The 102,504-nt window shown below is 43.7% G+C and overlaps 3 protein-coding genes and 1 pseudogene across 4 annotated transcripts; 2 read left to right on the top strand and 2 right to left on the bottom strand.

The window, feature by feature from the left end:
* Positions 1–485: 485 nt before the first annotated feature.
* Positions 486–8,643, bottom strand: LOC142842497 (sodium-dependent glucose transporter 1C). The gene is made up of 3 exons (XM_075959220.1): positions 8,478–8,643; positions 4,676–4,792; positions 486–2,845 (listed from the first exon to the last, which is right to left on the bottom strand). The coding sequence occupies exons 1-3, from the start codon at positions 8,641–8,643 to the stop codon at positions 1,917–1,919; spliced, it is 1,212 nt and encodes a 403-aa protein (XP_075815335.1). The 3' UTR covers positions 486–1,916.
* A 23,573-nt stretch (positions 8,644–32,216) lies between these two features.
* On the bottom strand, positions 32,217–56,339 carry LOC142860385 (sodium-dependent glucose transporter 1-like). Its single transcript, XM_075991617.1, has 4 exons — positions 56,181–56,339; positions 45,424–45,592; positions 43,360–43,476; positions 32,217–33,238 (listed from the first exon to the last, which is right to left on the bottom strand). The coding sequence occupies exons 1-4, from the start codon at positions 56,337–56,339 to the stop codon at positions 32,217–32,219; spliced, it is 1,467 nt and encodes a 488-aa protein (XP_075847732.1).
* A 22,410-nt stretch (positions 56,340–78,749) lies between these two features.
* On the top strand, positions 78,750–91,395 carry LOC142833598 (sodium-dependent glucose transporter 1A-like). 2 transcript variants are annotated; one of them, XM_075945163.1, is made up of 4 exons: positions 78,900–79,137; positions 85,536–85,704; positions 86,787–86,903; positions 89,470–91,395. In XM_075945163.1, the coding sequence occupies exons 2-4, from the start codon at positions 85,539–85,541 to the stop codon at positions 90,462–90,464; spliced, it is 1,278 nt and encodes a 425-aa protein (XP_075801278.1). In that variant the 5' UTR covers positions 78,900–79,137; positions 85,536–85,538; the 3' UTR covers positions 90,465–91,395. The 2 variants fall into 2 exon arrangements, with proteins under 2 accessions (XP_075801268.1, XP_075801278.1); XM_075945153.1 differs by lacking the exon at positions 85,536–85,704 and having other exon boundaries at positions 78,750–79,137.
* On the top strand, positions 83,501–84,259 carry LOC142837743 (uncharacterized protein C9orf85 homolog pseudogene; annotated as a pseudogene).
* Positions 91,396–102,504: the final 11,109 nt, after the last annotated feature.

Genomic DNA, 102,504 nt, shown 5'->3' with positions numbered 1-102,504 from the left:
AACAAACAAATAGCTTTTTCCTTAAATTTTTTTTTAAAATTAATATAACATCCACAACTGAAGTCGCTACTGTTTTTTTCACTAATATAAAACACTGATTGTAAATCGTATTATCTTTAATCTGTATACAGAAACCTGCTGTCAGTTATAATTTGTCATGGTGTTAAATGATCATTGACAATAAAATATACGCTGTTTCAGATAAGCATAAAGTGTGAGGGAAAGAGGCATCTTCAGACCAGTGAAACGCAGCAGTAAATACACTTGTCAGAAAGTCAACAGGCAGAGCAAGCACGTCAAATTGGAATGCATTCATAACCAGTAGCGCCTCTCAGAGCCTTCCTGTCATTCTGTCTCACTTCTCTTTTGAAATGGACCATTGGCTGCTGCAGCAGACATCCTGGACAAACTCGGCTGGAAAAGCATCTCGTTTTCATTTCTAGATTCACAACTCAGGGAATGAGACAAATGAGGCCTCAGTAAGTGCCTCAGAGTTGACCCAGAAGGCAGTCAAGTCTCGCAGACAGCTCTCTTCAAACTCACTCCATAATGTCTTCTAGGCACAGACAAATGGGTCACTAGCATTCCTTAATCCAGCTGACTGGTAAAGTCAAACAGTGAAAACATCTGTTTACATCAAAATACACTCTTTCATGAAGCTCTTCTCCACAACGTCCCAGGTTAGTGTGGATGGCCTGGCGATTTATTTGCTCAGCACATCCACTCTCTTTCTTAGTGGTGTTGATCTACTTGAACACTACCCAACTTTTCAAACATGTGTGAATTCTTTGTACACTCTGAAAATAAGAGACCATGAAATATCTCCTGATGGCTCCTGCCAAAATAAGAGCCTCATAGCAAGAGATTGACAGTACAAGACGGTGAGGATTCTGGGAATTACAGAACATTTCAAAATATCTTGGCATTCCTTACACATTGACTCGAAAACTGAATCTCCAGAGCCCACTGAAACACTGCTGCTGATCTTCTCTGATTGGCCTATTTAGACTGCCAATTCAAGGAAACTGCGGGCTGAGGATCTGCTCAGAGTTAGAATGCTTGCCTGGCCCATGAAGAGTTCTGAATTTGACCCTGCACTGTCCCCTTCCCCAAGAAATACTGACAGATGCTTTCTGTAACTTGAATGTGAAATGCCCCTCCCAGGCTTGTTTCAATACTTGGTGCCCTGCTGGGGCTGTTGTTTTAGAGGGTTGTGGAACCTTTAGAACCTGGGTATCCCTGGAGGAAGAGGGACTCCTCTGGAGGAAGCGGGTCTCCTCTGGAGGAAGAGGGACTCCTCTGGAGGAAGCGGGTCTCCTCTGGAGGAAGCGGGACTCCTCTGGAGGAAGTGGGGCTCCCTTAGAGAAAGTGGGTCTCCTCTGAAAAAAGTGGGGTTCCTCTGGAGGAAGTGGGGCTCCTCTGGAGGAAGTCCATCACTAGGGGTAGGGCTTGAGATTTTATACCTGGACACATTTTTGGTCCCTCTTTGCTTCCTGTTTCGCCAAAATGTGAAAGAATATGGTTCCCAGCTCCACACTCCTGATACATGAAGGGAACCTCTTGCAATCATGCCTGCCCCACCATGGTAGAGTGCACCCTCAAACTGTGAGCCCCAAAAGCCCTTCCTTGGTTTCTTGACAAATATTGGTCACAGTCACAAGAAATGAACACAGAATTCCACAGAGGATTATCAAACTGTTTATCCAAATCAATGTATGTGAGAGGTATTGGTGAGGACAGCAGCTGTGTGGACCATCAGATGTTCCCAGACAACTACAGAGTGCCTCATTGCATGGTTCAACAGCTTCAAACTTCATTCATTCATTTTCTCCCCTCCATCTTCGCATTTGTCCTTTTCTTTACGGTCAGACTTACAAAGTATTCTGACCCCCTGAAATGTTTTCTTTTTATTCACATTACAGCGGTAAGGTGGCTAATTTATACATCACAGGAAATAAAACTCCAGTGAATACGGCTGATGCAAAACAGACGTACAGAACCACTGGCAGGTCTGGGTAGTGTCCCTGAAGAATTCCGATGACTGCAGGAATCGCCATTTCTCCCAGGGTACCACCAATTACAAAGAATGCTGCCGACTTCCCAGTTAAGGTGGTGTACTGCTCAATCCAGGAAACTCCACTGGGAAATGTGGTTGCCATCGAGGCTCCATACACAGCAGTCGCGATCCAGAGGCAGAGAGGGCTCTTGTCAAAAAGCACAAGAACCAAAGATGAAGCAAGGCTGCCAATGTTGCTCAACACAATCATGGTTCCAGGCTGTAGGAATGTGGCAAAGAAGATGGCCAGGCCCCTGCAGGCTGCGAAGGCCCCCCAGAAGACGGAGTTCAAGCCGGCTGCTTCAGTTTCTTTCATGCCAACATGGGTGGTGGCGAAGGAGAATACGTAAGAGCCGTAGGTCACCTCGGCTCCAACATAAAAGAAGAAGAAGATGAAGAGGAGGCAGAGCAGGGCCCTGTGATACTTCGCTCTTTGAACTCTTTGACCAGATGCTGCAGATTTTTTCTGCTTTGAGCGTTTCTTACAAAACAGACCAAACAGAAAGACAGAAACTACTAGCGCATAGGTGCCGATGGAAGCGTATGTCCACAGCAGATTCATGTCCTCGGGTACCGCAAACAGAGCATCTGGGCTGGCTTCAGAGGATCGGTTCAGCATTAGAGGGTCAAAGTTGGACTCTGTGTGGTTCTGAGTGGACGCTGTTGTACCCCAGGCCAACTTAGCCAGCAGGGGAGCCAGGAAGGCACCCAAGGCGAAGCTGAAGTGCAAGGCCTGCATGTGTGGGGCTCCTTTGTCTCCCCAAAGAGCCAAGATGAGGACATTTGCACCTGCCAATGAAACATGGACAAAATCATCTGCTACACATAGTAACTTAGTAAAATTATGAAAGACCAGGGATGGACAGACCTTTCAGCAGTCAAGAGTACTTACTGCTTTTGCAGAGAACCAGAACTGGGTTTCTAGCACCCAAGTCTGGTGGCTCACAAGCCCCTAAAACTCCAGTTCCCAGGGAGCAGCAATCTCTCACCTTTGTGGACACCTGCAGGCATGTGTACTTACCCATACACAGGCACAAATACGTATGCATAGTTAGAAATAATAAAAATAAAAATCTCAAGAACCTTATAAAAACAAAAAAATGTTTCATTTTTTGTGGGATAATCTTTTTGTTCACTGTGAAGATGTGATTCTGCCAAAGGCGCCTTCTGATTGGTTTAATAAAGAGCTGACTGGCCAATAGTTAGGCAGGAGAGAATAGGTGGGACTTCTGGGGAGAGAGAGAGGAGCTCTGGGAAGAAGAGAGGATGGTTTAGCCAGTACGCTGTGAAGCAACTTGGACATACACTATGGAGGAGAGGCAATGAGCCATGTTTCAGAATATAGATTAATATGAAATGATTCATTTAAGTTATAGTTGGGAACAAGTCTAAGCCAATGTCAAGCATTCATAATTAATAAAAAGTCTCTGTGTCATTATTTGGGATCTGGAAGCCCAAAGAAAGACCAATTACATTCAGCGCCATTAGAAAGTGGATGAATATGCATTGCACAGTGTGAACATCATAGATGTTCTAAGTTACAAATGCCAACTGTGAGTTGATTATGTGGTTAAAGATCTCTAATGCACCAACAGGAACTATGTATTGTAATGTCTCATAGACATGACCTAAAGGCTGGTGGTTACCACCTTCTAGAGCCAGACACAACTGCAAAGGTTTTTTTGTTTGTTTGTTTGTTTTTGTTTTGCAAAATAGAGTCAATACCACACTGGGGGGTGTAATGTTTACACACTTACTTATTACTATGTATGTGATAAATATACACAGTAAATACATTGCAGAGTTTATAATACATTATATAATATATTATAATATATTTAATCAATGTATTTCAAAGTTTAATAAACACATTACACATTTTTAGTTTTATGTACTTAAAGCTGGCAGCCCCCAAAGATTATTTATGTTTGAGCAAAGCAGCCAGTTAGGACCCGGATGCTCCTGTTCCAATAGACAAGAATGTCTTCCAGAAACTGAGCTCACCCTGTCAGAGCAGCTTCAAGGAGAAAAATCATCTCAAAATCAGGCAAACTCGTAATTCCACCCAGTAATTTTTCAACTAGCTGAAAAGAGGGGATGGATAGAAAGCTGGAATTTGGGGCAAACAAACATCATACACATTGTTTAAGAGGTTTTCAAAAACACAGCAACCTCTGACATAGACTGAGAAAGGTTTCTCAACATAGGCTTCTCTGAACTCAAAAGTGGGTGTTTTTTAGTCGGCTGTCTGTTTCTATGCTTTTACAGCCCAATGTCAGTTCCAACTTTAGTTTGTTCTAATAAGCCATTAATTCTTTTTATTTTAATATGACCAAATTCTATCTCAAAATGAAAGCCCTCTAACTTACACTGTAATTACCCATTAGGAAGGGATCCTTTCTCATTTGGATACTGAAAACCAATACTCCCTCACAGGGAAATGTCTTCTAGTTCACTTATCCACTAACTGTTCAAAACTGGCTCCCTGGTTGGCAAGACGCACAGTTGCTAGAAGGGCGTGCTTAAATGATTGACCCTACAACCTCCTCAGAAGGCCACGCCATTTCACAAGCCTTGCAGGTGACAGTGTAATTTTATCCACTTCCCCCAGTCACTAACCTGTATCCAGAGCTCCAAATGAAACACCAAACACAGACATCATGGCAATCAGTAATGTTGCTCTCTTGCAGAAAGGAACAAGGTAAAGACCAATTGCGGTAGCCAACATCGCCATCCCTAAAAGAAGGGTGAGAATGTCAGCTATATAGACAGTATTCATGCAGGGTCAAGCCAGTGTCCTAAAAACAAAAATGAAAGTAAGGTCGTATGAAAACTGGATAATTTGAGAATTTCTTTATGCAGGTTATATCTTATAAATATTATATTATTTTATGGATTAAATGATTAAACATAATTAAAGTAATTAAAATAATTACTGGGTGTGGTGGTATATGATATATGTATATATATATATACATATATATATATAAAACTATGACATGAGTGCCATTGAATACTACTAATAATTTATAAACATAACACAATATCTTTCTAACAAAATAAGATAAGGCTGAAAAAAATTAGAGGTTTGACATTTATAAACTGAAAGGAATTTGAGGTAGCAAAAAGGCAAAAGAAAGTGCAGTTGTAGAAGTTTGTAGCAAAACTTTGAAATAAATGAAGTAAAGTGCCTGCTGACAGGAAATGTCCTGACTGGGATCTTTACAGACACAGAGAGAAAGTTGTGCACACGTGATCCCAGGGCTGAGAAGGAGGCAGCAGGAGCATCCCTGGGACTTGCTAAGCATCCAGTGTAGCCCTGTGAGTAGAATGCGGGTGTAATGAGGGAACCTTCCTCAAAATATGTGCTGAAGGCGCTGGGAGATGGCTCAGTTGGTAAAGGTACTTTGTCTGGAATGTTTGGGTGGAAGTTCCACCCCAAGCCCCCTCCCCTGGGAGTTGCCTCAGTCCAGACTCCACCTCTGAGAAAACCTGCCAAAGATGAGCCCTCCCTAGAGATGCTCAAGACCACGCCCACAGGGTATTTAAACTATCCCCCTCCCCCAGAGACCAAACACGTGGTTTTCAGATCTTCCTTTTCCATCTTCTCTCTCGGGGGCTGGAAAGCCATCTGGGAGCATGTGTGTCCATTAAACCTGGGCCTTTTCTAATTTGGTTTGATTTGGTTTGATTCGGGTCGGCAGAGAGGCTTATCAGGGTGGAGAAACTTTCCACCTAGGACCTACATGGCAGAAGAAGAGAATCAGCGCCTGCGGGTTGTCCTTACCTTGCTGAAAGCTGAGGTAAACCAGATGCTTCCAACAAGATTTCTTACTGCCTTGAGCCCTAGCTTCAGACCAGCATTCTAGACTGTTCCAATACAATGGGTGCTTCCCCGGCCTCAGGTGGGCCACCAAAACATGGACAGCAAACAAGATGAACCCTGCCCCCTCCGGGTCTATGACCAGCATTCCAGCCTTCCTGAGCCTGACAACAGCATCCTATGTCATCTGGGAAGCAGTTACAGAAGAGATTACATTACCCCAATCATTAACAAAGGACCCGAATGTTAGGGCCAAATGAAACCAGTTCTCCTCTACCCAGGCAGCCATTTCCCTATCTCTGTCAAAAGGGACACAGCACTATCTCTGGTGCCCATTAGCGCACCAAAGCTCCTTCAGCATTACAAATACCTGTTAAAATCAGAGAGTGACAGAAAGGGTTACTCACGTTGGGGGCTGGGATTTGATTGAATGGCTTAATTAAACTATCAACCGTTACCCCTACATAAATGTGAATCAGTGATTTGATTCATTTGCTCTAGAATCACTGCAGGATGTCATGGCTACAGAAGCTCCATTTTATGCTAGGCATTCTTCTTGGTACCACCAGGCACTTGTCTCTGACTCCAGGCCCTGGAAGACAAGTTCCCAGTTACCCTGACTCAACTGCGCTCACCTGAAAATATACAGCGGTGACCCTCTACTTGTTATTATACGGCTAACTGCCTTTTTTTCTTTTGTAACTTGCTTATGCAGACACCCAAACATTGTTTTCAGTTGCCTCAACTGATTCACTTGGCAGAACAGAATGGTTTTTGCTGGCTTGCATAGATATGGAAGGTCTTCACGTGGTTCTCTCCTTTAAAAGTCCTTCTCCATACCCCTCCTTCAAGATAATCTCAAATAAATATTTAATTATAATTAGATTGAGTTTGTGGTCTTTTCCCAGATCACAAACCCCATAACAAGTGATTGACCTGACACTGACTTCCGACTTCTACATGCCTATACCTCCCCCCAGTTAGAATAAAATGGTAAAGATATTTGAAATAAATGAGTGTAGCAGATAGCAAGGGAAGTAGAAGATACGTGATTGGGGTGGGTGCATAGCTCAATGGTACAGCACGTGATTAGAAGGCACAGGCCTTGAGCTTGATTCTCTCACCCCAAAGTGCATGCACACATAGAATCTTTAAGCTTACGTAGGAAATAGGAGGTATTGTTCACTTATTCGGCAACAGCTGTAGAGAGCATGAGGTCTTTGTGCTCACAGATACACACTAGGGGAACCAGGAATGTTAAACACACAGGCTTGTCTCTTCAACATGAGGGACGTGTATCTGTTTTCCACCCAGAAGGCTGGGAGTCGATACTGTTAGCAGCTGGTGAGCTGCGCTACCTATAAGACTGGGCCACACCCAAATTCCCCAGACAATTACGTTTCTCCCAGGCACGACCTCCCTAGACCATTATCTTGAGCACTGTTTCTCAGCCAAAAGAACCCATCTTTAGGGAGATGTCACGTGTTCTATGGCCATGACCACACCAGACCTTCTCCTAGGCCCTTAAGCTACGGAACCCTTACCTTTATGGAAAAGGTCACGTGTGCTTTGTAAAGGAGCTGTGATGTAGTCACACCTTACGTCTTATTGTGCACATGGACTGAAGTCATTGTTACCAGGAAACCTTTTTTTTTTTTTTGACAATTTTACTGTACTTAAACGTCTAAGAAATAAACTACCCAGGGTCAGACTCTGGGAGTTTGAACCAACACCAGCTAAGTCATGTTAAACTGGATTTTCTGCAGCTGGATAGTGATGGCGTATGCCTTTAATCCCAGCACTCCGGAGGCAGAGGCAGGTGGATCTCTATGAGTTTGAGGCCAGCCTGGTCTACAGAGTGAGTACCAGGACAGGCCCCAAAGCTACAGAGAAACCCTGTTTCAAAAAACAACAACAAAATAGAAATAAAAATAAAATAAATAAATAAAAATTAAAAAAAATTGGATTTCCTGCTAACTAAACTAAACTGTGTTGGACTAGATTTCCTTCTTGTCTTCCTTGGATCATTACTCTCCCTGCTGTGGCATTTGCAGCAATTAATTAACTATTTTTCTTTCTTCAACAAGTATTAATGAGACTCTGAATATTCTATTAACAAAATCAGTTTATTCAGGAGGGAGTACATGAAGAGGTTCGCCATCATTTCCAGAATGTGGGAAAGCAGTTGGCTTGTCCCCGTTGACATGGAGAAACCCAAACAAAATGCAGCCTATAGTCAGCTCACCACCATCTCCTGCCTCCTCATGTTCAATCCACCACAGAGCCCGGCCACGTGTGGAGAGCTCATTCTGACCTCTGTGGTCCTGGGAACCTCCAAATATGCAGAACTGTGTGGTCAACCAATGTGTGACCTGAGGGTGGAGTCTCAGGATTGCTGACACACAGACCTGAGGACTAATGAGTTCCCAGAGGACTCAGTACCGAGTCCCTGCACCGGCTAAGGTAGGCACAGGAACCATGGATGCCCAGTTTCCAGGGAGGATACCCACACTACCCACTTCTGTTGTCAAATCTGAAGTAAGGTTGCAGTTTTCATATATATGGTCAAGTTGCAAATAAAAGGTGATGTTCACTTACCCAAAAGTAAGAAATGATTCATGCAGTCGAAAAGCACCCCTCCAGCCACAGAGCCACACAAGTAGCCGAGGGCCCGGCCCACGAATATTTCCGAAAGGCTGCTGATGTTCCGGTTCACATTTTGTGCCAGGTCTGGAAATGTGGGCCCCAATATGGCAACAGTCATTCCCTGAAATTAAAAAGATGAAAGATTTACTTGCAAGAAAGATAATATGTATTTCATTTTTGTCTAAGAAAAAAAGTGAAGAGTGGGTTACAAAGCAAGAACTTATTTTAAGGCCCATTCACAGTAAGAAAGAATTTTATAGTTATGATACTAATATTACCAGAGGTGTAGACTCTGGTTGATTGTCTTCATTTCAGAAGTAATTTCCCTTTAAAATTATTTAATTATTTTTTAAAGTGTTAAAGATGTATATACTTTTATTTTATGTTTGTGTATGTTTTATGTGCATATGCACTGTGGTGTGCAGTACCTCAGGAGGCCAGAGGAGGGCATCAGATCCCTTGGAACCAGTTATTGGTGGTCATGAGCACCCATGTGGGTGATGAGAACCAAACATAGGTCCTCTGGAAGAATAGTCAGTGTTTATAACTGATGAGCCATCTCTCCAGACAAAAATGATTTAATCCCTGTGCCTTTTTCCTCTCTTAAATAAGTTAATAAGCAGCTGGAGATAAGCCAGTTAGTTAGTGGTGGTGCACACCTTTAATCCCAACACTTAGGAGGCAGAGGTAGATGGACCTGTGATTCAAGGCCAGCGTGATCTACAGAGCGAGGTTCTGGGACAGCCAGGGCAACACAGAGAAACCATGTCTTCAAAAACAAAACAAGCAAAAACAGAAGCTCAAGATATAACTCAGTGGTAGAATTGCTGCTGACATGTTCAAGCTTACGTTGGATGCCTAGCATGGCAATATAAGCATGATAATCATAATAACAATATGGATGGAGATGCAGCTTGGTTGGAGAGCGCCTGCCTAGCATGTGCAAAACCTGGGCTCCTTTTCCAGCACTGAACAAAACAGAGAGAAGCTTCAGGAGTTCAAGGTCATCCTCAAGTAACAGTAAGTTCAAATCCAGCCTCAGCTACATGGGGCCTTGTTTCAAAGTAATGAAATATTAAACAAAAACATAAAATATGCATTTGTCACCATTAAATACATTTTTTTCCTGTAGGTCTATACAACTTAATCTTATCTGTTGTATATTTTTTAACCAAGAAAACCAGCTTATGACACCTGACTTCATCCTCATGTTTCTAAGCCTCTTTCACCCAATTGTTGGAGATCAGTTAAACAGGCAGAAGATAAAATCTCTGTAAAAGATTTGCCTTCTGTGTCAGAATATTTTACCATTCTGTCATCAAGAAGGTACAGTTTGGGGACTGGGGACATCAGTTAGTGATTAAAACTGCTGGCTGTTCTCCAGAGGACCTGAAATCGAGTTCCAGCACCCACTTGGCAATTCACAACTGTCTCTAACTCCATTTCTGAAGGATCTGATGTCATAGTCTGGCCTCCATGGGCACTGTGCATGCATGTGGTATACAGATATACATGCAGGCAAAACACTGATGCATTTAAAAAATTTTTTTAAAAAAAGAAATGTACCATTATGGACAAGGGAAATTTGCACAAATACTTGAAATGTAGTCTAGGGAAAAAAGGTGGGGATGAGGGAACCAAAGGACTAGTGATAAAATTTTTCCTCCTCCATAGTTTTTTCTTGCAGAGACTGAAGATAGTTGGGACTATTAGTGAACATATCTGTACCACATTGACTCTTAGGTTATCCTAAGGGTACATGTTTCTTTTTAGGAGCTATGATTAATAGATTTAGCAGTCTCTACCTGACTAGCATAAAATTGGCAATGGCACATTTACCATCATTGATGGAAACTAAGGCCAATACAGGTTAAAATTCTAATACATGAATGTAAGATTACTACACACAGGAAGCCTTATGCAATTGTACAAGGAGATGGGACTTCTGTAAGTGCATTGGTTTGAATGAGAATGGCTCCCAAAGGCTCATATGTTTGGCTGCTTGGTTCCCTGTTGGTGGAACTCTTTGGGAAGGATTGGAGGAGGTGTGTCACTGGGGGTGGGTTTTGAGGGTCCCAAGGCCCAGCGAACCCCCAGTTAGCTATCCCTAACGACTGCCTGTGGTTGCTGTCTCAGCGTCAGTTCTCAGCTACTGCCATGGTGCCGTGGTGGCCGACCAGCTACCATGCTTCACCATGATGGCCTAACCCTCTGCAACTGCAAGCCCCAGATTATTATTTTTTCTTCTATAAGTTGCTCTGGTCATGGTGTTTTATCAATAGAAAAGTAATTAAGGTAAAAGTGGTACCCTGAAGTGGACTATAGCAGTGAAAGGCCTGACCATGCTCGGGTTTTTTGTTGTTGTTGTTGTTTTGTTTTTTGGTTTTCTTTTTAGAATGTGGAAGACGTTTGGACTTTGGACTAGGAAAGCATTTGATGTTGTGAGCGAGCCTTGGAAGACAGTAATGCAGAGAGCAATCTGGACTATAGAGGCAGTACTCAAGAGGATGCAGAGGGAACAATACTAGCAATGGCTAATGGCCATTTTCATATTGTGCTAAGGATTTTGTCCTTGTTCTAAGAACCTACCTGAGGCTAAATTTAAATGTTATGGGTTAAATTTGTTGGCGGAGGAGATTGTAAGACAGCTCTACTATTGACTCAGTTGCTTGATTATTAGCAATGGTTTTTTTTTTTTTACAAAGAACTATGATTAAAAAGAATAAGAAGGAGAAAAGAAATACTAAACACAATTTGGAGAGAAAAAGAGCACCAGGAAACTTAATGTTGGGCCAGGGCTTTTGCTGTAAGAGATAAAAAAGAGGCCCGATGTGAAATGGAATAGAGGAAGTGGTGCTCTCGGGACAAGACCCCGCCCAGTTTAACTCCCAATTTATAAAAGAGAAAGCTTATCCAAAATGCAATCAAAGAGGGGGCCAGGTTCCACCAAGGAAGCAGAACTTGGCAGCTTTGGCCGCATGATTCTGGCTTTAGAGTCATGAAGGATACAGGAGTAAAGGGGCTGTGGACTCCTCCTTCATCATAAAGTAAAGCTTTAAGTAAAGCTGCTGAAGCCGGGCATGTGGTGGGGGATTCCCTTCACGGAGGTCAGAAAGGCTATCGTGAAAGTGTGTGAAAGGAAGGCTGTGAAAGTGAAGCCTGCATTATATTGGAGAACACAGAGTTTTGGAGATGCCAGAGCTATGGGACATCTTTCAAGGAGAGCTGCAGAGAGGGAGTGGTACCAGCCTGAGAAAGAGAGAGAGAGAGAGAGAGAGAGAGAGAGAGAGAGAGAGAGAGAGACATTGTTGGGTTTTGGTCTTGCTTTGGTCCAGTATTTCCTCACTGTGCCTTCATTTTGGAATGGTAATGTACATTCTGTATCATTGTATGTTGGAAGTATGTGATGTGCTTTTTGGTTTTACAGTTAAGTGTTTGTCTTGAGTCTCAGAAGAGACTTTGGACTTTCAAACTGTGTTGAGAGTGTACAAGACCATAGAGACCTTTGAAGTTGCATTAAATGCATTTTATATTATTCTATGGCCACGAGTCTATGGGGGTCAGGGAGTGGAATGTTGTAGGTTGAATGAGAATGGCACCCATAGACTCATGTTTTACAGTACCTGGTCTCCAGTTAGTAGAACTGTTTGGGAAGGATCAGGAGGTGTGGCCTTTTTGGAGGAGGTCTGCCACTAGGAGTGGGCTTAGAGGTTTTCAAAGCCAAAGCTGTCAATTCTGCTCTCTCTCTCTCTCTCTCTCTCTCTCTCTCTCTCTCTCTCTCTCTCTGCTTTGTGGTTGTTGTCTCAACATGTAAATTCCTAACTACTGCTCCAGCACCATGCTTGCCTGCCTGTTGCCATGCCACGATGGTCAGAGACCAGCCCTCCAAAACTGTGAGCTCTTTATAAACTCTTTCATAAGTTGCCTTGGTCATGGCAATAGAAAAGTCACCAAGGCAAGAACAGTGTAAAGTATGCAGATACATTATCAAAGGAAAAATGGATGTTCTTCTGTCTTAAAGCAGGGTAGCTGCGCTGAACTAAGAACAATAAGGCCAAAGTAGAAGGGTAAGAATATTGCAGGAAGTACGTAGAAGAAGAACTCAGAAAACAACTTTCTGGGACAAGCTGGCTGAGAGTAGATGAGAATTGTTCGGAAGTTTTTCTAGAAACTGAGCATCACTGCTAAGGCTCACTGTAAAACTAGGATTTGGTCTTCTCGTTTCCTGGTGTGTTGGTTGATGCGCAATGGGAAGTGTGAAGGATTTGCCTTGGTATTGTTGCATTTGAGGTGATTGGCCCAACAGGCAGAGTCACAGGAAGTGGACAACATGATTTCCTGTTTCATGCTGTATTTGTGATGTTTTGAAAATCATTTAAGGAAACTAAGCCTTCAATACTAAAAGAACTAAGGTTATTCCACATTTATGAGATTTTTGAAATTCAGTTTGAAGCACTAATATCACTTCGGCTAAATAAAAAACTATTTTTCATTCACTACAATATTCAATTCTGTCTGAACAATGTGTTAAATTTTTGATATTTTCCTGACCTTTTAGAAATTATATTGCTTTTCCTAGCCAGGCAGTGATGGCACATGCCTTTAATCCCAGCACTTAGGAGGCAGAGGCAGGCAGATATCTGTGAGTTCAAGGCCAGCCTGGTCTACAAGAGCTAGTTCCAGGCAAGCACCAGAAATTACAGAAAAATCTGTCTTGAAAATCAAAAAACAACCTCAAGTAATACTGTATCAGCTCCTGGATGATTTGAACACTTTTGGGTGGATCCACTCACTGGCCGCTTTCAGTGTTTATCTCCTAGGTGATGGAAGCTTTCCTGTATAGAGTGGCTAGTGCTATACATAGCTACAGTCATCAAAAAGGTGCTTCCCTCGTGGGGCAGGCTGAAGAGATCTCCAGCTACAGCCATACCGGCTTCACTACACAAGTGTCCCAAACACAGCAATATCAAGCCGGGGTTGACCAGATGGCCTGTCAATGGCATCACCAATTGGTGGCAACTGGATCCACTCCTACAGACTTATTAGCCCTTGTGACATAGCCCCTGCAAGACTGCACCCCTTGTGATAGCACCCAGGTATCTCCCACTCCACTCACACGAAGTATGACAGGACTCAGTAGTTAAGGCCAAAGTATATCCACCAGGGAACAGAGGTCAGTGAACCTCTATGACCTGGATCCTGAACAACAGTCTTTAGAAACAACACCATAAGTGGCTCCCTCTGACTGTTGGAAGAGCCCACACCAGTGTTTACACATCAAAGCATCAGCGCCCTCCGACCTAGACTGACAGCTCTCAGGACTTATAGCAACCCTGGCTAAGAATGTTTCTCCTGAGAAGCAGAGGATATCTTGGTAGCAACAGCCTAGCTCATGGATCAAGACTGATCTGTGTCTGCAAAACCTGGTTCTCTTTCCCCATCACCGACTGTCTTGAGCCCATCCCTTTCCCTACAGGAAGACTCAGCACCATGGAGGCTATACCAAGGCTAACGCCATGCAACAAATCAGAAAGCTCCAGCTGCTGGGTTCAAGGCTAATCAGTGCCTTCACATCAGGAAACACTGCCACTAATGGCCAACATTGTTCCCGTGTTTCTGCGCCATCACGGTGAATCCCAGAGAGAGAGGAAAGCTCTCTTTGACACAGGACATCACTGCTCTGTTCCTCTTACACTCGCTGGGAATATGGCCCCAACTTCCCAGCAAATACAGGGCACTATTCTGAGTGACATCTGCGAGAGGTTGACCTTGAGAACACAGGGCCACGCACGGATCATCTATGGGACGACTAAGTCCATAAGTTGTCTTTCCACTTTTTTATTCACCACGACTTCAGGCTAATGGATCACAAAATGTGCTTTCCACTGGGCCATGTTAAAGAGCTACAAAAACTTAGGTGCAAACAGATTTAACTGAGTTCTGCTCAAATGTCCTTAGATGGCCATGTTTTTCAGAACCTAGAGACTAAGATTGGTCTATGGGAAATTTCTCCATTCAATCCAGCTTTCCTGTTTATTCAGAACTTGCTATTTGATCTGGCTCTCTCTTGCTTTCTGAGCACCTTTTCATAAGGTTTTTAGACCTCCCACAATCATACCAAAAGCAGCCAATAGCTAAAATTAGTTCCAATCATGTGCTAAACAACTGAGCTCCCACTGAAGAAAAGTTCTACTAGGATTCCTGGACTGGATTCTCCTGGGCAGCAGGTGGTGCTGTTGCATTATTTGAAGCTAAGATTTCAGTTTGGGGAAAAGTGTGCTGCAGTAGATCAGATCTGCTCTTGGAAAGGGTGGGAAGCACCCAGAGAGGTGGTGAGAACATTCATGTCCATCAGCTAGTAGAACAAAATTTGCTTGTAGATCTTCTTGCCTGTGTTGTGGGCTAGTGTGTGTTGCTGAGTAACAGAATGCTGTAGCTGACTCTGCCTGGATTTCACTGCTCTACCGGAGCAGTGAAGCTGACCAGTGGCACACACCTGCAGCCCCAGCACTCAGAAGGCAGAGGTGGGTGGATCGTTATGAGTTTGAAACAAGCCTGGTTTATATAGCAAGTTCCATATCAGCCAGGGCTGTATAGTGAGACCCCATAAGGGGAAAAAAAAGCAATAAAAAGGATGGCTGAGGAGCTGGGTGTGGTTCGGGTGCAAGAGCACGCGTGTTGAATGGACAAGGTCCTGGGTTCAGTTTACAGCACTAATGATGATGATGGTGATGGTGATGATAGCACTAAACAGATCTATAAAAGAGCTGATAGTGCTGTTGCTGAATGAATGCTTGGGGAAACTTCTCAGAGGAAGGAAAGGCATAATGTTTGTGGGAGCAGCTAAGGTGGTTTGCTGACGTCCGGAATGGTGGGGGCAAGCCTGGCTGTTCCAGACTTTTTGGTCACGATAGTTAAGTGTGTCTCTAGGTTCCCATGATGTGTTAACAGGTGGCTCACTACAAGAAGCAAGTCAGTGACTTTCACAGCCTGCTGTGGTCCTTAGTCACCATGACAACCCAAACAAGAATTCTGACCAATAGCAGGGAATAAAAGGTTTTGAACTCTATTTGACAATGTTCAGTTTGGTTCACAGAGACAGCCATAAGAAGTTTCGTGGTATTAGTTTCTTGACAGCATCGTGTAATCTCCCCACGTGTCAAACCCACTCAAGAGATACAAACAGGGACACGCATGGAGGTGTACACCTATAATTCTAGTGCCCAGGAAGCTGAGGCGGAGAATGCAGAATTTGAAACCAGCCTGGGCTATATAGCAAGACTCTGCCCCGTCCCCATCCCGGGGGGGGGGGGGGGGGGGGTGGGGACATAAATGTTCTTCTCAGCCAGCCTTTGTGGTTTCAGCAGTAAACAAGAACAAAGAAAGCAGAACCGTGCAATGAATGGAGATTCCGTTTAGATCAATCAATTACGGTGGAGACAGAAAAGCTTTTCGGGGTTTAAGGATTCAGTCAGTTTTGAGAGACTGTCAAAGACAGAAAAAATAGCTCTCTCATGGGTGTCCCAACCCCACAGCTCCCCCAGATCACAATGACCAAGTAACAGGGAATTTCCCACAGTTCGCCCAGTGATTGGCTAAATCACTTCCAATGTGGCATTTTGCTCTAAGAAAACATTTAAAGTACTGCAGAGCTGATTTCCAAAGAATCGTGGGCAGAGTGAGACTCGTTCCGGTTTCACTACATCTGTGTGGCCAAGAAAAGCCGCTCTCCTGTTGGACCGGTTTCCTATTTGCAAAACCAAGTGGAAGGCCACCCAGAATGGAAGCGCTAGAAACGCCAGTTTATTGTGTAGTAAGTTACAGTTAGAGCGCAGTGACTGCAGACCCACGCAACGCCAGGAAAGTTCGCTGCAGTTAGAAAACAGCACAATCAGTTTCGAACTGGACAGAAACCCTCAGTGATTCAATTAGCGCCCAGGAGATAGCTGATGGGCGGGAAGTGCCCAAAGTCACAGAACGTGCAGGGAGCGAAGGTGAGAGTCCAGCTGGGAAGGGCAGGTCGCCTGCAGGAGGTTCGTGCCCCAGCCTGGGAGGGGTGCAGCGTCAGCTCTCACCAGCCCCAGGAAGGCGGCATACAGGACCGCGGTGGAGACCCAGCGCAGCACGTTCCTGGTCCGGCCACTCCTCCGGGAGGTCGGCGCCTTCTGTCCATTCTGCGCAGGGGCCTCGGCCTGGAGGAGCCGCTGAGCGGCAGCCGCGGTCTCGAACCCACGGAATTCCACTTCCAACTCCAGCTTGGCCACTCCAGGCTACTGGTCTTGCCTCTGCCGCCAAGCTTTTCGGCAGATCCCTAAGGGGCTCTGAGCTCCAGTCCTTCTGGGCCCGGAGATTCCGCCCAGAGTCACCTTCCTCTGGAGACCTTTCAGAATGAGGTCAATGAGGAAAGCTGGACTTGGTACAATACTGTGTTGCAAGAGGAAGACAGTCAAGATCTTTCTTGCACAAGCCTGTGCGATCACGTGATGAAAAAGAAGTTCCAACTTGGCAGAGCTCCCAAAGTCCAGTTGAAGAGTGGGAGGAGTGCGAATATGAGCAAAGAGGTCAAGACCATGATGGGGACACCCACTGAAACCGTTTGCCTGAGCTAATGGGAGCTCACCAACTCCAGCTGGACAGGGAAGGAACCAGAATAGTCCAAACTAGAACATCTGAATTATGGGTGACAGTTGTATGGCTGAGGCAGACTCCTGGGCCACTGGCAGCGGTACCCGGATTTATCCCTGCTGCTTGTTTTGTTTTTTTGGGAACACATTCTCTTTGGATGGATAGCTTGCTCGGTCTAGATATAGTTGGGAGGGCCTTGGACCTTCCCCATGGCAATGTGCCTTACCCTCTCTAAGGAGTGGATGGGGGTGGGATGGAAGTGGAGGGAATGGGAAGGGGGAGGGAGTGGGAACTGAAATTGGTTTGTAAAAAGGAGAAACATAGTTTATTTTCTTTCTTAAAAAGAAAAGAAATTATAAAAAGAAAGAAGAGCCGGGCGGTGGTGATGCACACCTTTAAACCCATCACTCAGGAGACAGGCAGGTGAATCTCTGAGTTTGAGGCCAGCCTGGTCTCCAAAGTTAGTTACAGGAAAGTCTCCAAAAACTACAGAGAAACCCTGTCTTGAAAAACCAAAAAAAGGGCAGAGGTGGAGGCCCCAGCAAGCGGGGGTGGAGTCTCCAGTCAGAAGCAAAGGTGGTTACCCTGGAGACCTCAGGTAGCTCTCCTAGGGGCATCTCACCTGTCAGAACTGCAGACACCACTGGCTGACTGACTGGTGCCGCTCCGCGGCGATATTTGGAAGTGCAGCTTCGGAACGGAAGAGGGGTAAAATGAGGCAGAAAGGCCTTTCATTCCACCAACTGGGACTCTAAGGCAAGAGGACAACTAGTTGGAAGCCAACACGGATAGCAAGACCCTGTCTCAAAGAAATCTAGCCAAAAGTTGTGAATATTGGAGGTGTCTGTGCTTCTCCAAGCCCAATGGCGCGTTCTGCTGAGGGACTGGAGTCATAGAGCAACCCAAATGCCTGCCCTGCCCTAGGATTCTCCAGCAGGTCCAGGGGGGAAAAATGACTCAAAGCCCAGCATATGCACAGTGAAGCAAGTTAATGGTTAGTGTAGATAGTAACCAGTGGTCATTACAGGAGAGCAACGTGCGCTTCCTTCTCTCACTGCGGCTAAGAGAGCAGAGGCCAAAACAGTCTAGTATGAACTGGAATGCACCTGATATACCGGCAATTGAGGGTCCCAGAAAAAATAAGAGTACTACCAGCAAATTCTGCTTGGGAACAGAGACTCCAGCGTCCCAGATACTAGTGACAGTGCCAGATCCGAGAGAATTGTATGGCCTGAAACAGTTACAATGTTAGGTCAAGATTGCCGAGTCTCCCAAAAACCAAGGAGACTGAGTCCCGTATGTAAAATCAAAGAACCTTTATTCCAAGTTTGAACTCCGATTCTCTGAGTGTCCAACACATTGGCATGATCAGAGAACCTCAAGCTCAGTTTGGGGTGGGGTTTTATCTTAGCAGAGTTTGGGGTGAGGGAGTGCTCAGGTTCAGGACCCCAGATTGGCTGACATTTGTCTAGGGGTGTCTTCGTGAAAGGGGATGGGAGTGTGCTGGGCTAAGGAACTTCAGGGGATCCTATCTACAATGGTTGGAACCTTAGGAATTTCCTTTGGAATGTTAGGTACTTTCTGCTTTCAAGGTCCGTTCCTGGGTGGTTTCAATTCGTGGTCTTTCCTGGAACTAGGTATTTTACCTAAGAGTAATCTGAAACTCAGGCCTCTACTGAGCTTGTCATGGCTGGGCCCTATAGAAACATTTTGAGCTGCTCCATCACCAAGCTCCCCAGTCCAAGACATTTTAGACCACCAAGTCTTAACCTCCATCAACCCCTTTTAAAATCTCTAGTTCTACTATCAGCTCCTTAACCAGTGGGCCAAAGGAAAGAGCGCTTGAATATCTGGATTTAGAAAGACCTCAAGAAGGCAGTCTGAATAGAGTGAGTGAAAACTCTGTTCTCTAGAATGGACAGTTGTTCAGAAATGAACTCACCGCGAGAAGACAAAATAAATTACATCTCCAAGACCTGTGTTGTGTGTTGATCAGCTGCCACTGTTCTAATCCACATGGCAGCAACTATGGCTTTTCAAATACAGATCAAACCATTGCAGGGACATCAGAGGACACGACTCTTGTAGATGCAGCTCCATCAGCAGATTAATAGGGACGCAACTCTAGAAACAGAGAGCCATGGCTATGAGGCAAATGAGATGATCACGCGGTCAACTACTTGGCTTTTGTTTTGTTTTGTTTTGTTTTTGTTTTTGTTTTTAGAGACAGAGTTTCTCTATGTAACAGCCTTGGCTGTCCTGGAACTTTTTGTAGACCAGGGTGACTTGGAACTCTCAGAGATCCGCCTGCCTTTGCCTCCCAAGTGTCAGGATTAAAGGCGTGCACCACCACACCTTATAATTATTCTTTTTTGTTTCTTTGTTTGTTTGTTCGGAGACAGGATTTCTCTGTGTAACAGCTCTAACTGTCGTGGAGCTCTCTCTTGTAGCCCAGGCTGGCCTGGAACTCACAGAGGTCTGCCTGCCTCTGCCTCCCTACTCAGCATTCTTGCTGCTCAAGAGTTGAATTCCTGCGCCCTGATAGAGGAACCTCAGCCCTCAGTATGTCTCAACAATTTCAAATACTGCAAACTACAGAAAGAGATGAGAGATGGAGAAATTCTGGTGAAGAAATAGGGGCCAAGAACGGTGTCCTGGTGTGTTTTTCTGTCGCTGTGGTAAAGACCACTTGGTAAAGCAACTTGGTGGGGGGATTTTTTTCTACACTTTATAATTCATCACTGAGGCAGAAGTCTGGAGCAGAAACCAAAGGAGGGACCATGGAATGCAGCTAATTGTCTTGATCTGTATTGCTTGCTTTCTTATATACCCATACCACCTGACAGGGATGGCATTGCCCACAGTTGGTTGGGCCCTCCCACCTCAATCATTTTACACACACACACACACACACAATCATTTGACTTTTAGGTTTTTCAACTATGCATTCTTCCTGGAGAAAACTCAGATGTTGTAAAGAATTCCACTTGCAGTCAGGTGGTGTACACTTTTAATCTCCGCACTCAGGAGGCAGAGGCAGTTAGATCTCTCTGAGTTTGAGGCCAACCTAGTCTACAAGAGCTAGTTCCAGGACAGGCTCCAAACTGCAGATAATCCCGTCTTTAAAGAAAAAAAAATGTCCATCTGAATCATTGCTTAGTTGTTAGCTTTGTTCATTTGCTTGTTATTTTAGACAGGGTCTTACTATATAACCCTAACTCTACTGGAACTCACCATGTAGATCAGGCTGACCTCAAACTCACAGAGATCCATTGCCTCCACCCCTGAATGCCGGGATTAAAGATGGTGCACCGCACCCGCCGCATTGCTTAGTTTTTATACTAGCCAAGAAAAAATTAAGGTCTTGTATTTTTTAAAAGTACATTTATTTGCATATGGTGTGATGGTGGTGTGTGTGTGTGTGTGCGTGTGCATGCACACACACCTGAGTGCATCTTGCCACAGTGTGCACATGGCAAGCAGAGGACAACTTGAGAATGTCAATTCTCTCCTTCCACCCTGTGGGTAATGGGAATTAAACTCAGGTCGGGCTTAAAAATAGTGTGTGTTGAGTCACACACACATACAGGCCAGAAGGGCTCATCTTTACCTGATTTTGATTTTGCTCTTTACTCAAGACAACCCCATTCTCAAATTGTGATAAATTTTCCTTTAACTTTCTATTAAATGTCTTTTCCATCTTCTTGCTCTTATTCATTTAGATTGCCAGATTACAAACCCTTGAGTCTCCCTTTCTTTTCTTTTTTTGTTTTTTGTTTTTTGTTTTTCAAGACAGGGTTTCTCTGTAGCTTTGGTACCTGTCCCGGAACTAGCTCTTGTAGACCAGGCTGGCCTTGAACTCCCAGAGAACCGCCTGCCTCTGCCTCCCGAGTGCTGGGATTAAAGGCGTGCACCACTACCGCCCGGCTGAGTCTCCCTCTCTTACAAATGGTTTCCAGTTTTGTCCATTTGCTCATTAAGTTTTCTAGGTGGCCTCAGAAATATCTCAATCTCCTCTCCCTCTCCCTCCATACCTCCCTTCTTCACTCCCTCCCTCCCTATGTCCTTCCCTCCCTCCGTCCTTCTCTCTCTCTCTCTCTCTCTCTCTCTCTCTCTCTCTCTCTCTCTCTCCCCTGTCTTCCACTCAATCACTATCTCTCTATTGGCTCTCTTGGTTTTTTGAGACGAGGTCTCCCTGCATAGTCCTGGCTGTTCTGGAACTCGTATGTAGACCAGGATGGTCTTGAACTCACAAATGTCTTCCTGCTTCTGCCTCCTGAGTGCTGGGATTAAAGGCACTCTGCTTTTAGTGTCTCTTAAATTGGCTTCCAAGTTTCCATGTCCTCTACCTTAGCTGTTGTCCTCGTTTCTTGCCCATACTATAACAAATGTTTTTAGTGTATTTTCAAAGCATGTGTCCTGGAGTTTTCATTAGGTCTCTGATGTGTCACGATGATGACAAATAACGGGAACTTAGAAATTAAAGTCAGCATGAAGATGCTGTTCACTGTTGTTAGGATGTAGACTGCTGCAGCTGCTGTGGGAGCCAATGTGGCAGTTTCTTAAGAAACCAAAACCAGGAGCTGGAGAGACAGCTTATTGTTGAAGAGAACTTGCTGTTCTTGCGGAGGATCCATGTGTAGGTCCCTCCCACATAGAGGCTCACCACCATCTATACTGGATCTAAGAGATGCAATGCCCTCTTCTGCCCTCCGCAGGCACCTGGCAAGCATGTGGAACAATACATGCATGCAGGCCAAACACCAATACACATAAAAACAAATCTTTCTATAAGAAGTTAAACATAGACTAACCCTGCTGGAATAGTGGTGCATGCCTTTAATCCCAGCTCTCAGGAGGCAAAGGCAGGTGATCTCTCTGAGTCTGAGGTCAGCCTGTTCTAAAAAGAGAGTTCCAGTACAGCCAGGAATACACAGAGAAACTCTGTCTCAAAAAAACAAACAAACAAACAAAAAACCCAATACTGTAGTTGGGTTTTTATTTGGACCGCCAACCACTTCCCAAATAAAAACACAGAGATGTATTATTAATTATGGATGCTCAGCCTTAGCTTAGGCTTTCCCCACTAGCTCTTTTAACTTAATTTAACCTGTTTCTATTCATCTATATTTTGCCTCAGGACTTTACCTTTCTTTCATTCTGTTCGCCCTAATTTCCTGCTGTCTTCTTGTCTGTCTGTCAGGCGCTTTGTGTCTCCCCGTCATCTCTTTTTCTTTCTTCCCTGAGCCTAAAAATTCCTGTTCCTAACTCTCCCTGCCCAGAAGTTCTGCCTAGACCTTCTCCCTTACTATTGGCTGTTCAGCTTTTTATTAGAGCAATCAGATTCCTTAGTCAGGCAATTTAAAACAGCAACACATTTTTACATTATTAAACAAACACAATGCATCTTTACATAGTTAAACAAATGTTTTGCAACATAAACAAATGCAACACATCTTTGCATGCTTAAATACTCCACAACACAAAACAACAAAAACAAATAAAATAACACTATTCCTCTCCTTGGCATACACCCAAAGGAGTCTTTATCCTACCAGAGAGACACTTGCACATCCGTGTTTATAGCTGCTCTATTCTTAATAACAAGGAGATGGAATCCGTCTAGATCTAGCCCATCACCCAATGAATGACAATGAAAATGTGGAACGTAGTAGCATAGTTGAACTTCTCTCAGTCATAAATAAAAAGAAATTTTTTAGTAAAATGGGTGGAAACTTTTAAAATATCCTATTAAATGGGATAACAGACTCCGAATGACAAACACTACATGTTCTTGTATGGGGAGCTTAGCCTCCAATTTTACACATGATTATAGCCACACCAACTCCAGTGTCATCTGTGTGACATGACATATGTCATTATGCCGGACGGGAGCTACGTGTCCTATGGGACTAGGCTTCCTGGAGGTCAATGGCAGACAGCCCAGTATTAGCCACCCCTGAGGCATAGACAGGTTTCTTGAGTAGCTGGCTATGCGGGATATGGGCTTTGCACAATCTCTTTTAATAATGATATTCTATATATCTACAAGACAAGGATTATCTCTTCAGGAGCAGTTCTGGGATAGGGAAGCACAGTATGGGAATGTATAAGACTACAGCAGAACCCTTGTCATACACGGGGTGTATGATGAGCAAGGGAATAGATGGGTTAACGTTGATGGACAAAGACTGTTAAATTATACTCTGAACTTTATGGATAGGCTTGCTAGATCCCAACCCCCAGGATGTTTGCTGCATAAAAAGGCACAAAAAAGTATATTTCAGCAGGTGCAGCAAGCTGGTCAAGAAAAGGTTAGAAAGAGGAAAGGCCATGATAGCGATAATGAGACAGAAACTTTCTATTCTTAAATAAAATGAAACCACTTGTCTGAGATTCACGTTTCCAAGGACAAGAGTTCCTCTTCAAAGGATGTTTTATGTCTAACACCTGTTCCTGATAATATGCTTTTCTTAAAAATCGCCGATGTGACTAAAAGAAGCTTTCATACTGTGCCAATTGATGATTTGTTCTTTGTTTGAATACTATATAATAAAAGCATGAATTCAGTAAAATCGCAGCAGATTCCAACCACTCTCTTGTGTGTTGTGTCTGTCTGTCATTCGCCAAACTTGTGCCTTCCTGTTACAAAGACCCTCCCACACTCTGAGTGGCTCCACTGAGCGGGTCCGCAGCAATTATGTATGTGGAGTAGGTGTGAGTAGAGGCCAGGAAACTGGAAAGAGGCCCATGAGCAGAAAAAACAAAGAGGTTTTCAATGAGGGTCTGGGGGGAGTAGTGTAAGAAATCTGAAATGCAGGTAGAAGAGGGAATACTGGGAGTGAAAGGAGACATACAAAGATGGAGGCAGGGGGATGGAAAGGGGAACAGAAGCAGGACAAGCAAGCGGCCCTCTCCCCTGCCACAAGAAATATTCAAATTCAGACAGAGGAATTGAATGGAGAACCAATTTCAGCATTGCATTATAAGAATAAGAGGAGCAAACTAAGATTTTCAAGCAACCAATCTGAATATATCCAGTAACTTTACAGAAACTGCCAAATGGCAGAGGCTCTGTTACAGCTAACTAGACTCCTGTGCCAATGTTAAATTTAAGGAGATTCAAGGAAGCAATAGTCTCACATGACGTGCATTCTCCTTTTGTGAAGCAAAGGTAAACTCGTTTGTAACTGTTAAACTCAGTTTGTAATAGAATTATCCCTAACCACTGGAGAATTGGTTAAAGGTATTTTAGAGCCTGGTCCATAATTGCAATGGAGTACCTAGCTCAGAGAAGAGGCTAAGATTATTGGGCAATGGAGTGAAGTTATAGGTAGGAAATCTCCCAAGATCAAATTCTTGGAGAAGGAGATTATGCTACTACAGAAAGACAAGCTGTATATGATGACCAGGCCCTGGATTTATGCCACACAGCAGCTTGGAATGCTTGGGACAGAACTGGAGAAATAGAAAAGAAAACTGAGTCATTTACTAAAGTTATACAGGAATCAAAGAAAGGATTTACAGATTTCATACAGAGATTGACCTCAACATTAAGTACAATGATACCAAATTCAGAAGCTAGACAAATAATAATTGAACTTCTGGCTTTTGAAAATGCCATTTCTCTGTGCAAAATGATAATTAAGCCATTAAAGGCAAATAAGCACCTTTGGATTCAAGATACAATTAATATCGAATCTCATGACCATGACGATACTTCAATAGGAGAGGGGATTTCCAGAGGTTTGAAGAAAAATCAAAATGTCAGTCATTATAATTGTAGCAAAGGTCACCTTAAAAGGGAGTGTAGTTAGAGCATTCCTAGAAACAATATTTTTTCTAAGAATAATCCACTCAGAACACCCCTCCCTTCTGGGTTATGGGGAAGGTGTACCAAAGGCAGGCTTTGAACTAATGAATGTAGGTCAGTGAGGAATATTCATGGTAATCCTTTGCCATCAGGAAACTCCATGAGGGATCTCTCACAGGCCCCTATGCCAAATCCGTCTCAGTTGTTTCTTGCCATCATAGAGGAAACTCCTTCCCAGAGCAATTAAAGAACCTAATGCCTATTGTAAAAAATCATAATGCTCGGATATAGCTACAGAAGAGAGAACAAAAATTTAAGAAGAAACCATAATGTGAGTATTTTTGCAAACTTCTATAAATGAGCAAAGATCAAAATTAATAATATGAATAAATTGTCATTCAATATCTGGTAGAAACAGATGTGGATGTAGCAATACTTTTATCAGAATATTGGCATCCAAATTGGCTTCTTCAAGATGCAAATGTTCAGTTTTTAGGGTTTGTAACTTTATCTCAGATAAAACAGAGTGTGAGATGGGTCCAATGTATAGGACCAGAAAGACAGAGAGGAATATTAAAACCACATGTGGCTAACATGACAAAGAATCTGTGGGTATGTGATATATTACAGCAATGGAATACTCAGATTAATATTCTCCCAATCTTAGAAATAAACCATAAATTAACATATGTTTCTGGGAACAATACCACAAGATATTATAAAGAATAGTCACTGACCATTCAGGTTGTACAAGAACAGGGCACAACAGCTACTGATATTCCAAAGGCACCAACAGTCGTACCTTTAAAATGGTTGACAGACAAATCTTTATGGGCTGTGTAATTGCCTTTAACAACAAAGAAACTGCAGGCTTTAGAATAGCTGGTACAGGAGCAACTAAATTCTCAGCATATTAAAGAATCGACCAGCCCTTGGAATTCTCCTGTATTTATTGTTAAAAAGAAATAGAGAAAATGAAGAATGGTAACAGATCTAAGAGCTCTTGATTAGGCAATTCAGCCAATGGGCCCACAGACTGGAATTCCTTTGTATTCCCTATTACTTAAAGGATGGCCTCTTATAGTATTGATTTAAAAGATTGTTTCTTCACTATACTTTTACAAGAAATGGAGAGAGAAAAATTTGCCTTCACAATGTCTACTTATAATAACTCTCAGTCTGCTAAGAGATATCAACAAAAGATTCTTCTGCATGGAATGTTAAATAGCTCCCTCTACATCAATATTTTGTAAGTCAGTCATTGGAAACAATATGTAAGCAATTTCCTGAATCTATAGTTTACCATTATATGGATGACATTTTACTATCTGTTTCAAAGAAAAAAAAGTTTGAAGAAGAAAAATTTTCCTTGTTGGGGAATTAAAAATTCCTCCTGAAAATATACAAAGAAGAGATTCTATTATTCATTTAGGCTATAAAATAGATTTACAAAAAATTAAACCTTAAATGGTGCAAATTAGGAGAGATGGATTTCAGACTCTTAATGACTTCCAAAGATTACTAAGAGACATTTCTCATCTATGGTGTACTATTGTGATAAAACCTAATGAACTGATTAATTTAAACAAAACCTTAGATGTGACAAGGTCTTAAATAGTCCCAGAGAATTATCAGCTGAAGCTGAGAGGGAATTGGCTTTGATTGAAGAGAATTTACAGAAGGTACACGTGGATCATGTGGATCCAAATACTAGCTGCATTCTGGTCATATTACCCTCCAAACACTCCTCTACAGAAATTTTAATGTAGAGGGAGGAGATTATCTTAGAATGGAACTTTCTACCACATAAGCCAAGAAGAAAAAATTAAACTTATGTAGAAAAGGTCTCTGAATTAATTCTAAAAGGAACATTGAGATTTCATCAATTAACATAAATAGACCCAACAGAAATTTTAGCACCTTTAATAATGATGACATTGACAAATTATTGGGGAAAAGTAAATCCTGACAAAGAGCTTGTACTAATTTTTTTGGAAGAGATAAGCAACAACTATCCCGAAAGCAAGAGAATTGAACTTAGAAAGAAAACTAACCAGATCCACCTCACATAATATGGGACACACCAAAAATCGGAGCCCCTACATTCTATATTGATGTAAATAAATCAGGAAAGGCAGGCTACAAATCAGAAAATTTAAGTGAAGTGGATCAAACCCCTTATGATTCTGTCCAAAAGTCAGAATTATATGCTATTCTCATGGTACTAAGGGATTTAAAAAACTTCTCAACATAGTTACCAACTTGCAATATGCAGAAAGAGTTGTTTTGCATATTGAAACCACTGAATTTATACCGGATGATACAGAATTGACTTGATTATTTATTTAGTTACAAGATATGATCAATAGGAATCATCCCATATACATAACATACATCTGATCCCATACAGGTATGCCAGGTCCTCTAGCACAAGGTAATACAGAAATCTATCAATTATTGATTAGAAGTGTGCTGAAGGCCTCAGAATTTCATAAAAAAAACATGACATCAATAGCAAAGGTTTAAAGAGTTTTTTATCAAGTAGCAACTAGCCAAGGAAATTATAAGGAAGTGTTCTGCTTGTTCTTTATAAGACCAAACACCACTCTCCACAGGAAGTAACTCTAAGAGTACTCAAAGCAATGAAATCTGTCAGATGGATGTGTTCCATTTTGTAGAATTTGGAAAACTAAAATCTGCACATCACAAATTGATACCTATTTAAGTTTTCAATAGGCAACTGCTTTGAGTTTGGAAAAGACTGATTCAGTAATCACACATTTGCTAGAAGTTATGGCCATCATGGGTATACCTGCACAAATAAAGGCAGACAATGTTCCAGCTTATGTGTCTAAGAAAATGAAACAGTTTTTAGCTTTTTACAATATAAAGCACATTACAAGCATACCACACAATCCTACAGTGTAGGCAATTATAGAAAAATCAAATCAAACTCTAAATTAAATGTTAAATAAACAGAAAGGGATGATAACTACCCCCAGAAATAGATTGCATAATGCTTTATTAAGTTTGAAATTTTTAAATGCTAATGAGAAAGGAACAACAGCTGTGGAGAGACATTAGATAGTAGGAAAAACACTGCAGAATTAAACCAACCAGTGTACTTTAAAGATGTACTGACCTCAGAATGGAAAACGGGACATGTGCTACATTGGGGAAGGGGTTTTTCTTTTGTTTCCACAGGAGAAGAAAATCTACAGATACCATCATAATTAATAAAGATTCGATTTGAATAAGAGACACCTCTTAATTAGAAGAGATGATGGTTCATTAAGCATCATGGCTGTTTAATCTAAACTAACCTGTAAAACTAACAAGTGCTTTTCATTTGATAAATTTAACTTTGCAAAAGAGAATCTCCCCAAAATTAGGGTTGGGAAAGGGTTTTGTTTTTGTCTCTTTAGAAGAATAAAGGTATCCAGGTAAGGAATGTGAAGACTGCTGGACAAATGAGACATCTAAAGAAAAAGGACAAATCATCCAGAAAAAAATATCCCAAGGAAAAGAGTAAATTTCATAAATCTTCCCAAATATTTGTTTCTACTATTCTCTACAGACAAATAATACAAATGGTCTTTATGTAGTCCCAGTCCAATTAAAGATTAAGACTTCTTATTAAAGTAAAATCTAAAATCTCTGTCTCATGTCAGAAGAACCATCTTATATAGGACAGAATTTGGAAAACTAAAATATGTACACCATAGGATTGATACCTATTTAAGTTTTCAATAGGCAACTGCTGAAGGCAGAACCCACATTTGACAAGCTTCAAAGTGGCCAAAACCTGCTACTATCTAGGACAGAGGTATTTTGAATGAGAATGGCCCCCATAGGCTCACATATTTGAATGTTTGTTCCCCACATGGTGGAACGTTTCGGAAATAATTAGAATGTATCGTGGTTGGAATGAAAAGAGCCCCCATAGGCCCACAGAGAGTGACATCTTTAGGACGTGTGGCCATTGTGGGGGAATGTACCACTTGTGGGTGGGCTTTGCAGTTCCAAAAGCTCAAGCCCAACCCAGTGTCACTCTGTCTTCTTGTTGCCTGATGGTCCAGATGCAGAACTCTCAGCCGCTTCTCCAACACCATGTATGGCTTTGTGCTGCCACGCTTCCTGGAGGATGATGGGCTAAACCTCTAAACTATAAGCTATCTCTGATTAAACACTTTCCCTTGTATGAGTTGTTGTGCTTATGGTATCTCTTCACGGGAGGAGGTATGTAGCTGGGGGTAGTTTTGACATTTCAAAGCCCATTCCACTCCCAGTTAGCTCGCTTGCTCTCTCTCTCTCTCTCTCTCTCTCTCTCTCTCTCTCTCTCTCTCTCCCTCCCTCCCTCCCTCCCTCCCTCCCTCCCTCCCTCCCTCTCTCTCTCTCTCCCTCTCTCTCTCCCTCCCTCCCTCTCTCTCTCTCCCTCTCTCTCTCCCTCCCTCCCTCCCTCCCTCCCTCCCTCCCTCCCTCCCTCCCTCTTTCCCTCCCTCCCTCCCTCCCCTCCGCCCTTTCTCTCTCTCCCCCCGTTGTGAGTTTTTTCTCAACCTGTAAACTCCTATAGTGGTTGCACACCAAGCTACCTGCCTGGTGCCATACTTCTTATCATGCTGGTTTTAAATGCTAATCTTCTGGAACCATAAACCCCAGTTAAATGCTTTCTTATATTCGTTACCTTGGTCATGGCGCTCACTGGAGGAGAAGAGTAACCGAGACAACTTTTCTCAGCTGGACAGCTTGAGCAAAAGCAACAAGTGATGCCAAAGCACTTTCCCTACTCTGACCGAGGGTACAATGGAAGACTGACCGGCTCATACTGGCAGTTTGTCTACCTGTCTACTCTGGATGTCCAAAGTGAATAACATGAGCCAATGTTTAGTGGATTTCTGAGATTAAGAACAGTTGTTGAGGAAGGAGCTGTCCTGAGCCTGGAATGTAAAGAGCACAACATTTGCTTTGTGTGCACAAGGCTCTGGGTTTGATCCTGAGCCCCCCCAAAGAGCTTCACTTTACTTAAAAAAACAAAACCATTTTCATCAAAACTTCAGGTATAGATATGAGATAAATGCAAGCAAGCATTCTGCAGTGTAGAAAGACAATATTGGGCAACATAAATCTTGGGAACATCTGTCAATACTTACTGTGCTTATGATATAATTACCACTCCAAACTACAAAAAGTCAAACCTAGAAATAATAATGCCCAGTCCCAATCCTTCATCGATTCCAGTCATTTTTCCAAGGATGGCCCACACCAGTTTTGCCACATGCATACAAAATGGACTTTCTTGTCCTTGACTTCAAGATATAAAGCCATCTTCTCATTTTTTCTTTGGTTTCTTAGGTTCTTTATCAGGGAAGAGGAGCCTCAGATGACAATGGCTGCAGATCGATACTGGGGGCTAGGGAGATGGCACAGTGGTTCTTATTGCCCAGGTGTGAAGACCAGAGTTTGCATTCAGTGCACACATGTCAGAGAGGTGTAGCGTTCCACCTGTAATGCCAGCACTCTGAGAAGAGACAAGGATCCCTAGGACACAGTGACTGGCCAGGTAGGAATCTCAGAGAGCTTTGGGTCAACTCAAGCACCTTGCCTTAGTGGAAAAGGTGACAAGCAATCAACTCTGGATGTCAACCTCCAGCCTCCTCAAACACCTGCACACATGAGAACATGCGGACGCATGTGCATGTACCATGCACACAAATACATGAGAAAAAGATGAAGGTAAATTTGTGAGATGCTTATAGTGCTTATGGAGTAACTGCTACTCAGAACTAGTGTAAATCGAATCCAGAAGTAGTAAACTAGAGACCCAACCCCTGAAATAGGCCAAGGGCTTGAGAAGACTTTGCCTAGCCTCCATGTCTCCAACTCCTATGGAACCCAGTGCTCTGTACAATGAATATATGCCAGAGAAAAAGAAAACATTATGCTAAACTAGGTGTCTTCGCAATCCTTAAAACAATAAACTACCATGTCTTATTGAATCTAATCATGAGATTCAATGTCATTTCATATATGTAAATGAAGAGAATTGATTAATCTTGCCACAATGTTGAACAATCATTTATTATAAGGAGTGCCATAATTTTAAAATAGTTAGAATTGATGAAATGCAGCTTTAAAAATTCACACTTTACTGAAAATTAGAGCTAACGTATAAAGTATTAAATGTGTAGCACATTCTTAAATCTATTTGTGATTTATGTTTCACTTCTTTATTGAAATGAAAAATGGGCCGACGACTACCTGAAGTTCTCAGAGACGTCTAAAAGGAACTGCAGAAGTCATGGATTTTAGTTTGGAAATCCTTGTATTTTGTCTTCTAGAATCATGGGTTGTGGAGATGACTTCTATGTCAGCAATGTTAGGGATCTCAGAAGACCTGGGAGGCAGGTCTCCTGAACTATGTGTTCTCTTCAAGGAAAAAAACACCAATCAAGTGAATCATTAAGATCCTTGCTCCAACCTCCAGACAAAGTAAGCAATGAATAAAAACTCCTCCCATTGCCTAGGACACTGTGGCATGAAATTACTCCCTAGCTTCTCAGGTGGAATGAGAAAACCGGTTATCTGTTCAGCAAATACAATCCACTCTGTGGCTTCTCCACATTGGGGAGCTTCCTAAATTCTCAAATGTCTTGGAACTAAGACAGGAAGAATTCGAGACCAAACTGGGATACACAGAAATACCCTGTCTCAAAAGAATGAAAAACAAACAGACGTCTTCTATGAACTCTTTGAAAGGTGGGGTTCATAATATATTAATCAGTTTTCTGCTAAACCTGAGGCCCGGAACAAGATCACCTGGGAGTTTATGGGAGACCCCGAGAATCAATCCTTTCACACTGTCACCACTGGCTATAAACGGACCTGGATTGGGTTCCCTGAAATATGCTGAACATTTAGAGCTCGGCTCTGACAGGCTCCTTAGGAGTCACTCGGTTAGGCCACTCAGTCACTAGCCCATTTTCTCCCTTCGTCCCTTGTCCTGGTGATTCTCAAGTGAATCATCCCTGTTACCTGGGGAGGATGCAGGCTGTAGAACATTCCAGGAGAGTGCTCAGCTATGGGTTATATAAAAACATTTCTATTCTATTTCTTTCAAAGGGTGCCCCATTCTTCATGTCAACCACTTCAAAATCCGTTGGACACACCTGCCCCCTTTTTATCTTCATTTAGCTTTCTGTTTATCTCAGAGCTACAAAGCAGAGTCTTCTGGTCCCTGCTCTTGCTTTTCCCATTTAATTGCATTTTTCTTCATCTTTGCATTTTCTTCCTTGTTCCCCAGAGCTAGAAGGTAAAAATGTCTGGTCCTCACTGTTGACGGTTTCCTTCTGCTTTTGAGGTAAGGTGGCTAATTTATACATCCCAGGAATTAAAACAGTCATGAATACTGCTGACCCCAGACAAGTGTACAGAATTATTGGTAGATCTGGGTAGAGTCCTTGCAGAATTCCGGACAGTGCAGGAGTCGCCATCAGTCCCAGGGCTGCACCCACCAGAATAAATGCCGTAGATCTCCCGCTTAGGCTGGTGTACTGCTCAATCCAGGAAATGCCACTGGGAAATGTGGCTGCCATTGAGGCTCCATACACAGAAGTCGCGATCCAGAGACAAAGGGGGCTCTTGTCAAAAAGCACCAGAAACAAAGATGAGACAAGGCTGCCAACGCTGCACAACACAAGCATGGTTCCAGGCTGTAACAATGTTGCAAAGAAGATGGCCAGGCCCCTGCAGGCTGCAAACGTCCCCCAGAAGATGGAGTTCAAACCGGCTGCTTCGCTTTCTTCCATACCAACATGGGCGGTGGCGAAGGAGAATAGGAAAGAGCTGTAGGTCACCTCGGCTCCAACGTAAAAAAAGAAGAAGATGAAGAGGAGACAGAGCAGTGCCCAGTGGTACTTAGCTCTTCGAGCTCCCTGGTCAGATGCCGTGGATTTTTTCTGTTTTGAGCTTTTCTTAAAGAATGGAGCAAGCAGAAAGACAGAAACGACTAGGATATAGGTGCCGATGGAAGCGTACGTCCACAGCAGATTCTTGTCCTCAGGTACCGCAAGTAGAGAGTATGAGGTACCTGCAGAGGATCTCAAGGCTGAACGCTCAAAGTCGGGCTCTGTGTGGTTCTGAGCGGACGCTGTTGTACCCCAGGCCAATTTAGCCAGCAGGGGCGACAGGAAGGCACCCAAGGCGAAACTGAAGTGCAAGGCCTGCATGTGTGGGGCTGCTTTGTCCCCCCAAAGGTTCAAGATGAGAACATTGCCACCTGCCAACAAAAGAAGTGGTTTAAGTTAAACATGGCAATTTTGCTAATATGTGTGTTAGTGAAGAAACGCCACTAAAGGTTTGTGTCTGTATTACGCCGCACCAGCATGGCAAATATTCTAAGACAATGAAGATTGCACCTGATTCAACTCTGTGACGCAGGCTCTCTGCACACATGGTTTCATACCTACACATGGACTACGCATGGAAATCTACTGTCGGATCAGCTACTACTTCTTAGAGCCATGAACATTAACAGAGGTTTTTCTAAAATATGCTGGCACTTTACTGGGAAATTTCGTTCAATACACACACATATGTATAAATGTATGCATACAGTTCAGACACAGCATCTACCCTTTTTGTACTTGCAATAGTAAATATTTTATTTATTTATTTATGCTTAAAAACAGGTGCCAAATACTGATTTAGAATCCTGAATTCACCATATGTCCTGGTGTGCCTACTACAGGAAATAATACGTATTTTGGATTTTGCCCTTAGCGTTGTCAGAGGACCTACCGGATGAGAAGCTTAAAGCATCAAGCCCATGAATCTCTTTTTAAAAATCAAAGTATTTATAATTAAACAAAGCCTAAAGAATAAAATATTTTCCACATCTATAAGATAACACTAGACAGAGAAGGAAAGACTAGAAGGATGGAATATGGAAGAAAAAAATATCACATATGTGCTGTGGGAGCTCCTTCTGCTCCTTCAGCTAATAGCCTTTAAGATACTAGCCCACTTGGGCACGGTCTCTTTTGCTTTAAAAAGCAGCAGTCGCTGCTCTCTCTCTCTCTCTCTCTCTCTCTCTCTCTCTCTCTCTCTCTCTCTCTCTCTCACACACACACACACACACACACACACACGCACACACATGCTTCCAGCTACTAGACTCTGTGCCTGGTCTCGTAAAGGGCTGTTGTCTAGGACAATGATCTGTAAGTTTTCCCCCTTAAATAAATAACCCTTTTATTAATCATAATTCCAAACTGGTGTGCAATTGTTTTGTGACTTACGTCTAAACGTGGCACCCATGTGGATTTAAACTCCACGCCTCCGGGGCTTCACAGGCCCAGACAGTCTCTGCCCCCCTCGTTTGCTCTTTCCTGAGCGGGTTTTTAAATCCCTGTTGCAGCACGGAGCCTTCGCAGCGTGAGTCAGAGCACAAGCAGTTGCCTAACGCTGCAACTCCTCAGGGTGACTCTTTGTCATGTGGTGGCGTATGTGGCTTCTGGGTTGCTGTTCTGTGCCACTGGCTTCTGGGTTTATGGTTCTATGTATGGAATTGATTTAATTTCATTTACTTTGTTGAGAAACTCATATTTCCCAGTCTTTAACAAATACCAAGGTGGACACTGAAACAGGACCCCATTTCTGTCACCTTTGCATAGATTCTAGTCGCAACTTGGCAACAGTGCCACCTGCTGGATAACATGTAATATGGCAGTTTTTATTTCCAATGCAACTTTTACTGCTTTCTTTACTAATACACTGGATTATATCATGTGAGGCTTACATGACTATGGGGATCCTCAATTTACTGGTTACTAGGTTTCAGTTTTCTTCCCCATATTCTACCATTAAGGAAGAGTATGGCACTCCTAGGAATGATACAATCTTTACAGACTAATAATGAACAGCTAGTTGACAGGATGAAAAATAATCAAAAATCAGAGGTTATCTGAACAAGTGGATACTATGATAGACAGAATTAATTCCTTATCTAAGGGTACTAGGAAGTTATCTGAAAGAATTCATACTGTTGAATTTGACATTCAAAAGTTATCAAAAAAAAGTTTTGATAAAGTAACAGACAGAATGTACCTCCAGGATAGTAATCTACACGATGTTCAAGAAAAACCCACGGAGGAGATGTTATCTTGAAAGGAGAACATTAAAACCTTGGAATCACAGGTGCAGAATGAGGACCAGAGACTTGATGCCTCCATGAAATCACTAGAAATATCTACAGGCCAGGAGATTCAGGCTTTACAAAAAAAAACAATGATAAAAAGATTTGAAATGATTGAGGAAATTATTGGAGCTGATGAACAGGGTAAGAAGGCACAAGGACAGGATGCAACATGGCCAGTGGCAGTCAGAACTGGATCACCCAGGGTTTTAGCGTCCTACCCTGTAATTTACTAAGACAAAGCATCAACTTCTAAAGGCTTGAAGGGAGCCAAAGAAGATATATGGATGCCAATAGGAATGAACAATCTAAAGGAAATTAAGAAAGTTGTTGTAACTTATGGCTTGCATTCTACATTTGCTAAGGAGATGATAAAGACCTGGGCTTCTAACGTCAGGGCAACCCCCCCCCCCCATGACATTTTTCAGTTAGGTTCAGCAGTCCTGGATGATGAATTTATTTCAGAGAGGAATCCAAACATATGGAACAACAGGGAAAAGCTAAAGGGCTTGAGGTTCCCCAAGATCAACTTCTTGGCGAAGGGCCATATGCTGACCCACAGATCCAAGCTCTTTACAATGAAAAAATCTTGTCCCTGTGCCACAAAGCATCCTTGAATGCTTGGGACAGGATCCAGGAACTAAGGAAAAGGATCAAATCATATACCAGGGTTAGGCAGGGACAGAGAGAACCCTTTCTGACTTTTTACAAAGATTAATTAAGGCTGTACAAATAGGAGTAACAGATCCAGAAGCTAGACACATAATTCTTGAATTCCTGGCTTTTGAAAATGCAAACTTAGAATGCAAAAAGATAATTGGGCCTTAAAGGTCTAGATCAGCACCTATGGATGAATGGATTCAGCATATGATGAATGTTGAGACGTTTGGCTATAATGATGAATCTTGGATAGAAGAAGTGATTTCCAAAGCAATAAGGAGACATCAAACTGCCAAATGTTTCAATTGTGTAAAATAGGGATTTGAAAAGGGATTGTAGGCAAGGAATTTCTAGGAATAATGTCTCCTCTGGGAATGGCAAAAATACTCCTCAGCATTCAGGTATATGTAGAAGGTGTGGTAAAAGCCAACATTGGACCAATGAATGCAGGTCAACAACAGACAAACAAGGCAAACCGATACCATCAGGAAACTCCTTGAGAGGTCTCTAGCAGATACCCCAAGCCAAAAGTGGCCTAGTCATTCCCAGTTACAGTGGAGAATGTGTCTCACAAAGAAAATTAAAAAATCTAATGCCTTCTGTGATACTGGTCAATCCTGGTCTGAATGATGGGTTAAATGTGGAGGATGAGTCAAAAAATCCAGTAGGACAGAGGACATGTATATTTTGGCAGACTTCTATAAATGATCAAAGACCAAAGCTAAGAGTTTGTATAAATGGCATTTTTATTGAAGGCTTACTAGACATTGGTGCAGATGTAAGTATCATTACTCCAGAATCTTGGCATCTGAATTGGCCTCTTTGGGAGGTAGATGATCAGTTCCTGGGAACTGGAACCCTATCTCAGATAAAACAAATCACAAGATGGGTTGAACGCATAGGGCCTGAAGGGCAAATAGGAAGACAAAGGCCATGTATAGACAATATCACAGTGAATTTGTGGGGTTGTGACCTATTGCAGCATTGGAATACCCATATTAACATTCCTGAAGCCTGTAACATGTTGGGTCCAGCTTGTTGGGGTTTATGTCCTGCCCTGTTCCCCACAGCCAGCAAGCCCCAAAGAAAATCACACAGAGGTCTCCATAAGATTATAAACTGATTGGCCCATTAGCTCAGGCTTCTTATTAGCTCTTGTAGCTTATATTAACCCATTATTCTTATCTATGTTAGCCACATGGCTCTGTACCTTTTTCAGTGGGGCTGGTCATATCTTGCTTCTTCCATGACCTGGGAAGGAATGGGAGGGCTTCCTTCTTCCCAGAATTCTCCTGTTCTCATTGCCACACCTCTACTTCTTGTCGGGTTGTTCCAACTATACTTCCTGCCTGGCTATGGCCAATCAACATTTATTTAAAATGTAATTGACAATACAAAATTGTCCTACACCAGAAGCCCCCAAAACTTACGTTTCTGAGGAAAATATTAGAAGATATTGTAGATGATGGACACCAGCCATTCAGGCTGTACAAGAACACAAAGCAATTGGTAAGCCTTCAGAGGTACCAACAGCCCTACCTTTAAAATGGTTAACTGAGAAACCAATATGGTTAAGCAGTGGCCTCTAGATGAGGAAAAGTTACAGGCTTTAGAACAGCTGGTACAAGAACAACTAGATGTTTGACATATAAAAGAATCTACTAGCTCTTGGAATTCTCCTGTATTTGTTGTTAAAAAGAAATCTGGAAAACGGAGAATGGTGACAGATCTAAGGGCTATCAACAAGGTTAATCAACCTGTGGGCCCTCTACAATCTGGAATTCCTCTGCCTTCTCTGTTACCAAAGGGATTGCCTCTCATAGTTATTGATTTAAAGGATTGTTTTTTTCACTATACCCTTACAAGAAAAGGATAGAGAAAAATTTGCCTTCACAGTGCCTACTTATAATAATTCTCAGCCTAGTAGGAGATATCAATGGACTATTCTCCCACAAGGGATGCCCAATAGTCCCACATTGTGCCAATATTTTGTAAGTCAACCATTGGAAATAATTCATAAGCAGTTTCCTAAATCTATAATCTACTATTACATGGATGATATTTTGCTTTATGTTTTTGGGTTTTTTTTTTTCGAGACAGGGTTTCTCTGTGGTTTTTTGGAGCCTGTCCTGGAACTAGCTCTTGTAGACCAGGCTGGCCTCGAACTCACAGAGATACGCCTGCCTCTGCCTCCCAAGTGCCGGGATTAAAGGCGTGTGCCGCCACCGCCCAGCTTGACATTTTGCTTTCTGTTTCAAACATGGATACTTTTAAAAGAATGTTTGAATATGTAAAGATAGTTTTACCTAAATGAGGATTGCAGATTGCTCCTGAGAAAATACAGAGAGGAGATTCTGTTAATTACCTAGGTTACAGAATAGGTTTACAGAAAATTAGAACACAAAAGGCACAAATTAGGAGAGTCCAATTACAGACTCTAAATGACTTTGAAAGATTGTTAGGAGACATTTCCAGTCTATGACCAGCTGTTGGGATAACACCTGACCTAATAATTCATTTAAACAAAACCTTAGGTGGTGATAAAGATTTGAATAGTCCCAGAGAATTAACATCTGAAGCAGAAAAGGAACTGACAATGGTTGAGGAAAAAATACAGGAGGCACATATGGATAGGGTGAATCCAATTCTTAGTTGTATTCTAGTCATATTGCCTTGCAGAATTTCTCCTATGGGAATTTTAATGCAGAAGGAAGATATTATTTTAGAATGGATCTTTATACCACATAAACCAAGGAAAAGATTAAAAACTCACGTGAAAAAAAATCTCTGAATTAATTATAAAAGGTAAATTGAGACTTTATCAACTAGCAGGTATAGACTCAGCAGAAATTATAGTGCCTTTCACTACTGATGAAATAAAAATGTTATGGGAAGACAATGAACCATGGCAAAGAGCTTGTGCTAATTTTTTGGGAGTAATTAATAGCAACTATCCCAAAAGCAACAAACTTAACCTTATAAATAGGACTTCTTGGGTTCTTCCCTAAATTTATGTGATGCTCCAATAACTCAGCCCATACATTTTATACTGATGCAAATAAATCAGGAAAGGCAGGTTACAAATCAGAAGAATTAAGTAAGGGGGAACAAAGCCTTTATATTCTCAAGGTGCTAAGAGACTTTAAATAACCTCTTAATATAGTTACTGATTCACAATATGCAGAAAGAGTTATCTTGTATATTGAAACTGCTGAATTTATACCAGATGGTACAGAATTGACTTCATTGTTTATCCAGGTGCAAGACATAATCAGGAATAGGCTTTGTCATATGTACGTAACACACATCTGATCCCATATGGGTGTGCCAGGTCCTCTAGCACAAGGTAATGCAGAAATTGATCAATTATTGATTGGAAGTGTGTTGCAGGCCTCAGAATTCCATAAAAAACATCACCTCAATAGCAAAGGTTTAAAGAAAGGGTTTTCTATTACATGGCAACAAGCTAAGGAGATTATAAAGAGATGCCTTACTTGCTCTTTCTATAATCAAACACCATTGCCTGTAGGAAGTAACCCAAAGGGTACTCAAAGGAATGAAATCTGGCAGATGAATGTGTTCCACTTTATGTAATTTGGTAAATTAAAATATATATATACCACACCATAGACACATATTCAGGTTTTCAATGGGCAACTGCCTTGAGCTCAGAAAAGGCTGATTCATTAATCACACATTATTGGAAGTTATGGCCATCATGGGTATACCTGCACAAATAAAAACAGAATGGTCCGGAATACATATCTTTAAAAAATGAAATGGTTTTTTGCTTATTATAATATAAAGCACATTATAGTTATACCAAGTAACAGGTCAGGCAGTTATAGAAAGGTCAAATTGTACTATAAAGAATATGCCGAACAAACAGAAAGGAATGGAAAATACCCCCAGAAATAGATTGCATAATGCTTTATGAACCTTGAATATTTTTTAACACTAATGAGAAAGAAACAACAGCAGCAGAGAGGCATTGGGTAATGGAAAAAACTTCTGAATTGAAGCAACCAGTATATTTCAAGGATGTGTTGACTTCACAATGGAAACCAGGAGATGTACTACATTGGGGAAGGGGTTTTGCTCTTATTTCCACAGGAGAAGAAAAATTATAGATACCATCAAAATTAATAAAGATTTGCTTTGAAAAGGAGAAATCCATTGAAAAAGAGAAATGACAGCTCATCCACAATGGTGACAACCATATAGGTGGTAGGGAAAGCCATATAGGGTTGGGGCAGGGTTCTGCTCTTATCTTTGCAGGAAAATACACATCATCAAAAATTCAAGAGACCCTGAATATTTGAATGCTGACAGAAGAAAAAATAACTATCCACTAAGGAACATCTAGAAAACAGAATATGGTTTATGAATCCAGGTATGGGTTACACTTACATTTACACACGCATACACACACATGCATATATATATATATATATATATATATATATATATATATATATATATATATATATATATATATATATTCAGCTGGTTTTGGAGTTGGACAATGGCTCTGTACTTCTCTAAATCCAATCCTTTGTTAAAAGGAACATTCAGAGTTTCTGTCTCATATCGGGAGCCATCTGGTATGGGACAGAAGAAAGACTTTAGGAAAAATTTTTACTTTCTCTATGCCTTTTTTGTCTCTATCATATTCTTCATAGAATGTATGTATATATGAATGATGTTTAAGTTTTTCATGATGAACAATAGATTTTCCTATAGATCCTTTCCCTGCAGTAATCTTTGAAGTTTCCAGGAAGAAGATGGGACCCCCACAGCAACAACTCCACCTAGCTGAGATGACATCATGATGCAGACAGTGCTACTATAAGACCGCTTCTCTTTTGGGGGAGGTACCAGCTGCTGAAATGGGGCACCTTCTCATGACATTCTGGCCAGAACTCCAATTAAGAACTTTGAAAAAAACCTATCTATTGACTGCTCAGAAATTCTTTTATAACTATACTAGACAGTAATTTTGAAACTTAACCATCACTTTAATTTTGCAGGATCCCATTAAGAGAACATCATCCTCATGACAGTGGGAAACAATTCTAGAAGACGATGCCCCATCCCAAAAATGTTTGTCCATAGGGTTAAGAACACTGTTTAGGGGTTGTTGATTATTACTTGTATTAGATAGAGGGTTGGGGTGAAAACTATGTTTGTTAAAAAAGGGGGGGATAGTAATAGTGGGTAATAGAGTGAATACTTGTGAGCTATTATTCATGGATAATTTACATTGGTATAGTTTTTGTATATTGATACAAGTTCAAACTATATTTGTTACTTTTGTTTGCATTATTTGTACACCTATACAAAGTTATTTTGCCAGATTGTATATATGTATGTTATTATCTCTGTTTAGGACATTTTGTATATTGATACAACTTTTAGGATATATTTCATATTACATTATATATTACTCCTACCTCTGATCAAATACTTATATATTGTTTACATTTTGAGGTCATTGTCCTCATTTGTTGCACATTTGTTTACAGGTTATTTAATATTCTGACATGAAGTTTTAGTCTTTAAGTTATATAGGTATTAATTATTATAACTCAATAGTTGCTCATGCTTGCTGTGTACATACAGTTAGATCAATTAGATTCTTTAGATACATAGAGATAGTATTCTGTCTAGATAGTCATCTTCAACCACATCAACGATCTGTGGAACATGGCATTTAAATAACTTAGGGTTCTGTTGACATGAGATATGACTGCTTCTGACAGCACCAATCTATTTCTGAGAGAATGTTGAGCACCAAAGACACTCCCCTTGGAGCTTGTTTTCTTCTTGGCAAAACTGGCCTTTGGGTAAGGAACTGACAATGCCTCAACCACTGACAGGAAATGGATAAGCAGGACTGTCAAATCTTGCCAAGACAGGATAAGATGGTATTGAAAAATTTCCTGCCTCTAAAAATGGTTTATCAATTATGCTAGGCCATAGCCAAAGTTGGTTGCTTCAGTGTTGCAAAATGAGATTTTGGGTGATTGCTCAGGTAGCTAATTGTCTCTATCATATATTGCTTGCTTTGGGAGCTACTTGATTGTACTTCCTGCCTGCTCAAGTAATATTTTATCCCTTCTCAGGCCGTCGATGGGGTTGAAGATTAGATAGTCATAGTTACCGTCCTCTTATGATCTAGTCAAGCCATTTCCAATACAAGACTTAGACTCCTTAGGATTGAATGTTTATTAAAACATTTAGCATATGTTTCTTGCTTAATATTGTTTAATATTGTAATTCTAATCTTATACTTGATATCTGTTCCTAGTTTATATTGTTTTGTATTGGGTTTGGAACTCTCTTACTTAAACAAAAGGGGAAGGTGCTATGAGAGTTCCTTTCACTCCTTTGGCCAATAGCCTTTAAGATACCAGCCCACTTGGGTGTGGTCTCTTTCGCTTTAAAAAGCAGCAGTAACCTTGCTCTCTCTCTCTCTTGCTTCCAGCTCTGCTTCCGGCTATTAGACTCTGTTCCTGGTCACACAGAGGGCTGTTGTCTAGGACAGTGATCTGTAAGTTTTCCCCTCAAATAAATAACCCTTTTATTAATCATAATTCTAAACTGGTGTGGAATTGTTTTGTGACTTACATCTACACATATGTCATTTAGTAGATTTGTGTGTTGATGTGGGAGTGTCATATATCAATCTGTTGATTTCATTGGCTAAGTAATAAACAAACTGCCTTGGCCCATTTTATTGGCTAGAACATAGGTGGGTGGAGTAAACAGAACAGAATGCTGGGAGGAAGAGGAAGTGAGGTAAGAGGCCTCAGACAGAGACGCCATCCTCTCCTCTCCCGAGAATTAGCCTAGAAGAGAATGGGCCAAGCAGTGTTTAAATGAATACAGTTTGTGTGTTGTTATTTCGGGCATAAGCTAGCCAAGCAGGCAGCCGGGGTACTGGGGACGCAGCCCCGCCGCTCTTATTACTACAGTGTGTGTTGCATATGAGTGTGTAGGCATGCACACAATTGTGCGCATATCCAGAGGCCAAAGGAAGACGTCCAGGGTCTTCTGTCATGCCCTGTCTTATTGTCATCAGACAATGTCTCTCACTGATTCCCAAGCTTGCCATTGCAACGAGGCTGGACAGCAAGTGATGTCTTGGTTCTGCCTACTAAGCTATCCTGCCTGCCCTTGCAGCTACAGGTTTTTAAAGACACCGTGCATATGCAGAAGCTTTACTATAAAGGGAAGTTTAGAAAGCAAAGAGCAAAAAACAAATGCAAAGAAAGTGGTACAAAGCACAGGCTCTTGGCTGCCCTCTTGGGATGCTGATAGAAGCAGGACATAGGACAAAAACCTCTACAGCCATTCACGGGCAGATAGTCAGAGAACTGCTGCCGTACTGTGCGAGAAGAGCAGTTGTAGCAGGCTGGTTCTGAGCTGAGGACTCCAGAGCAATAGCTCGTCTTCATTTCAAGCCTATCACAAGGAAGAATTTAACCTTTCCCTAGCAGTGGTGTCCCAGTCCTGGATAGGACAGCGAGTGATTCACTTACCTGTATCCAGAACGCCAAATGAGATGCTAGTGACAGACATTATGGCAGTCAGTAAGACAGCTGTCTTACAAAATGGGATCAGGAAAAAGCCAGCTGAGGTGAACAGGTTTGATAGCCCTGAGAAAACAAGGTTGAAAGAAAGGCAGCTGTAAAAAGCAGTGTTTGTGAGGCAGGAGTCACTCCAACATAATAACTCCACCAAATGCAAACGGGATCACATTTTTAAAAACCTCGTGTGGGTGAACATTGTACCTTCTACAAGGAACCATGCCTTTTAAATCTTGGGTAATCTTTATGGATTACAAAATATTAAAAGGTTTAAAAATTAACGTAATTCTATCATTGCTAGAATCAAGCTACAAAACACACAATTAGGCCAACTTTCATAGCAAAAGAAGCAAAAGCTCTTTATTTAAATCTTTTACACTCGAGAACCAAAGGAGGGCTGCAATAGGGCTTTGTGCTGCCATGCCTGAAGACCCGAGTTATAGCTCAGCAACCCACACGTGGAAGGAGAAACTGAGTCCCGAGAGTTGTCCTCTGACTCCATAGGAGAGCTCTGGAACACGCACTGTAGTTAATTAAATGCACTTTTTAAAATATTTATTTATTTATTATGTATACAATATTTTGTCTGTGTGTATGTCTGCAGGCCAGAAGAGGGCACCAGACCTCATTACAGATGGTTGTGAGCCACTATGTGGTTATCGGGAATTGAACTCAGGACCTTTGGAAGAGCAGACAGTGCTCTTAACCACTGAGCCATCTCTCCAGCCCCTTAAATGCACTTTTATGATTAAAAAAAATAGCTGAAATAGAGGGGAGTAGTTAGAGAGCTAGCTCAGAGGACAAGCATGCACCATGCCCGTGTGAGGACCAGAGTTCTGATCCCCAGCCTGGTGGAAGCTGGGTGGTGGCAGCGCACACCTTTAGCACTTGGGAGGCAGAGGCAGGTGGATCACTGAGTTTGAGGCCAGTTTGGTCTGCAGAGTGAGTCCTACCAAAGAAACTGTGCTGGAGGAGGCAAGAGGCTGGTGGACTGAGACATGTTGGGATCTTGTAATCCTAGAGTTGAGGAGGCTCCCCAGAGCAAGCAAATCAGTGAGTTGTGAGTTCAGGGAGAGAATGGGCTTCCATAAAGAAACTGGAGAGTCATCAAGAAAGACTCATTCACACATACCTGAACATACATGAGCCCACACATATGTGAAACACACACACACACACACACACACGGGCAAAACAAACAAAACAAAAATCCAAGAACCAAAAGAAATGTTTGCATACAGAATAACAAAAAAGAGGAGGATGAGTTACTAGTAAACTTTACATAAGTTAGTTTGTGGACTTGGGAGGAAAACACAAGGCATGTAGTTCTGGACTGGGACTTAGCTCAGTGGTGGAGACCTGTGTAACAGGATTCTCCATAAACAAAAACTTACATCTGTATAGTGAGTTATATATATTCTTCAGTGCACTTTGGAATAAAAGGGATCTCTTATTTATTCACCAGGAATAATAGATTGTTGCTTCAGATGCAGAGGTGTTTTGCCTTACTTTCTTTAGAGGTCGATTTATTCAAAGCAGGCATGGTAAAGACTTTCCCATCTGCTTCCAGACGTGGGCGAGCATCCTGAGCTCGTTTCTGACATTGGATAGCAGCGACAAAAAATCCAGCTTGCGTTAATTCATCAACCTTTTGTGTCCAATCCAGGTTCCAAGAGCGGTTTCTTACCTCTGCGGCCCTAGGAACCCAGCTGAGCCTCCAACGAGCCCAACGTGGGGACACTGTGTGTGTCTGGAATGGAACCTGATTTGGGGCCTAGGCTGGCAAGACTTGGGAGTGCCAACATTCCCACTCACAGGGTTAGTCAAGCTTCCAAAGCGCTCTTTAATGATTCCCTGTCTCTGCCTTTGGGACCATAGCCTCTGGCAACCCAGTTGGCAACAGCAAAGCACAGTGTACTTCAGCTGTCAAGGTCCCCAGGCTGATGCCTTCGTATTTAGAGGCTCACTGCACACTCACTGCCGGAAACAATGGAATGAAAATCACTGTTAGCTTACCCAAAAGTAAGAAATGATTCATGTAGTCGAAAAGCACCCCGCCGACCACAGAGCCGCCCAAGTAGCCGAGGGCCCGGCCCACGAATATTTCCGAAAGGCTGCTGATGTTCCGGTTCACATTTCGTGCCAGGTCTGGAAAAGTGGGTCCTAGCACAGCAGCGCCCACCCCCTACAATTCACAAAGACAAACGGTTTTACTTATAAACAAAGTAACATCCATCTAATTATATCCACTGCAGATGAGCTAGTGGCGAGCGGTATCAAGGCAGAGATTGACTGTAAGGCTCCGAGAAAGGGAGGAATGCTCAATAACACTAAAGTTACCACAAGCCATGGGCTCCTGTTGCTTTTCTTTGTTTCTTTTTCTTTTTTTTTCTTTCTTGCTTTTTTTTTTTTGCTTTTCTTTGTTTCAAACCTCTCAATTTTTCAAAAGTCCTTTAAATCTGTGGCTTTTAAGAAATTATTTCCTATTTGACAATACATTAAAAGGCTGTTGTGTATTAAACGCTAATTTAGAGCTAGGGAGGCAACTCCGTGGTAGGCCACTTGCCTAGCAAGCACAAGTCCATGTTTAAAGTCTAGCACTACAAATTAATGCTGATTTATCCTTAATTTTTCATTTCTTGAGTGTGTGTGCATCCACACCTGTGTGTGCCACGGTGTACATGTCTGGATAACGAGACCACTTGTATAAGTCAGTTCTTTCTTCCATGTGGCTTTTGAGAATCAAGCCCAGGCTCGGTGGCATACATCTGAACTGCTGAGCTGTCTCGCCAGTTACAGTATTTCGTAAGATGTACCGTTCATTTTATTTTCAAACTAAATTTTTAGTATGGTATTTGCAAATGCATTGGAAGTTCGAATGTGAGGATTTACATACCAGAATTTTAGTGATCGGATTGTTCTATTTTTTATATTATTAAGACAACTACTTCTGGTACAGATGGGGTTCTACACAAACACACAACATATGAGATAAGTCATCTGAGCTGCCCAACTTATGAATGCTCCTCTGCTCAAATGAGATCTTTTAAAATATTTGTTTATTTTATGTGTATGTGCACTACACGTATGCAGGAGCCAGAAGACGGTGTGGGACATTCCGGAATTGGAGCTACAGGTCGTTGAGAGTCAGCTGATATGGAAGCAGGGAAGCAAACCCAGGCCTTTGCAAGAACAGTAGGTACTCATAGCTGCTGAATCATATATCTCCAGTCCCTCAAATGAAAATTGACCAAATTAAAAGGTTTGGCATCAGATGTGTGGTGGAAGAGACCTCCAGCGATGGTATCGGCATCAAATGATTACACCAATGTATCAACCAGAGTGTTTTGTGTTCAGTGACCTCAGCACAGCAGTCGAGGTCACCGTGGGCTGTCTCTTCGATTTGTCTACAGATTTGTGTATGGTCCTCTGGGTTGCTACATGGGACCACTGACGGGAGAGCACTTTTGCAATGGGTTCCTCCAGGCTAAGGTGTCTGGGAGACTAGCTGTAGGAAATCCTACAGCCAGTAGTTAGTTCAAGTAGCCTTGAAGTTACCCACCCACTTGGCCGTGGCCTCATATACTATAAATGCTGATTTCCTCTCTCTTCCAGCAGCTCGATTCAGTTTCTGCTCCCCGTTTGTGCAGAGGACTCTTATCTGTGAGTCTACCCCTAAATAAATAATCCTTTATTATAATCAGTTCTGAGCTAGTATGGGATTTCTTTTAGCATCCTTCCTCATCTGGCACCCACATGGATCCGGACTCCACACCTACTGGGTGGACCAGTCTAAAAGGCCCAAACAGTCCACAGCCCAGAAGGTCTCCCACTCCTGCCCGCTTGGTTTGATTTTACCTACTAAGTAGTTTTTTGTTAAAGCCCCACCACAGCAGAGCTAAGTGGCCGTGGCAACTTGGCAATTTCCCAAGTTCGTGCACACACACATACACACACACACACACACACACACACACACACACACTGCTGCGTTCCCAGCTGAGGGACAACTTCAGGTTTGTGCTCCCTGCTCCTGAGTTCTGGGCTCCTTGCTCCATGTGCTCAAGCCCTTTACAATGAACAAATCTTGTCCCTATGCCACAAAGCAGCCTTAAATGCTTGGGACAAGATTCAAGAACCAAGAAAATAAATTGAATTATATATTAGGGTTAGACAGGGCCAGAGAGAACCCTTTAGTGACTTTTTACAAAGATTAACTAAGGCTGTACAATTGGGAGCGATAGACCCAGATGCTAGACGAGTACTTATTGAATCTCTGACTTTTGAAAATTCCAACTTAGAATGCAAAAAGATACTTGGGCCTCTATACTGATGCAAATAAATCAGGAAAGGCAGGTTACAAATCAGAAGATTTAAGTAAGGTAGAACAAAGTCCTTATAATTCTGTCCAAAAGGCAGAATTATATGCTATTCTCATGGTACTAAGGAATTTTAAAGAACTTCTTAATATTGTTACTGATTTACAATATGCAGGAAAAGTTGTCTTGCATATTGAAACTGCTGAATTTATACCAGATGATACACAATTGACTTCATTATTCATACAGGTTCAAGATATAATCAGGAATGGACTTTGTCCCATATTCATAACACACATCTGATCTCATACGGGTCTGCCAGGTCCTCTAGCACAAAGTAATGCAGAAATTGAGCCATTATTGATTGGGAGTGTGTTGAAGGCCTCAGAATTTCATAAGAAACATCATGTCAACAGCAAAGGTTTAAAGAAAGAGTTTTCCAGCCTGGTATTGGCATAAAAACAGACAGGAGGACCAATGGAACCTAATAGAAGACCTGGATATTAATCAACATTCCTTTGAACACCTGATTTTTGACAAAGGAACAAAATATATCAAGTGGAAAAAAAAGCATATTTAATAAATGATGCTTGCATAACTATATATCAACATGTAGAAGAATGAAAATAGAGCCATATCTACCACCATGCACAAAACTCAAGTCCAAATGGATCAAAGACCTCAACATAAAGCCAGCCACACTGAACCTTATAGAAGAGAAAGTGGGAAGTACACTTGAATGCATTGGCACAGGAGACCACTTCCTAAATATAACCCCAGCAGCACAGACACTGAGAGAAACAATTAATAAATGGGACCTCCTGAAACTGAAAAACTTCTGTAAAGCAAAGGACATGGTCAACAAGTCAAAATGACACCCAACAGAATGGGAAAATATCTTCACTAACCCCACATTAGACAGATGTCTGATCTCCAAAATATACAAAGAACTCAAGAAATTGGTCATCAAAATACCAAATAATCCAATAAAAAAAATGGAGTATAGACCTAAACATAGAACTCTCAACAGAGGAATCTAAAATGGCTGAAAGACACTTGAAAAGTTCAACATCCTAGGCATCAGGGAAATGCAAATCAAAACAACTCTGAGACTCCATCTTATACCTGTAAGAATGGCCAAGATCAAAAACACTGATGACAACTTATGCTGGAGAGGTTGTGGAGTAAAGGGAACACTTCTGCATTGCTGGTGGGAATGCAAGCTGGTACAACCCCTTTGGATGTCAGTGTGGCGATTTCTCAGAAAATTAGGAAACAACCTTCCTCAAGCCTCATAAAGGTTGGAGTAGGATTCTGTTCTTGTCTTTGCAGGAAAATACTCATCTTCAGAAAATAAAGAGACCCTAGACATCTGGGTACCTAAATAGGAAAAGATAATTATTCAGATAGGACCACCAAGCAAAAAGAATTATCACTTATGAGGAAAGATCTTCTGAAGGTAAGAATCTCTGAATATTAACTAGTCATTAAATATTAAATATTAACTAGTCATTAAATAGTCATGACTCACTTAAAAATCAAATCTGGCTTTGGAGTTGGATAACGACTCTGTCCTTCTCTAAATCCAAGCATGTTGTTAAAAGAAAAATTCAGAGTTTCTGTTGCATGTCAGGAGCCATCCAGTATGGGACAGAAAGAAGAAAGAATTTAGAAAAAAAATTTACTTTTCTTCATACCTATTTTTGACTCTATGATACCTTTATTGAATATATGTCTGTATAAATAATGTTTGAGTTTTCCACAATAAACAATGAGTTTTCCTACAGTAATCTTTGAAGTTTCCAGGAAGAAGATGGGGCCCCACAACAACAACCCCACCTGGTTGATATGGATATGACATCATGATACTGATAGTACTACTATAAGACCTGTTTTGAGTACCAGCTGAACAAGATGGTTCCAACTTGATTAGGTGAAATTCTGTACTTTTTACAACATTATGGCTAGAACTCAAATAGAAACCTCATAAAAACCCTACCAAATACTCAAAGACTATTTGCAATTATACCAGACAGTAATCTCGAAACTTAACCATCGTTTTACTTTCACAGGAGCCCATAGGAAGAACATCGCCAGCTGAAAATAATTCTGGAAGAAGATGTCTCCTCTCCCAACAAAGTTTGTCCTCAGGGCTAGGACATCATTTAGAGGTTGAGTATAATTGGTATAGTGTTGGGAGTTGGAGGGAAATTATGTAGGCTCAAGGATCTCTTTGAGGAGAAATAAAGGGAAATTGGATGAGATAATAAATTAGTGTGAGCTTACTCACACTAATAATAGTGAGCAATAGAGTGAATACTTGTGAGCTATTATTTATAGGCAATTTACATTGGTATAGATTCTTGTATATTGATACAAACTTAAATTATACTAAATATATTCCTATTTTCATCTATAATATTTGTATACCGAGGCAAATTAATTTTGTCGTATTGTATGTATGCATGCTTCTACCTCTGCTTAAGACATTTTGTATATTGATACACTTTTAGGATATATTTATCACATTGCAATATACATTTCTATCTCTTATCAAGATACTTATACATTGTTTACATTTTGAGGTCATTGTCCTCATTTATTGTACAGTTGTTTAAATATTGTTTAGCATTCCAATATGAAATCTTAGTCTTTAAGTTATATAGGTATTAAGAATTGTAAGTCAATAGTCATCTATGTTTATCATACTTATATTTAGACTAATCAGGTTCTTTAGATACAAAGGGATTATATTCTACATAGATAGGCAATCTTCAACCACTTCAGAGTGCTGTAGAATATGACATTTAAATAACTTAGGGCTGTGTTGAAGTGAGACACGATTGCTCTTGGCAGCACTGATCTATTCCCACGAGAATGTTGAGGACTGAAGACACTCTACTTGGAGCTTGTTTTCATCTTGGCAAAAACTGGCCTTTGGGCAAGAAACTGCCCGTGTATTGGCCACTGACAAAATGCACAATGTCCGGACAGGACAAGCAGGATACAAGAGAAAAGACTGTCAAATCTTGCCAAGACAGGGTAAGATGGTTTTGAAAAATTTCTTGCCTCTGAAAATGGTCTGCCCATTACTCTAGGTCTTAGCCAAAGTTGGTTGCTCCAATGTTGCAAATGAGACTTTGGGTGATTGCCCAGGTAGCCTGTTGTCTCTGTCATCTACTGTACATTTTGGAAGTTGATTGATTGCACTTTCTGCCTACTCAAGTAATACTATTTCCCTTCTCGGGTCTTTGATGGGGTTGAAGACTAGATTGTTGTAGTTACTTTCCTCTCATGACTTGGCCAAGTTATTTATAATACAAGACTTAGACTCCTTAGGATAGGATAATTATTGAAACATTTATCACATGTTTCTTGCTCGATATTGTTTATGCTATTGTAATTCTAATTTTTATACCTGATGTTTGTTCTTATTGTATACAATTTTGTATTAGACTTAGAACTCTCTTATTTAAACAAAAGTGGAGGTGCTGTAAGAAATCCTATAGCCAGTAACCTTTAAGTTACCTCCCTGCTTGGGCTTGCTCTTAGACTATAAATGCCAATGTAAAGTACGTGTTCTCTCTCTCTCTCTTCCTGCTGCTGGATTTGGTTTCTGTTCCCCATTCATGCAGAGGAGTGGATCTGTGAGTCTACCCCTAAATAAATAACTCTTTATTATACTCAATTCTGAGCTAGTGTGGGATTTCTTTTTAGCATCCATCTCCAGAGACTGATTTCTTAGACACTTGCTTATCATCGTCACTCAGTTAAGGGCACTGACCCTGTGTACATTTGGGGGCTGGGCAGGAGTAAGTTAACGTTATTAGGAGACCTTTGAACTGGAGTGCCTAGAATGGAGATGTCTTCACTTAGATGAGATTGCTCACTTGAGAAAAGAGTCCAGTGCCTTAAAATCAGTGCAATGCGTTCTTTAACGTGTTCACTGAGGTGCATAGGAGGGGTGGCCACCTGTGGAGCGATCACCAGTGTTTGCTGCTCCCTCAGAAGGTGTGGCATGGAGTGGTGGCCTGGGAGCACCCTGGAGACACTGTGGGTGATACGGAGAGAGTGTGTTGCCTCTGTCTGGCCTGCTGCTGTTACAGAGGCTTGCCAGCCAGAGAAGCCAAATCAAAAGAGATTGGGGATACAATACCTCGTGCCTGGGAACCCACACATCCACAGTTTGCTCAGGCTCACAGGGAGGAGAATGTTGGGACCAAAACAGGGCATCCTCCTCTTGGGTCAGCACTAAAGGATCCTCTGAGATCCTCAGACTGTCAGGGTCACAAGTTCCCATCTTTCTAAGTATAATAGTAAGACTTAAAAAAAATAGTAGTAAAATAAAATTTTGTGCTGGTGAGATGGCTCAGTGGGTAACGGTGCTTGCCACCAAGTCTGTCACTGAATCCAAGCCCCAGAACTCAGGGTAGAAGGAGAGAATTGATGCCTACAAGCTATCCCTCCACACAGGTGCTGTGCACACAACAGTCCCCTACACACAAACGCATGTGTGTGTGTACACACATACACCTATTGTATTTGTACAGTATTGTACAGGATACTGTAGGAATTTTCTTTGCCATTTGGGGTAATTATTATAGGATGTGAAAATCCTGAATTTTACCGAGATAATTTCCTGTGTTCTGTGATGTCCTTATTAGGTTTTTTTTGCTGACTTAAGATCACACCTTTAACCCCAGTTCTGTCGAGGCTGGGTCAGAGGACCAGGATGTTTAGGACAACCTAGGACTACACAGAGACACCTCATCTCAAAATAAAAACAGTGCCAGCCTATGTATTTGCTTTTGAAGTATTGATATCACATAGGTAAATTAGAGATTGTGCTTTGCTTGAATTAATCTTATTTTGATCAGAAGTTAAAAATCTTCACTATTTCTTTTCTTTTTTCTACTAATTTCTCCAAATCAAATGAAATAAATTTTTTTCTAGATATTGAATTAATTTAGCAACTTTCTAGATGGGTCCTTAGAATATCTCCAAAGGGTATATCTTTTTATAAAAAATAGGTACTACACTCATATCTATTAGCTTATTTGATGCATTAAAGTGTATGGGAAGTACAATAAAATAATAAATGCAAGATGTATACAAGTGATACATTCAAGTACGTGAGAACTGTGATGACAATAAGAAATTCAAAATTAATCAGTTGTGTACAGATGGGCACGTTACTAACATGTGTTTCAGAAATTGTGCGAAATTCTTAGAAATCTAGTGGGCATAAGGATAACACGAGCAGTCACAATTCAAAGTGTTACTTTGTTATTCTGAAGCAGGGCTCACGTGTCCCAGGGCTGCATTGATCTCCATACACAGCTGAGGATAATCTTGAGGCTCTGATTCCACTGCCCTCTACCTCCGGAGTACAGATGTGCTTATAGGCATTTGTGCGAGGGATGAACCTCAGGCCTTCCTGTGTGCCCGCAAGTACCCCACCACCTGTTTCCTTTATGTGTTATATGCAAGAGCCAGGCCTAGCCACCCTCCCCATAGTCCTCACTAATTAGGAGGCTGGAGCAATAGAATCAGCTAAGCCCAGGAGTTCTGGTCAGCAAGGACAGCCTAGCAACACCCATCTCATGAAGTCTGTATGCAACAGACATAACAAACTTTTCCTGCCAAATGCATTACTATTACACGGAACCCTCAAAGGAGCTCTCACCATGGCCATCCTGGTCTTGACACTTGGAGTTAATGGTTCAGTATGAGAGGACAATGGCGGAAAGAACACCAAGGTCCATTGGCCCGGGTAGGAATTCTCGGCTTCTAATGAAGAAACCAGTGGCTCATAAACACCAAGCTGATGGTTAACTTAGGGCCAACCCCAAGAAGAATTAAGTACCGAGGAAATGACTTGGCATATTTTCGTGCTAAGTTAGTCCGTGGTGAAACTGCAAGCTTTGCAATTTGAAGGAACGCGGTAGATTTGACCCAAGTTCATTTACCTATGAGAATCTATTTAGTAGGCAGTACTAAAACCTGAACTTGAGACCTCACAGATCCATTGCTAAGCATGGACCCAGGGAGAGCGTGGATGGCTGCCTGGTGCTGGCTGAGTTCTCAAAGCAGCTAGTATTAAATGCTCTGTACTCTAAGATACACCATGGCAGGAAAAGAATGATCCATACTATAACAAAACATTGGTGGATGCGCATTTTCCCTGGAAGGGGCTTCTAACCAGCGTTTGCCTTTGCACCCCGCCTCCAGTTAACCCAATAAAGCCCCAAGTCCTGTACCGTCATCAGCGGGATGAGCCCGGCACTCACAGCCACCAGAAGTGCTCATTTTCTCATGTCCAGAGGCTGCCCCGTACAGAAAGGTAGCTACGGTTAAATTAGAAGCTCTATTTTCCTAGCAGGGGTCCTAGAGAAATCCCTGGCCACAGTGGTACCTCTTTCATCACACAAGCTGTGTAAGAGCTAAGTGAGCCACAGACACAAAGGCAGTGAGCCCAATTTCTGGATCACCTGAAGGCCCTCAGTCCCAACCTGTTCCAAGTGATGGTAACCAGATCCACTCCCACTGGAGAGCATAGACGGAGCCCTTGTGAGTAGTCACTGCCAGGCCTCCTCCCTAATGAAGACCCGGGTACCACCTATTCACATAAATGTGACATGATCCAGAAGGCAAAGCTTCTGTGCATCAATCCAAAGTGTATTTTCACTAAGACCGTCTTACAAGCAGACAAAGGCCTTAGCTTTCTACACACACACACACACACACACGTTGATGCTCTCCCTTTTGTCTCCTTGCAGGAAAGCACAGGGAAATGCTGTCGTCTTTGGGTAAGCTCTGACTTAAGGAGTGTGCCCTAGTTTCTTAGTCCTGCCCACCTGTTAACTATCCTAACACCCTCCCTTACCTGCCAGGATCCTGTGGGTCATAGACGTTTCTATGCGCTCAGCCTTCGAACTGCAGTTAAAAGCATGAAGAAGGCATAGAGAGTTACCTGATTAATCGGTTATTATCCATCATGAATTAGATAACTGGACCAAACTGACCATGACTATGGTCACAGAAAGTGCTGCTGGTACCCAAGACCGCATTCCATTTCAAACTGAGCTGCTAACCCACAAGGAAAGTGGGATTGTTAAATCAGCCTACAGTTGTCCTTGTGTGTAGGAGTCTGTAACCACAGTACTCCAAGACCTGAAGCCTAACTGAAAGACCATTCTTAGACAAGCAGGTGACTAGCCAAGTGCTGAGTCCTTTATAGCTGCACATGGCCCAAAATGTCCGAAGAAGTCGGGTGAGTTGTGCACAATCGTGTTATTTCCATACACTCTCTGGGTCTCTAGACAGTGTCTGCCCATATTCCAGAGTGGAGTTTCTCAGCCTTCACTGGCTCTGTCCAGTTCCTGAATTACTTCTTTGTGCAAAGAAACTTAAAATCAACACGGGTGACCTTTGCTTTTCAATAGGAGCAGTAACAGAAAGGTTAGCAGCTGGCTGTCAGAGGGAATCCTTGGCCCTTTAAGAAAATGTTTCTATAAGGCTGGATTTAGAGAATCGCCGATTCTCACTGCACCAAGTCTGCTCCAAGGCAAGGTGTGCCCCTTCCCCAGGCAGAAGCCGCCCAAGACTCAGGGTCAGGCGAGAACAGGTGCTCAGCAAGCAGTGAGTTCAAGGGTCAGAGCAGTGGCTCTCACCAGAGCGCTCCCTGATTCTAGAAAGATTTACAGAAGACCTGGCCCAGGGAGGGGATGCCCCTGCATCCACAGTGACTACTTCTCTGATCTTCCACCCCCGCCATCAAAGCCCAGTTCTGATTCCATCTCTGAGGCGCGCAGTTAGCAGACATTACTCCGCGGAACACTCACTTTCAACTCTCTGAGGCCACAATTCCCCGGGACAAAGAGAGGTCATCAGCGGAGAAGGCGCTTCTCCCTGTGCACTCTGCTCTGAGAAAAACTCAAGAATCCGAAGGCTCAATTTACATAGGATTATGGTAGAGAGTGAGGCAGTTCTGGCTTCAGCACCTATCTAACTCCGCGACCTGACAAAAGTCTCCTCCCCTGTGGGGCCTAGTTTTCAGCTGCGAAATTAAATTGTTAGCGCGATGCGGTCAGGGCACAGGGAAGAACTCTCAGGAAGAAAGGCTCCTTGCTGTGTAATGATCTGGGGTGGGAGGGCCATTGGCACACACCAGCAGAACCCCCCCCCCACACACACACATACACACACATACACGCCTTGTACAGAAACCAAGTAAGATTTGTTGCAGTTGCAAAACCCTAGGACAATCAGTTTCACGTTTGGTTAGAATTGTACCCATTTTCCTGACGATGAAACCACCGCCCAGGCTGTTTAAATAATGCTGCACACAGGGCACACAAATGTGCAGGTGGTCAAAAACCTGTATCCCTGGAAGGGCAAGTCCCTTGCAGGAGGCTTGCACCCAGCCTGGCAGGGCACAGCCTCAGCTCTCACCATCCCTAGGAAGGCGGCGTTCAGGACCACAGTGGTGAACCAGCGAAGCGCTCTTCCCCCTTGGCCGCTGGACACAGCCCGGAGCCCATTCTTCCCTGGGGTCTCAGCCTGGAGGAGGCGCTGCCCAACAGCCTTGGCCTGGGACCGTTGGGACTCCATTTCCAATCCCAGACTAGCAGTTCCAAACAAGGGGTTTTGCTGTGACCCAGCTCTTTAGCAGGGTCCCCAGAGCTCTGAGCCCCTGTTCCTTGGGACCAGAAGATTCCTCCCAGAGCCTCCTCCCACCAAGGACAATCCTGAGTCAGGGCCTTGGGAAGTTACACTTTGAACTGTGCACGTGGTGAGAGCAGGAGAAACTCAGGTTCATCTGACAAAACTAAAAAGAGCCTTTGGCGGACAGGCCTCTCTCAGCACTCAGGAGCCCAGCTTCTTGGGGGAGAGGAAATGTGGTTTCCTGGAAGACCACATGTTCTCACGGCTTCATTCCGTATCCCTCTCACATAAGTGCACACGGGCATCCCGAGGACGTATGCATCAGTCTCCTGAGGACCTATGTACCGGCCTCCGGAGGCTGGGAGGCTGACAAAGCTGGAAGCACAGTCTCAGGGGAGCCCAGTCAAGTGGTCTTGGCGACTAGAGAGATGGCTCAGGCATTGAAAGTGCTTGCTGATTTTTTGCAGAGGACTTGAGTTCAATTCCTAGCGTTCCTACTGGGCAGTTCACAACCTACCTGTAACTCTAGCTATAAGGGACCCAACACACACACACACACACACACACACACACACACACACATCCATTCTTATCTCTTGTGAATACTCAGTGGTACCAACTTCTCTCCAGGCAGCAGAGGGCAGTCCCTAAAAGTATTTGGTCTAGGCATCTCAGTGTATTTTTTTTTCCTTTTAAAAAATGGAAAGAAAAAGAACCAATAGCTATAAGTGACATGTGGCTATATTCCCCCAAGATGTGAAAAATAGCGTGTGTGTGTGTGTGTGTGTGTGTGTGTGTGTGTGTTCAGTTGAGAGAAGAAAACAATTAGTACCCAACTGTGAAAACACTGTGCTCCAAAAGATAGATCCAAATGCGTGACCACATAGAGTCCTGGACAAAGACGGTGGATTACAATACTGGACTAAAGACACATGTTGTAGGAATTTAGCAGAGTCGTGGTATATGGAGTAAACTTTAGAGTGAACAGTGTTCCCTGTATCTGGGGTAGACGTTAGAGTGAACAGTGTTCCCTGTATCTGGGGTAGACATTATAGTGAAAAGTTCTCACTGTTTCTAGGGTAGACGTTAGAGTGGACAGTGTTCACTGTATTTGGAAAAACTTTAGAGTGAACAATTCTTATTGTATCTGGACTAGCCTTTAGAGTGAGCAGTTCTCCCTCTGTCTGGACTAGTCTCTAGAATGAACAGCTCTCACTCTGTCTGGAGTAGGTGACAGAGTGAACAGTATTCAGTGTTTCAGAGCAGACGTTAGAATGGATAGTACTCACTGTTACTCGATTAGGCATTCGAGTGAACAGTTCTGGCTGTATCTGGCATAGATCTCACTATATCTGGGGTGCATGTTAGAGTGAACAGTTCTCATTACTTCTGGGTAGATGCAAGAGTGAACAGTTCTTACTGGATCTGGAGTAGATGTTTGAGTGAACAGTGCTCACTGTATCTGTGCTAGCCTTTAGAGTGAGCAGTGTTCACTGTATCTGGAGTAGACATTAAAATGAACAGTTCTCTCTGTATCTTGGGTAGATGTTAGAGTGAACAGTTCGCATTGTATCTGGCGTAGACTTTAAGAGTGAACAGTCCTTACTCTCTCTGGAGGAGATGGTAGAGTGAAGAGTTCTCACTTTGTCTGGAGCGACATTAGAGTCAACGGTTCTTACTATATATGAAGTAGAAGTTACAATGAACATTTCTCAGTGTGCCTGGAGTGGATGTTAGAGTAAACATTCTCACTGTATCTGGAGTAGATATCAGAGGGAACAATTTTTACTGTATCTGGAGTAGACGATAGAGTATACAAATCTCACTCTAGCTGGAGTACATGTTAGAGTGAAGAGTTCTCACTGTATCTGTAGCAGATCATAGAATGAACATTTCTCAATGTAATTGGAGTAGACAATACAGTGAACATTTCTCACAGTATCTGCAGGAGACATTAGTGTAAACAGTGTATACTATACCTGTGGGAGACATTAGAGTAAACACTGTACACTATCTGTGGTAGACATTAGAGAGGACGGTGTACACTGTGTCTGTGGTAGACATTAGAGACGACGGTGTACACTATCTGTGGTAGACATTAGAGTAGACGGTGTACACTGTGTCTGTGGTAAACATTAGAGAGGACAGTGTACACTGTGTCTGCGGTAGACATTAGAGTGGATGGTGTACACTGTGTCTGTGGTAGACATTAGAGTGGATGGTGTACACTGTGTCTGTGGTAGACATTAGAGAGAACAGTGTACACTGTGTCTGTGGTAGACATTAGAGAGGACGGTGTACACTGTGTCTGTGGTAGACATTAGAGAGGACGGTGTACACTGTGTCTGTGGTAGACATTAGAGAGGACGGTGTACACTGTGTCTGTTGTAGACATTAGAGAGGACGGTGTACACTGTGTCTGTGGTAGACATTAGAGAGGACGGTGTACACTGTGTCTGTTGTAGACATTAGAGAGGACGATGTACACTGTGTCTGTGGTAGACATTAGAGAGGACGGTGTACACTGTGTCTGTTGTAGACATTAGAGAGGACGGTGTACACTGTGTCTGTTGTAGACATTAGAGAGGACGGTGTACACTGTGTCTGTGGTAGACATTAGAGAGGACGGTGTACACTGTGTCTGTGATAGACATTAGAGAGGACAGTGTACACTATCTGTGGTAGACATTAGAGAGGACGATGTACACTGTGTCTGTGGTAGACATTAGAGAGGACGGTGTACACTGTGTCTGTTGTAGACATTAGAGAGGACGATGTACACTGTGTCTGTGGTAGACATTAGAGAGGACGGTGTACACTGTGTCTGTTGTAGACATTAGAGAGGACGGTGTACACTGTGTCTGTTGTAGACATTAGAGAGGACGATGTACACTGTGTCTGTGGTAGACATTAGAGAGGACGGTGTACACTGTGTCTGTGGTAGACATTAGAGAGAACAGTGTACACTGTGTCTGTGGTAGACATTAGAGAGGACAGTGTACACTGTCTGTGGTAGACATTAGAGAGGACGATGTACACTGTGTCTGTGGTAGACATTAGAGAGGACGGTGTACACTGTGTCTGTGGTAGACATTAGAGAGGACAGTGTACACTGTGTCTCTGGTAGACATTAGAGAGGACAGTGTACACTGTGTCTGTGGTAGACATTAGAGAGGACGGTGTACACTTTGTCTGTGGTAGACATTAGAGAGGACGGTGTACACTTTGTCTGTGGTAGACATTAGAGAGGACCGTGTGCACTGTGTCTGTGGTAGACATTAGAGAGGACGATGTACACTGTGTCTGAGGTAGACATTAGAGAGGACGGTGTACACTGTGTCTGTGGTAGACATTAGAAGGACCGTGTGCACTGTGTCTGTGGTAGACATTAGAGAGGACGGTGTACACTGTGTCTGTGGTAGACATTAGAGAGGACGGTGTACACTGTGTCTGTGGTAGACATTAGAGAGGACGGTGTACACTGTGTCTGTGGTAGACATTAGAGAGGAAGGTGTGCACTGTGTCTGTGGTAAACATTAGAGTGGATGGTGTACACTGTGTCTGTGGTAGACATTAGAGAGGACGGTGTACACTGTCTGTGGTAGACATTAGAGAGGACGGTGTACACTGTCTGTGGTAGACATTAGAGAGGACGGTGCACACTGTGACTGTGGTAGACATTAGAGAGGACGGTGTACACTGTGTCTGTGGTAGACATTAGAGAGAACAGTGTACACTGTGTCTGTGGTAGACATTAGAGAGGACAGTGTACACTGTGTCTGTGGTAGACATTAGAGAGGACGGTGTACACTGTGTCTGTGGTAGACATTAGAGAGAACAGTGTACACTGTGTCTGTGGTAGACATTAGAGAGAACAGTGTACACTGTGTCTGTGGTAGGCATTAGAGAGGATGGTGTACACTGTCTCTGGTAGACATTAGAGAGGATGGTGTACACTGTCTGTGGTAGACATTAGAGAGGACGGTGTACACTGTGTCTGTGGTAGACATTAGAGAGGACGGTGTACACTGTGTCTGTGGTAGACATTAGAGAGGACGGTGTACACTGTGTCTGTTGTAGACATTAGAGAGAACAGTGTACACTGTGTCTGTGGTAGACATTAGAGAGGACGGTGTACACTGTGTCTGTGGTAGACATTAGAGAGGACGGTGTACACTGTGTCTTTGGTAGACATTAGAGAGGACGGTGTACACTGTCTGTGGTAGACATTAGAGAGGACGGTGTACACTCTGTCTGTGGTAGACATTAGAGAGGACGGTGTGCACTGTGTCTGTGGTAGACATTAGAGAGGACGGTGTACACTCTGTCTGTGGTAGGCATTAGAGAGGATGGTGTACACTGTCTCTGGTAGACATTAGAGAGGATGGTGTACACTGTCTGTGGTAGACATTAGAGAGGAAGGTGTACACTGTGTTGTGGTAGACATAAGAGAGGACGGTGTACACTATCTGTGGTAGACATTAGAGAGGACCATGTACACTGTGTCTGTGGTAGACATTAGAGAGGACGGTGTACACTGTGTCTGTGGTAGACATTAGAGAGGACGGTGTACACTGTGTCTGTGGTAGACATTAGAGAGGACGGTGTACACTGTGTCTGTGGTAGACATTAGAGAGGACGGTGTACACTGTGTCTGTGGTAGACATTAGAAAGGACGGTGTACACTGTGTCTGTGGTAGACATTAGAGAGGACGGTGTACACTGTGTCTGTGGTAGACATTAGAGAGGACAGTGTACACTGTCTGTGGTAGACATTAGACAGGACGGTGTGCACTGTGTCTGTGGTAGACATTAGAGAGGACAGTGTACACTGTGTCTGTGGTAGACATAAGAGAGGACGGTGTACACTGTGTCTGTTGTAGACATTAGAGAGAACAGTGTACACTGTGTCTGTGGTAGACATTAGAGAGAACAGTGTACACTGTGTCTGTGGTAGACATTAGAGAGGACGGTGTACACTGTGTCTGCGGTAGACATTAGAGAGGACGGTGTACACTGTGTCTGTGGTAGACATTAGAGAGGACAGTGTACACTGTGTCTGTGGTAGACATTAGACAGGATGGTGTGAACTGTGTCTGGGGTAGACATTAGAGAGAACAGTGTACACTGTGTCTGTGGTAGACATTAGAGAGGACAGTGTACACTGTGTCTGTGGTAGACATAAGAGAGGACGGTGTACACTGTGTCTGTTGTAGACATTAGACAGGATGGTGTGAACTGTGTCTGGGGTAGACATTAGAGAGAACAGTGTACACTGTGTCTGTGGTAGACATTAGAGAGGACAGTGTACACTGTGTCTGTGGTAGACATAAGAGAGGACGGTGTACACTGTGTCTGTTGTAGACATTAGAGAGAACAGTGTACACTGTGTCTGTGGTAGACATTAGAGAGAACAGTGTACACTGTGTCTGTGGTAGACATTAGAGAGGACGGTGTACACTGTGTCTGCGGTAGACATTAGAGAGGACGGTGTACACTGTGTCTGTGGTAGACATTAGAGAGGACAGTGTACACTGTGTCTGTGGTAGACATTAGAGAGGACAGTGTACACTATCTGTGGTAGACATTAGAGAGGATGGTGTACACTGTGTCTGTGGTAGACATTAGAGAGGACGGTGTACACTGTCTGTCGTAGACATTAGAGAGGACAGAGAACACTGTGTCTGTGGTAGACATTAGAGAGGACGGTGTACACTGTGTCTGTGGTAGACATTAGAGAGGACGGTGTACACTGTGTCTGTGGTAGACATTAGAGAGGACAGTGTACACTGTGTCTGTTGTACACATTAGAGAGAACAGTGTACACTGTGTCTGTGGTAGACATTAGAGAGGACGGTGTACACTGTGTCTGTTGTAGACATTAGAGAGAACAGTGTACACTGTGTCTGTTGTAGACATTAGAGAGGACAGTGTACAATGTGTCTGTGGTAGACATTAGAGAGGACAGTGTACACTGTGTCTGTGGTAGACATTAGAGAGGACGGTGTACACTGTGTCTGTGGTAGACATTAGAGAGGACGGTGTACACTGTGTCTGTGGTAGACATTAGAGAGGACGGTGTACACTGTGTCTGTGGTAGACATTAGAGAGGACGGTGTACACTGTGTCTGTGGTAGACATTAGAAAGGACGGTGTACACTGTGTCTGTGGTAGACATTAGAGAGGACGGTGTACACTGTGTCTGTGGTAGACATTAGAGAGGACAGTGTACACTGTCTGTGGTAGACATTAGACAGGACGGTGTGCACTGTGTCTGTGGTAGACATTAGAGAGGACAGTGTACACTGTGTCTGTGGTAGACATAAGAGAGGACGGTGTACACTGTGTCTGTTGTAGACATTAGAGAGAACAGTGTACACTGTGTCTGTGGTAGACATTAGAGAGAACAGTGTACACTGTGTCTGTGGTAGACATTAGAGAGGACGGTGTACACTGTGTCTGCGGTAGACATTAGAGAGGACGGTGTACACTGTGTCTGTGGTAGACATTAGAGAGGACAGTGTACACTGTGTCTGTGGTAGACATTAGACAGGATGGTGTGAACTGTGTCTGGGGTAGACATTAGAGAGAACAGTGTACACTGTGTCTGTGGTAGACATTAGAGAGGACAGTGTACACTGTGTCTGTGGTAGACATAAGAGAGGACGGTGTACACTGTGTCTGTTGTAGACATTAGACAGGATGGTGTGAACTGTGTCTGGGGTAGACATTAGAGAGAACAGTGTACACTGTGTCTGTGGTAGACATTAGAGAGGACAGTGTACACTGTGTCTGTGGTAGACATAAGAGAGGACGGTGTACACTGTGTCTGTTGTAGACATTAGAGAGAACAGTGTACACTGTGTCTGTGGTAGACATTAGAGAGAACAGTGTACACTGTGTCTGTGGTAGACATTAGAGAGGACGGTGTACACTGTGTCTGCGGTAGACATTAGAGAGGACGGTGTACACTGTGTCTGTGGTAGACATTAGAGAGGACAGTGTACACTGTGTCTGTGGTAGACATTAGAGAGGACAGTGTACACTATCTGTGGTAGACATTAGAGAGGATGGTGTACACTGTGTCTGTGGTAGACATTAGAGAGGACGGTGTACACTGTCTGTCGTAGACATTAGAGAGGACAGAGAACACTGTGTCTGTGGTAGACATTAGAGAGGACGGTGTACACTGTGTCTGTGGTAGACATTAGAGAGGACGGTGTACACTGTGTCTGTGGTAGACATTAGAGAGGACAGTGTACACTGTGTCTGTTGTACACATTAGAGAGAACAGTGTACACTGTGTCTGTGGTAGACATTAGAGAGGACGGTGTACACTGTGTCTGTTGTAGACATTAGAGAGAACAGTGTACACTGTGTCTGTTGTAGACATTAGAGAGGACAGTGTACAATGTGTCTGTGGTAGACATTAGAGAGGACAGTGTACACTGTGTCTGTGGTAGACATTAGAGAGGACGGTGTACACTGTGTCTCTGGTAGACTTTAGAGAGGACGGTGTACACTGTGTCTTTGGTAGACATTAGAGAGGACGGTGTACACTGTGTCTTTGGTAGACATTAGAGAGGACGGTGTACACTGTGTCTGTGGTAGACATTAGAGAGGACGGTGTACACTCTGTCTGTGATAGACATTAGAGAGGACGGTGTAGACTGTGTCTGTGGTATAAATTAGAGAGGATGGTGTGCACTGTGTCTGTGGTAGACATTAGAGAGGACGGTGTACACTCTGTCTGTGGTAGGCATTAGAGAGGATGGTGTACACTGTCTCTGGTAGACATTAGAGAGGATGGTGTACACTGTCTGTGGTAGACATTAGAGAAGACGGTGTACACTGTGTTGTGGTAGACATTAGAGAGGACGGTGTACACTGTGTCTGTGGTAGACATTAGAGAGGACGGTGTACACTGTGTCTGTGGTAGATATTAGAGAGGACGGTGTACACTGTGTCTGTGGTAGACATTAGAGAGGACGGTGTACACTGTGTCTGTGGTAGACATTAGAGAGAACAGTGTACACTATCTGTGGTAGACATTAGAGAGGACGGTGTACACTGTGTCTGTGGTAGACATTAGAGAGGACGGTGTACACTGTGTCTGTGGTAGACATTAGAGAGGACGGTGTACACTGTGTCTGTGGTAGACATTAGACAGGATGGTGTGCACTGTGTCTTGGGTAGACATTAGAGAGAACAGTGTACACTGTGTCTGTGGTAGACATTAGAGAGGACAGTGTACACTGTGTCTGTTGTAGACATTAGAGAGAACAGTGTACACTGTGTCTGTGGTAGACATTAGAGAGGACAGTGTACACTGTGTCTGTGGTAGACATTAGAGAGGATGGTGTACACTGTGTCTGTGGTAGACATTAGAGAGAACAGTGTACACTATCTGTGGTAGACATTAGAGAGGACGGTGTACACTGTGTCTGTGGTAGACATTAGAGAGGACGGTGTACACTGTGTCTGTGGTAGACATTAGAGAGGACGGTGTACACTGTGTCTGTGGTAGACATTAGACAGGATGGTGTGCACTGTGTCTAGGGTAGACATTAGAGAGAACAGTGTACACTGTGTCTGTGGTAGACATTAGAGAGGACAGTGTACACTGTGTCTGTTGTAGACATTAGAGAGAAGAGTGTACACTGTGTCTGTGGTAGACATTAGAGAGGACGGTGTACACTGTGTCTGTTGTAGACAATAGAGAGGACAGTGTACACTGTGTCTGTGGTAGACATTAGAGAGGACGGTGTACACTGTGTCTGTGGTAGACATTAGAGAGAACAGTGTACACTGTGTCTGTGGTAGACATTAGAGAGGACAGTGTACACTGTGTCTGTGGTAGACATTAGAGAGGACGGTGTACACTGTGTCTGTGGTAGACAATAGAGAGGACGGTGTACACTGTCTGTGGTAGACATTAGAGAGGACGGTGTACGCTGTGTCTGTGGTAGACATTAGACAGGACGGTGTGCACTGTGTCTGGGGTAGACATTAGAGAGAACAGTGTACACTGTGTCTGTGGTAGACATTAGAGAGGACAGTGTACACTGTGTCTGTGGTAGACATAAGAGACGACGGTGTACACTGTGTCTGTTGTAGACATTAGAGAGAACAGTGTACACTGTGTCTGAGGTACACATTAGAGAGGACAGTGTACACTGTGTCTGTGGTAGACATTAGAGAGGACGGTGTACACTGTGTCTGCAGTAGACATTAGAGAGGACGGTGTACACTGTGTCTGTGGTAGACATTAGATAGGACGGTGTGCACTGTGTCTGTGTTAGACATTAGAGAGAACAGTGTACACTGTGTCTGTGGTAGACATTAGAGAGGACGGTGTACACTGTGTCTGTGGTCGACATTAGAGAGGACGGTGTACACTGTGTCTGTGGTAGACATTAGAGAGGACGGTGTACACTGTGTCTGTGGTAGACATTAGAGAGGACGGTGTACACAGTGTCTGTGATAGACATTAGAGAGGACGGTGTACACTCTGTCTGTGGTAGACATTAGAGAGGATGGTGTACACTGTGTCTGTGGTAGACATTAGAGAGGACGGTGTACACTGTGTCTGTGGTAGACATTAGCGAAGACGGTGTACCCTGTCTGTGGTAAACATTAGAGTGGATGGTGTACACTGTGTCTGTGGTAGACATTAGAGTGGATGGTGTACACTGTGTCTGTGGTAGACATTAGAGTGGATGGTGTACACTGTGTCTGTGGTAGTCAATAGAGAGGATGGTGTACACTGTGTCTCTGGTAGACATTAGTAAGGACGGTGTACACTGTGTCTGTGGTAGACATTAGAGGACGGTGTACACTGTGTCTGTGGTAGACATTAGAGAGGACGGTGTACACTGTGTCTGTTGTAGACATTAGAGAGAACAGTGTACACTGTGTCTGTGATAGACATTAGAGAGGACAGTGTACACTGTGTCTGTGGTAGACATTAGAGAGGACGGTGTACACTGTGTCTGTGGTAGACATTAGAGAGGACGGTGTACACTGTGTCTGTGGTAGACATTAGAGAGGACGGTGTACACTGTGTCTGTGGTAGATATTAGAGAGGACGGTGTACACTGTGTGTGTGGTAGACATTAGAGAGGACGGTGTACACTGTGTCTGTGGTAGACATTAGAGAGGACGGTGTACACTGTGTCTGTGGTAGACATTAGAGAGGACGGTGTACACTGTGTCTTTGGTAGACATTAGAGAGGACGGTGTACACTGTCGGTGGTAGACATTAGAGAGGACGGTGTACACTCTGTCTGTGGTAGACATTAGAGAGGACGGTGTACACTGTGTCTGTGGTAGAAATTAGAGAGGACGGTGTGCACTGTGTCTGTGGTAGACATTAGAGAGGACGGTGTACACTCTGTCTTTGGTAGGCATTAGATAGGATGGTGTACACTGTCTCTGGTAGACATTAGAGAGGATGGTGTACACTGTCTGTGGTAGACATTAGAGAGCACGGTGTACACTGTGTTGTGGTAGACATTAGAGAGGACGGTGTACACTGTCTGTGGTAGACATTAGAGAGGACAGTGTACACTGTGTCTGTGGTAGACATTAGAGAGGACGGTGTACACTGTCTGTGGTAGACATTAGAGAGGACCATCTACACTGTGTCTGTGGTAGACATTAGAGAGGACGGTGTACACTGTGTCTGTGGTAGACATTAGACAGGATGGTGTGAACTGTGTCTGGGGTAGACATTAGAGAGAACAGTGTACACTGTGTCTGTGGTAGACATTAGAGAGGACAGTGTACACTGTGTCTGTGGTAGACATAAGAGAGGACGGTGTACACTGTGTCTGTTGTAGACATTAGAGAGAACAGTGTACACTGTGTCTGTGGTAGACATTAGAGAGAACAGTGTACACTGTGTCTGTGGTAGACATTAGAGAGGACGGTGTACACTGTGTCTGTGGTAGACATTAGAGAGGACGGTGTACACTGTGTCTGTGGTAGACATTAGAGAGGACAGTGTACAATGTGTCTGTGGTAGACATTAGAGAGGACAGTGTACACTATCTGTAGTAGACATTAGAGAGGATGGTGTACACTGTGTCTGTGGTAGACATTAGAGAGGACGGTGTACACTGTCTGTGGTAGACATTAGAGAGGACAGAGAACACTGTGTCTGTGGTAGACATTAGAGAGGACGGTGTACACTGTGTCTGTGGTAGACATTAGAGAGGACGGTGTACACTGTGTCTGTGGTAGACATTAGAGAGGACAGTGTACACTGTGTCTGTTGTAGACATTAGAGAGAACAGTGTACACTCTGTCTGTGGTAGACATTAGAGAGGACGGTGTACACTGTGTCTGTTGTAAACATTAGAGAGAACAGTGTACACTGTGTCTGTTGTAGACATTAGAGAGAACAGTGTACACTGTGTCTGTTGTAGACATTAGAGAGAACAGTGTACACTGTGTCTGTGGTAGACATTAGAGAGGACGGTGTACACTGTGTCTGTGGTAGACATTAGAGAGGACGGTGTACACTCTGTCTGTGGTAGGCATTAGAGAGGATGGTGTACACTGTCTACACTGTCTCTGGTAGACATTAGAGAGGATGGTGTACACTGTCTGTGGTAGACATTAGAGAGGACGGTGTACACTGTGTTGTGGTAGACATTAGAGAGGACGGTGTACACTGTGTCTGTGGTAGACATTAGAGAGGACGGTGTACACTGTGTCTGTGGTAGATATTAGAGAGGACGGTGTACACTGTGTCTGTGGTAGACATTAGAGAGGACGGTGTACACTGTGTCTGTGGTAGACATTAGAGTGGATGGTGTACACTATCTGTGGTAGACATTAGAGAGGACGGTGTACACTGTGTCTGTGGTAGACATTAGAGAGGACGGTGTACACTGTGTCTGTGGTAGACATTAGAGAGGGCGGTGTACACTGTGTCTGTGGTAGACATTAGAGAGGACGGTGTACACTGTGTCTGTGGTAGACATTAGACAGGATGGTGTGCACTGTGTCTGGGGTAGACATTAGAGAGAACAGTGTACACTGTGTCTGTGGTAGACATAAGAGAGGACGGTGTACACTGTGTTGTTGTAGACATTAGAGAGAACAGTGTACACTGTGTCTGTGGTAGACATTAGAGAGGACAGTGTACACTGTGTCTGTGGTAGACATTAGAGAGGACGGTGTACACTGTGTCTGTGGTAGACATAAGAGAGGATGGTGTACACTGTGTCTGCGGTAGACATTAGAGAGGACGGTGTACACTGTCTGTGGTAGACATTAGAGAGGACGGTGTACACTGTGTCTGTGGTAGAAATTAGAGAGAACAGTGTACACTGTGTCTGTGGTAGACATTAGACAGGACGGTGTGCACTGTGTCTTTGGTAGACATTAGAGAGAACAGTGTACACTGTGTCTGTGGTAGACATTAGAGAGGACGGTGTACACTGTGTCTGTGGTCGACATTAGAGAGGACGGTGTACACTGTGTCTGTGGTAGACATTAGAGAGGACGGTGTACACTGTGTCTTTGGTAGACATTAGAGAGGACGGTGTACACAGTGTCTGTGGTAGACATTAGAGAGGACGGTGTACACTGTGTCTGTGGTAGACATTAGCGAAGACGGTGTACCCTGTCTGTGGTAAACATTAGAGTGGATGGTGTACACTGTGTTGTGGTAGACATTAGAGTGGATGGTGTACACTGTGTCTGTGGTAGACATTAGAGTGGATGGTGTACACTGTGTCTGTGGTAGACATTAGAGAGGATGGTGTACACTGTGTCTGTGGTAGACATTAGTAAGGACGGTGTACACTGTGTCTGTGGTAGACATTAGAGAGTACGGTGTACACTGTGTGTGTGGAAGACATTAGAGAGGACGGTGTACACTGTGTCTGTGGTAGACATTAGAGAGGACGGTGTACACAGTGTCTGTGGTAGACATTAGAGAGGACGGTGTACACTGTGTCTGTGGTAGACATTAGAGAGAACAGTGTACACTATCTGTGGTAGACATTAGAGAGACGGTGTACACTGTGTCTGTGGTAGACATTAGAGAGGACGGTGTACACTGTGTCTGTGGTAGACATTAGAGAGGGCGGTGTACACTGTGTCTGTGGTAGACATTAGAGAGGACGGTGTACACTGTGTCTGTGGTAGACATTAGACAGGATGGTGTGCACTGTGTCTGGGGTAGACATTAGAGAGAACAGTGTACACTGTGTCTGTGGTAGACATAAGAGAGGACGGTGTACACTGTGTTGTTGTAGACATTAGAGAGAACAGTGTACACTGTGTCTGTGGTAGACATTAGAGAGGACAGTGTACACTGTGTCTGTGGTAGACATTAGAGAGGACGGTGTACACTGTGTCTGTGGTAGACATAAGAGAGGATGGTGTACACTGTGTCTGCGGTAGACATTAGAGAGGACGGTGTACACTGTCTGTGGTAGACATTAGAGAGGACGGTGTACACTGTGTCTGTGGTAGAAATTAGAGAGAACAGTGTACACTGTGTCTGTGGTAGACATTAGACAGGACGGTGTGCACTGTGTCTTTGGTAGACATTAGAGAGAACAGTGTACACTGTGTCTGTGGTAGACATTAGAGAGGACGGTGTACACTGTGTCTGTGGTCGACATTAGAGAGGACGGTGTACACTGTGTCTGTGGTAGACATTAGAGAGGACGGTGTACACTGTGTCTTTGGTAGACATTAGAGAGGACGGTGTACACAGTGTCTGTGGTAGACATTAGAGAGGACGGTGTACACTGTGTCTGTGGTAGACATTAGCGAAGACGGTGTACCCTGTCTGTGGTAAACATTAGAGTGGATGGTGTACACTGTGTCTGTGGTAGACATTAGAGTGGATGGTGTACACTGTGTCTGTGGTAGACATTAGAGTGGATGGTGTACACTGTGTCTGTGGTGGACATTAGAGAGGATGGTGTACACTGTGTCTGTGGTAGACATTAGTAAGGACGGTGTACACTGTGTCTGTGGTAGACATTAGAGAGTACGGTGTACACTGTGTGTGTGGAAGACATTAGAGAGGACGGTGTACACTGTGTCTGTGGTAGACATTAGAGAGGACGGTGTACACAGTGTCTGTGGTAGACATTAGAGAGGACGGTGTACACTGTGTCAGTGGTAGACATTAGAGAGGACGGTGTACACTGTGTCTGTGGTAGACATTAGAGAAGACGGTGTACACTGTGTCTGTGGTAGACATTAGAGAGGACGGTGTACACTGTGTCTGTGGTAGACATTAGAGAGGACGGTGTACACTGTGTGTGTGGTAGACATTAGAGAGGACGGTGTACACTGTGTCTGTGGTAGACATTAGAGAGGACGGTGTACACTGTGTCTGTGGTAGACAGTAGAGAGGACAGTGTACACTGTGTCTGTGGTAGACATTAGAGAGGACAGTGTACACTGTGTCTGTGGTTGACATTAGAGAGGACGGTGTACACTGTGTCTGTGGTAGACATTAGAGAGGACGGTGTACACTGTGCTGTGGTAGACATTAGTGAGGACGGTGTACACTGTGTCTTTGGTAGACATTAGAGAGGACGGTGTACACTGTCTGTGGTAGACATTAGAGAGGACGGTGTACACTCTGTCTGTGGTAGACATTAGAGAGGAAGGTGTACACTGTGTCTGCGGTAGACATTAGAGAGTACGGTGTACTCTTTGTCTGTGGTAGACATTAGAGAGGACGGTGTGAACTGTGTCTGTGGTAGACATTAGAGAGAACAGTGTACACTGTGTCTGTGGTCGACATTAGAAAGGACGGTGTACACTGTGTCTGTGGTAGACATTAGAGAGGACGCTGTACACTGTGTCTTTGGTAGACATTAGAGAGGACGGTGTACACAGTGTCTGTGGTAGACATTAGAGAGGACGGTGTACACTCTGTCTGTGGTAGACATTAGAGAGGATGGTGTAAACTGTGTCTGTGGTAGACATTAGAGAGGACGGTGTACACTGTGTCTGTGGTAGACATTAGCGAAGACGGTGTACCCTGTCTGTGGTAAACATTAGAGAGGATGGTGTACACTGTGTCTGTGGTAGACATTAGAGAGGACAGTGTACACTGTGTCTGTGATAGACATTAGAGTGGATGGTGTACACTGTGTCTGTGGTAGACATTAGAGAGGATGGTGTACACTGTGTCTGTGGTAGACATTAGTAAGGACGGTGTACACTGTGTCTGTGGTAGACATTAGAGAGTACGGGGTACACTGTGTGTGTGGTAGACATTAGAGAGGACGGTGTACACTGTGTCTGTGGTAGACATTAGAGAGGACAGTGTACACTGTGTCTGTGGTAGACATAAGAGACGACGGTGTACACTGTGTCTGTGGTAGACATTAGAGAGGACGGTGTACACTGTGTCTGTGGTAGACATTAGAGAGGACGGTGTACACAGTGTCTGTGGTAGACATTAGAGAGGACGGTGTACACTGTGTCAGTGGTAGACATTAGAGAGGACGGTGTACACTGTGTCTGTGGTAGACATTAGAGATGACGGTGTACACTGTGTCTGTGGTAGACATTAGAGAGGACGGTGTACACTGTGTCTGTGGTAGACATTAGAGAGGACGGTGTACACTGTGTGTGTGGTAGACATTAGAGAGGACGGTGTACACTGTGTCTGTGGTAGACATAAGAGAGGACGGTGTACACTGTGTCTGTGGTAGACATTAGAGAGGACGGTGTACACTGTGTCTGAGGTAGACATTAGAGAGGACGGTGTACACTGTCTGTGGTAGACATTAGAGAGGACGGTGTACACTCTGTCTGTGTTAGACATTAGAGAGGACGGTGTACACTGTGTCTGTGGTAGACATTAGAGAGGATGGTGTGCATAGTGTCTGTGATAGACATTAGAGAGGACAGTGTACACTCTGTCTGTGGTAGACATTAGAGAGGACGGTGTACACTCTGTCTGTGGTAGACATTATAGAGGATGGTGTACACTGTGTCTGTGGTAGACATTAGAGAGGACGGTGTACACAGTCTGTTGTAGACATTAGAGAGGACTGTGTACACTGTGTCTTTGGTAGACATTAGAGAGGACGGTGTGCACTGTGTCTGTGGTAGACATTATAGTGGATGGTGTACACTGTGTCTGTGGTTGACATTAGAGAGAACAGTGTACACTGTGTCTGTGGTAGACATTAGAGAGGACGGTGTACACTGTGTCTGTGGTTGACATTAGAGAGAACAGTGTACACTGTGTCTGTGGTAGACATTAGAGATTACAGTGTACACTATCTGTGGTAGACATTAGAGAGGACGGTGTGCACTGTGTCTGTGGTAGACATTAGAGAGAACAGTGTACACTGTCTGTGATAGACATTAGAGAGGACAGTGTACACTATCTGTTTTAGACATTAGAGAGGACAGTGTACCCTGTGTCTGTGGTAGACATTAGAGAGGACAGTGTACACTGTGTCTGTGGTAGACATTAGAGAGGACAGTGTACACTGTGTCTGTGGTAGACATTAGAGAGGACAGTGTACACTTTGTTTGTGGTAGACATTAGAGAGAACAGTGTACACTGTGTCTGTGGTAGACATTAGAGAGGACAGTGTACCCTGTGTCTGTGGTAGACATTAGAGAGGACAGTGTACACTGTGTCTGTGGTAGACATTAGAGAGGACAGTGTACACTATCTGTGGTAGACATTAGAGAGGACAGTGTACACTGTGTCTGCGGTAGACATTAGAGAGGACAGTGTACACTATCTGTGGTAGACATTAGAGAGGACAGTGTACACTGTGTCTGCGGTAGACATTAGAGAGGACAGTGTACACTATCTGTGGTAGACATTAGAGAGGACGGTGTACACTGTGTCTGTGGTAGACATTAGGGAGAACAGTGTATACTGTGTCTGTGGTAGATATTAGAGAGGACGGTGTACACTGTGTCTGTGGTTGACATTAGAGAGAACAGTGTACACTGTGTCTGTGGTAGACATTAGAGAGGACGGTGTACACTGTGTCTGTGGTAGACCTTAGAGAGTACGGTGTACACTGTCTGTTGTAGACATTAGAGAGGACGGTGTACACTGTGTCTGTGGTTGACATTAGAGAGGACAGTGTACACTGTGTCTTTGGTAGACATTAGAGAGGACGGTGTACACTGTGTCTGTGGTAGACATTAGAGAGTACGGTGTACACTGTCTGTGGTAGCCATTAGAGAGGACAGTGTACAGTATCTGTGGTAGACATTAGAGAGAACAGTGTACACTCTGTCTGTGGTAGACATTAGAGAGGACGGTGTACACTCGGTCTGTGGTAGACAATGGAGAGGACAGTGTACACTGTGTCTGTGGTAGACAATAGAGAGGACGGTGTGCACTGTGTCTGTGGTAGACATTAGAGAGGACGTTGTACACTGTGTCTGTGGTAGACATTAGAGAGGACGGTGTACACTGTCTGTGGTAGACATTCGAGAGGACGGTGTGCCCTGTGTCTGTGGTAGACATTAGAGAGGACGGTGTACACTGTCTGTGGTAGACATTCGAGAGGACGGTGTGCACTGTGTCTGTGGTAGACATTAGAGAGGACGGTGTACACTGTGTCTGTGGTAGACATTAGAGAGAACAGTGTACACTGTGTCTGTGGTAGACATTAGAGAGAACAGTGTACACTATCTGTGGTAGACATTAGAGAGGACGGTGTGCACTGTGTCTGTGGTAGACATTAGAGAGAACAGTGTACACTGTCTGTGATAGACATTAGAGAGGACAGTGTACACTGTGTCTGTGGTAGACATTAGAGAGGACGGTGTACACTATGTCTGTGGTAGACATTAGAGAGGACAGTGTACACTGTTTCTGTGGTAGACATTAGGGAGAACAGTGTATACTGTGTCTGTGGTAGACATTAGAGAGGACAGTGTACACTGTGTCTGTGGTAGACATTAGAGAGGACGGTGTACACTGTGTCTGTGGTTGACATTAGAGAGAACAGTGTACACTGTGTCTGTGATAGACATTAGAGAGGACGGTGTACACTGTTTCTGTGGTCGACATTAGAGAGGACGGTGTACACTGTGTCTGTGGTAGACATTAGAGAGGACGGTGTACACTGTGTCTGTGGTAGACATTAGAGTGGACTGTGTACACTGTGTCTGTTGTAGACATTAGAGAGGACAGTGTACACTGTGTCTGTGGTAGACATTAGAGTGGATGGTGTACACTCTGTCTGTGGTAGACATTAGAGAGGACGGTGTGCACTGTCTGTGGTAGACATTAGAGAGGACGGTGTACACTGTGTCTGTTGTAGACATTAGAGAGAACAGTGTACACTCTGTCTGTGGTAGACATTAGAGAGGACAGTGTACACTGTGTCTGTGGTAGACATTAGGGAGAACAGTGTATACTGTGTCTGTGGTAGACATTAGAGAGGACGGTGTACACTGTGTCTGTGGTAGACATTAGAGAGGACGGTGTACACTGTGTCTGTGGTAGACATTAGAGAGGACGGTGTACATTGTCTGTGGTAGACATTAGAGAGGACGTTGTACACTGTGTCTGTGGTTGACATTAGAGAGAACAGTGTACACTGTGTCTGTGGTAGACATTAGAGAGGACGGTGTACACTGTGTCTGTGGTAGACATTAGAGAGTACGGTGTACACTGTCTGTGGTAGACATTAGAGAGGACAGTGTACACTATCTGTGGTAGACATTAGAGAGAACAGTGTACACTCTGTCTGTGGTAGACATTAGAGAGGACAGTGTACACTGTGTCTGTGGTAGACATTAGAGAGGATGATGTACACTGTGTCTGTGGTAGACATTAGAGAGGACGGTGTACACTGTCTGTGGTAGACATTAGAGAGGACGGTGTACACTGTGTCTGTTGTAGACATTAGAGAGAACAGTGTACACTCTGTCTGTGGTAGACATTAGAGAGGACAGTGTACACTGTGTCTGTGGTAGACATTAGAGAGGACGGTGTACACTGTGTCTGTGGTAGACATTAGAGAGGACAGTGTGCACTGTGTCTGTGGTAGACATTAGAGAGAAGTAGTTCTTATTATTTCTGGGCGAGATGTTAGTGTGAACAGGGTATGATGTATATGGAATAGACATTAGAATAATCAGTTCTCACTCTCTCAGGAAGTGTCGTTACATTGAACAATCTCACGATATCTGTAGTAGACTTTAGAGTGAACAGTTCTTCCTCTATCTGTAGAAGAAGTTACAGTGAACAGTTCCCACTGTCTCTGGAGTAGAATCAGAATGAATGGTTCTCACTCTATCTGGAGAAGAAGTTACAGTGAACAGTTCCCACTGTCTCTGGAGTAGACATTAGAACAAATAGTTCTTGCTTTATATTTGGTAGCCATTAGAATGAACAGTTCTGACTGTATCTGGAGTAGAGTTAAAGGGAACAGTGCTTACTCCATCTGAAGTAGACGATAAAGAGAACAGTCCTCACACTATCTGAGGTAGATGTTAGAGTGATCAATTCTCACTGTCTCTGGGGATGAAGTTAGAGTAACCAGTTCTCACTATATCCACAGTAGACATTTGAATGACAGTTCCCACTCTATCAGGAGTAGTTGTTTGAGTTAACAGCTCTCACTATATCTTTGATATAGAATAAACAACTTTCATAGTATCTGGAGTAGACATTAGAGAGAGCAGTTCTGACTTTATCTGGAGTAGACTTTAGTATGAATAGTTCTCTCTGTATATGGAGTAGAATTCTCTCTGTATATGGAGAAGATGTTAGAATGAAATCTTCTCAATGTATCTGGAGTAGTCATTTGAGTGGACATTCTCGCTGTATCTGGAGAAGACATTAGAATGAAACCTTCTCAATGTAAGTGGAGTAAGCATTTGAGTGAACATTCTCACTGTATCTGGAGTAGATGTTAGAATGAAACCTTCTAACGTATGTGGAGTAGATGCGTGAGTAAACAGTTCTCAATGTATTTGAAGCAAGCATTATTATGAGAACTTCTCCCTGTATCTTATTTAGACATTAGAATGAACAGTTCTCACTGTTTCTGGGGTAATGATTACAGCGAATTGTTGTTCCTAGAAGTACTTTGACCTTGAAGAGTCATAATGGAAAATGGTTAAAAAAAAATTCTTTGTGGAAAACAGTGATGTTTCCCATGATTTGTAGAATTGCTTTCTGAAGGTGCATTGCGGCCTTTGAATGACTTTGGTCACAGAGGCCTTTGGCACACTTGAGGCTCTTAGATTATTATGTATTGCAAATGATACACAATGAAGTACTGAAGTCATGAGGACATATAGCAAGACATACAGATAAGGAGGACCTAGGTTGGAAGAACTACTTACCCAAAACCCAGCTTTGTGAAACTATCAATAAATGCCTTTGTATGGCTGTTGGGGTTCAGTTCATCAGAGGCTGGACCTTCCTGCTGTCACATAGACCTCAAAATTTCATTTTGAAATGACCTCTTTCTTCCACCAACTCACACAGACAAACACCCCAACGGTCTGAATGGGGGTCAAGGGATCTGGGGGGAGGGTGACAAAGACAGGAAGAAGACAAGAGGGGACTGGGGAGAGTAAACACAACACGCTACACTGCGCTATACACGGTGGAATTGTCAGAGAACAAATTCAGTCACTTTTAAACAGCAGGTTAAGGAAGCTAGAGATATTTAATTTTGAGGTAAAACCACTACTGTGTCAAGAAGTAAGCTCACCACTAGGACAGTTCATGGAGTTTCCCTAGAGTCCGCATTAACTTCGGTGAGGGAGGGAACGGAGTGAGACAGAGAGAGCTGACAGTCTGGGAAAGGAGATGGGGAGAAATGGAGTCACCAAAGGAGGACCCCAACATTGAAGGGCAGGTCCAGTGGGAATGACGGAGAGGGAAACAGGGGGATGGGAAACTGTGGCAATAAAAGGGAAGGCTGGATTTTAAGATTTTGAAGTCAAGCCTTTGCCAGAGATGATGTTTCGAGTGTTGGTGTTAAGCCTGTGGAAGTGAAGTTGTGCGGCAGTGGCGTGGATACTGAATCTTAGACCAAAGCCATTGACTGGAGCAGGGGCTGGGTGTCCAGGAATGATCTGGGAGGTCCACGGACAGCTGTGACATGCACAGACAAAGGTGGTAGAGACTCCAGCTCCTAAGAGAAAGGGGGCGGGGGAGGGCTTTGGAGTATGAGGGTGAACTCCTATCTTTGGAAGGACTCACAAAAACAGCTGACTTTGAAGTAGAGTTTCTAGAAACCTGAATTTTATTAACTTTTATATTTCTCTATAAGACACTGAGAACTTTCAATACTAACCTGACACTATTTATTTTAATTCTCAATTTAGGTTTAATCAATGAGTTATAATTATTCTGATTTCCCCTAAAAAAATTGTTTTATCCTGCTTAGAGCAAGCAACAAGTTGCAGTGATTTTTCTTTTCCTGATTTTCTCAATAGCCTGCGTGGTCACCATAATCTGGTATATAAATATCTGTTGGATTAAATGACATCACAGATTACAAAATTTTATGCTTCTGTAGTGTCATTAACCATAAATAATGATTTGCTCTGTAGTTAGAATTCAGCTAATAACAAGCAACCCTTGATAAGAGCAGGCAACTGGGTAATCTCCAGGAATAATGTTTTTTTATTAAAAAACAAACAAACAGCCCTTCCATTCTGGTTCTTGACCAATGCTATTATGTAGGAATGTTCTCAGCATAAGTCGTCAGTGCTGTAGAGAGCAAGGAGGTTTTCGGGTGGCTAGAACGTATTTGAAATAGATGTAAACACATCACATTGTTGGTTTGAGTAAAGCAAACCGAACAAAGTCACCCCCTCCTCCCCAGTAATGGCAGCTGACATTACTTTACTCAGCGATCATGGTGATCAATGTCAGGCTCCAGTCACTTGTGGGTATATTTGGTCTTGTGTGGGTTTGAAACCACAATTTTGAACCAATACGTGCGCCTTGAGCTATTTGGCTGTTGACGGGGCCAGTGACTGCTGACTGACCTTTGGCGAGCTGTAGGTTTTCTCTATGACTTTATTTATCCTTTCCTGACACCTAGCTATGGTGACAGAGGAGTGTGGCGAGGATCCCTATGGCTCCAGGAGCCTGTTCCAGAGCAAGTGATTGTAGCCTGAAAGCTGAATAGCAGACCGGAAGGGCTCAAGAGTGGACAGAAAGGCAGGGATGCGGTCATGTAAGGACGACCTCCGCTCCTGCGCATACCGGTTCCCTAAAGCTTAGCAGCACGCGCTGTTTAGGGACTGTTGCCAGGCTGCAGCTGCAGTTGTAGCTCAAACTCACAGAGAGTTCGGTTTCCTAGGCAACCACCATGACTTCCTGGACGACTCTCCCTATTGGTTGGCCAGAGCTTGACTCTGTCACGGGAACCCCGGCTATTTTGCAAGATGGAGAGTGAAGGTTCTGGGTGGCCAGCTGGGGCCAGGGTCGAAGTCCAGCCGCCGCAGGAGGTCCTGAGTCGGGACGGTCCCTGGGGGAAGGTAGAGCCTGGAGGAACCGAGCACAGAGCCCGGGAGGGTCCGCCCGCAGCAGGAGCTCTCCGCAGCCGCCAAGCTGGAACTAAACGTGAAGACCGGGAGCGCTGGGCCCGCGGCTGGTGCCCAGCGGCTCCACCAGGCGGAGACCCTGGCAGAGAGCAAGCCGGCCGCTGCGACCTCCTGGAGGAGTGGCCGGGCCAGGAGCGTGCTGCGCTGGTTCTCCACCGCGGTCCTGTATGCCGCCTTCCTGGGGCTGGTGAGAGCTGGGGCTGCACCCCTCCCAGAGTGACGTGCCAGCCTTGGGCAAGGGACCTGACCGTCCCTGCTGGACTCTCACCTTTGCTGCCTGCACGTTGTGTGACCTTGGGCATTTTAGTTAATCCGCTGGGGCTTTGTTTTCATCAACTAACACAATTTTAATCATGGTGGGTCACTGTCAAGAGCATGATTGATTTTGCATAAGATGCCCCCACCCGCATGGCCATCTTTGTCTGCTCCTCTGAGTACTGGGGAGACAGAAAAGAGGCTGCCAAGGTCTGTAGTCACTGCCCTTAATTATTATACAGAAAAATCTACTTTGGGGGGAATCTTCTCTTTCTGGTGCCTTGACTAAATTACGCCAAACAGTTGATTATACAGATGGGGAAATAATAACAAGAGAAAAAATTATTTTTCTCTACCATACCGGTAGCTGCTTAAGTGGCAGAGGCTGGTCCTCAACTCATCCCGTAGCTGATGATGGACCTTGAACTCCTGATCCTCCTGACCTCCACACAAGGTGCTGGGATAATGGGTGTGTGTCAGCATGTTCGGTCTGTGAAGAACAGTGGATGAACCCAGGGCTTTACGAAACCTAGGCAAGTACTCTAGCCATTAACTACATACCCATCCCCAAAGCTAAACACTCACAAACCAAGAACTCATACACTAACCAGAAACTATTAACTTGGAAGTGTGGGTCTTCTGAACCTTCCGTAAAGCATAACGAGTAAGCTCTTCACCTGTGTTCTACTGCAGACATTGCTGAAGTCTGTGCAATATTTTCTTTCCAACTGGTCCATATGACCATTTTAAGATTGGCTGTGGAGTTCTGACTTCCATTTGGACTCCACTTTCTTGATTTTGTTTGCAGCATCTGCTTTTTCCCCTTGTTCTTGTCATTTGAAAACCCGAAGGGTTTCCAAAATCTCCAAACCTACCAGCAGCTCACCGAAGCTCTGCCTGGCATCCTGCTGCTGACCTGCTCTGGGTGCGGGACGCTAGGCAGCTGTGAAAGAACACGGTAGGCAAAGACCCACCCCAAGCTCTGTTCATGCTCCTCCCTGCAGAGCCCTGCACATGTTGGAGCAAAGGTCTAAGGATGCCACCGAAACAAGCAACAACCCAGTGGCACCGAGAGATAGCGTCCCATCCTGAAAAAATCTGGACATAGCAGCCAGTGGTTCTGAGGGACCAGGGTCCCAACCTGAAAAAAATCTGGACATAGCAGCAGAAATGTCTCTTGTTTGAGAAACTACTCCAAAGTCCTTTAATTTACATGGCAAAAGCTCACAAGTAAGAGCCACCAACACAGGGTCATGCTTTTCTGCATTCAGACACACAGCAGACTGCCACAGGGGCTATAACTTGTCTTGATTGGAGACACTCACTTAATGACTGAACAGCATTTATGAGGGTGGGGATGGAACCTCTGGTATCCTTCTTCTTCACAAACATGAAATTGTTTAGGCACCTCCAGCAGCTCCTATACCCCAAATCCATCTCAAGCAGGTTCTCTGCAATGGAACGTAGCTCCCCAGAATGAAACAACCGCACTACCGAGTGGGCTAAGAGTGGACCACAGGCTCAGCGGTCAGGAAATCCCTCTCAGGAAGCAGATTAGCTCCTTGCTGCTTTCCAATGGTGGTGACTGTGAGCTCTCCATTTCCTTAATTCTTCTGGTGACAGGATCCATATGAGCTTAAACAACCGATGTAAATGAAGGACTGAGAGCTTTCATTTAGAGGGCTTTGCCTCCACCACGCTGTGTGCTTACATACTAAGTGCTAGCTGCTCCCATGAATACATCCTGTATCCCAGCCCTTCCCTGGAAAGTTTCCTTAGTGTGTGCAGGAGCATAGTTAGAGAAACAGTGGTATCCTTGTGAGGACGACGATGGGGGCACCAGGCTAGAGGAAAAGGAAAAAGGATAATGGTTTTGCAAAGACAGAGAAGATCTCTCCATGATCTTAGCAAAGTGACCCATCATTATAATGGTGTCTGCTTTCTGGGGAGAACTGTCCCTGGTCAACCTTTCCTTAAGGTGTCCAGCACAGGCACAATTAGAGCAGACAGGATCAGTCCCTCCCAGCTGAGAGATACAGATAGAAGACAGACAGCCCAGAAGTTTGCTGCAGAGAAAACCTGGAATGGCCCCTTCCAGTAGTGGAGGGGAGTAAGTTAATGGTGGTGTTTCTAAAAGCCCCATTTCCCAGATTCTAGATCATGGAAATCCTGGTTCACACCAGTTGGTGGGTGGAAGGGGCTTTTTTTCAACCTAGAGAAAATATACTTTGCTGGAATCCCATAAAACTGACTAGCGAGTAATGTTATAGCTTATGAGAGGGCAAGATCTGCAAGTGTCTATAAGTTAGGGTGCAGCTCTTTTTAAAAAGGCATTACTCATGTTGTATGGGAATGCCTTATGTATTTATGTATATCAGAGTCCTGAGTCTCTGTGGGCGTCAAGTGAACGAATCCATCCACAAGGGTTTAAGGCATGACGCTTCTGGGAACATATCACTTAAGGCTTTTATTGTCTCCACCAAAATTAAGGGATTGACAAAGCAAACACTGGGTAGGAGCCTCATTTCCTAGCGATCCCCTGCTGCTCGGTTGTGTTCCGGTCATTTCAGCTCTACACGCTGAGTCTTGGAGCGCAGAGCTTTTGCTGGTGCCAGCTTTAAAGACTCAGCAGGCACCGGGCGGACATCCAAGCTGCCCCTGGGACCACGCATGGCAATGGATTTCCATCACCTTAAACACCAGTTTTCTTTTCCACTTAGGTGCCTAAAATTGTTCATTAACTAGATTATGTAGGAAATTAGACTTGGATCGCTCTTGTGGAGCTCGTTCAAACCGCACAGTTTAACAATCTCTCCACTGGCGGCTACTTCGCATGAAAATCCGCCAGGTCATTTCCTGGGTACTTATTTCTTCTTGTGCTCACTGCTTGCTGGGTTAAACATCACCTTGATGTTTATGAGCCACTGGTTTCTTCATTAGAAGTCGAGAATTCCTCCCCAGCCCAATGGAGCGACCTTAAAGCTACAGAATCCTGTACTTGACAGAGTCTCTGCCCTTGATGCCAAACTGATGGTGGCTTGGTAAAGACCCCTCCCCCTAAACGGTTAACTGTAGGTGACAAGACTTCAAGTGGACAAAGACCTGTGAGAGTTGCAATAGTGATGCACTTGGCGAGAAAAGTCGTCTCTGTTCATGACCTGCAGCTTTTATGAGGTGGATCTTGTGTTGTCGTGTTGACCAAAACTCATGCTCTGTTTGATCCTCCTGACAGCCAGGACTACAGGCAGGGCTGCTCGGCCTGACTCCTGCATATAACACAGATAATAATTAGGATTATTATTGATGATGTTCTACGAGGACTTGTATTTTTATGAATGTTATATAATTTCTGAGACCCAAGAACAATAACACACCCCTATGAAAATAACTGAAAAGTATAGCATTACTTACTTTTTAGCAATGTTTTCCATGTAATTTAATATAAAAACAAGCCCAATTATTTTAATGTCTCTATTTTTGTAAGAGAATTATCTTTTTGAGATATTTCAAGCATCCATCAGAAAACCTGCAAATTAATTAATTCATGTTCAAGAAAAATATTTGAAAACTAGTGAGATTGATCCTCAGTTAATATTTTTCCGTAAGATCTGGATTTGGTTTTCAATATCCACATGGCAGCTCAGATGTGATACATATTACACGCCAAAGTTACATGCCTGTAACCCCAGTTCTAGGGGATCAAACATTCTCTTCTGACATCTCAGGACACTAGACATGTATTTTGTTCACAGACAAGTAAGGAGGGAAAACACCCATACTCTTAAAATTTAACAGAAAAGAAATATTTAATCTGATTTGACTTGGGGAACTTCAGCAAAATTTCAAAGGTTTAAAATGCTTATTCAAGATCAGATCACAGGTTAAGGACATCTCTCTTCAACCAAAGCGACGTTAGCGCCTCAAAGGCAAATGTGAAAACTCTCATTGTTGGTTAACTTAGCTCTTTGCAGGATACTCAGTTTCTGAAGGAACAAAAATTTAATAGCTAACGTGTGGAGCACAGGAAAAGCGGGGATCCCTGCTTCCTAGGCCAACCATTTCCAGTTTAAAGTACAGTCCTCCACAATCTCTTCCTAAGCCCCAGTGCTGACGGAGAAGGAGGCTGTAGTTATAGAGTTAATGTACCGCTATTTAAAAGACCAAAAGGGCCAGCCAGCATGTAAGAACACCTTATTTATTGTTTTAACAGCAACATAAAATTGTAGCTTTGCAGTGAACTTTAGATACTAATGCTCAATATTTAGAAAAATTTCTAATCTCAGTAACGATGGTCACATGTCCACAACCTTCTTATCTGTTCTTATCTCTTCAGTTCAGTTCAGTGTTCTTATCTGGTGAGTTCCCAGAAAGGCCCTGTGGGTCAGTCCAGGGCCCCAAAGGACCAGGATACATTTACCTAAAAAAATAAAAATTAAAAAAAACAAGTTAGATGAAAGTGTTCAGACCAAGAAACTAAGGCAAAACTTCATGGCGGAGCATGTCAGCGCTGCAAAGAAGTCCCTGAACACGTGTAAAGGACAGCAAATACAAGCCACTGTCACAGCCTAAGGAGGGGGTTACATGTTTACAACAGGCAGTGAAGGACTCTTACGAATGTGTGGACCAGGTGCCTGTGAGCTTGAAGCTTGTGCAAAATGTGGAAAGAAAGAAGCCGCTGTCATTCTGTTTAATAAAGAACCAGGAACTTCAGCAGTGACTGAAACTCAAGGCTCCATCCATATCAGACGCCACAAGGGAAGGAAGACGGTGGGGAGGATTTAGATGCTGACCCTGACTCGGCTGATGAAGATGGACTCGCTCAGGCGGCTGACGGCTCAGAGTCTGCTGCAGAGGGCTCAGCAAACACCAACATCAGAATGAGGGAGTCAGAAAGGCTGTCAAAGTAGGCAGAACTGACTCGTGAGCAGTAGAAATTATTTATAGCATTTGAATAACAAACCAGCTTGCATATACAGAATATGTGTGCTAACACTTACGGTGGCGTGCTGTATAATCTACGGAAATTGTTTAGAGAAACCTATTACCTAATGTCAAGTCATTCAGTGAGAACCGGTGATTGTGTCAGACTATTTCCTGGGAAACTGAGATGAGGAGGGCACAGCAAGCGCATTGCCATTGCCTGACCTCAGGTGTGCGACTCCCTGAGCATAAGGCCCCTTACATCTTACTAAGAAAACCTTTTGTTTTTATACAGACATTCACACACACATACACACATAAAACATGTGTAGTGAATTTCCTTCAAAAATATTTTCATTTTATTGGTATTTTTGAGACAAGGTTTTTCTGTAAAACCCTGGCTGTCCTGGAGACTGGCCTCAAATACAGAGATCCGCCTGCCTCTGCCTCCTGAGCGCTGGGATTAAAGGTGTATGACACCACATCCTGGTAAAATATTTCTGTATATTTCATACCAATGTTTTTACCTTTTCCTAGTTTGGAAATATATACTCAGAAAAATGTGTGGACTATATAATTAATAACTAGAAAGGGAAATCCAGCATTCATATCAAGTGTATACATGGTCTGTATCATGAGGTTCTTTCTCATAAGCTTATCCTCCCCACAATTCCATGGTTCTGAATCCTCACTCTGTGGCCTGTGTTTCCACTTACAGACAGTGCAGGTTAGCTTTGTGTGATTATTGAAATCTGTGTTTTTGTGTTTAAAACCCCAAAGCTACAGAAAAGCAGGTAGGTTGAACAATGAACTTTCTCACATTCTGTACATAGATAGCCAGTTTCAGTGTTCTATTATGTTTTCTTGGTGTCCTTATCTCCATGTATGTGTATACATGTACAAATGTGTGTATAGATTTCCTGAACCATTAAAATGAATGTGAAACCCTGGTTTTGGAAAAAAGAAAAATATGCAAATCATTTCACAACTAAGTCATACGGAATACAGCTTAAGAGAAAGAACTGAGAAAATGAAGAATTCTGTAATTTTTATATTGGAAATGGAGGTCCATATTCGTAAGCTCAGTGCCTGGAGGGCAGGAGGACCAGGAGTTCGAGGCCGTTCTTGGCTACACTCAGAGTTTGAGGCCAGCCTGAGCTGCAGAAAACACTATCTCAAATTAGTATATAATGTTTTAAAAATTGAAGGCTGCACCTGGATAAAACCCAGATGACCACGTTGCTCTTGCAACAATTGTATTGCCATTGCAGATCTTCCTGAACTGAAGTCTTAAAGTAACCACTGTCTCTCATCGCCCACTCCTTTTATGGGAGAACAATCTGTTACCACTCTTTTCAGACATTGTTTTAATTATTGTAAATGCAAAGCTTCTGTCTTTTGAAATTTTAGGGAATGAGTGTTGCTATACTGGGACCCACATTTCAAGATCTGGCAGCGAACGTGAACAGAAATATCAGCGGCCTGTCTCTCATTTTTGTGGGCCGGGCCTCTGGGTTCTTGTGTGGCACCATGATTGGTGGGGTTCTCTTTGACCACACGAACCAGTTCTTTCTTTTGGGTGAGTAAACACCAACCTCCGCTGTTCTCTGCCTGTCCTGACTTTATACCCTGGCTCTTCGTGTGACAGGCACCGCCTGCAGAGTGCTGACAACAGAAGCAGCCAGTGCCAGGGCGTCTTCCCTGGCAGCTGGGCTTCTAGACTCCCTGCCCTTACCTGGGCAGCTGGAAGGAGTCTGGAAACCTGATTGGCCCTGGGGAGCGAGCGCTGGCCCCCTGAACAGGGCTGACCTTTACTGCAATGTTGGCTCTGCTCCAGGCTCACACACTGGCTGACCATGAAGCTCTGCTTTTCTGGGGGTAGGACAGGGTTTTGGGGACACAGGGGTCAGAATGGGTTCCTGGAACCTGGCCAGGCTCTGTGCATTCAGGATTGAACAAGAAAGGGCGGGAGGTTGTGGGTGAAATGACGTAGACTATGTTGTGTCCTAGTCACCCAGTGTCCCTGAGGAACCTAGACTGTCCCTTCCATACCTGAAAAGACGGCAAAGCTCTCAGCATAATGTTCCCAACAAATTGGCACAATTAATGGGGATTTAGATGATGTTGTAAGACACAGAGCAAGGGAACTGAGTTACTTCCGGTTAATAAATAAGGGATTCTTCTTCTACTTCCTCCCTGTTTCCCCGGGCAATTAATTTACGAGCATAAGCAGAAACTTATATGGAAAAAAAAATTGTTAGCCACATCTAAAATTTCTCCAAGTTTCTTTAATGTGTGACAATAAGGAAATGATTTCTGATCTGTATCCTTTGCCAAAAACCATGGCTTTGCGGTATAAATTATTATGAGCATTAATGGTATGACAAATCTGCTTAGGTCATAAGTTACAAAGGCCTCAGAGAATTTACACGATTTTACATAACCAGTTTAGAAACCACTACTCTCAGTGGAAACTGAATGTAATTTTTGTACTCTTATAGGTTTGATTATCCTCAGGGATATAGTTTTTTTATAACTCACTTTATTTTTTAAATATTAAAGTTTTTTTTGCAGGGACTCATGCATGCTAGACAAGCATGCATTCCACTACTGACCCATGTTTCCAGCTCCTACAGCTGAATTTCTTGCCTTTCTTCCCAGGAGTGGCAATGGTGGCAACGGCAGTGGGCCTTTATCTCATCCCTTTCTGCAAGACAGCAGTCTTACTGATGGTCACCATGTCTGTCTTTGGGGCTTCCGTTGGCGTTGTGGATACAGGTGTGTGAAGTGTCACCTCTCGGGTGGGAACCCCACTAGGAAAGTACAGCAGATGATATCAACTGTCCCTGGCATACTTTTGAAATGACACAGTACTGACTTGGTCATGGGGTCACTCAGAGGGAACACCCTTGTAGCAGCTGCACTTGGGGCTGGTCTGGCATTGGTTATGAACAGATATCTATACGATTGGACTAAACGTCTTCGTTCTCTGAGAGACTGATTTGCAGGAGCTACCCTGGGAACGGCCATCTGTGGTTGCAGTGTGGCTGAAGTGAGCTTGAGTCTGGGGGTTAAAATTTATCTTTGTAAAACAAGTAGGAAGAGCTGGTGGTTTAGATCCAGCCCGGGGCCATCCCTTGGCTGAGAAAGCAGAGAGGCAGACTTACAGTTAAGCAGACCTGACTTACCGAGCTAAGAGAAACTGTGCTGCTTGCTTTCTTTCTTGTTATTTTCTCCTAGAAGTTCTAAATCTCCAAAGTGATAGCTTTTCCATTTGTTAATATCTATTTGAAAACCTACAAAGTACCACACACTATGTGGACTTTCCTTTAGTTCCTACTCTCTAGATCTCCCTTGATATTCTTTTTTTTTTCATTTCATTGACATTAGATTTGGTTTTTTTCCCACACAATATACCCTGATTACATTTTCCTCTCTCTACTCCTCCCAGTTCCTCCCTGCCACCTCTCTCATCCAGTCTTACTCCCTTTCTGTCTGTCATTAGAAAAAAAAACAAGTTCCTAAGGGATAATAAAATAATATATATAAGAATATATGTTAAAAGGAAAATCTACACACCAGAACTTGACAAAACAAACAAACCTAGGGAATAGAGCCCAAGAGAAGGCACAAGTAGCAGAGACCCACTTGTTCCCACACTCAAGGATCCCATCAAAACACTAAACTGGCAGTCATAACACATATGAGAAGGACCTGGTATGATGGTCTGTCCTGTCTCTTTTAAGAGACAAGCCACACACACACACCCATCTGCTGAGGCAAGCTGATCTTCAACTTCCAGCCTGAGTTCTCCCCTTTTTCCATCTCCCTCTCAAAGAGGCAGCTTCTGTCTCTCTCCCTTCTCTCTCCCTTCCTCCCTCTCTCTCCCTCCCTCCCTCCTTTCATCCCTCACTCCCCCTCTCTCTCCATTCCCCCCTCTCCCCCCTCTTCTTCCCTCTCTGGTCTTCTCCCCTTCCCTACCATAACCCACTAAATAAATATCCAACCTAACTCTGCATGGCATGCCTATCCATCTGTCTCTTGCCCGCCCAGGACTAGCCACCTTTGGAGATGTGTGGCGTGGTCTCATGGTGTGCCCATATATCTGTCTTTCCTCATGGTCTCCTGCACTGTCCCTGCCTGGGACTGGCTGCTCTCAGGACTCCCTGCCCGCTGCCTGCTGCTGCTCTGGGGACCTGCAGCATTTTACTTTCACATTACACCTGGTGCAGATGTGTGCATGGTGTGTGCATGCTGCCTCAGTCTCTGAGTTCAGATGAGCTTTGCTCAAGCTAATTTAGAGACCCTTGTTCTCTTGGTGTCCTCCATCCCCTATGGCTCTTACACTCTTTCTGCCTCTTCTTCAGCTGGGTTCCCTGAGTTCTAAGAGGGGGAGTTTGATGGAGACATTATCTAGGGCTTAGTCTTCCAAAGTCGGTCAGTCAGTCTGCCTGTCTGCCTGCCTTCATGCGTGCATGCATACATGTGACGTGTGTGTGTGTGTGTGTGTGTGTGAGAGAGAGAGAGAGAGAGAGAGAGAGAGAGAGAGAGAGAGAGAGAGATCGCTGTCTGTGGGTCTCTGTGTTTGTACCCACCTGATGCAGGAAGCTCCTCTGATGATAGCCAAGCAACACACTGATCTGCTTCTCTAGATGGAATGTTCCTTGATGTACTAATGTAACAGTAACACCATTAGTGTTTTATAACTCAGGTATCATTTGGTCGTGGAGTTACAAAGTAGAAACATATGCTTATCTCAAAGTAACTGGTTAAAATAAAAAACCAAAGGCTTGTTGCTTAAAGTTTGCCCCCTTGTCAGGGTTTAGGCAGTGTTGTGTGGATTCCGAAAGACGGGCCGCTGGTTTCCCGTAGCTGGAGCACCAGAGCCTAGATCACTTGGGTTCCTGGTGGAGTGTTTGCATTTCTTCTATCCACCATGTTCAAGTGGTTTCCAGACAGCTTTGTCATTTGGCCTCTATTGGATGATAAACATTTTCCTAGTCAACACATATGTTCCAAACACTTGTAACGAATAGGTCTATAGCATTATTCCCCAGTGTGGTGTGGGCCTGTGTATAACGGCCCTTTGCTTGTTTGTGTACCTGGTTCCAGAGGGCAGTGCTTTTCCAGCTTGAAGCTTTCCACGTATGAGTTGAGATATCACAACACACAGTTTTTTGCTGTTCATGGATGAGGTCCTTAATCAGAATCACTTGGGGCTAATGTCACGCCATTCCTACCGTGTGACACAGGCTCAGCCGCTTTATCATAGTAATGGCCTGTTGAGATTTCCCTGCACTGTCTGACAATTTAACTTGAACCTTTCCCCATGTTTCACTGGCAGGTGCAAATGTCCTCATCTTGGCTCTTTGGGGGGACAAAGCAGCCCCACACATGCAGGCCTTGCACTTCAGCTTCGCCTTGGGTGCTGTCCTCGCTCCCCTGCTGGCTAAATTGGCCTGGAGTACCTCAGAATCCACTCAGAACCACACAGAGTCTGCCTTTGACCCTCTAATGCTGAACCGATCATCTGAAGCCACCTCAGACTCTCTGTTTGCGGTACCCGAGAACATGAATCTGCTGTGGGCTTATGTTTCCACTGGCACCTATATTTTAGTAGTTTCTGTCTTTTTCTTTGGTCTGTTTTGTATTAAACACTCAAGGCAGAGAAAAACCACAGATTCTGCTCAGGGTGCTCGAAGAGCTAAATATCACAGGACCTTGCTCTGTCTCCTCTTTGTCTTCTTCTTCTTTTATGTTGGAGCTGAGATAACATTTGGTTCTTACCTATTTTCCTTCGCCACCACCCATGTTGGCATGAAAGAAAGCGAAGCAGCCGGCTTGAACTCCGTCTTCTGGGGGACCTTTGCAGCCTGCAGGGGCCTGGCCATTTTCTTTGCAACATTCTTACAGCCTGGAACCATGATTGTGTTGAGCAACGTTGGCAGCCTTGTCTCATCTTTCTTTCTGGTCCTTTTTGACAAGAGCCCTCTCTGCCTCTGGATTGCGACTGCTGTGTATGGAGCCTCAATGGCAACCACATTTCCCAGTGGAGTTTCCTGGATTGAGCAGTACACCAGCCTAAGTGGGAAGTCTGCAGCATTCTTCGTAATTGGTGCCTCTCTAGGAGATATGGCGATTCCTGCAGTCATCGGAATTCTTCAAGGACGCTACCCAGACCTGCCAGTGATTCTGTACGTTTGTTTTGCATCAGCCATATTCACTGGAGTTATATTTCCCGTGATGTATAAATTAGCTACCTTACCTCTGGAACGCCAGCGCAAAGGAAAAAGAAAAGGCGAGGACCAGAAAGCTTTGTCCACTAGTTCTAGACTGTGAGCAAGAGACTAAACAGGAAGATGGGAAAAAAAAAACAACAATGAAATAGATTTTGAAGTGGTTGAAATAAGTGACCCAACGAGGCCATCTTTAATGGGGTCATTTAGAGATGTTCTCTTGAAGGGGCCCTTCTGCTCAGTCCTCTGCAGTAAATAAAGGCAACCCCTTGACACACTCCAGACAAAAAGGATGTATACTTAGAGAGGAAGAATTCCTTAAGGACTTCACTGAATAAAGAGTTCAATCATCGGGAGAGTGAGGATTTTTCAATACCTGCTGGCATTCATGCTTTCTGGGTCTACTTATAGAGAAAGCTAAAGAATTTAGAAACACGTTCTGTGATTCTCAGTCATCCATAAGATCTTGCTAGGAGATTCGTTCTGACAGATGCATACACAGGTAATGTTGATGGTTGCCACCTTTCAGAGCACGTAAAGACGGTTGGGTTGGGAAGCTGCGGGGTGTGCCAACAGCAGACAGATGTGCTCAACAGTGATCACCCACCTGTGTTCTGCCAGGTGTTCTGGGAGTGTTCTTCTGAAGGTATCCTTGTAAGAGTCCGACATTTCCACAGCTGTTGTAGGGCTGGGTCACAGAGTACCAGGGGCAATGGCTCGTTTCAGGTTTTTATTTCTACAAGGGAAACACAGAGCAAGGTTTAAGTTATGTGTGGCTTCTCAACATAACTCTGCCTCTCAGGTCTGCCCTGAGGCACTCAGCACAGGTCTCTGTGTCCTCTCCAGATCCTGAATTTCTATAAAGGAAGATGAGATGACTCCCAAATTGAAAATCTATGTATCATGAAGTTTTTGTGAGATGTCTCCTAGACAAGCTCTAGCTTGCTCGTCAATGCAAATTCTGAGTGAAACAGAGATGATCAAAAACTTAATTAAGAATGTGATACTAATTGCATGTGCTGTTTAATGTACTCAAGGCCAAATATAAATAGCCTTTTGAAAAATACAGTGTTGTAAGAGGCTGCTCATTTGTCCCAGCTGCCCAGAACCGAAGTAACCACACAGAAACTGTATTAGTTAAATCACTACTTGGCCCATTAGCTCTAACTTCTTACTAGCTAACTCTTACATCTTAATTTAGCCCATTTCTAGTAATTCTGTGTATCACTGTGTGGCTGTGGCTTACCGGCAAATTCCAACTGGTGTCTGTCTCTGACGGGGCTACATGGCTTCTCTCTGACTCCACCTCCTTCCAGCATTAGCTCTACTCTGCCCTATCACAGGCCTAAGACAGTTTCTTTATTAACCAATGGTACTCACAGGCTACAGAGGGGAATCCCACATCAATACTGTTTTCAGTGCAGAGTTGAATGTACCATAAGGGACACCCTCCATACTGCTAACAATTCTGAAATCAGGATACACTTTACAATAAATGATCATTTGACATTGGGACAAAGTTACTCAACAATGTTGTCTCATATACACATATAAAATACTGATCTGTCCTCTGTTGAATCTAGTGCAAAATGTTCAGTTACATTTCAGTAGTCTTGAACATCTGAAGTATTTCTCGGAAGTCCATGTTCAGGCTCTGAGACTCAAGGCAAACGAGTAGCCGTGAGCTTTCCTAAAGATTGAAAGAGACGGGCATGGTAGCTCATGGTGCCATGAGCTTTGTGCCAGCCTGAAATACAGTGAGACCCTGTTTTTAAGAAAATGAAAAGAAAGTCACCTACTTCCAAACTACAATGCCAGGGAAGTCACATTCACATCTCCTCCAACAGGAGAATAAAAATAGTGAGACCCCAAGACAGACCCACAAAGGAAGAAACGGCATCTGAGTAGAACAGGGCATGCTGAGGGCCCGTATCCTGGATTTGCTGTTTGTAAGGCACGTGCTCACTCTGACTGGGCCTGTTCACTGCCTACAGCTTGGCTTATGTCCTGGCCTTGGCAGTCTGCATTCCTGTGGAATCCTTGATAGCTTTGCCTTCTTCCTGCAGCTTCATGTGGCTGTCCTGTAAGAGACTTCCTGTGAGCATTCCGATCCTTCTGCCCGTACCCCAGCCTCCTGGGACTTCCTTTGAAATGTTGGGGGAGGCCCAGGATCCCCATTTCTCTTTCATTCCATATGCTTGCACAATCAGCATCTCGCGGCTGCTGCTGAGTTTGCTGTCTTTGTGAGCTATGCCTCAGTCCCATGGACCCAGGCTGCGGCAGCTTCTCTGTGTCTTGCTGACTGAATGGGATTTTTAGTTCCTTTTTCTGTTGCTGTCATAAAATGCCTGACTAAAGCAATGCGCAGAAGAGAGTATTTATTCCTGCTCACAGTTTGTGGGTTTGACCTGCCATGGCTGAAGAGTGGTGTCGGGGCAGAGACAAAGGATCAGGCTCTAAGAAAGAGGTCAATATTGTCCCCTCCCCCATCTAGGCAAGCCCATCCCCAAGGGGAAATGGCATACCCCTAAAAGGCCCCCAAAACTTCATAAAGTCACCCATCCTCTTGATCAGGGAGGCTGTGGAGACCTCAGAGAGCAGTCTGAAGGGGAACTGGCCTCAGTGCTTCCAAGGGGCTTGAGACCCTGACCCACCTGTCCCCAAAGGTGGTACAAATGGTAAAAGAAAAGGCTAAGAAAGGGACTCTTGTAGGTCCCTAAGAGTCATCCCAAGGACCCTCAATCGATATGAGTGGTAAGAGGGAAATCAATTGGTTTGTGGCCACCTACATGACCTGAAACACTCTGCAGGAAAGTGACTGGGGTAGAGCAATTAGCAATCATAGCAGTGAGCTAGAATAGGTTTCCTTTTTTTTTTTATTAAAGATTTCTGTCTCCTCCCCTGATGGAGGAAGGTCATTGGTTAATTAATAAAGAAACTGCTTGGTCTGATAGGTTAGAACATAGGTGGGTGGAGTAAACAGAACAGAATGCTGGGAGGAAGAGGAAGTGAGCTAAGACTCCTAACACAGATGCCATGCTCCCCTCTCCCGGGCAGACACGATGAAGCAAGCCGCCAGGTCAGACATGCTGAACTTTCCTGGTAAGACTGGTGCTACACAGATTACTAAAAATGGGTTAGGCAAAATATGAAAATTAGTCCATAAGAGGCTAGAGCTAGTGGGCCAAGCAGTGTTTAAATGAATACAGTTTGTGTGTTGTTATTTCGGGGTATAAGCTAGCCAGGCGGCCAGGAGCTGTGCTGTGGGAAGAGGCCCGCAGCTCATACTACACTCCCCGCCACCGCCTCCCATTTCCCTCCCCCTCCCCCAATCAACTCCCCCTCCCTCATCAGCCTGAAGAGCAGTCAGGGTTCCCTGCCCTGTGGGAAGTCCAAGGACCACCCACCTCTATCCAGGTCTCTTAAGGTGAGCATCCAAACAGCCTAGGCTCCCCCAAAGCCAGTACGTGCAGTAGGATCAAAACCCAGTGCCATTGTTCTTGACTTCTCAGCAGTCTTCAATGTCTGCTATGTTCAGGGAGTCTGGTTTTATCCCATGCTTTTTTAGACCCAGGCCAGCTAGCCTTGGTGAGTTCCCAATAGAACATCCCCATTGTCTCAGTGTGTGGGTGCACCCCCCGGTCCTGAGTTCCTTGCTCGTGCTCTCTCTCCTTCTGCTCCTGATTTGGACCTTGGGGTTTCAGTCCGGTGCTCCAATGTGGGTCTCTGTCTCTGTCTCCTTTCATCGCCTGATGAAGGTTAATATCCAGGAGGATGACTATATGTTTTAGAATAGGTTTCTAAAGCTACTCTGAGCACTATTTCGGCTCTTACAGGGTCTACCTAAGATGCCAGTGGATACAGTGTTAGGAAGAAAGTTGATACATTCCTGAAGCCTCTAGCCACACCTGTGACAGTTTAACCTGCAGTCATTTAAAAAGTCCAGACTCCAGGCCAAGGAGACACTTTGGTTTAAAAAAAAAAAGTTCTCTGTATAAGCCCAATGCCTTGACTTTGATCCCTGGAACTCATGGGGGAACAGTGTGATGGTGTACACCTATAATCCGAGCACTGCTGTGGAGACAGGGGAGGCAGACAGATGTGAGAACTGACTAGCCAGAAGCCCTCGTATGAAGCAGAGGGCATAAATAAGAGACACTGTCTCAATGTAAGGACTATAGGGAAGGAGAGAGCTAACTCCCAAACAGTTGTCTTCTGGCCTTCACATATGTGCAATGGGACACGCACATGCACACCAGTGAGTGCCCCTCCCATAAGTAAAGTTTAAAAGTCCAACTCTCCAGTCTTAGTAGTCCTTCCAAAAATGGATCCAGTCCTTGAAGGCAGAGTAAAGAGAATCAGTCCAAGATGAGCATCCATATAAAAGGCGGGTGTGGCTGTGCACATGTTTGCACTACAGTGCTCGAGAGGCAGGGGCAAGAGGATCCCCGGGACTCACTGGCCAGCCGCCTCATCTAATCAGGCAAGATCAAGTCCTTCACCCTTAGTCCCCTTGCTCTTCACAGCTCCTGGTGTCTTTGTTACTTCTCATTGTTGCAACAAAATACCCAACCAAAGCAACTTAAAGAAGGCAGGGTTGTGTTGGTTCACAGTCACTGAAGACACTGTCTGCCACACAGTCTAGTCTGTCTATAGCTGGTCAGACAGGAAAATTCTCTGAACTTGGGGGAGGCATGTTAGCTCTGCCCCTCTCTCTTTCCTGAACTCAACAGTTACTCTCTGGGCACCTTTAGGAAGCCATCCTCTCCTAAGGATACTGTCTTGTCTGTGGGCACTGGCCCATTCTACGCACATCCTGTTTTCACACATTCCAATCTGGCTCCCAATTTCTAGGGCGTAGAATCTATCTTAGTTAGAGTTTCTATTGATGTGAAGAGACACTGTGACCATTGTAGGGAATGTATTATAGCTCTGGAGCTGCAAAGATATCCTGACTTACCAGGAAGTCGGGCTATACTTAGAGCCGCAATAGGACAGCCCTGAGGGGGGGGGGAGGTCGAGTTGCAATAGGACAGCTGGGGGAGGTAGAGCCGCAGTAGGACAGCTGGGGGAGGTAGAGCCCAATAGGACAGCTGGGGGAGGTAGAGCCGCAATAGGACAGCTGGGGGAGGTAGAGCCGCAATAGGACAGCTCAGCCCTGGAGGAAAGGTGTCCTGACTTTATTGGGAAGCCAAGTTACCTGGAGCTGGGGTGTGGTGGGGGATGATCTCCCTCAGGATATAGCAATCCTGTTCTTCTGGAGAGCGGCTACAGTTGAGCTCTGCTCTGTTCCCTTAAGGGAACGTCCTAGCAGAGCTATCTGTGTCTTCTCTGGTGCAAGATGTTACTTCTTTTGCTAACACTCTGCTAAAGTGGAAGCCCCTGCGGAAATGTAACAATCTCCTCCAGCTCTGGCAAAAAAGTTGCTACTTTTTCTGCTCAGCCTTGCTCGGCACCCCTAAGGGGCTGTCTCAGCAAGGTTTTTCAGCTCAGTCCCCTAAGGGACATCCCAGTCAGGTTCGTCTTTTCTGTACCTCAAATGAAGATCGTCACCCAAGACTCTTTTGAGGAAGAGACTTACTTGGAAAAGAGGAGTCCAGAAGAGAGGCTGCCTCTGTCAGGGTGGGAGGAACAGCAGCCTCTAACCCAATAGACAGAGAGGCTTATATGGGGCTTCTTAGGGGTGGAGTTTTTCCAGGGAGAGGAGGGATTGGTTAGTTTTCCCTGCTCAGGGATTGGTCAGTTTAGTTAGTCGGGGCAGAGATCGCTCTTATTTCATGGCCAATCTGTGTTTCTTTCACTGGTCCTTTTCAGCCTTTTGACTCTAATCTTAGGCCCAGGGCATATTTCTTTCACTGACTCTGATTCTAGGGACAAAGTGTGATTCTTTGGCACTGGTTTCAGAGTCAGGGCATGTTTCTTTGGTTCTGGGTTCTGGGATAAAGATGTTTATTTCCCTGACTCAGGTCTCAGGTCCAGGGTGTGTTTCTTTCATTGGCTCTGGGTTCAGAGTCAGGGTGCTCAGTAATTGGTTGGTTTCCTGCTCCAGTTGTCCATTTTACTCTACAACCATGGCAAATCGTATAAAGGAAAACATTAAATTGGGGCTGGCTTACAATTTCAGAGGCTTAGTCCATTTTCATTGTAATGGAAAAATGGAAGCATGCTTGTAGAATTGATGCTGGAGAAGGAGCTGAGTTCTACATCCTGATCTGCAGGCAACAAAAAGAGATACTGTGTGCCATACTGGGTGTAGCTTGAGCATGTGAGACCTCAAAGCCTGCCTCCACAGTGACATATTTCCTCCAAAGCCACACCTGCTATAACAAAGCCATAACAACTCCTAAGAGTACCATTCCCTAGGGCCAAGCATTCAAACACATGAGTTTTTGGGAGCCAAACCTGTTCAAACCACCATAGAAATTATCACCAAAGAGCCTCTATCTTGAGATATATGATTCTACCAGGAGTTTCTATTCACAACATCACTCATATCCATAATAAGCAAGGGACTGAATCTGTTGGGTCCAGCACTGCAAGTTAGATTTAGAGAGTAGTCAAAGAACCAATGTTATCATTCATGATGTGGATGACCCAAGGCTGGTCCCACAAGGGGCAACAGCAGGTGTCCTGAGGCTGCAGCAGGTGGGAGACAGACATACGCCATGAAGAGAGAGCTTGGGTATAGAGTTTAGTTAGTGAGATGGGGAGAAAGAAGGAGAAATAAAAAGAAGAAACAAGGGTAAAGGTGAGAAGGGGGAAAGGGGGAGAGAAGGGAAAGATGCAGAAGCTGCCCCTCCAGAAGAAGGATGGGCAGAGAGAGAGAGCTGGCTGGAGAGAAGGCAGGAGATTCACTTGCCTTGGCAGGAAGGGGGAGATTGGAAGAGGGTAGGGCTTGTATCTTAAAGTGACAGGTACCCAGGTGATAGGCCAGGCCAGCAGATTTACTTTTACAACATTCCCACATTTTTCTTATACTAAAAAGGCAAGGAGTTAGCCATGGCAGGTTAAGGGGACTGAGGGTGCCAGGTTGTCAAGACTGTTTCCTGCTTATTTGTGGGCATCAAAGACTTTGGGGGAGGTGCTGAGAAGGCTGGGTGATGGTCACATCCTGGGGTATCTGGTTGCTTTACTCCAGTCCAGGATTTGTGGTGTGGAACTGTCCGGTGTCTCTTGGACCTGGCAAGGTTTTGGCAGAGCAGAGGACAAGGTTAAGTTTATAAAGAAAAAAAATTCAGGACCAGGGAGATGAGAAGGGTGTATCTGACCTGTTTAAGGTGAATCCTTTAATTCTGCTCCCTGAAACTCACAAGAATTCTTTGAGTGTGTAAATCATAAATTTTAGACACATACATTGTATAAACAGCAGCATATTTATGCCAGAATGACTGTGACAGATGTTTTTGCACAATGGAAAATATCTTTAGAAAACAGCCAAAGAGAATTTAAAATCTTGATCTTGCAGTAGGGGTAGTACTCTGCTAGAGTTAGATTAAAAGCTCATGAGCATTTTATTGATAATGTTAAGATTATGAGTGGCAATATGAGAGAGAAATTTGATAACTTGAATTTGTATATCTTAAATCACCTTTATTTAGAAGATGTTAAGAAGTTATACTGAAATTTGTTTGGTGAGGTTGCTCTTTTAAACACACAAAACCTCTCAGCTGTCAAACTGAATCAGAGATATTTGAAAAGGATAAAATTTTACTTGAGTTGTTGATTTAAAAAATGACAGAGAACTTACTCGATTGGCTACCTAGAGCCACTCCTCAGGGTCATCCAGGGTCATCGAGGGCAGGGACTTTTATGGCTGTATTTGCCTTCTGCTGATTATCATAGGGACTGCTGGGTTTTAGAAGATCCTATGGCTTAGAAAATCTGTACAAAGACAAGCCTACCTCACCCTGAGTAGCTGGGCCATTGATTCTAGCGATTCTGTACACTGTCTGGAGATCTTCAGGAGTTTAGATGAAAGGCAGTTCCTTCCAGTGGTTAGTACTTTCACTTGAAGTGAATTGTGGATGGACACTGTTTTGTGCCCTTCTGTGCCCGTCTGTCTTCTATTTTCTTTGGAGAAGAAGGGCTGCTGCTGCTATGAGCCAACCTGTGTCTCTGTTATGAAAAGTCTTTTGATAATTAAACATTTAAATGTCATATTCCCCAGATCTCTGAGCCCTGAAGGGCTGTTTATCAGGTATATATTTAAGGTTATTACTACAGTATGGAATCTGCCTGGAGAGCTGGGTCCCAACTTGACTGCCCTGGTTTTTAACTCAACAGTTATTGTACTTTTGAAAGACAAAGAAGAAAAACCTGTTTGCAATAGACACTTACAATAGTGGGAAACAGCTTAATGTATTTTGAAGCAGGTTAGGATCACATATACAGTATGTTATAAGAGACTTAAAAGTACATACCAATTTAAAATATTTGAGAACTCATTGTTTGCTTAGTCTGGAAGGAGATGTAACGAACAGATTACTTAAAATATTTAACAGTTAGTACATGTACATTTGCACACAGTTGAACTTAAGTCCCACATAAAGTTAAATGAAAAGTGAGCGAGAGAAAGCTGGCTATTTTATGGGGAAAGTAGAGTCATTGCAGGGGAGGAGATGTGCTGCAGGTGGGTCTCTGTGTGTAATGAACAGCAGGCCCTGCCAAGGTGAATCATCACACAAATACACCAAATGCAATAGAGCCTATGAGCAATTTTTAAAAGCATATCTAGTGGCTTAAAGGTAGCTGGTGACAGGCCACGTAGCTGGGGGCAGCCAAGCTACTGCTGGAATGTGGTCGCCTATTAGCAGGCAAGTAGGCTGCCCATGCCATTTGGCTAGAGGCTGTGGCTCCTCTCTTAAACTCAAAGAAAATGGTGGCAGTCATGTTTGCCCACATGTTGTAACTCTTTGCATTTAACTGCCCGCTGTAGAAGTTTGTCAGCCTGTATCCCATGGGTGAGGCAGAGAAATGAACGCCAATCTCGGACCATCATCCATTCGTCTACAAGACAATGGGAGCTGAGAAGAGGCAGTTGCCCTAGAGGCACTAGGCCAAAAGGGAAAAGGATTCTGAAAAGGATCCATAGATCTGAGAGGAACCCTGCCCTGGGCCTGAAAAATGAATGCACCACTCAGTGCTAAGACAGAGCCTGAGAGAACCTTGCTTGTGGGAAGTGGCAGAGGTGATCTTACCAACTGACCCAGCTCACGGACAGAAAGTTGGGAAGTGGGCTGGTAGCATGTCCAGGTTTAAGATTTTCACATGCCTTGGACCTTACACCTGCAGTGCAGTAGTGGCAGAAACAGGGCTCTATGAATGGAAGAGAGATCGATTCTGCTGCTGCCAAGCCCATCAGATGGAGCGGGTCCTGGCAGCTGTGGGCCAATTTAGCATGGGTGTGATTATGCATGGGAATGAAAGGCAGATAGATATAGAAAAAGGACATTGCATTTCCAGCTAACAATCACTGGCAGAATGAAAGCTAATGATAGGCAGCTATGTAGCTTGATATCTGAGGGGAAAGGGAGAAATGCAGTCTCCATGAGTAAGGCAAGAAGAAGGTCCAGAGACTGAACTTCAGCTTCCAGGAACTTCAGCATAGACTATGGCTTAAACTGGCTCACAAAGTCCAGGGGCCGTGAGAATGGGTGGGCACAAACCAAACCTCTACATCATCACGTGAAGTTGGAGGCCTGAGTGAGGGGCTTTAATCCTGATAGGCAAGTGGTTGACCATGGGGGAACCACCACCGAGTGATTGCACACTCATGGAGGTATGGCCAAATGTGTGGGAGGAACCTACTGTTTGATGTCGGGTGTAGAATTCCAGAGATTTTAAGTTGGAAAAGCAACCATATTAAAGGGTATAGGTCACAAGGTCCCTAGCAGTCCTTAGCTGGAAGAGATAGCCTGCTGAGTTCACAGCACCAATGAAAGATTCAAAGTGGAGAGAACCTGGCCAGTCCCCTGGTGGGTAGGAGACCACAGCGAGTTGGAGACAGACAGATATGTCATGCAGACAGAGCTTGGGTATAGAGTTTATTTAATGGGTAAGGGGGTTATGGAGTGAATAGATAAACAGAGAGAAGGGGGAGAGAGAGAGAATGGAGAGAGCAAGAGAGAGGCAGTAGTTACCTTTTCAGAAGAGGGACAGACAGAGAGTCACAGATCCAATGTTGCTATTTCTGACACCAGTGACCCATCATTCATGAGAGAGAGGAGTCACCTATCATCCACCAAAAACCAAAAAAACACAAAAACCCTCTACAACTCACCAAAAACATGGCCACGGCTGAACATGACAAAACACACCTCTAATCCCAGTACTTGGGAGGTAGAGACAGGAGACAGGAGGATCAGGAGCTCACAGTGATTTTGAGCTACAGAGTGAGTTCAAGGTCAGCCTGTGCTACCTGAAACTGTCTCAGAAAAAAAATGAAGACAAAAAACCCACAACGACCTCGGCCTCTCCCTAAAAGCTTGAACTATCCTCCTTCAAGTACCAACAGGTGCTGCATTAGACAGCAGCTAGCTTTAGATTACCTCTTAGCACAGCTAGGTGGGGTCTTGGGAATGATAGAGACTGATACTCATGAGGTCTGTCCTCAGGCTACCTGGTTCCATGATTTTAGCCCAGCATCTGATCCCGATTCCATTTGGTTTACCATCGAGAGTTTAAACTGAAGTCTGGAAAGAGCTCCATGAGTAGAGTGCTAGCTATGCAGATGTGAGCCTTGAATCTGGTCTCCAGAGGCCGTGTAAAAGGTTGGGAGTGATTGCACAAGCGTGGACCCCCCATGCTGCCTTCACTGATGGGCCTGATGAGGCATATAGAAAGTTAGAAATGTATGAATAAGACAGTTTTTGAAAAGGATTAATTTTTTTTTAAAAAAAAAATCTTGCCTTGCATGTGTGTGTTTGCGTATATGAGTGCAGTTTCCCATGGAGACCAGAGGTGTCAGATCCCCTGAAGGTGGAGTCACCAGCCATTGAAAGCCACCCAGTGCAGGTTCTGGAATCAAACTCTAAACCTCTGCAAGAGCTGCTGATCCATTTCTCCCCTTTCCAGGAGATAGATTTCAAGCACTACTCTGGAGAATCTCTAAGCTGCTGGCTGACCTCCCATTGTGGGCTAAAAATAAACAGGTGCTGGCCTGTGAGTGAGACCATTGCACAAGCTGTGAGTTAAAGATAAACTAAAGAAAGAGGCTTCACACTGGCCACAGACCCAACTCAGTGATTACAGAAAGGAGTCAGCAATTCTTTCCGAGCCCAGAACAATTGAGACAAGCTAGCAGATAGAACATCCCTCCAGGAAGGCAATTATTCTTAGCAGTGCTATAGGACACAGTTACAGTGGAAGTGCTATTAGAGAGAGGAGGCTAAAGTCCTAGAACAGAAAGGTAGAGTCAAAGGATTTGAGGCTTCCCAAGATCAAATTCTTGGTGAGGACCATTATGCTGATCCACAGAGTCAAGCTTTTTACAATGAACATCTTGTTCCTAAGCCATACAACAGCCTTGAATGCTTAGGACAGGATTCAAGAACTAGAATGAAGGATTGAATCATATACTAAGATCATACAAGGCCCAAGAGAATCCTTTAGTGACTTTTTGCAAAGATTAAATAAAGCTGTACAAATAGGGGTAATCAATCCCGAAATTAGATGAGTACTTATTGAATCTCTGTCTTCTGAATATGCCATCTTAGAATGTAGAAAGACAAGGCAAACCATTGCCATTGGGAAACTACTTGGGGACCTCTCACAGGACCCCAGGTCAAACATGGTCCAGTCATTCCAAGTCACTGTGAAGGATGTGACTCCCCAGGGAAATTAAAAAATCCATGACCTATTATAATAAATAATACTGCTCTGGATAATAGAATAATCATAAAGGATAAATCAAAAAATCCAATAGAAAACAGGAAAAGTAAATTTTGGCAGACTTCTATAATGTGTATTTGTTATATTGAATATGCTCCTATTTCTGTTTAGTTTTGTTAAACTCCATTTCAGGCTATTGTGGGACTCTTTTGTATACCAACAAGCCAGCCTGGCTACAGAATGAGATACTTTTTCAATTTTTCTTTTTAAAGAACTCCCCCCCCCCCGCCCCTCATGTGACATAACTCAGCAAA

The sequence above is a fragment of the Microtus pennsylvanicus genome, chromosome 1, assembly GCF_037038515.1.
Source record: "Microtus pennsylvanicus isolate mMicPen1 chromosome 1, mMicPen1.hap1, whole genome shotgun sequence".
Lineage (NCBI taxonomy): Eukaryota > Metazoa > Chordata > Mammalia > Rodentia > Cricetidae > Microtus > Microtus pennsylvanicus.
Note: the sequence above shows the minus strand (reverse complement) of the source record. Positions and strands in the feature narration are given on the sequence as shown.

Excerpts from the sequence above, each read along its gene's own strand:
- LOC142860385 (XM_075991617.1), bottom strand. The coding sequence starts at position 56,339 with ATGGAGTCCCAACGGTCCCAGGCCAAGGCTGTTGGGCAGCGCCTCCTC. Across the intron at positions 45,593-56,180 it reads ACGCCGCCTTCCTAGGGATG|GGGGTGGGCGCTGCTGTGCT; the intron begins GTGAGAGCTGAG and ends TGTGAATTGTAG. Across the intron at positions 43,477-45,423 it reads GAATCATTTCTTACTTTTGG|GGCTATCAAACCTGTTCACC; the intron begins GTAAGCTAACAG and ends TTGTTTTCTCAG.
- LOC142833598 (XM_075945153.1), top strand. The coding sequence starts at position 78,792 with ATGGAGAGTGAAGGTTCTGGGTGGCCAGCTGGGGCCAGGGTCGAAGTC. Across the intron at positions 79,138-86,786 it reads ATGCCGCCTTCCTGGGGCTG|GAGTGGCAATGGTGGCAACG; the intron begins GTGAGAGCTGGG and ends CTTTCTTCCCAG. Across the intron at positions 86,904-89,469 it reads CGTTGGCGTTGTGGATACAG|GTGCAAATGTCCTCATCTTG; the intron begins GTGTGTGAAGTG and ends TTTCACTGGCAG.
- LOC142842497 (XM_075959220.1), bottom strand. The coding sequence starts at position 8,643 with ATGACTGTTGCCATATTGGGGCCCACATTTCCAGACCTGGCACAAAAT. Across the intron at positions 4,793-8,477 it reads GAATCATTTCTTACTTTTGG|GGATGGCGATGTTGGCTACC; the intron begins GTAAGTGAACAT and ends CCCTTCTTTTAG. Across the intron at positions 2,846-4,675 it reads ATTTGGAGCTCTGGATACAG|GTGCAAATGTCCTCATCTTG; the intron begins GTTAGTGACTGG and ends TTTCATTGGCAG.